Source organism: Siphateles boraxobius, unplaced genomic scaffold (assembly GCF_051911475.1).
Source record: "Siphateles boraxobius isolate OS27281-9 unplaced genomic scaffold, OSU_SipBor_1 130, whole genome shotgun sequence".
Lineage (NCBI taxonomy): Eukaryota > Metazoa > Chordata > Actinopteri > Cypriniformes > Leuciscidae > Siphateles > Siphateles boraxobius.
In genome coordinates, this window is record NW_027508734.1 from 8,676,163 (window position 1) to 8,820,341 (window position 144,179).

Consider the following 144,179-nt stretch of genomic DNA (forward strand, 5'->3'; position numbering starts at 1 on the left):
GGTGGACGACACCTGAACTGGATAGCATAACCCTTTTCTACTGTCTGCAGGACCCAATGAGATATTTTTGGAAGGCTTTTCCACTCTGCCAGAAATTCTACTAAGGGTACCAGCCTCTCGAGACTGGCCTCTGGTGTAACTTGAGCAGCAGACGCAGCGCCCTGTAACGGCGCACCGGCAGGGAACAACTGGTCTGACCGCTCTGAGACCCTCCTCAGAGGGAGCGAGCGTCCCTCGGGAAAGCGCTCGCTGGGATCGTCTGTGCCCCGGCATAAAGGCGGGGTTGGCAGAACGAGCCCCTGAGGGCACCGAGGAGGAATGGGCACCGTAAAAAGAGGTGAACACCTTTCCGCCTCGGTGGGGACCACCCTCAGCATCCTGAACGGCTTGGCGTCAGGACTTCTTCTTAGCCGAAGCCTTCTTAGCCAATATAACTGTCCTCAGATCAGTTCTACTGGGAGAAGGCTTCGGCTGAGAGTGTCGCGGCTGAGCCCACTGTCCAGCAGGGGGAGCACGAGACGCGACACTCTGCCTCTGCTGCGCTCTATGTGATGAGCTTGAAGACGGCCGGGGCTGCTCCCGCCCAGCAGCCCCAGGGACATGAACTTTAAGGGGAAGAAACTTTTTAAAAGCTGCAGTTTGTTTCTTTTCTTCTTGGAATTTATCGATAACTGAATTCACAGCATCACCAAACAACCCCATGGGAGAAAGAGGAGCATCTAAAAGAAAAGCTTTTTCTCTCTCTTTAATATTAGTCTGATTTAACCACAAATGTCTTTCTGCGGCCACCAGAGCTGCCATAGAACGACCCATTAATTTGGCCGATTCTCTGGTGGCACGCAGGGATAAATCAGCAGCCTGACGCAGTTCGCGAACTACGTCAGTACTGACCTCCTCACTCTCACTCATGTCCCTTAGCAGATCAGCCTGGTATGCCTGCAAGATTGACATAGTATGCAGACATGACGCAGCCTGACCTGCTGCCGAATATGCTTTACCCACCAAAGCCGAAGTGTTTCTTAAAGGCTTGGTGGGTAATGCCGGTGCCTTAAAAGATGATGCTGCTTCGGGGGAGAGATGGCTCGCAAGCGTCTCTTCCACACGAGGCAAAGCACCATAACCATGAGCCTTGGCTCCCATAATATTAGCGTATGTTGAAGTCTGGGGACTAAACACTCTATATGACACCGGTTTTCTCCATGATTTCGACACCTCGGTGTGGAGATCATGGAAAAACGGCAGGCACCGGCGTGGAGGCTGCACACGTGACGGCAAAAATCTCTCATCCAACTTTGATTTAGAAACAGACTCCTGTCTAGTCACTGGCCATTCAATATTAAGTTTTTCAACAGCTCTTGTTAACACCTCCATAAGCTCATCACTCTCAGGAGTGTGGGGTGGCGAATCCTCCACATCTCCCTCAACACTAACAACATCAAGTTCCTCAGAACTGGATAGCTGCAGCATTGGTGCCTCAGCCCGAGCGGAAGAAACCGCAGCGCGTGCTTCCGAACCCGGGACTGAGGCACTGGATCTCACAGGTGAAGGGAGAGATAAGGCAGAGCCCGTCTCAAACCCCGCTGTGAGATCCATCTGCGATCCCCACGATAAGCGCCGCCGCTCTGCCTCGGCAGAAGCGGGACCCGAACCGCGGGGAGCGCGCACCGAACCGCTCTCCTCAAAGAGCGATCGGCGGGAGCGGAGCGTCCTTAACGGCAAACGCTCGCAATGCTCACAGTCTGCTCCCTCGAGAGCAAACTGGGCATGCTGAACTCCCAAACAAACAACACAAAGATCATGTGTATCCCCGCTCGTTAAATAACGCGAGCAGGGAGGAACACACTTTCTAAACTGCTGTTCGTCCGCCATAATCTCTCAATATATATATATATAGGGATAAATTGTTTGTGTGGTGCAGGGTATGTAAGACAGACAATATCACACAGGGACAGATTCACATGTAGCGCGACTGAAAGCACAGAAGCTAATGCGCTTGTGTTTTTGGGGTGCTTTATAGTTTCCTGGTCGATGACGTCACCCGCCTATGACGTTTCATCTCTCCATTGGGCTGATTCCATACGTGCTTCATGACGCACAACGCAGGGGCGTTCCCGCAGCGTTTGACGCAGCTCGAAGTTCCCTTGAAAGGGAACTCTGAGTTTTCGGTTTCAGAACAGCTGAAATGAGTAAGTTCAATCAACTCTAAGTTGACTGACTCGGAGTTAAGCGCGTGCACCACAACTATAAAAAGCCATTATCAATGGAGCACAGATATTATGAGTCACCATGGTAACAGCACCAGACAAAAAGAGGTCTGCATATTTCTCATCAGCAGTACGCAAACATTTTCTTTTTAAGCAACAGGGCAGCAGCGGCGATCGAGAGAGTTGGTTTGGGAGAAAATAGTTGCTCGAGTCAATGCGTAAGTTTACATTTTAATGAGGCTACTGTTATACAGTGTTGGGTGTAATTACCAAGTAATCTAAATACTGTAATTTAAATAAAGGGATTACTCTTAATTCTTCTGTAATATAAAGTAAAATATGATGTCATTGCATTAAATACTGCATAGACTATAGAACAATTCTGTATAAAACAACAATGGATTTAACATAACATTTTTTAAAGGTATATTTTTAATGTAACCTTCTCTCTCTACACACTTTGGTCAATTCAAGAATAATTCATGCAATTGTATATTGTTAATTTGAAAGCATTAAAAGTGCAGTTTATTGTCTCTTTTTGTATTGTTCAAGTGGTTGAGGTTGATATGCGATTTATTAAGTAATTAGTAATAAGTAGACCAATACTTTCTAGAGATAGTAATTATTACATTAATCTAATTACACTGTTGAAGATGTCATTTGTAGTTAGTAATTAATAACTATTTTAGAGTAACTTACCCAACTGTTATACTGTAATATCAGAGGTGAAACTGGAAGAACAGTATGTTATTCAACATAATTTTAATTTTCATGTAGGTGCAATCCTTCAGGCATTAAAAGAAAATAGCAGCTGAAAAAATGAAATATAAAAACATAATTCAGTCAGGTATGGCTTGAGCAAATCATGGATGAAGGCTAACTGACTTTACAAACATTTGACATATTAAATAACTAAATAGCATCCAGTGTCTTGCAGTGCAGCAGCATTTTTGACATAGGTCTAATTAACACAATTAAATGTTCATTCTCATTTGACTTCTACTCAGCCAACAGAAAGAAGGAAGAGGCTTGCAAAGATGGAGATGAAGATGAAGATGCTGAGGAGATGGAGATGCAGAGGAGATGCAGAGGAGATGGAGATGCAGAGGAGATGGAGATGCAGAGGAGATGGAGATGCAGAGGAGATGGAGATGCAGATGCAGATGCAGATGCAGATGCAGATGCAGAGGAGATGGAGATGGAGATGGAGACGCAGATGCAGAAGAGATGGAGATGGAGATGCAGAGGAGATGGAGATGGAGATGGAGATGCTGAGGAGATGGAGATGCAGAGGAGATGGAGATGCAGATGCAGAGGAGATGGAGATGCAGAGGAGATGGAGATGCAGAGGAGATGGAGATGCAGAGGAGATGGAGATGGAGATGCAGAGGAGATGGAGATGGAGATGCAGAGGAGATGGAGATGCAGAGGAGATGGAGATGCAGAGGAGATGGAGATGGAGATGCAGAGGAGATGGATATGCAGAGGAGATGGAGATGCAGAGGTGATGGAGATGGAGATGCAGAGGAGATGGAGATGGAGATGCAGAGGAGATGGAGATGGAGATGCAGAGGAGATGGAGATGCAGAGGAGATGGAGATGCAGAGGAGATGGAGATGGAGATGCAGAGGAGATGGAGATGGAGATGCAGAGGAGATGGAGATGCAGAGGAGATGGAGATGCAGAGGAGATGGAGATGGAGATGGAGAGGAGATGGAGATGGACATGCAGAGGAGATGGAGATGCAGAGGAGATGGAGATGCAGAGGAGATGGAGATGGAGATGCAGAGGAGATGCAGATGGAGATGCAGAGGAGATGGAGATGCAGAGGAGATGGAGATGCAGAGGAGATGGAGATGGAGATGGAGAGGGAGAGGGAGAGGAGATGGAGATGGATATGCAGAGGAGATGGAGATGGGCCTGAGCCTGAATGCTGGAAGGCCAATGGCTGAGGGAATTCCTGGAGGGACTTCATCAGAGCCAGTCACTCCCGAAGATTGGAGTTCCTTCATAAAATGTAAGAGGTGTATGTGATTGTGATAACAATATGTGTTATTTTTTATATAGGGTGTTTTTGATATTTCCATATATTTTACTTTGGGTTGGGTTTTTTGTTGCTCCCAACAGATTCTGATGGTAATATCTGTCTTTTGGAGCCTCCTGTCCCAACAGAACCCCAGACAGTTGTAAGTAGCCTACTCAATACACCAGAAATTATGACAAATAGTATTATAAAATGTGCTCAACCAAATGCTCATCTTCACAGGACGATGGGGATGAAGAAACAGTTTCTGCTGCCACAGAGAGGCCTACAGAGGAAATGTTAATATTATGTGTCTACACATCAAACAATCTACACATTCACATTTCTTCACATTATTTATCTGGAGTAGCCTATAGAAACTAAGTTTATATCTAAGTATAAACGGATATTCTTATCTCTCCCTCGTCCCCAGAGTGTGGAAGAACAGTAGGAGGAAGGTCCATCAACTTCTGGTGCACAGATGAACACAGTTCAGTGATTTTCAGTGAATGCCACAGTTTAATTCTGTAGAATTTGTTTAGAGCTACATGATGTAACTCTAATCTACTGTATTTTCAGTTGCCAGTTAAGAAGTTATATAGACTTCATCTTATTAAAAAAATTGGGGGGAAAAACAGCAATGAATAAATGTACCGAAAAAATGAATGAGGTGTTTAAACACCGCTTCCTCTTTAAAAAAGGGGAGGAGACCGAAATAAACTCTGGGTTTACGGAAGTAAACCTGCTCCCGACCAGGTTAGGTTCACAGAGTAAGTTACCATGGTAACTGACTCTGAGTATAAGTTACCTCTCTTTCAGAAACGGGCTTGACTTACCCTGCTTTCTCAGGTTTGACTTACCTCCCATTCTGAAACAGAAAACCCAGAGTTTCCCTCAATTCAGGGTTAACATACTCAGAGTTTTCACTTAACTTCCTTTCTGAAACAGGCCCCTGGCGTACACCCAAAACCACGGTGACTTTGATATTTATCAATATTGACGTTGGCGTATGGCACGCTCAAATCCTACGCCAGGTCAGGAGGTGGTGTACATGTACGCACGTTTTGAGTTAGTGCGGAAATGCGCAGAAAAACAATTCTTAACACCACAAAACGCACTGACAAACTAAAAGATATGAGGAGCTCTTTTCCAAAACGCGATAAACGCCATTTTTAAAAATAAATTTGTATTTTATTTCTATTAATAAACTAGTGTTGTGTCTGCAAAGATGAAATTGATGATCACCATCTCCGTAGTGAACGCACCTATATAGAGAGTAGCCTATTTATTTTCGTTTATAATTGTTTCGTTTAAAGACATTTCAAGCTTTCTTTATAGATATATTTCTCATGTCTATGAGGCATATACTGAGTTTCGGTTAATTTGTGATGAGATGCGCTCCAGTTCACGTGCAATGCAAGGGACCGCGCCCGCGCCTCCATGTCATGACTCATGATTATATTGTCTGCTATTTGCTTCTTATTTATTAAATCCAGGCAATTGGTTGATGAAAAAAATATTAAAATTAAGATACAATTTATACAAAACGAAATTCACTTTAAAGAAAGGCTTTATACAAAACAAAACTTAATTAAGTGGCCAAAATCATGTCTGAGCATGTCTCCCGATATATTGCGCATCCTATCTTAGTCTATGTTCACTTTTCATAATAAACATAGATGGGGAAAAAATAACATTATTATTTTTTAACAAATATGAAACTAAATGCTCTTAGTTAATGGCTACAACACGTAGCCTAATAGTAGGCCTGAATATTGTTATCATTACTTTTTTCTAAGTTTGGCACGAATTACTATAAGCCTAAATGTGTTTGTAATGACGGAGAAGAGGCAGTCGAATCCATCTGCAGCACTTTATTCAAACAGGTAATAAAACAAGGAATCACTGACATGAAACAAATGCACACGTTTCAGCATGTAGCGTGGCAAAACAAGACTTCGCAAAGAACATAGAACTGAGCAGTCCAGATAAAGGGTAGGTAACGATTAACAGGTGGGAGTGATGAGACTGAATGGAGAAACCAGGCAGGGATGGAACCTAATGATAGCAGAGGGGAATGATGGGAAGTGCAGTTCTAGAACTCAGGTGACAAGGAGCGTGTGAGATCGGGGAGAGGTGAAGGCGCGCGCTCAGTGACAGCCGTGCGCTCCGTGACAGAGCCCCCCTCCTGCGAGCGGCTCCGGAAGCGAGGACCTGGACGACGAGGTCTTCCACGGGGTCTTGGAGCTGGACGATCTGGGTGAGTGTGATGGTAAGTGTTAAGCAGAGCAGGGTCCAGGACGTCCTGAGACCTGACCCAGGAACGTTCCTCGGGGCCATACCCCTCCCAGTCAATCAAATATTGCAGTGCCCCGCCGCGGAGTCTGGAGTCCAGGATCTCTCGTACCCGGTACGCCTCCTCGCCTCCGACCTCAATGGGGGGAGCCTGCACGTGACCGACCTCCTCCTGGACCTCCTCTCTCCTGGGAGCAGCAGCGGGTCTGAAAAGAGACATATGAAAGGTGGGTGAGATTCTATAATGTGCTGGGAGTTCCAGCCGAAACGAGACCGGAGTGATCTGCCGAAGAATCTTGAAGGGCCCGATGAAGCGAGGGGATAGCTTCTTGCTTGGGAGCCTCAAACGCAGATCACGGGTGGAAAGCCACACCCACTGACCAGGTCGATACCGGGGACCCTCACGCCTCCTTCGATCCGCATGCAGCTGATAGTGACGGATGGCACGTCGCAGATGGACATGAGCGGCATTCCAAGTGGCCTCGCTGCGTTGCAGCCACGCATCCACCGCAGGGAGGTCTGACGGTTCTCCTGCCCATGGGAAGAGGGGAGGTTGAAAACCTAAAACACACTGGAAGGGTGTTAGACCAGTGGCAGGCTTTACCAGGGAATTTTGGGCGTACTCCGCCCAGACCAGGAAGCGGCTCCAGTCCTGTTGGTTCTCGTGACAGTACGTCCGCAGAAAGCGAATGAGGTCCTGGTTCAACCGTTCAACCTGACCGTTGGCCTGCGGATGGTATCCCGAGGTGAGGCTGACATTGATGTTGAGTTTGGAGCAGAGTTCTCTCCAAATGCGGGAAGTGAACTGGGGGCCACGGTCGGAGACGATGTCCTCGGGGAGACCAAAAAGACGAAATACGTGGTTGAGAAGCACCTCCGCAGTCTGCATGGCAGTGGGCAGACCCTTCAGGGGGATAAAACGACAGGATTTGGAGAAGCGATCCACGACTGACAGAACTGTGGTAAATCCCTGAGACAGAGGCAAATCAGTTACGAAATCCACAGCGATATGAGACCATGGGCGTTGAGGCACTGGCAATGGCTGTAAGAGACCGGCAGGTTTAAGGTGGGAAGATTTGACAGTGTTACAAATGGAACATTGGTGAATGAATTTGATAACATCAGCCCGGAGGGTGGACCACCAGAAGCGGTTGGAGACTAGCTGTACTGTAGCAGAGATACCTGGATGTCCAGCGCTGAGTGTGCTGTGAACCCATTGAAGCACCCGATCACGGAGTTCGAGAGGCACGAAAAGGCGATTCTCTGGACATTCCGGCGGAATAGGAAGAGCTTGTTGTGCCTCGGTAACCTCCGAGATGATGTCCCACTGCACTGGAGCAACGATCAGAGTGGAGGAAAGGATGGGTTCTGGCTTGGAAATCTCATTGAACTCCTCGAACTGACGAGACAGAGCATCGGCCTTCCCGTTCTTGGACCCAGGTCTGTACGTGATCCTGAAATTAAATCGAGAGAAGAACAGTGACCAGCGAGCCTGACGAGCATTCAAACGCTTGGCGGACCTGATATATTCAAGATTTCTGTGGTCAGTGAGGACGGTGAAAGGCTGACGTGCACCCTCCAGCCAGTGCCTCCACTCCTCCAAGGCTGCTTTCATGGCCAGAAGCTCTCGGTCGCCCACATCATAATTGCGCTCCGCCGAATTAAGCTTGCGAGAGAAAAAAGCACAGGGAAACATTTTAGCGGGGTTACCGTGGCGTTGAGACAGGATTGCACCAACTCCAGTGCTTGAAGCGTCAACCTCCACGATAAACTCGCTCTCCGGGTTAGGATGATGGAGAATGGGTGCGGACGTGAACCTCTCTTTCAGCCGGGAAAACGCTGAAGTGCATTCGGAAGACCACCGGAAGCGCCTCCCCCCCCCCCTGGAGAAGAGATGTTAGAGGAGCCACAATGAGACTGAAATTGCGTATAAACCTACGATAAAAATTGGCAAAGCCCAGGAATCGCTGTAATTCTTTCACAGAGGAAGGTTGAGGCCAGTCCACCACAGCTTTGACCTTGCTGTCATTCATGAGAACCCCCTCGGCGCTGATGATATATCCTAGGAAGGCGATCCGGGTCTGATGAAATTCGCACTTCTGGGTCTTGGCGTATAACTGGTTCTCAATTAGGCGCTTGAGGACTGCACGCACATCCTGGACGTGTGCTTCGAGGGTCTCTGAAAAAATCAAGATGTCGTCAATATAAACAATAACTTTCTGATTCAGCATGTCACGAAAGATCTCATTAACAAACGACTGGAACACAGAAGGACTATTGGACAGCCCGAATGGCATAACCCGATACTCATAGTGCCCTGTGGTTGTAGAAAAGGCCGTCTTCCACTCATCACCCCTCCGTATGCGAATGAGGTTGTAAGCGTTCCTCAAATCCAGCTTGGTGAAGTAACGGGCTGAGCGAAGCATCTCCAGGGCTGCAGGGACTAAAGGCAGAGGATAACGATACTTCACGGTTACCTCATTAAGACCTCGGAAATCAATGCAGGGCCGGAGACTCCCATCCTTCTTCTTAACGAAGAAAAATCCAGCGGACGCGGGGGATGTGGAAGTGGTGATGAAACCCTTAGCAAGTTGCTCCTCGATATACGAATTCATAGCCTCAGTCTCCGGTTGCGAAAGTGGATACACACGGCCGTGCGGGGGAACGGCTCCGGGTAGCAGTTCAATAGCGCAGTCACTGGCCCGGTGCGGGGGTAGAAGTGAAGCCTCTCTCTCGCTGAATGCCAGGGCAAGATCATGGTAGACCGCAGGAACTCCTTGCAAGTTCAACTTCTCAGAGGGACTGTGGCTTGATTCAGGACCATGGAGAGCAGGCAAGCAGTGGACCTGACAGAAAGGAGACCATTGAGTAATTCTCCTCTCAGTCCAGGAAATTAGAGGGTTGTGTCTCTCCAGCCAGGGCAATCCCAAAATTACTGGATGATGAGGTGAACTGATGGTATACAACTGAATTCTCTCCGTGTGACGAGACCCGAAGCTGAGAGTAAGTGGCTGCGTGATGTAATGTACCTCCCCTGTCCCCAGGGGGCATCCATCCAGGGCTGCCACTGCCACACGAGACTCACAAGGGATGAGAGAGAGATGATTAGACAAGGCAAAATCCAGATCAACAAAATTCCCAGCGGCACCAGAGTCAATTAAAGCCCTTGTCTCACAAATACTTCCATTAAAACTAAAGGAAACTTCGAGACTGAGAGAGTTAGAGTTAGGAGGATTAATCGAAGAACTCACCGCAGAAGTATCTCTGGATCTGGATCTCACCGGACAAGAAGCTCTCAGATGACCGGCTTGAGCACAGTACAGGCACAATTTATTCCGCCGCCTCCTCTCACGTTCCTCCGTAGAGAGACGTGTGAAGCCGACCTGCATGGGCTCGAAATCTGAGCTGGCTGGTGGATTAGTGAAGAGCCTGGGCGAGAGAGGTGCGCGTCGAGAGCGGATGAGATTGTCGAGGCGAATGGCGAGCTCCATAAGTTCTCCGAGGGTCCTTCCATCATCGCGACAAGCCAATTCCCCTTGCAGCACAGAATTCAAACCCTTTCGGTACAGCAACTTAAGTGGTTCCTCCGTCTAACCCGTCTGAGCTGCCAGGGTGCGGAATGAAAGCGTGTAGTCAGCCGCAGTAGAACTCCCTTGACTTAATGCGAGAAGTAGCTCTCCTGGCTCCTTACCGCCCGCGGGATGTTCAAACACCTCTCTGAATTGAGACAGAAACACGTTATAAGAGGGAAATGTGTGCTGACCTCCTGACCAGAGAGCAGTCGCCCACTCCAACGCCTTCCCGGTGAGTAGAGAGCAGATAAATGAGACGCGGGACGCATCAGTGGGATAAAGCTGGGGTTGTTGGTTGATAAATAGGTCGCACTGCAACAGAAATCCTCTACAGGCAGCAGGTGAGCCATTAAACTTCTCAGGGAAAGATAATTTTGGGTTGCTTGAAGTCGTACTCACGCTTGATGTTAAGGGAGCCGCAGCTGCGGGAGCTTGAGCTTGATTAGCGACCGCGTTCTGTTGAGAGAGGGTTTGCACGGACCTCACAAGCTCTTCAGTGAGGTTAGTTAACTTGACCAGCTGTTGTTGGTGTGTGATTAACACAGATGCCTGGGATGAAACCTCGGAAGCCAGACGCTGGAAGTCTGCTGGATCCTGTGTTGGCGAAGTCTTCTGTAATGACGGAGAAGAGGCAGTCGAATCCATCTGCAGCACTTTATTCAAACAGGTAATAAAACAAGGAATCACTGACATGAAACAAATGCACACGTTTCAGCATGTAGCGTGGCAAAACAAGACTTCGCAAAGAACATAGAACTGAGCAGTCCAGATAAAGGGTAGGTAACGATTAACAGGTGGGAGTGATGAGACTGAATGGAGAAACCAGGCAGGGATGGAACCTAATGATAGCAGAGGGGAATGATGGGAAGTGCAGTTCTAGAACTCAGGTGACAAGGAGCGTGTGAGATCGGGGAGAGGTGAAGGCGCGCGCTCAGTGACAGCCGCGCGCTCCGTGATAGTGTTACTAAATGATTTGAATGTATTTTTAACATTGTTGTATTTAAGGACTGTATCTGTGTGTTATTTTTAAATTATTTGTTTTATGTGGTCGACAATATTGGAACGTGACATTGGAAATATTTATTTTATTTTTACTATTTAATTTATTTTACTATTTATTTTGTTTGGCTTTTATTTATTTCATGCAGTTGCACTTATTTAATTTATATTAATTTATAGTATGAGTCCCTGATTATATGTTGCATGTTCTCTTGTTGTTGTTTTTTTAGACAAAAAATGGATGGATTTATAGCGTTTTGAAAAAAAAAATACAATTAACTTTGAATTTATCATCAACAATATTGTTGTTTGATTTAATAATAATTTTTCATGATGGTGATGGTCTCGATCTCCAGAGAAGTGTCTCCTCTTTGCCGTCTTCCGTGTGTCCATGGCGTAAAATGAGGGCGTGGGGGAAGCGGATACTTGAATATATAGGGGCGTGTTATTCTAATGACGATCGTTTTCAGCCGCGGCATTTATCAAGGGCAGGTAGTGCGTACACCTGGATTTCAAAGGTACGCACAGCTTCATAAATCAGGCGGTGAGAGGAGTGTAAGCATAATCTTACGCCAACATATACGCCCGTTTCTACGCAAGAATGATAAATGAGGGCCAATCTGTCTAGAAACCGTCCCTTAAGTTGGCTGTGATGATTTGTATTGAATAATATATAAATATTGCCATTTTTATCTGACAGTCCAAGAAAACGGACATTTCCATCACATATCAAAACATGTGTTTTGAAGAGAAAATAATTAAATATCTTCTGTAATAAATATATTTGATTAAATTGCACACACATCTCTGATCAAATGTGTAATTTATTTGTTTTTCAGAAATGTAACTGTAAAGATTGTACAATGTTTACACTAAAAACACCTAAAACTAGATCACTGGAACATTTCATTTACTTATCATAGCTCAAAATCATGTATTTCTTAAAGTGTATTCACATATCTTACCCCTAACTGCACAATTATCAACATCACTAAATATAGTTGGTTTGATTGTATGTTTTTTATATTTTTTAATTTAAAATATGTGTTGTGGTGGAAATGACATGGCGTGGCGGAAAAGACAGTGTGTGGAGGAAATGACATAGATATGCAACTTCCAATTAAAAACTATTTTTCTACTGCTCTATGTGGTGAACCAGAGCAAATCAATAAGCAACAGCATTAGTAAACAAAAACATATCAATATTTTTAAATGAAAAACAATCCAAAAAATTAAAAAACAGGAATATGGGCCCTATCTTGCACTCAGCGCAATTGACTTTGTACACCGACGCATGTATCATTCGTATTTCTGAGAACCGATTATGAAGCGCGCCTGGTAAATCCGCCATAATAATAACAATGCACCATGCAACATGCGAACCTGCTCTTAAAGGGTATGTTGGATGACGCTCTGATTGGTTTATTTCATGTTACGCCCAAACCACACCTATGAATAATGAAGCTATTTCAGACCAACCCCTTTTAAACTTGCGTCGGGCGCAAGAGTAATTTATCCCGCCGGTAAAATAGCATCAACGCTTGATACTTGCGTTTCAGATCGTTAAAATAGGGCCCTATGTGTTAAAAATCAGCAAATCATTTATTCCTTGCTTTCTGCATGCTGAACTTGGACAAACTAGTTCAAATTAGAGCAAACTAGAGCAAACCCTTTATGACATCATTACCTTAATATAACCTTAATATACACAATACAAAACCCTCAGGGTCCACATACTGTATAATGCCAGGGTAAGAATCCCCATCATACCGTACCACACACTTCCAATTTCCAATCAGTCCCTCACACTGTAAAAAAATTATTAAAAAAAACTATAAAAAAAACCCGGCAACATTTTAACAGTAACATGCTGTTTTCCATTAAAACAGCAATATAAAGTAGAAAAAAATGCATTCTGGGTGATATATGTCGTTTTCGAGAGGTAGCGTACAGGAATATACTGTGAATTAACAGCGCTCAAAGTCAACACTCAGAGACTGTGTTCCAAATCACACCCTATACCCTCATTCACTATTCCCTACATTAGTTCACTAATATAGTCCAATTGACTGAGTGATTAAAAACAAGTGAGTTAATTCGGACACTGATGAACACCTGCTGTTAACAAGCAGAATCACTGAAGGAAAGAGGAACAAGAGAACAAGAAGAACAGAAAAAAATGAAATCAACTGAAGATCAAAGACATTAAATCTCTGAAGATCTCACTCGAGGAGGATTAAACAACTCCACAAACAGCATTACCAGCTTCACTTATTACTAACGAGTTTGACTTTATGTCTGATGTCTACAGAAGCTATTATTAAAAGGTGACAGAGGTTTAGATGTAATTTTATTTTCATTTGATGTTACCATTATGGTTATCAGTGTTTGCTTTAGTTGGGCTCTTGACCCTTGACTTTTGAACATTAGTTTTTTCTTTGGCATGGGTAACTGTGTTTTTGAAATACATTTGCTATTGCAAAAAAATGGAAAGAAAACAGGATTAGATGACAGTGACTATTTGTTAGGGCTGTAACGATATACCAAACCCACGTTTCGGTTAGTATCAAGATTTTTTACCCACGATTTGGTTAGTATCACGATTCTATAACGGGGGCGGGGCTAGGGGGTGAAAAAAAAGAGATTTTGAAAGAGAAAAAAATATTTGTATTAAATAACATTTGAAAACCCTGTATAAACTGAACACCAAAGAACAATATTAACCATGCAAATTATTATACTAAACTAAGCAGTGTAGGCTGCTGCTTTTGGGTTGTTTTCTGTGCTCCAACTAAATTGATTTTGGGATGGTGCCGTAGGATATGCATCTGCATGTTGGACGTGTTGCCCTTAATAAATGCATTAGAAAAATATAAGTTTACACATGCTTTTTATATTTAATATGAGGGAAATACACATCGGTAAGTCCAATATGGGTGATGTTTTGTTTTTTTGATGATGGTATCACTGTGATTTTACAGATCGAGATCTATCGTAGTTTTGACAACCAATCATGTCAAACTTACTTATCTATTGTTCTCTTTTTTACCAACAATATTGTATCAATAAAAAAATATTTCCTTACTACCTTAACTTAATTAATTATGTTTTTTTAAATTAAAGTTTTAGTATTATAGCCCAAATAATTTGCTGTTTAGCACAAACAATGTAATTTCCACCACAACCTGTCTTTACCGCCACAATGAACACGATGGTGGAAATTACGGTGGTGGAAATGACATTTACCCCCTTTCCCTCTAAAATATCATGCTATGTTCCCTTTCGAACCGTCACTTCGTATTGCGTAGCTATACGCAGTGGGGAAACTCCTTTTCCTCGATTTACTGAAGCCTTTATGTAAAGCGCATTTGCAGCTGCACAGCTAGAACATGAGCGTCTGGCTCGCTCATAGGCTGCGCTGCGGCAACTGCACATCCAATGGCGCGGACGCCTCTGACGTGCGACCAATGAGATCACTCTACGTCATACACGTCAGAGCCCGCCAAGGGGGCGTGACCTCAGTCTATAATAGTCCCCGAATTCGCCATTATAGCAGATTTTACTCCTTCAGCGACAAACTTCACGTCTCTGACCATTTATTGAGCCTTTGCCGTCGAACAAGCCTCCAGCCTGAGCGAGCTACAGTTCAGCAGACTACACATCTCAACCGTGTTTCTCCTGACGCCGTCTCTCCTGTGGCTATCCGGCAATATCCTTTTCAATATCTGTTTATTATGTGTTTATATCTGTATCAGCGTTGTTCCATATGCCTCGTGTTAAGCGAGGCCTACGAACACGCGAGCTGCATTTCATGCCTGGGACTCTACCACGCAGAGAATGCACTCTCTGTCGGCGGATGTGCGGCCTGCGCGTGCATGCCTATCTCCGTGCTGCGAACTCGGCTAACGTTAGCTCTCTCTCGAGACGGCGGCGCCGCGTCACCCGCGCTTCCTTCTCCGGCCCTACTTCAGCCGAGGAAGAAGAAGTGCCGCAGCCAACGGCATCCAGAGAGCATGGACGTTTGTGAATGCACGCCGGCCACGTCCCCGCGTGCTTCACTCACTCCAGCTCAGTCATCTCCGGTCCCGTTAGAGGGAGATCAGCGCCCCCTCCCACGTGGCGGGCCTCGTCTCCTTCAGCGGACCCAGAGAGGCAGGACTAACTCCGACGCTGAAATGCTTCGGATCCTAACACAGGCCGTCGCGGACCTCGAGATCGAGTGGAACTAACCGTGGTAGCTGGCGCCGACCAGCAAGGTCGGCGAAACAGGCCTCTCAGCCCCGCCCTGCGGTTGATGCTGAACGCTTCCCGCCAAAGCCGTCCTAGCACGCAAAGGAAAGAGAGGGTGCATGTCCCGCGCTTGCCGGACCACCCTCAAAGAAGCCAGCAAAACTTCCCACAGCCCCCTGTTCAGTTAAGGCGGCTGGGGATTTTATTATTGTAAACAGGCCTGCAGCAGTGAGTGCGTCTTTGGAAACAAATGCTGTTTTCACGGCGACCCAAATAAAGCACACGAGCACAACACATGGGTTCACGGTCCCCCTTCACTAGGCGGCCCCTCCCCTGTTGTAACACTGACTTCCCCACACGCAAATGCTTGTGCAGTCAGTCCAACATTCAATGTGTGCACAAATCACAATATATGGGTTCACGGTCCCTCTTCACTAGGCGGCCCCTCCCCTGTTGTAACACTGACTTCCCCACACGCAAATGCTTGTACAGTCAGTCCAACATTCAATGTGTGCAAAAATCACAATATAAGGGCATCAGGTACCCCTATGTTAGGCGGCCCGTCCCAATCAGTGTGTCAAGCCCTAGCCACACCGGTTATTGCCTGGCAAGCTGTCCCCGATGTGTCGAGTTGGGTTATGAACACTGTAAAGCGAGGCTACTCGCTCCCATTTAATCGCAGACCCCCAAAGTTTCAGGCGGTTCTCGAGACTTCGGTGAGAAGCAACGTGGGTCACATGCTTCGCACCGATGTACAGAATTCATTAGCAAAAGGGGCGATAGAATTAGTCCCCCCTGTGCTAAAACATACGGGTTTTTACAGCCGCTATTTTCTAATTCCGAAAAATGACGGCGGCCTCAGACCCACTCTATCTGAGACATTTGAACAAAGCTCTCATGAGACGGCCGTTCAAAATGTTAGCCATCAGTTTCACAAGCACAACACATGGGTTCACGGTCCCCCTCTATCAGGCGGCCCCTCCCCTGTTGTAACACTGACTTCCCCACACGCAAATGCTTGTACAGTCAGTCCAATACTCAATGTGTGCTCAAATCACAATATAAGGGTATCAGGTCCCCCTACGTTAGGCGACCAGCCCCAATCAGTGTGTCAAGCCCTAGCCACACGGGTTCTAGCCCGGCAAGCTATCCGCGATATGTCGAGTTGAGTCATTAACACTATAAAGCAAGTTTACTCGCTCCAATTCGCTCGCAGACCCCCGACATTTTCAGGTGGTTCTCGAGACTTCGGTGAAAAGCAGCGTGGGTCACGTGCTTTGCACCGAAGTACAAAATCTATTAGCAAAAGGGGCGATAGAATTAGTCCCCCCCGCGCTAAAAAATATGGGTTTTTACAGCCGCTATTTTCTGATTCCGAGAAAAGACGGTGGTCTCAGACCCGTTCAAGATTTGAGACATTTGAAGAAAGCTCTCATGAGACGGCCGTTCAAATTGTTAACTATAAAACATATCCTCGCGCAAGTGCGCCCGGGGGATTGGTTTGTCACAATGGATCTGAAAGATGCTTACTTTCACATTCAAATAAATCCTTGTCACAGGCCATTCTTGAGATTCACCTTCGAGGGCCGGGCTTATCAATACACCGTTCTGCCGTTCGGTCTATCGTTGGCACCCCGTACATTCACGAAGTGTGGGGATGCAGCGCTTTCTCCACTGAGATTTTAGGGAGTGCGCGTGTTAAATTATCTCGACGACTGGCTGGTGCGGGAACAGTCAAGAATCGAGCTATTAGCTCACAGGGATTTGATTCCCGGCCATCTAAAATGCCTGGGTTTCACAATCAATGTTTCAAAAAGCAAACTAACCCCCAGCCAGAGCATGATCTTTCTAGGCACAGTTTTAGACTCGAGCTATGACAGCGTGACTCACACAGAGCGCGCGCTGTCTGTGCGAGCGCTTGCAGGCACTTTCAGATTGCGGGTTGGGAGCGCTGCACGAGGGCATGCCTGCATCCGGCCTCTGGTCGAGCACGGAGCAGAGCTTACATATCAACTGTCTGGAGATGAAAGCAGTTGGGTTGGCCCTGAAGGCATTTCTGTCAAACCTCAGAGGTCACCACGTCTTAGTCCGCACAGACAATACGTCAGTGGTGGCCTACATGAATCACCAGGGGGGCATCAGGTCAGGGAACCTGCATGCGATGGCGAGAGACCTCCTCTATATGGGCACAAACCAACCTGAGCTCTCTGAGAGCAGCGCATATCCCGGGCGTCCAGAATGTGGGCGCGGATATGCTTTCACGGGGCAACACTCCCCTCGGCGATTGGTCCCTGAACCCATAGACGGTCAGTTTAATATGGAAGGTGTTTGGCGAGGCCGAAATCGACCTTTTCGCCTCGAGAATCAACACCCATTGCACATTGTTCTTCTCTAAGAACAGGGACGCGCTGGCCCATGTCTGGCCCAATCGTCTTTATGCCTTTCCCCCCAGTTCTTCTGGTGGCCCCTGGAAAACCAGACCGTGGTTCCCGGAACTGGTTCAGTTATCAGACACAATCCCATGGCCTGTCCCACTGAGGAAAGACCTTCTCACACAGGCGAACGGGACATTGTGGCATCCGAGACCCGATTTATGGGCCCTCCATGTTTGGCCCCTCAACGGGTACCCAAGGACCTTCCTGAGAAGGTTTTAAGCACTATAACTGAAGCCAGGGCCACGTCAACTCGGCTCCTGTATGCTTCAAAATGGTCAGGTTTTTCCAGCTGGTATTCGAAAAATCAGGCTGACCCAGAGTCATGTGTGATATCTGTGGTTCGCTCATTCTTACAGGAGCTGCTGGACGCGGGTTGCTCCCCGTCCAAGCTCAAAGTGTATGTGGCAGCCATAGCAGCACATCTGACGGCTGGCCAGTCACTGGGAAGAAACGACCTGGTCGTAAGATTCCTGAAAGGTACGGGGAGAATGAACCCCTCCAGACCTCCGTCTGTGCCGCCTTGGGACCTCTCCACGGTACTGGGGGCTCTGAAAGGTCCGCCTTTCGAACCGCTCCAATCGGTTGATCTAAAAACCCTCTCGCTGAAGACCGCTCTCCTTATGGCGTTGGCATCTATCAAGCGAGTGGGAGATCTGCAGGCGCTCTCTGTGAGCCCTGCATGTTTGGAGTTGGGTCCAGATGACTCCAGAGTCATCCTCAAGCCCAGACATGGTTACGTTCCTAAAGTGCTCTCAACACTGTTCAGAGCACAGGTGGTGACATTATCAGCCCTCCCTCCTTCTGCAGAGGATGGAGAACTTAATGACATCCCATTCTTAATCCGTAGGGTTTAATATGGAGTTGGCCCACCCTTTGCAGCTATAACAGCTTCAACTCTTCTGGAAAGGCTTTCCACATGGTTTAGGAGTGTGTTTATGGGAATTTTTGACCATTCTTCTAGAAGCGCATTTGTGAGGTCAGGCATGATGTTGGACAAGAAGGCCTGGCTCGCAGTCTCCGCTCTAATCCATCCTAAAGGTGTTCTATCGGGTTGAGGTCAGGACTCTGTGCAGGCCAGTCAGCTTCCTCCACACCAAACAAGCTCATCCATGTCTTTATGGACCTTGCTTTGTGCACTGGTGCGCAGTCATGTTGGAACAGGAAGGGCCATCCCTAAAATCTTGCATACCAAGAGTTCCTTTTACTGGAACTAAGGGGCCAAGCCCTGAAAAACAACCCCACACCATAATCCCACCTCCACCAAACTTTTCACTTGGCACAATGCAGTCAGGCAAGTACCGTTCTCCTGGCAATCGACAAACCCAGACTCGTCCATTGGGTTGATAGACAGAGAAGCATGATTCGTCACTCCAGAGAACAAATCTCCACTGCTCTAGAGTTCAGTGGCGGCGTGCTTTACCCCACTGCATCCAACGCTTTGCATTGCACTTGCTGATGTAAGGCTTGGATGCAGCTGCTCGGCCATGCAAACCCATTCCATGCAGCTCTCTAAGCACTGTTCTTGAGCTAATCTGAAAACCACATGAAGTTTGGAGGTTTGTAGCTTTTGATTCTGCACTAACAGTTGACCGAGGAATAAAAAGTAGTGAGGAAATTTCACGAATGGACTTGTAGCACAGGTGGCAACCTATCACTGTGCCACGCTTAAATTCACTGAGCTCCTGAGAGCGACCCATTCTTTCACAAATGTTGAATAAGCAGTCTGCATGCTGTGCTTGATTTTATACAACTGTGGCCATGGAAGTGTTTGAAACTCCTAAATTCAATGATTTGGAGGGATGTCCCAATACTTTTGGCAATATAGTGTATGTGGACATAGCCCAAATATATATATTTACCTCTTTATTATAAAAAAATCCTTATTCATTAGAAATATGCTTCATAATCAACGATTTAATTTACATTCACATTAGCATTTGTAGGAGAATTTCCTTTGTCTCATGTGAAAGTCTGCAGTAATGCCAAGCAGAAAATAGGTCACAGGGATAAGAGAATGGAAAAGTACCCGGAAGCCTGTAGGAGGTGTGCATGTGTTGGGAAGCACTGGAAGAAAAGCATGTTATATAAAATGTTTTGAGATCCACCAATAGAAGAAGGTCTTGGGGGAGATGTTTTTAATGGTGGTAAGGACACAAGGAGGGACAAAAGAGAAGAGATAAATATGAGGATGCCCATTGGGCACCTAGCGATAAGAAAAAGGTATAAGACATGAAGACTAGCAATGGTAACTTTAGATGGCCAGCTGGCATCTCATTTTGTTGTTTATTCAATAAAATTAATTCTTCTGAGACCTGAAACTTCGACTCTGAAAGATTTGTTTGAGACCCAAACCAAAAAGACTTTGAATTTGCCACAACACATTTTCAAAAGTTTCCTTAACATCACACAGTAGAATTGAGTGTGCTTTATTGGTTACATATGTTTTGTTCAGATCATCTACTTACATTAAATGCAAACATTTATTAATACAAAGAAATAAAAAAACTAATATTTGAAACCTATTTCAGACCAAAGGACACTGAAGACAATAAGAAAAGCGTCCTATTTTGTTACCGTCTTATCGGCTTTTAATGCCATTTATTTATTTATTGGATATTTAAACATTTCTTTTAACAATAGAGGCCGATAAAAATTATAAGAAGAGTTATAATTACAACACAGAATGGAGCTTATGTCTTTCACCTGAGAGCCAAGTTATATCCAAAAGCCACAGCTCCAACCTTCTGTTGTTTTAATGAGAATCTTTTTTAATGCATGAAAACTTGCCAAGCTTAGACAGATAGAGAAAAGGTTGTATTAAACTACATTCTTGAATTAACCACAAATTGATGCCCCAAAGCAAACAGAAAGTATCATAAGTTATATATATCTTCATAGCGTAAACGACCAAATCCAGACCATATGCAACAGATATGCAAACTAGAATGCCAGTGATAATTAGAAATACCCTCTTTTTCCGATGGTGCATCTCTTCCTTCTGTGTTTCACCAGGACTTGGTCTCAACAGGATCTTGAGCACTCCTAGACTACAAGCAGTGATCACCAACAGGCTGATTGCCAGGGAACAAAAGTAGACCTCAATTTGGGTGCTTTGATTGGTGCAAACAGAAAGTCCTCCATAAGCTACACTCAGCATCCAGACCAGTCCAGCACTAATATACCTGTGCTTCACAAAGGCTGGGTTGATGTACATCGCGGGATGGGCCACAGCTATGTAGCGTTCAACACAAATCAAACTATTCATAAAGGGACGTCCAACCACGTAGCTTCCAGAAAAGATCATAACAATGAGCATTGTGTGTTGATAGTTAAGAGCAAAGGCAACCAGTGAAAACACAAAATGTATGACAGTCAAAAGTTCTAATACAGACAGGCTGACTGTAAAGATATCTGAGGTTGGCAGACTTCCCCCTTTTCTAATGTCACTTGTGCCCAGCCAGAGGACCCAGACGTGGAGAGGCAGGATGATAAAGATCTGCAATGCTGTGACAGAAAATCCAATGAAATTCCCTGGGTAAGAGTCTGTGCATGTAAATGCAAAATGATCTGTGTGGTTCACAGAGACTGTGGTGTTCATCTTGCTTTTCAGTCAAAACAAGTGCAAATATCTAAAGAACATGAATGACAACTGGTTGCTTTTGCTCTGGTGGAATGATCTCCCCACTCTCAACCGGAATGCAGAATCCCTGACAGCATTAAAAAAAAAAAACTGTGAAATGATGCAATGAAGATTCATTTAAAAATGAATAGACAGAAGAAAGTGCAGACTTCAGTGAAAACATACATTGTTAGCAATAGTGACAGACATTTAGCTATTTGATTTTATACTGACCTGGTAGTGGACTGATAATTATTAGAGTGGATCAACAGTTTTTCATGCAGTGTTTATCCCACCTGGGTGTGCATCACTTATATCAGCTGTGTGTCGGGATGAATTATATCTGGAAAATATGCAAAGAGAAAGCAGACCTTTAACGATTGTTTTGTTTTTAGTAAAGTGTTTATACAGTTCCAAAATCTCATCAGATCAACAGAAGAGAGCTGAATATTGCAGCATTTGAATGGAAATTTCATAGTCAATAAATTTATTTTATATTTACACAATTATTTACTAAAACAGCATACGGCTATAATCTATCTATCTATCTATCTATCTATCTATCTATCTATCTATCTATCTATCTATCTATCTATCTATCTATCCATCCATCCATCCATCCATCCATCCATCCATCCATCCATCCACCCATCCATCCATCCATCCATCCATCTATCTATAGTATATATATATATATATATATATATATATATATATATATATATATATATATATATATATATCCATCTGCCTTTCATTTGTCTGTCTGTCTATCTGTCTGTCTGTCTGTATCTCTGTCTATAAGGCAAGGCAAGTTTATTAATATAACACATTTCATACACAATGGTAATTCAAAGTGGTTTACATAGAAGAAATTAAAATAATCAAAATAAATAAGAATCATTAAAACAGTTTAGAATAAAAAATGAAATAAAATATAGTACAAGTCGGACGAATAGTGGTAAAAGTGCTCATTCATTACAGTAAATGCTCAGCTAAACAGATGTGTTTTGAGTCTGGATTTGAATGTGACTACTGTAGGAGCACATCTGATGTCTTCTGGAAGCTGGTTATAATAGCTAAAAGCGGACAAACCAGTAATAATACTAGATTTATAAAGTGAATTCTGCGCAGGTTCTGGCTTTTTTTTTTTTTTTTTTGTGGCTTTCAGGTGCACGTACACTTTTAGTAAGGATCCCTACAGATCCACAGTTTTATAAATGAGACCCCTGAGGACTGGTGCTTTTTGGGTAGGCCATTACAATAATTCACCCTGCTGGTGATGAAAGCATGTAGATGTTTCTCTAAATCTTGACTGGAAACAAAGCATCAAATTCTTGCAATTTTTTTCAGATGGTAGTATGCTGATTTAGTTATTGCTTTGACATGACTACTGAAACTAAGGTCTGACTCGAGTCTAGAGTCACCCCAAGATTCCTGACTTGATTTTTAGTTGTTTGACCCCTAGACTGAAGGTATGCATTGACCTTGAGAACTTCATCTTTATTTCCAAACACAATGACTTCAGTTTTGTCTTTGTTTAACTGAAGAAAGGTTTGGCACATCCAACTGTTCACTTCATCAATTCATTTGCACAGGGATGTAATAATATGTGAGTTGAGGTTGATTGTATGTGAGTAACTTTGTGAAGTTTAGATGCAATTTTTGCTCAACATGTCATGTGTGTTGCATGACTGACGCCATCTTTTCGATTCAAGCACGGGTGAATATCTCATTTCTGTTTGCTCTTTTAGATGCATGTATATGTGTAAATGCCCACTGTCGCCAGAGGATATATGTTTCTCCTTGTTGTGTTTACAATAGTGCTGTCAAACGATTAAAATATTTAATCGCGATTAATCACATTAATGCCATAGTTAACTCGCGATTAATCGCACATTTTTATCTATTCTAAATGTCCCTTGATTTCTATTTGTCTCATTATTTTTTCTAATTTTAATGCTCTTATCAACATGGAAAAGTGGATCAGCAGTAAGTTTGTTCTTAGCTGTGGTATCCATGTGCTTCTGTCTGAAGTCATCCATTGTAGAGCTTAGATCGGGCCCAAAAAATCAAGCCCGACCCGAGACCGTGCGCATTGTGTCCGAGCCGGGCCCGACACATAAACTGTAATTATGAGCCCGATTTAAACCCGTCCATTTTTTTCATACGTGGGTCGTTATAACTGACGTTCTCAACTATTTTCTATGTTACTTTCTCCCGCCCGCAACATTTTTGTCCCGCTCCCGCCCGCAAATACACTCTTTTTTTTGTAGGCTACCTCCAAATACCTTCGCATACATGTCGCCACCATACACATCAGCATAAATGCTCCTGATAAATTATTTGTTATTAAAGCATTAACACACAAACCACTGTTATAAAATAAAAGCAAGCAGGCTACTGAGTGCATGGTTTGGCATGACTGAATGCGCGCAAAGTGCGCTCCCTTAATAATTCCTAAAAAGCTGACATCAGTTCATCGCAATCTCACACATCTGTTATTATCAGTGAAGCTGACTGCACAATGCATCTTTCATAATATATACACTTTGTTTGTTATAATTTGAGGATTTGCCAGCTTACAGAATTCAGCACTGAACAAAAAGACTGTTTTGAGCGGTGAGGGGAGTCTATTTTAAATGCTTCTGATTGGCCATTGCGTTCAAGAAATCAACACATATGTCTGTGATTGGCTACATCCCTCAACGCTGCAAACATGTTATAAAAAGAAACTCTGGCCTGTAAATCGTTTCTATTTTGTTTTAGTTGTTCTTGTTGCTTTTCTGCAACATATGAATAAAAATGTATTAGTTTTTATGTTTTATTCATAGATATTTCTAGTTTGCGGGAGTCCCGCGAATCGTTTTATTCTCCCGTATCCGCACACAGAGTGAGTGCATTACCGCTCGAGCCCGCCCTCGCTCTCGGCCATCAAATCTAGTCCCGCGCCGCACTCTATTGCGTTGAGAGTGCACGTCTCTAGATCGGCGTCTCGCGCTCGCGCCATCCACTCAAAACGTACCGCTAGCCTACTACTCTTTGGCCGGCGCGCAAGCCCAAACAAGTACGTGCGGCGTGCCTGTTGTTTTGTTTCCGGTCTAGCTATCCGGTGTGATGTTGTAGTTTTTCTAACGTTACTAGTTGTTGCAACAGCATGTGAAAAAAATACAAAGTTTGCTAGGCCAAAGAGAGCGTTAATCTCGCGATAAAAAAATTGACGCCGTTAAAATGTGTTTGCGTTAACGCCGTTAATAACGCGTTTAACGGACAGCACTAGTTTACAAGTATGTTTTTATGTTTGATTCTTGACTGTTAAAACTGTTCTATTAAGACAGACTTGCGATGCGTCGCATTCTGGTGTTTAAAGCAACAGCAGAGAAGTTTATCCGATGCTGAGAGGTGCCATATGTGTAAATGCCTACTGTCGCCAGAGGATATGTTTCTCCGTGTTACAGTAAACAACTCATGAAACCCAGTTCTTCGTGTCCGTCTGTGATTTGAGTGCTGTCGGATGAGAAGCGTTACACATATACAGATTTAACAGGAGTGGCGCAAGAATTGAGTCTTGAGGGACTCCGCATGTCATGGATGTCCACTCAGACATATGGTCTCCTATTACTCGCATAATAACATCTCCCTCCTAAGTATGAACTGAACCATTTTAGGACTACCAGAAACCCCGACCAAGTTTTCCAGCCTGTCAAGAAGTGTTATGTCAAATGCAGCACTGAGGTAGAGTACCAGCACTGATAATTTGCCTGTATCAGTATTTAAGCGAATATCGTTTATTATCTTTATGAGCGCTGTCTCTGTACTGTGGTGCGGTCGGAAACCAGATCGAAAAGTATAAAGTATCAAAGTATCCATTCGAGCTTAAGAATTTGTTCAGCTTATTGAAGATAGCTTTTTCAATGATGAAATAATTTTTCTATGAAAGGAAAATTTGAGATCGGTCTATAGTTGCTTAATATGGTCTTATCCAGATCGCTCTTTTTCAGGAGGGGCTTGACAACTGCAGTTTTCAGGGAGTTCGGAAAACTCCCAGAGAGAAGTGAGGAGTTTACCACTTCTAGGAGATCTGCTTCTAAACAGTTAAACACACTTTTGAAAAAAAATGTGGGAAGTGCATCAAGGGCGCAGGTTGATGACAGAGATCGCTGTAACATGCAGATAAAGATGTTTTGAAGACAATAAACATGATTGCAATGATATTTGAGTTACCTGTGTTCTTCAAGCCATGCCAGGTATTTCATAATAATAGATTATATTTATAATGTAATGCTAATCGATATAGATTTCATCATCGTGCAGAACACTATAAATAATACATTTTCTGTCGGATTTTTTTTATCTGAAGCCAAATTAGATCACAGAAGATTATTTAAAACACTCGACTTGGATTATAAAGTAAGTTTGGAGCACAAACATGGTTTCAATCTCATAAATGGTCGCGTATTGTGTGCTAAGCTAACATGCTAGCTAGCCCAGGTGCACCTGCCACCAGCAGTTATTGTTTTATGATTTTTTTCTAAATAGGAATGCTTACTGAAATGGTTCAGTGCATTTGATACCAGTTTCAAATATTTAGTGAGAACTTTGATAAAAGAAATTAGGGTTTGAAACCCTATGAATAGCCTGTGAATAGCCAGTCGTTAGTAGCTATAATGCAGACAAAAGAAATGCATATTTAGAGCCATAACCAGTCTGGAGAGGTGTAAATGTGTGCAAGGAGAGACTGACTCTGAATGGGGCTCGTTTGCACCACAAAATAATAGAGACAATAGACTGATTAGATGACTCAGAAGATAACTAAACATCAGTTTGCATTTTAGAGTCTAATCAAAATAAAGTAATTTGACATGATCTTGAAAAACATTTAACTAAATACAGAGTTTTAGACTTATCATTTTCAGATTTTAAATATAAAATGGTCACACATATGGCTTTAGCTGCAGTGCATTTCTAGATTGCTCCAGGGCCAACTTCAATTTTATTTTTATGAAGATGTTTCATGAAAGTAAATTTCTAATAACTTTACAAAACTTTGAAGCTATTTAAACATTTTTTTCATTATGACAATAATTATTTCTAAATTTACAATAAACTACTAGGTGTCAGCTTTCAAATGAGATCATACTTGTGCTTTTAGTGCAAAGGGTTCATGAACTGTATCTGTTTAAGTTTGGGTATGCCATTTCTGGGGATTTTTCAAAAGTGGCCTTGAAGGTTAACAGGTTTGCTGTACAGTATCTTCCAAAGTTTTGCCATCAATTTCTTCTAAATCAGACATAGTAACTACTTTCTCAGGTTTTGGTCTCTTCTGTCTGACCCCAGTGCAACTCAAGGATGAGCTGATCACCTTTCTGATATTATTGATTTTCTCAGAGAAAAGAAAAGCAAACTCACTGAACTTGCTGTCTGAGAGCATTTCTCTGGGAATGTGACTTGGGGCGGTTGCTAGATTCTCTTCAGTAGCAAAAAGAGTGTTGTTTAAGTTTCTGTGTCTAATATTCGAGAAGAAAGTCTGTCTAGCTTTGCCTAGTCCCATACTGAAAGCATGGATGCTATATTTGTAGATGTTATAATGGACTACAAGTTTTGTCTTCCGCCACATGCGCTCTGCTTTTCTGCATTGTCTCTTCATATTTTGCACTGCTGTTGAGTTTCTCCTAGGTGCTTTTTGGCTTTTACAGGAGCAATATCATCAATTACAGAGTCAGCAGATATGCTTGGTGTTAAAGATATAGCCTTCATAAATAGTAGTGTTCTCATTTTAGCATTTCTTCATGACAGACACAAATCCAGTTTCAATGGCAGGAGAGATCAATATATCAAAGAAAATACAGAAATGATCAGACTGAAGAGCTCTCACAGAAGGATGGGGAGGGCGAGGGCGAGCTGGGCACGCAGGGTTTGGCTTATTTATAAAATAAACAGAAATACTGCAGAATCATTTTCATCCACCTTACTATTGGTGTTGTCAAGTCAAGTCAAGTCATCCTCATTTATATAGCGCTTTTAACAATGTAGATTGTTTCAAAGCAGCTTTACAGAGATAAACATATAATTTAAGGTAACAGAGACTGGTTTGGTTTTATAGTGGCTCTTGAAAAATGTTTTTTCCAGCTAAAGTTAGTTTTGATTGATTCACTTCCGTCTAAATGATCATTTGTTATTAAATTAGGGGCCGCTAAGACGACACCGTTCTCTCTAAACAGACTTTAAACGTGAACCTGTGATAGATGCTGATGGCGTTCACATGCGCATTAAGAATTGATTCTATAGTTATGTGCGTTTGAATATATGTGCGCAGGTTTGTAATTCCTTACAAACCATGCCTAAACAAACTACTTGTTTATAAATTTTGATGCAGAATTTTTATTGTATCATATCACTTTGGATAGGTACGTGAACCGAAAAATTCCACAACGCTTTATCTGTAGAGTGGTATAGGGATCCTCCATAGGGAGAGGCTAGTTGGCACTTCAGCACTGCATTGTCATCAGGTCCAGGCGAAAGTCCTTCGTCAGATCTGGAAACGGCCTGGATCCAGCAGGCTGCGGGAAAACCTCGGGATAAACAAAGACACTAAAATTAGCGTAGATGCCATTCTTCTTATGATGTAACGAGTACATCAGGATTTGAGGGAAGTGTTCCCAGTTCCGGCTGACTTAATCTAAGCAGCGTAATATTGAATTATAGAAGTCTATAGAGTGTTATATGAATGCTAGGTCAAAGAGATGTGTTTTTAGTCTAGCTTTGAACTGACAGACTGTGTCTGCTTCCCGGACAATGTTAGGAAGATTGTTCCAAAGTTTTGGTGCTAAATAGGAAAAGGATCTACCGCCAGCAGTTGATTTATAAATTCTAGGTATTATCAACTGGCCGGAGTTTTGAGATCGCAATAGACGTGAAGGACTATAATGCGTTAAGAGCTCGCTCAAGTACTGGGTAGCTAAACCATTTAGTGTCACGCAACACATACAAAAATGGGAAGAGAACTCAAGTGCAAAAACAAGGAGGATTTAATAACAAAAACCGTACAAACACAAATCAAAAACCCACGAGGGGGAAAACATAATAAATGAACATGAAACCAACACTGACTCTGAACATAAGAACATCAACAAGGAACTGGGAAGACGTATGACAACGAACCGACAAAGACTGCATACAAGAGGAGACTTAAAACGGGAACAAATAAAGAGGGGACAGGTGGAACAACTCAAACACTAATCAGGTAACGAGGGGGAGGGATCAACAATCACAACAGCACATGGCACAACATAACAAACACCCATGTGCAACACAAGACAGGACAGGCATGTGACATAACCCCCTCCCTACGGAGCGGCTACCAGACGCTCCATCAGGCTAGGGCGGGGCAGGAAGGAAACATCAGGGCGGAACGGAAGGGACTGATCGGAGGGACTGAAGGGATAGACCAGGGCGGGACAGACCAGGGCGGGACGGGAGGGACAGACCAGGGCGGGACGGGAGGGACAGACCAGGGCGGGACGGGAGGGACAGACCAGGGCGGGACGAGAGGGACAGGGACATCGGGCGGCCAGGGCGAAACAGAGAGTCCATAGGGCGGTGAGGGAGAAACGCAGAGTCCATCAGATGAACAGGGAAAAACACAGAATCCATAGGGCGGTGAGGGAGAAACACATAGTCCATCGGCCGGCCAAGGCGAAACATATAGTCCATCGGGCGGCGAAGAGCCCTCGGGCGGCCAGGGCGGCGAGGAGCCCTTGGGCGGCCAGGGCGGCGAGGAGCCCTCGGGCGGCCAGGGCGGCGAGGAGCCCTCGGGCGGCCAGGGCGGCGAGGAGCCCTCGGGCGGCCAGGGGGGCGAAGACTCCTTGGGTGGCCAGGGCGGCGCAGACCCCTCGGGCGGCCAGGGTGGAGCAGATCTTTCAGGTGGCCAGGGCGGTGAAGACTCCTCGGGTGGCCAGGGCGGTGAAGACCCCTCGGGTGGCCAGGGCGGAGCAGACCCCTCGGGTGGCCAGGGCGGTGCAGACCCCTCGGGCGGCCAGGGCGGAGCAGATCTTTCGGGAACAGACACCGGCTCGGGAACAGACACCGGCTCGGGAACAGACCCCGGCTCGGGAACAAACACCGGCTCTGCCTCCGGCTCAGGAACAGGCACTGGCTCTGCCTCCGGTTCCGGCTCAGGAACAGGCACTGGCTCTGCCTCCGGCTCAGGAACAGACACTAGAACAGAAACAGTCACAAGGACAGACACAAACACAGACACAAACACTGGGTCCGGAACCGACATGAGCTCCAGCTCTGGAACAGGCACTGGCTCTGCCTCCGGCTCAGGAACAGGCACTGGCTCTGCCTCCGGCTCAGGAACAGGCACTGGTTCTGCCTCCGGCTCAGGAACAGGCATAGGCTCTGCCTCTGGAACAGGCATAGCAGAGACCGGCCTCTCCAAGATCCGAGTCAGACGCTCCAGATAGTCCGTCACAACTTTGGCGGCTACGCCAAAGGGGATCTCTGGCTCGGTCTCAGACTGGACAGACGGGACGGGAACGGTCTCTTGCTGGGCAGACGGGACGTGAGCGGTCTCTCGCTGGGCAGACGGGACGTGAGCAGTCTCTCGCTGGGCAGACGGGACGTGAGCAGTCTCTCGCTGGGTAGACGGGACGTGAGCAGTCTCTCGCTGGGCAGACGGGACGTGAGCAGTCTCTCGCTGGGCAGACGGGACGTGAGCTGTCTCTCGCTGGGCAGACGGGACGTGAGCAGTCTCTCGCTGGGCAGACGGGACGTGAGCAGTCTCTCGCTGGGCAGACGGGACGTGAGCAGTCTCTCGCCGGGAAGACGGGACGTGGGCAGACGGACGTGAGCAGTCTCTCGCTGGGCAGACGGGACGTGAGCAGTCTCTCGCTGGGCAGACGGGACGTGAGCAGTCTCTCGCTGGGCAGACGGGACGTGAGCAGTCTCTCGCTGGGCAGACGGGACGTGAGCAGTCTTTCGCTGGGCAGACGGGACGTGAGCAGTCTCTCGCTGGGCAGACGGGCGTCTCCTCCTCCTCCGTCCATGACGGCGAGAAGCCGGCCCAGAACTGCCTTCCACCGGTCCAGGATCGAAGGGGGGCCAGGATGGAGAGTGATGTTGACCATCCTCTCGACCACCTCCTCCTCCTTTACAACCTCCCCGGGTCCCACGAAAAATTACCTGGCGTGTCCCCCGAAAATCTCTCCTCCCCCGCTCCTTGGCTGGGGAAGAGAAGTCCGAAAACCCCCCGCTGGAACCCAGGTTTGGCGGTGTCCTTCCGACACCGCCGATCGGAGAGAATTGGGTTGATCCAAATCTGGAAATGATGTAATCTGGGCAATCCAAGTCGTCGTCATCCATATACCTCCAGCAAAAATCCTCCATGCTGCTGAGTTCTCAAAGGGTCGGTTCGTTCTGTCACGCAACACATACAAAAATGGGAAGAGAACTCAAGTGCAAAAAGAAGGAGGATTTAATAACAAAAACCGTACAAACACAAATCAAAAACCCACGAGGGGGAAAACATAATAAATGAACATGAAACCAACACTGACTCTGAACATAAGAACATCAACAAGGAACTGGGGAGACGTATGACAACGAACCGACAAAGACTGCATACAAGAGGAGACTTAAAAAGGGAACAAATAAAGAGGGGACAGGTGGAACAACTCAAACACTAATCAGGTAACGAGGGGGAGGGATCAACAATCACAACAGCACATGGCACAACATAACAAACACCCATGTGCAACACAAGACAGGACAGGCATGTGACATTTAGTGCTTTGTAAGTAATCAGCAATATTTTAAAATTTATACGATGTTTAATAGGGAGCCAATGCAGTGTTGACAGAACCGAGCTAATATGGTCGTACTTCCTGGTTCTGGTAAGAACTCTAGCGGATGCGTTTTGAACTAGCTGTAGTTTGTTTATTAAGCGTGCAGGGCAACCACCCAGTAGAGCATTACAATAATCTAGCCTTGATGTCATGAACGCATGAACTAGTTGTTCCGCATTTGTCAATGAGAGCATATGACGTAATTTAGATATATTTTTAAGATGGAAAAATGCGTTTTTACAGACACTAGACACGTGACTTTCAAATGAAAGATTGGTATCAAAGAGCACACCCAGGTCCCTAACTGACGACGAAGACTTAACAGAGCAGCCATCAAGTGTTAAACGGTATTCTAGGTTATTACGTGTGGAAGATTTTTGTCCAATAATTAGAATCTCTGTTTTTTCAGAATTTAGTAGTAGGAAATTACTAGTCATCCAATTTTTGATATCAACTATGCATTCCGATAATTTTGTGAATTGGTGAGTTTCATTAGGTTTGGAAGAAATATAGAGCTGAGTATCATCAGCATAACAGTGAAAGCTTCCATGTTTCCTAATGATATCTCCTAAAGGTAGCATGTACAGAGTGAACAGCAGCGGTCCTAGTACTGAGCCTTGTGGTACGCCATACTGAACTTGTGATCGATAAGACATCTCTTCATTTACTGCTACAAACTGATAGCGGTCAGATAAATATGATTTAAACCATGCTAATGCAATTCCACTAATGCCAACATAGTTTTCTAGTCTTTTTAAGAGGATGTTGTGGTCAATGGTGTCAAATGCAGCACTAAGATCAAGTAACACTAATAGAGAGATACAACCACGATCGGATGATAAGAGCAAATCATTTGTGACTCTAATGAGAGCTGTCTCAGTGCTATGGTGCGGTCTAAATCCTGACTGGAAATCCTCGCAGATACCATTTGTTTTAAGAAAGGAACACAGTTGTAATGATACTGCCTTTTCTAGTATCTTTGACAGAAAAGGTAGATTTGAGATCGGCCTGTATTTGACTAATTCTGTAGGATCAAGTTGCGTTTTTTTAACAAGCGGTTTAATCATAGCCATCTCTTTCAGTAGTTTAGTCGGTATAGGGTCTAACATACATGTTGTCGATTTAGATGAATTAACGAGTTTGCAAAATTCTTCCTCTCCTATGGCAACAAATGAATCAAATTTTACCTCGGGGAGACTATAATGCACTCCCTGATGTGATGCTTTAGTAGACGGTTGCATAGTTATAATTTTGTCCCTAATATTATCAATCTTATAAGTGAAGAAGTTCATAAAGTCATTTCAAGCAGTATTTTATTATTATTGAGTAAAAAAAACACATTCTGATATTATTTGAATATTAAAATAGTTACAGTCAAATTTGACTTTTGTTACATTTAGGCAGTAGGCCTCTTGGATTTCCATTACACGAGAGTAGATGTTAAAACTTCATGCTGATTTGTACTCGGCTTTCACCAAGATAAGCACCAACTAAGACGTAGCTTTACAGTAACCTATGCTTCTCCATCCATTTACGCTTCTTTCCAAATGGTGATGTGAATCTCCTTCTGTGTGGTGTTAATAGCTGCAGTGTATTTGCACACACAACGGCTGCAACCACAGTGCGGTCCCCTCATGACAACCGTCTGGATTGAGCTGAGTAGGGGACATCTCTAGGGTCTTCAAGTGGGCACCTCCTCAGTGTTTTGTCGACTAGCCCACGACACCTCAAGAGGGCTCGACAGTGACTCTGGCGTCCCAGAGTCACCCCCCTCCGTCCCCCACTCAACTCAGCCCAGCTCACTGACCTTTACATCCCTCCTGCTGCTGAGGCTGTTCCTTTGACCTAACCACAATCTCTCAACCTCTCCACAACCCGACCATACGAGCCAACCCGTTTGACTACTTGGATGTACTTGGAAATTACTATACAGGTGCAAACATATTCTTTTGGAGCACATATTTGAATAGTTTTTTTGCAGATGTTTATGATATATACAATATGCAAGTTCATTGGATTCTGATCTTTAAATAATGTTTTGTAAATACAGTCAGTAAATGTTTTTTGACTTTTGACAGATAGAGATAAGGTTGAACTTCAGAGTTTGGCAAAAGGGTCCACCAACATAAACCTGTAACTAAACAATAAATGTGGTATGGAAGTTGATCCCTCAGTACAATAACACATGAGACTGTCCCATAGCTGAACACCAGTGTGATCAAGATGACTGTGACGGCTACAAAAGCCTTTCTCTTCAGTTGATACGCTGCTTCTTTCCCTCTGTCTCCTGGCTTTGGCCTCTTCAACACCCATAAAATCATGACAGAGCAAGATGAACACACAACTAACATTGCTAGATAAATTCCTATGTAAAATGTTGGTATTTTTAGGGTACGAATCCACAGCAGACCATCCAAATATCAAGATTAACAGCCAAACCAGCCCATGAAATTAAATTTTAATCCTAGAGGCTTGCATGTATTTTAGGTAGACCAACGGATGGACCACAGCCAGGTATCGCTCCACACAGAAAAAGGTTTGAAAAAGTGGTCGACCCACAAATAATGTACTGGACAGGTAATCAGAGATAAGAACAACAACTTTCTTATTAAGGAAAGCACCTATCATAAAAATAAGGATGCAAGTGTTGCCAGTGATCTCAGCAACAGACTGATTCAAAATGACAAAGTCTGAAGATGCAACACCTGTTCTTCCTGCCAGCCACAGAATCCAGCAGTTCAGAGGAAACATGAAAACAACATTCAGAATTGTGGACAAGGCACTGAAAATAGATTCTGCACACTCAAAAACACCAGAAATGTTGCTTTCAGACTTTGAGGTGCAATTAGAGAAACTCTCAGTAGTGTCGTTCACTGCCATATTTTCTCAGATGTACTTTTATTTTCTGTATGTAATAAAGGTAACATTGTTATACCAAAAAAACACAAACAATATCATATCTAAAGCTTATTAGATCTTTCTTATAAAGCAAATGTGTTTCTAAAAAACATTTCAGATATTATAAAAACATTTGGTTTTTGAAAGGGGGGAAAATGGCTATTATACTCACATATCCATGAAACCTGTTTTGGTGTTGTGAGGTTTTTGTCCTCATACTGTGTATTTTAATATAATAGCCCCTCCCTTTATCCACAGAGAGAGTCATATGATATGATTGCATTGTGCAGGCAGTGGAAAAAATTATCACATTTTGCAGCAACATTTATTAAAATATTGGAGATATTGAACAGAACTTATTGCAACAGAATGCACAGAAGAACTGGGTCTCATTTGGCTAACCAGCTTTAGGAAACCGATGCATTAATAACTAATAACAGAGCATCAGAATTTTTTTTTAATACCACACTAAACAATTTTAACTTAAAATTTAAAGAACCCTTTTTGCCAAACAGGTTTTATATATGGAGAAATGTCCAAATGATTTAATGTTAAATGTGCTGCTTCATTATTTTCTGGTGATAAAGCAAATTTACAAGCTGTTCAATAAAAAAAAAAAATTTAAAATTAATTAAAGCAGAATTAGTTAATTAAAAATAAATCCATAAAATTATCCTATGATGGGAACCCCACAAGTTTCTATATATATAGTATGAAACATCTGACAGAACATTGTAGTTCTTCGTCATCATGAAAATGTCTTATCTGCATGCGTTTTAAAGCCATATCACTTTAAACTTCTGATGTGTGGTTTTCTGAGTGCATACATCCAAAGCACACACACAGAAAGCTGTAATACTACAGAAAGTATTAAACTAATTTCTCTTTCACGTCTTATTGCGCTTAAACTCTCAAATACACACAAGGTCATGTCAAACAAAGTTCACATAAACACAGTCGGCTGTGTCTGTGAATGTAAACAGCAGGGAAAGAAACTGTATGTGTATATTAGATCTGTGTATTAAAGTGAAAGCTGTGTAATATACAGTACCTACTGCTATATATGCTGTTAATGTGAACCAAAAGAAAAACAGAAAAATACTCACTGTTCTTGATTTAATAATTTTAGTAGCTTTAATAAGACTACATTTCTTACTTGCAACTGTTAAAAGCTGTGGCGAGGAGATAAACAGTGCGGACTATATACAGCTCACTCAGGGCGGGGTCTATGATAATAGGGCGGATTCTAAGCATTCACTACAGCTAGAATCTGCAAACAGCTGGTTCTGTTTGACAATGCTTATGATTTGTGAGGATTAAATACAGGAGGAGTGGTTAGATTTTCTGCCATTATATAGTGGTTGTGTACACACACTGCTGTTACGATCTCTTCTGCATCGCAACAAAATAAGGGAGTCACCTCACACCACAGCCACCATAAATAAGTGAATTTATTTGTCAGTATAAGACAGAACCATATTAAAGATCAGTATAAATGGTGATCAGTGTGTCAGCAGATGTGTGCAAAGGTGTAGCACTTATAAAAGACAACAGTCCAACCATTCCAAAGGAAATGGATCGAAAGGCAGCGGTGATCTCCCATGTTCCATCCCATCTCACGACCCAAGGTACAGTGTAAACGAAAACAGCCCAATCTCTGCACAAGCTCAACCCCCAAACGCTCTCATCTCTGTCCCAGTCTGTTATCGTGCGTCGTGATTACATTCAGGTTTACACCCACTCCCTTCAGCCAATCACCTGCAACTCAGAAACGAGTTACTCACTGAAACCGTCACACTGACGACACACATTTATGTTCAAACACCATGTAAATGTGAATTTTTAATAATAGGTAACAGGTCACTTATTCTTCAAATTATCTTCTTTTGAGATATAGATATAGGAGGATGTAACACCTATGCATAATTTAAAAATGTGGATTGATCAGTAGAATTGGTTGTGGGATACCAATGTCTGACAAGCCAGAACCACATCAAGATGTTGGGTCTGGGAACACACCATTGGCAGGGCTCAATCCAAAGGGGCGGGATAAACGGTTGTCTTTCAAATTCCTTCTGCACGCAATAGGATAACGCTACAACCAACCAGAGCAACAAAGAAGTTGACGTAGTCAGAGCGACGGACTTCAGTGCCATTCTTTGTTCTTTTCTCAAAGAAAAGCTTAACTCCAAGTCTTCCAGAGTCGCGGCCAAAGCCGATTCGAAAGACCGCTGTTGGCCAGCAGCAGCAGCGGACATCTTCTTTGTTTTTGTTGTGGAAATTTTAATAGTCATTGATCCCAAACAGGTATCATAAGAGAAAGAACCTTTTCAATGTATAAAAGTATATGTGTGTACGTGCTTGTGCGTGACTTTTCAGGAACATATGGGACAGGACCTCTGACCTTAGGGACGGTCAGTTTTGGCCAGTTTATTTCAGTACCAGTTTGTGTCTTTAAGTAGAAACTGAACAGCAGTAAGGACCTTATCTGAGTGGGTGAAAGGTACAGCGGGTGAGGAGGAATCTTGAAAACAGTATAAAGGCTGTCTCATATCTTCCTGTTGGGTGTCACTCTCTTGCACAGCGTAACTTCTGTGTACTAGACTGAACCTATTCTTGCAATAATAAATACTTTTCTTTTTATTAATTTGACTCTGAGTGTCTCTTACGCAGTGATGATGTTTAACAGAATTTTTGCCACAACATTTTCAAGTAGCAGGGAATTCACCAGGAACTGTTGTAATTCTGTCGTCATTATGTTAACTCCGCCCACTGACTCTATACACAATGTGATTGGCCTGACTAGAGTTTGTTTTTTCCAGCTCGCAAGCCAACGGAGAGTTGCTAGACGACACTGGCTGCTGAATAAAATTTGCTGCCGCTAGGGTGCGTCTAGATTTCTAGGCTAAATGTCTGTATTTTTCAATAACATCCTTTTTGTAAATATATCGTGACAGGTTCTTTAATGAGTTTTCTGCCTAGTGACAAAATAATACAAAAAATTATTAATTGTTAGATTTATTCTTTTCTAGAATATTTCTAAGATATTTAAGATCTGTGCAGATGTTTAAGATACATATAGCACACAAGACCAGTGCATTTGGATCACATTTACAATTGATTTACAGTAGCAGACACGTTTATCCAAATCAACTTACAAATGAGGAATGCAACAAGTGATTATCTGTTGTTCAGAGGAGTACAAGCTAGGACAGAGAGGAAAAGAAGAAATAGTACAAAGAAAAAGTTTTAATAGTAAAAACCAACAGAATTAATTTAACTGCTGATGGAAAAGTCTGTCTTTACAGTCATTCTGATATCTAAATAATGTAGGCACATTTATAAATCACATGATGCATACGGTATAAACAACATACATCTCTAAATAAATATATTAAAGGTTAATGGCTTTTGATCCAAGGCAACTTGCCTATTTTTGACAGATAGAGATAAGGTTGAACTGCAGTGTTTGGCAAAAGGGTACACCAACTTAAACCTACAACTAAACAATAAATGTGATATGGAAGTTGATCCCTCAGTACAATAACACATGAGACTGTCCCATAGCCGAACACCAGTGTGATCAAGATGACTGTGACGGCTACAAAAGCCTTTCTCTTCAGTTGATACGCTGCTTCTTTCCCTCCATCTCCTGGCTTTGGCCTCTTCAACACCCATAAAATCATGACAGAGCAAGATAAACACGCAACTAACAATGCTATATAAATTCCGATGTAAAATGTTGGTATTCTAGGGTACGAATCTATAGCAAACCATCCAAGTATTAGGATTAACAGCCAAACCAGCCCAACAAATGACATTTTAATCCTAGGATCTTGCACGTATTTTAGGTAGACCAGTGGATGGACCACAGCCAGGTATCGCTCCACACAGAAAAAGGTTTGAAAAAGTGGTCGACCCACAACTAATGTACAGCACAGGTAAACAGAGATAAGAATAATAACCTTCATATTCACGAGTTCACACTTACAAATGATCAGAGAATAAATGGTTATGCGTATTTGGCGTGCTGTCCGGGGGGAGGGCTCCGAGCTCGGAAATTGGGCCCGAACCCAGAGTACTCCCCATAAAGCAAAGTGAATAAAGGACAGCTGCCTGCTTAAAGACCCCCCGAAAAGAGCTCAGAGATTGGCGGGCTGGCATTTCAAGGAGAGTCTGGTTGTTTGGCTGGGAGAGCTCTTGCGGTGTCCGACGAGAGTTCAATGTGCCGGTGTCAGACGGGTAAGTATGGATGTTCGAACGGGAGGGTTCTTGTGGCAATGGTCACGGCATCGGAAAGGGTAAGCCTCACCACTCAGGAAAGAGAAAAACATAGATGCTTGACTGGGAGGGTTTGGCTACGTCCGCTGGGAGATCAATACTCGCTAGACGGAGGAGGAGGAGATGAAGATGCTTGACCTGGGGAACTCTCGCTGTGTCCGCTGGGAGATCAATACTCACTGGACGGAGAAAGAGAAGATATAAATACTCGACCGGGAAGGCTGTCTCTGGGTCCGCTGGAAGATTAATACTCGCTGGATGGAGAAAGAGGTGAAATAAATACTCGACCGGGAAGGCTCTTGCTGTGTCCGCTGGGAGATCCATACTCGCTGGACGGAGAAAGAGAAGACATGGATGCTCGACCTGGAAGGCTCTCGCTGTGTCCGCTGGGAGATCAATACTCGCTGGATGGAGAAAGAGAAGACATGGATTTTTTTTTGTTTTTGTTTTTTTACCAATGAGGATTTGGTGGGCTTTTTTGATATGGAAACGATTAGTTCTGATATCGGTTTGGAACGCGTCTGAGGACCATCTTCCAAGCGCTTGGATCTGTTCCTGGGAGAGGCCTTTTTGGGCTGCTGAGGTTGCTGCCCCGATGCGGAAGGAATGGCTGGAGAAATTCTCTGCTGGGATGCCTGATAGTTGGAGAACAGATTTTAGGTGTTTTTGGAACCAAAAGCGTGTCACGGGTTTGTTAGAGTCGTCTATGAACAGGGGTTCTAGATGGGATTTAGCATGAGAGTTTCTCAGTTGGAGGTATGCTAGTATGGTTTGGAAATATGGTTTGAATTATTTATCTCCGGTGAGGGGACGCCGTGAATCAATTTGTGAAAAAATTGGATGCCGCTTAAGTAACTTTTGATGGACCCGACTTGGAGGCTCTTAATGCTGTTAAGGTAAGAGATGAAGGAGGTAATTGTAAGGAGGGAAAATCAGGGAATGGCGTGTTATAAGAAAGGTGGAAGGCTTTAAAACATCTCCATGCGGTCACATAGGATTGGAGAGTTCTTGGGGAAACTGCTTGGAGAATGGTGTCAAGCGATATGTTGAGGAGGGATTTTTGCGGGTGGGTTATGGGAATATTAATTCCGAATAATGAGGTACTGGAGTTGGTAGCTTGTCTGCCTCTGGAGCCAGCATCCTGAATTTCTGAAACATAAAGCGAGACAGAGAGTCGGCAATTTGTTTTTTTGACCCGGGGATGTGTTTAGCAATTAAGATAAATTGATCACATGCTGAAATCAAGATTAGACGTCTTAGAAGTGGCATCAGTGCGGGTGAATGGGAACGGCCTTTATTAATGCACTGGACTGTAGCTTCATTGTCACAATGCACTACGATACTGCTAGCAGTCCATTCTTTCCCCCACAGGAAGGCTGCTACTACGAGAGGGTAGAGCTCGAATAATGCGGAGGACTGTAGCGTGTCCTGTATTTGGGGGGGCCATGTAGACGCGAACTAGCGTCCTTGGCAGAACCCCCCAAAGCCGACTGAGGGGGCTGCATCTGTGAACAGCTGGATGTTGACGGGGGAGGAAATTAGATCCTTATAGAAAAAGGATAGGCCGTTCCACTGTTTAAGGAAAGTTATCCATAGCCTGAGTTCGTCGCGGCATGCTGGAGTTAGGGAAATGAGATCCTCTAGTGCGTGAACTGAAGACGGGAGAGAGGAGATGAGAAATGAAAGGGCGGCCTTGTGGAATAATGCACATGGCGAAGTTTAAGTGGCCGAGCATGGATAGGAGTTCGGGTTATGAACACTTTGAACTGTCTACGAGGGTAGATAAGATGAGGATTATTCTATCGATTTTCTCCTTGGGCAGGGAGGCCTGGTATTTAACTGAATCTAGATTAATGCCAAGGAACTCGATGGATGTGGCGGGACCCATGGTTTTTTCCTGGGCGATGGGGATTCCGAGCTCGGAAAATACTCTTTCAACTGTGAGGATCAGGCCTGCTGGAATGGCGCCGGGAGGCGAAATTATTAGAAAATCGTCCAGCAGGTGAATGAGGTGAGGAATTGCGTAATTGTTTGACAAGATCCAGCAAATGGCTTCAGATAGCATGTTAAAAATGTTGGGGCTGCTTTTGCATCTAAAAGTTAAGCGTACGGCGAAATAAAATCTCCCATACCAGCGCTCCGAATAAGTGCCATGAATCCGGGTGGATGGGCATCACTTTAAAAGCCGAAGTGATGTCAATTTTTGCGAGCCAGGCACCCCGACCCACGATATTTATCAGGTCGACTGCGTGATCAACGTCGTGGTATTTGAGAGAAAATTCGTCGAGTGGGATCAGGCTGTTAATGCTTGGGAAAAGGGATTTATGTGGAGCTGACAGATCGACTAGAAGGCGTTGATTACCTGAAAACTTTCTCGTAGCCACTCCAATGGGGCTAATGCAAAAAACTTTGAAAGGAGGCTCATCAAAAGGGCCAATCATGAAGCCTGACTCGACTTCTTTTTTAATCAGGTTGTCTACCACATCGGGCTCGGCGAGAGCCGATTGGAGATTATCGCAGATGATGTTTTGGGAGAGCGGACAAACCACTCCAGGTTTAAAACCGTGTTGTAGGCCAGACAGCAGATATTCAGTGAAGTCCGAGTCCAGGTGGTGACCTAGTTCGATAGAAAGGCGAGAAATATTCACGGGAGTCGATAAATAATTTTTAGATTTTTTATTGACATCTTTAAAGACAGGGCATACAGGACGGGCATGAGCACAGCCACAGAAGCTACATATGTGCAAGTACCGACATCGCTGCCTGGTGCACTTGCCGTGTTAAAATTGTTGCAAGGCTGTTTGCTGTCCGTAAGTGCTCTGGAGCTGAAATTAGCCTCGTGTGGATATGGGTTGCTAGTCGCAGGTCTTGGTGTGTAGCTGGTGGATTTGACTGGTGCTGTTTTCCGGGCATGGGGAAACGGAGGGATTAACTTGAGGGCACGATATTGTGGAATGTGCCACTGACCTACAGACTGCGCAAGAAATATTCCTGCAGCCAAGGAAAACTCTGCTGTGTAGGTCAGTGTCTAGTGCTCCCCAGTATGGGCATTGGTTCCACTGTGAAACCCTAACAGCGCATTTTGCTGAGAAGAGTTTATGATATGTGTAAAAGTGCCCTCCGACGTAGGACAACGCGTGCTCGGCTATCAGCGCTAAATAGTCGTTCAGTTCGCGTCGCCTATGAGGGAAGGCTGAGCAAATGATTTCTGTGAAGTGGCTGAAAGCGATTGAAAACTCCAAAAAAGAAAGTAAACGTGATGAATGTGTATTTTGGTTTTTTAAAGTGACTGAAAAATCCCCGCAGTCTAACTGACGGTTAGAATCGGATACGGGAAGCAGAGAAAGTAAATGTGAAAGGTCTACATCCGCACCTGCCAGAATCTGTGCTCGGATGTTTTGAGCCACTGGGGGAGGCTACAGAGCGACGGCGTTTGGTGGGACTGGCATCGGGGTAGCTGTGAAAAGAGAATATTGTGATTTGGCATTTAAGAGAGAGCTGTAAGGGAGAGAAGCCTGGGCTGCGACTATCGGCGGAGGCAGCCTCACGCTTAGGTCGGCCTGTGGGGCTTGAGAAGGGAAATTGAGAAAAGCATGGGGGGGAAAAGGAGGAAATGAATGAGAAGCCTGAGCTTGTGTTGCAAGCTGATGCGGTCTCGCACTTGCTTGAGCTGCAGGCCACTGAAAATGTGAGGGGTTAGCAGTAGTCGCAGGAAGATGGTGGAAAGTTTGAGCCTGCACCGCTAGCGGAGGCAGCCTCACGCTAGCGTCTGCTACGGGAGCCGGAGGCCACTGCAGAGAAAAAGAGTTAGAAACAGCAGGAGGAAAAAAGTGGGAGGCAGAGGGTGAGCCGGCAGGCCCAGCTGTGTATGGCGCTGCGGCGGGAAGCGCCGTGCTGAAAAGCTCAGCTGAAGCGGGAGGCGAGTGAGGTCTCGGGGCGGTGGAATCTGGAGCGCGACCCAGGCTCACAGAAATCCTGGCGCCGCGGGCTGAAGCGCACAGCAAACCGAATCTTGCACGGGAAGGTGGCGGAGTCGGGCGAGGGGAATTCGGGGCCTCACGAGAATTTCCCGGCCTGCTGGCCGCCTTGGAACCTGGGGTGGATTTAGGAGAGAGATTTGATGATTGCAAGGTAACGTATAAGTTGTATAGTTGTGATTTAGTCATCCTGCGGGAGGGCTGAATATCAGATTTTACCAGCGCTTGTCTCAGACTCAAGACTGGTGAGGGTAAACCTCGGCGTCTTGGCGTGCGAGGGGTTGCTTGTGCAGACCGGCGCCCACGAGATGAAACGTGGGGCTCGTAGGCGGTATCAGGTGGAAAGGTTCTCCTGGGGCCAGCTGATGGCGCCGGAGGAACCGGAAGCATGGTTAAGCTCGTCATCGGATGGTGAAAGCTGCATTTGGGACATCGTGGCAAAGCGGTAAACCAAATGCTGAAAACTGTCGAGGAATATGGGTGAGTCGACTGAGTATATTTATAGGCTTTACTCGTGCTGATTGAGTGGACCTGTTGATTACTGATTGCTGACAGCTGGCTGGAATGACTTGATTGTTTGATCATTAGAACGTCTTCCTCCCGAACCTTGTTAATAAAACATCAATTAATGATTGAACTGAACAGAAGAATAATGGTGGAGGTATTGCCAATGACTTCAGCAACAGATTGATTCAAAATGACAAAATCTGAGGACAAAACAACTAGAGGTCTTCTTGCCAGCCACAGCATCCAGCAGTTCCGAGGCCGAATGAAAACAGCATTCAGAAATGTGGAGAACCCAAAGAGAACAATTCCTGTAAAGTCGTCTGCGCAATCAAAAAATGGATCACCAGAAGAGTTGTTTTCCAACTGAGAGGTGCAATTGGATATAATGTCATTAGTGTCGTTCAGTGCCATATTTTCCTTTCTTTTCTGCATGGAACAATGGTAAAATACTGTAGTATAGTTGTTATGTAAATTGTAAGGCAAGGCAAGGCAAGTTTATTTATATAGCACATTTCATACACAATGGTAATTCAAAGTGCTTTACATAGAAGAAATTAAAATAATCAAAAGAAATCAGAATAATTAAAACAGTTTAGAATAAAAGATAAAATACAGAAATAATCAAATGAAATCAGAGTAATTAAAACATAAAATAAAATACAGTGCAAACAGTGCTCATTCAGTAAATGCACAGCTAAACAGATGTGTTTTGAGTCTGGATTTGAATGTGACTACTGTAGGAGCACATCTGATCTCTTCTGGAAGCTGGTTCCAGCTGCGGCTGGCATAGTAGCTAAAAGCAGACTCGCCATGCTTAGAGTGAACCCTTGGTATTTCTAGCCGATGTGATCCTAATGATCTGAGTGATCTGTTGGGTTTATATTCACTGAGCATATCTGCAATGTATTGAGGTCCTAGGCCATTGAATGATTTATATACCAGTAATAATACTTTAAAATCAATCCTAAATGTAACTGGCAGCCAGTGTAAAGACCTGAGGACTGGTGTGATGTGTTCATATTTTCTGGTTCTGCTCAGAATCCTAGCAGCAGCGTTCTGTATGAGCTGCAACTGTCTTATGGCATTTTTGGGAAGGCCAGTGAGAAGTCCATTACAATAATCCACCCTACTGGTGATGAAAGCATGTACAAGTTTTTCTAAGTCTTGACTGGAAACAAAGCATCTAACTCTTGCAATATTTTTCAGGTGATAGTATGCTGATTTAGTTATTGCTTTGACATGACTACTGAAACTAAGGTCTGACTCTAGAGACACACCCAGATTCCTGACTTGATTTTTAGTTGTTTGACCCCTAGACTGAAGGTATGCGTTCACCTTGAGAACTTCATCTTTGTTTCCAAACGCAATGACTTCAGTTTTGTCTTTGTTTAACTGAAGAAAGTTTTGGCACATCCAATTGTTTACTTCATCAATGCATTGGCATAGGGAGTCAATGGGGCTGTAATCGTTAGGCGATAGGGATAAGTAGAGCTGTGTGTCGTCTGCATAGCTGTGGTAAGCGATTTGGTTCTTTCTCATTATTTGGCTCATTGGTAGCATGTACAGGTTGAATAGGAGTGGCGCAAGAATTGAGCCTTGCGGGACTCCGCATGTCATGGATGTCCACTCAGACTTATGGTCTCCTATACTCACATAATAACCTCTGCCTCCTAAGTATGACCTGAACCGTTTTAGGACTATCCCAGAAAGCCCGACCCAGTTTTCCAGCCTGTCAAGAAGTATTTTGTGATCGACAGTGTCAAATGCAGCACTGAGGTCGAGTAGTACCAGCACTGATAATTTGTCGGAATCAGTATTTAAGCGAATATCATTTATTATTTTTATGAGCGCGGTCTCTGTACTGTGGTGCGGTCGGAAACCAGATTGAAAATGGTCAAAGTATCCATTCGAGCTTAAGAATTTGTTCAGCTGATTGAACACAACTTTTTCAATGATCTTGCCTATGAAAGGAAGATTTGAGATCGGTCTATAGTTGTTTAATATGGTCTTATCCAGATTGCTCTTTTTCAGGAGGGGCTTGACAACAGCAGTTTTCAGGGAGGTCGGAAAACTCCCAGAGAGAAGTGAGGCATTTACCACTTCTAGGAGATCTGCTTCTAAGCTGTGTAACACATTTTTGAAAAAAGATGTGGGAAGTGCGTCAAGGGCGCAGGTTGATGTTTTTAGGTGCTGTACGGTTTCTTCCAAAATTTTGCCATCAATTTCTTCGAAATCAGACATAGTGACTACTTTTTCAGCCTGTTGTTTGATCTGCCTGACACCAGCGCAACTCAAGGATGAGCTGATCACCTTTCTGATATTATTGATTTTCTCAGAGAAGAAAGAAGCAAACTCACTGCACTTTCTCACTGAGAGCATTTCACTGGAAATCTGGCTTGGGGGGTTTGTCAGTCTCTCTACAGTAGCAAAAAGAGTGCGTGTGTTGTTTATATTGCTGTTTATAATATTCGAGAAGAAAGTCTGTCTAGCTTTGCTTAGTTCCTTATTGAAAGCATGGATGCTGTCTTTGTAGATGTTATAATGGACTACAAGTTTTGTCTTCCGCCACATGCGCTCTGCTTTTCTGCATTGTCTTTTCATATTTTGCACTGCTGTTGAGTTTCTCCAAGGTGCTTTTTGTCTGCCACTCTTCTTCCTGACTTTCACAGGAGCAATATCATCAATTACACTCTTTACTTTTGAGTTAAAAGAATAAAGGAGAAAATCAACAGAGTCAGCAGATATGCTTGGTGTTAAAGATATAGCCTTCATAAATAGTACACTAGTGTTCTCATTTAAGCATCTCTTCTTGACAGACACATATCTAGCTTCAATAGCAGGAGAGATCAATATATCAAAGAAAATACAAAAATGATCACACAGTGCTACATCCTTAATAACAATTGATGAAATGTTTAGACCCTTACTGATAAGTAAATCTAGAGTGTGTCCACGATTATGTGTGGGTCCATGTACATGCTGAGTCAGATCAAAAGTTTTTAAAACAGTTTTGATTTCTTTTGCCATATTGTTTTCTGCATTATCTATGTGAATGTTAAAATCTCCAGCAATGCTAAAGCAGTCAAACTCTGAGGAAATTGTTGATAGCAGTTCTGTTAAGTTCTCAGCAAAAGCTGGAGAGTATTTTGGAGGCCTGTAAACAATGATAAGTAAAATGCGTGGAGCACCTTTTAACACAATACCCAGATATTCGAAAGACGGGTAATTCCCAAATGATATTTGCTTACATTGATGGACATCTTTATAAAGAGCAGCTAAACCTCCGCCTCTTCTGACAGCTCTGCAGACACTCATAAAAGTAAAGTTAGGAGGGGCTGTTTCATTGAGGACTGTTGCACTGCAACTTTCTTCTAGCCAAGTTTCATTTAGCAACATAAAATCCAGGTTGTATGTGGTTATTAAGTCATTGACTAAAAGTGATTTATTTTTAAGTGAACGGATGTTTAAAAGTGCTAACTTAACAGTCTTACTTTTTGTCCCCACAGCAATCTTGGTATGTTGTGTAATAGGCACCAGATTAGATGGGTTTGCTGTACGGCTTTTGAAGGCCTTAGACTTTCTATCATGTAATCGAACAGCAACTATGATATATGTTGTACTATGATATATGGTACTATGATATATGGTAAAAACTAGTGATGTGTCGTTCATGAACGATTCGTTCATTTTGAACAAATCTTTAATATGACTCGGGACTACCGAGTTGTCTCAGAGAGTGATTCGTTCATTTTGTGTTGACCGCGCATGCGCGCAACATCGCATAAGGTACATGAAGTCATAAATGATTAGTTCATCTTTCGCGAGTCTTCGGGTTCGGCCGGGTCCGAGTCTTTCGTTCTTCCTGTCAGTCCCATTAGAGACTATGCTGTCAGTACCGGAAAGAGAAATGATTAGTTCGTCTGGCTCGGGTTCGGCCGGGTCCGAGTCTTTCGTTCTTCCTGTCAGTCCCATAGAGACTATGCTGTCAGTACCGGAAAGAGAAATGATTAGTTCATCTCTTCGGTTTCGAGTCGTTCGTTCTTCAAGTCAGACTCACAACCCCATAGCACTATGCAGAGACAAAAATGATTAGTTCATCTTTCGAGTCTGAGTCCTTCGTTCTTTTGTCACGTGACAGCTGGTATCTCTCGCATCAATTAAAACATTAGATTCGTATTATTGACTGCGTCTGAATGTACATTGTTTTATATGTTGGGATTTTAATATAGGCTACAATTATCAAAATATATGTACAATAAACATCATCTGGAAAAATAAAAAAGGTCCATCTTATTATTGTCCCTGTCCATCTCTTTTTTTTATTGTTAATGTGTTTTTAGTTTTTATTATTATTATTGTTGTTATTAGGATATATATTTATATAAACGTGTGTGTGTATATAAATAAATAAATATATATATATATATATATATATATATATACATATATATATATATATATATATATATACACACACACACACACACACACACACACACACACACACACACACACACACACACACACACACACACACACACACACACACACACACACACACACACACACACACACACACACACACACAGAGTTTAGCCAATGGTTGAGTTGAATTGCAACTGTCACTCAAGGCTGTCACCAAGGGGTCACAAACCCTTTCACACCCATCCCCCATTGTTTTGCACAAGGTGAGGAGCAGAGAAGAGACAGATCAGGACAATGTTGAGATCTAGAAAAAGGAGTGATGTTTGGACTCATTTTGTTGCAACTTCGGCCACTGAGGCAAAATGCAACATCTGCAAGAAAAACTTTTCCACTAAAGGAGGAAGCACTTCAAATTTGAGAAGACACTTGAAAAGCTCACATCCAACTGCGCTGTTAGCACAAGTTAGAACAGAGATTGAAGATGGTGGCCCTGCAGCAGCTGGAGCTGTGTCCACCACCAGCACCTCTTCTGCTGGATATTCAACTTCTTTGGCTGGCACCTCATCTGCAGAATCCAGTATACCAGCAGCACCCACCACCATCCAAGGAGCAGTTAGGTCAAGGAGGCCACAGCAGCAAACATCTATGAGTAGTTTCATAATGCGTCCAATGGATCCGTTAAGACAGAGCAAACTAGATGAGGCTCTGATCAAAATGATTGCTTGTGACTTTCAGCCCTTTTCTATAGTGGAGGATAAGGGCTTTAAGGAATACTCACATCTTCTGGACCCATCATACAGCCTACCTAGCAGAAAAACTCTAACAAAAACTGTAATGCCTAGGCTGTATGAGAAGTTAAGAGCTGACATCATGGACACAATCAAGAGTGCATCTGCTGTATGTCTTACAACAGACTGCTGGACCTCTGTGACTACCACAAGTTACATGGCTGTGACTTGCCATTTCATAGAGGACTTTCAGATGACTTCTTATCTCCTGGACTGCTTTGTCTTGACAGACAGACACACTGCTGCTTACCTGGCAAGTGAGCTGACCAGGGTTACAAATGAATGGGGTGTGGTTGACAAAATTGTAGCCTGTGTCACAGACAATGCCAGCAACATTGTTTCAGCCCTGAAAGACCACCTCCACTGGGATCACGTACCTTGTTTTGCACATTTATTGAACCTCATTGTGAGAGCTGCACTGAAAGAGGTCCAAGCAATATTGCAAAAGGTCAAGACAACTGTTGAGTTCCTCCATAGAAGCACAGTTGCTTCAGATAAGCTGAAGGCCACGCAAAAACAGATGGGTCAAGAGCAGCTGCGCTTAAAACAGGATGTGGCCACAAGGTGGAATTCAACATTTTATATGTTAAAAAGATTTATTGAAATCAAAGAGCCAATCATCTCCACCCTGGCTCTCACTAATGCATCTCTGCCAACCTTGTCGCCTGATGAATGGGTAATCTGCAGAGAAATCGTGGATATTATTCATCCATTTGAGGAGGTCACTACAGAAGTGAGTGCAGAAAAGTAAGTATTTTTTATATTTAAATTTTTTGATTATCGTTCATATATATATATATATATATATATATATATATATATATATATAAACATTTTAAACTCTATATTTCTTAATCATGCATCTATTTCTATGTGTAATATTGATTTTGGCTTTGTTATATACAGTATGTAAACAATTGTACATTTTTTGTAGGTTTGTGACTGCCTCCAAAATAATTTTGATGACCAGAGGTCTTCGGAGCATTGTGGCCCGGAATCAAAGGAATCCATCCAGATTTGAACCTGTAAAAAAACTGGTGGACACCCTAATGTCAGAACTGACTAAAAGGTTTGGCAGAGTGGAGCTCATTGAGAAACTTGCTGATGCAACTTGCTTGGATCCAAGGTTCAAAAAGCAAGCCTTTGTCAACCTTCAGGCAGCCGAAGACACAGTGAAAAGGGTTACAACAGCTGCAGCAGCTATTAACCCAACTCAGAGTGAAGAGGAGAATCTTCCAGATTCTGGTGTGACTTCCAGTGCAGGGGCCATGTTTTGGGAAGACTTTGATGAGAGGGTAGCAAGCTTGAGGCCTTCTGCTACCACTTCAACTACATCAGATGCTATGGTTGAGAATGAGATGCGGGCCTACCTTGCGGAGCCACTCTTACCCCGCACATCGGACCCTCTGGCATGGTGGAAGAGATGTTCACCTGTTTATAAAAGCCTTTCTGAGGTCATGAAGGCTAGACTTTGCATTGTGGCCACATCTGTACCATCTGAAAGAGTATTTTCTAAGCCTGGGCAGATTATCTCAGACAGAAGAAACAGGCTCAGCCCAGCCAAGGTCCGGGAGCTTGTTTTTTTGAATGCAAACATGCCTTAAAGCAGGCCCTAAATATATAGCCACAGTGTGTTTTAAAATTATTTCTTTTTTTTATTTATTTGAAAAGCCTGGCTTGTTGTGCAATATTGTGTTAGGCTTTATATTGTGATTTAAGTTATATGGTTATGCTCTGTGGCTTTATAGTGTCCTTTTAATTTTAATTTATTTTTAATTTATTTTTATTTAATTCCTTTTTGGATAGTTATCCAATTTGTTTTAAAGCATTGTTGGCAAAAAAATAAACAAACAATAAACATCCAGTCAATAGTGTGTACAGTGTTGTAATAAGCTATGTTACAAAGGTGTAGGTTTCATAGCTTTATTAAATAACTGCACATTTAAGTTATATACTGTGACTTTTCACAAAACAACTCGTAAACTTTTTAGGTGATTTTTTATGGACTAAAAAACATAGTGAATGGAAAAATGCATGAATACTACATTCTACATTACTACATTCAATGTTATAGAAAAGAATCTTCATGACAGAAATTCACAAATACATATGAAAAAAGATACAATTTGAGACCAGAAACGTAACATGTAACTGTAAAAGTAAAAATAAAATAAAAAAACTAACTACAGCTTGTTTGTAAGAAGGATGTGAATTATGAACTAGGTTAAGTACTATTTAATGGCTGTCACGTGACAAAAGAACGAAGGACTCAGACTCGAAAGATGAACTAATCATTTTTGTCTCTGCATAGTGCTATGGGGTTGTGAGTCTGACTTGAAGAACGAACGACTCGAAACCGAAGAGATGAACTAATCATTTCTCTTTCCGGTACTGACAGCATAGTCTCTATGGGACTGACAGGAAGAACGAAAGACTCGGACCCGGCCGAACCCGAGCCAGACGAACTAATCATTTCTCTTTCCGGTACTGACAGCATAGTAGCCGTTTCTCAATATGCGTTCTTGTCTGTACTTGTGTTCTTGTGGACTTGTGAAACGTCATCAGTCGCTGCCCAAGTACTGTCTCAATACACAAGTTTGCATTTTGGCAAGAACGGTTAAAAATCCCGGAAGTGTTCTTGACACGCCCATTTTACCGAGGATGCATCGGTTGGTAACTTGTGTGAACTTGACGGCAGAAATATCCCAGCATTCATTTCGGCATTCAAGGAAGGAGCGGGGAGCAGAAAGGCAGAACAACAGTACGTCGTTTTTCTACAATTTCGTATGCTATTTCATCACTAAATTCACTTCTGAGAACATTTGATGCGAGAAATCTACTGTGTAGATTTCAAATATTGCCATTTTTACGAAAATTTATGGCGAATCGAAAATATGCTCAAACATTTTCGGTAGTGAAGAATCTCCATAAGCGCACGGGGGTGTAGCTAGCGAGCCAACCGGCCAGTCATGCTAAAAACCTGGCTGTTATCATCAATAATTCTTGTTATGTTTGGGTACTGAAGACGGCGCTGTGCGGGGGTATTGCGCAATACCAGCAAGACCACATCGCCTCAAACTGTCAGCAGCGTTCTGTGTGCTCGTCACCTTGTAAGTTCATTCTTCCAAGAACAACTAGCAAGAGCGTTCTCCCCAAGAACACAAGTCCGTTCTTTGCATTCTTGGTTTTGAGAAACGGCCAGTCTCTAATGGGACTGACAGGAAGAACGAAAGACTCGGACCCGGCCGAACCCGAAGACTCGCGAAAGATGAACTAATCATTTATGACTTCATGTACCTTATGCGATGTTGCGCGCATGCGCGATCAACACAAAATGAACGAATCACTCTCTGATTGCATTGGCTGCTGTGTCACACCACACGGCCCACACACACAGACACTGACGAGTCGACATCGACAACTAAGTAACGTTTTGAAGTTCGAACCCGATGACACAAGAGGCGGAGAAAAAGGAGGTGAGGTGAACTAACTGCAATAGCTTGAACTTAAGATCCAATTAATAAATTAACATTTCGGTTTCTTATAAATTGGCTTTGGCTGCATTACCCTATAGTTTATTTTATTTATTTATTTTAAATTGAATCAACATTTTCGTAAGTAGACTAACTTGATGTTTTGGGCTATTTAACATGACATTTAATTATATTCTGGTGAAATGAACGAAATGACTCGAAAAAAGATTTGTTCATTTTGCTGAACGAGACTCAAAGATCCGAGTCAGTAAAATGATCCGAACTTCCCACTACTAGTAAAAACTGTAGTAAGTGATGGGTTTATACCAAATAACTACATCAAATGTATTTTATTTATTAAAGAGAAATTCTCTGAAACTTGCCAATGTTATTGAAAACATTTGATTTTTCAAAGGGAAAAATATTGACCGTCATACTCACACTTGAAGAGCTGCACATGTTTACATGAAGCCTGTGTTGTGTTGTGAGGATTTTACATTTATACCATGTATTTTAACATGCTAGCACCTACCTTTGTCCAGAAAGAGATTCATTTGAGATAATTACAATAAGAAGTGAACATATTTATAAAACATATTTATAAAAATATCCACAAGCAGATGTCATTATCACATATTGCAGCAACATTTATTTTGCAACTTGAAGCAGGTCGGAGACATATTAGACATTTAACCAATATATATATATATATATATATATATATATATATATATATATATATATATATATATACAGGTTCTGGTCATATAATTAGAATATCATCGAAAAGTTGATATATTTCAGTAATTCCATTCAAAAAGTGAAATTTGGATATTATATTCATTCATTACACACAGACTGATATATTTTAAATGTTTATTTCATTTAATTGTGATGATTAAAACTGACAACTAATTAGAATCCCAAATTCAGTATTTCCGAAAATTAGAATATTACTTAAGACCAATACAAAAAAAGGATTTTTAGAAATGTTGGCCAACTGAAAAGTATGAACATGAAAAGTATGAGCATCTACAGCACTCAATACTCAGTTCTGGCTCCTTTTGTCTGAATTACTGCAGCAATGCGGCGTGACATGGAGTCGATCAGTCTGTGGCACTGCTCAGATGTTATGAGAGCCCAGGTTGCTCTGATAGTGGCCTTCAGCTCTTCTGCATCGTTGGGTCTGGCGTATCGCATCTTCCTCTTCACAATACCCCATAGATTTTCTATAGGGTTAATGTCAGGCGAGTTTGCTGGCCAATTAAGAACAGGGATACCATTATCCTTAAACCAGGTACTGGGAGCTTTGGCACTGTGTGCAGGTGCCAAGTCCTGTTGGAAAATGAAATCTGCATCTCCATAAAGTTGGTCAGCAGCAGGAAGCATGAAGTGCTCTAAAACTTCCTGGTAGACGGCTGCATTGACCTTGGACCTTCAGAAAACACAGTGGACCAACACCAGCAGATGACATGGCACCCCAAACCATCACTGACTGTGGAAACTTTACACTGGACTTCAAGCAACATGGATTCTGTGCCTCTACTCTCTTCCTCCAGACTCTGGGACCTTGGTTTCCAAAGGAAATGCAAAATTTACTTTCATCAGAGAACATAGCTTTGGACCACTCAGTAGCAGTCCAGTCCTTTTTGTCTTTAGACGCTTCTGACGCTGTGTCTTGTTCAAGAGTGGCTTGACACGAGGAATGCGACAGCTGAAACCCATGTCTTGCATACGTCTGTACGTGGTGGTTCTTGAAGCACTGACTCAAGCTGTAGTCCACTCTTTGTGAATCTCCCACACATTTTTTAATGGGTTTGTTTCACAATCCTCTCCAGGGTGCTGTAAGGAACTCAGCTTTTTGGAAATATTAATAATCAATAATATCTTGTTATTATTAATTATAAATATTTGGGTCAGTTAATTGGATTAACTTGATGTGGCTGAATTAATATTACAATCAATTAATCAGTTCTTCCAACGAACTCTTTTGATTATTAATTTATTCTAAGAAAAGGGTATCTTCCATGGCCACCGAAGAATAATTATTTCTTCGCCTGTACAGTACACAGGGTGATTGGAGTCGTTGTTGGTTGGAGTCTTTGTTCCAAAACTCTTGAGATTGTCCTTGGTTCTTTGTGAGAGAGTCACCTCTCTCCTGCCTGAGCCCATATCTGGTTGGATTGAGGCCTGCTGGGCCCTGGGGCCCCCGTGGAGGGGGAAGGGGGTTCCCCAGTAACACCAGAACAGTGTTCCGGCTGGATGAAAGAACTAAGAGAGGGAGGTCACATGTGGACTGTCTCTAATAAGGCCTGGAGAAGATCCTCCCCTAAGGGTTGAACTCGACCAATCAGAAAGGGGACATGTCTGAGAGGGAAAGTGGCTCTTAGTTGATTTACGGATCTTTGTCCCCAGCATGCTTAGACTGTTCATTCAAGCTCAAATAGACATAACAAATTCACATTGCATTCTAAGAGAAGGTGATGTACATCAAAGTGTGTGTCATTAAATGAGGATTAATTTGCTAGGAAGCATGATACAGGTGAGGTTATATTGACCGTTGGGTGGTCGTTCAACCACATACACCCCAATCAAACATACCATGTTGTTATACCTAATAGTACACGAGACAGTAAATCATCACAGTTTCTGTGAGGCATGTTCCTTCATAGATCAGAGTAACACCGCAAAGTTTATTTAATTAAAGATGGTCTCTCTCTCTTAAGCATGTGGCGCATGAGGCCACATTCCTTTGAGGTCGTAAAGTCTGTTATCAGTCTTAAAGTGTTCTGTACCATGACAACCATGATCGAAGTTGAAAGTGCCGACAGATCAGACACACCTTTGTCATAGAAGGCTGGAAGGCCATGGTGGCCTCTGGTTGCTCGCGTCTTCTGGAGTGGTGGTCGTTCCACGGCGGTTGATGTGGACAGTAGCCAAGTCCAGGTCTCTGCAGCAGGTGTTGAGGCAGCAGGTGTTGGGACATTCTGAAGTTCATTAGTTTTGGGGCAGGTGTTTCCTTGTGGTTGCAGGAAGTGGTTAGGCCTCTATGTAGCATAGAGAGGTTTTCAAGCTGACATGGTGCTGGTGGCCGGAGGTCAGAAGGTGGTTGTTAGCCTCTCAGTCACGAGAGGTCTGAAGGATTGAAGTGTTGTTCTGTCCTTATGGTGGTGCCGACGCAAGCTTGCCTAAGCTGGGGTGGGCAAGGAGTCGGAAGCTTGTACCTTACAGGACTCCTCGGATGAGTCCTGTGCAGGGAGCTATTTTGCGTGTGTCAGCGGCTCCAGTAACTCTGAGGCAGGTGCGTCCAGCTGTCCTTGCGGAGCCTCAGATTGACACCTGTGTGAAGGGTATGGAAGAGGATGCTGTCGTTGACAGCCGTGGTCTTCCTGTGGTGTTTGCAGGTTGAGGGTGCTGTCCTCCATGGCTTCTCCAAGGGGCTTGGCTGGTACCTGGGTTGTTGCCATGGTGACAGTTCTGTGCTGGTCCTGGGCATGCTCAGTCCAGCTGCATTGAATCTGGTTCGAACCTCAGTGTCTAGCTGGTCTGTAAGGCTTTGGGCACAGGTCCGCTCCTTGTGGGACGCTGTGATCTATTATGTGAGGTTGTTTACCTTCTGTTTTATACCCATAAGGTGGGGTAAGGAGATGAGAATCTTGATCACCCCGGTGTGGCTGTAACTCTGGCTTGGGTCATGGGTCGTTTGTCCTCTTCTCTCATGGTGCAGTTCCGTTGGCTCCGGTGCCGTCGGATGTCAGCAGCCATGGGTGGAACAGTGTTCCTCGCGATGGCTTGTCAGTCTTTTCGTTCTCCTAACCGGTTAAGGTCAGGTTAAGCAGAGGATCTGCAACATTTTGGCACACCTGTGGTGAGAGACTAATGCATGACCCTAGAAAGTTCAGAGCCACGGTTTAATGGGTTCGCTAGATATGTAGCATAAAGCTAGGTATTTCATGTGTAGCTAGCTAGTGAAGTGTGTATTGTATCCTTATCATCTTAGCTGTGAATGTTAGGAGGCTAAGACTTGTGTGGTTCCGAGAGTATTTCCTGGAAAGGGCATAGCCGAGATGAAATAAATGACTTAAGATGGTTCTTATGACTAAAATATTTCTCTGGACTTAACTGGTGGTTCACTACGGCTTGACAAAGTGAAGAATAGGAGGAAAAAGGACAGCTTTCCTATTCAAATTATGCTTATTATCAATCCTCAGGACTATAGTTATGCCCTAGTAATCGTTGAAGTTACTTGTGTTGCAGGGTCATAAAAATTAGTGCACTTGTTGAAAATAAACAAAATCACAAATAAAGGTGTCTCTGGTTCCTTTCTGGGCCCTATGGGAAATGGAACCACATTTGAACAAGAGAAGAAATGGAAATAAATCATATACATGACAGTATAGACAAGTGAATAGCTGACTGCTATTATTATCGAAGTAAAATAAAAATAAAAAAGGACTTAAGTAAGTGATCAAAACAGCCGGAATGATCTGAAATTGAGAGTAATCAATAGCACTAGTGACTAACCTTTAGATTTGCCTGGACCAACACTCCATAGTGGGTCACAGCTGTTGCCTGTTTAAGACTACACCGTGTGTGTCCCTCCAAAGGTTTAGTCAACATGCTGATGAAAATTCTCATAACTATAAGAATTCTTCTCTAGCTACACAGCTTACATGTAATTAAACTTGGGTTTAATTGACAGGGCATCTGCAAATTTAGCCTACAGCGCCCAGCAAGGACTATGCCTAAACTAGTGAAGGTGAAATTCAGCTGAGAAGAATTGAAAGTAAGGAAAGAGAAAAATTAGAAACCCTAAATGGGGTTAAAGAAAGTATTTTAGAATACTTTGCGCTGTATACATAAAAGCTGTAATTAAGGCTTCAAGTAAATGATGCTAACCGCTAACTGTAGAAGTTATTATGTAGCTTAGCCTAAGCTGGATTGATGCTAGGTTAGCTTAGCTTAGCCTAAGCTGGATGGACGCTAGGTTAAGTTAGCTTAGCCACCTAGGCTGGTTTGTTTACAAGATGACGTCACGAGTTAGCACTTCCTGTGACAAGTCGTTGTCATGGGAACCAGTGCATGTCAGAACAATTCAACAGTCCATGAAAAATGTCCGCACATTTTAAATGAGTTATGCATGTTTAAACGGGTTAAAAGGGGGCGCCTATACTTTAAGTCTTTCAAGAACTTGATGTTACATTCAGTAAAATGCTAATGTGTTTTGGCATTTGCTAATTTTACTCATGGAACTCTTCTCTTTACTTTACACAACTTATTCTATTTGTTTACAGAGTAAGGAAATAGATTTGCTGTAAGTCAAAGCTTGTCTAAGCCTATATAGTTACGTCCCTCTCATGCATAAATGCTGACTTTTCAGCGAGTGAACAGTTTTGATCACTAGGTAGCTCTCTGCTTGTGGATGCAGCTAAAAATTTAGGTGAATTACATCAATCTAACAATAATTTCTAAGGCCTTTACATTGTAGAAAGGGGAGCATCACCCAGATCTACGTGTATATAACACTGTCCTGAGCTTTCTTTGTCAGAAACAGGTTTAGCAATACTGCAATTTGGATTTCTTTAACCAAAGCAGGATAGATATCGGTACAGTTTACAAGCTGCTGAGATGAGATTCCTTTGTCAAACAGACTTACGCTTTAATGCTGAACTTACTGATACCAGTTGGAAATCTAAGACTCTTTCACTTACAGTAGAGATGTCAATTCCCGCTATCGTTTTATCTGCATTTAGACAAGCCAGCAACCAGTGATCAAAATGCGTATCGCATGTTGTGTTCCAGTTGGACCGCAATGGTCAAATGCACGCCTGTAGGTTAACAGTAGTTTAAAACTCAGGTGGTTTTCCTACACTATGGCGTCAAGGTATGCCCTATTTGGAGCTAGTGTTTCCTGTAACCCTTCATTGTCATGGAAACTAATGTGTAGCAGTGCCAATTCAACCAGCATGTAGCACATGTTTGTTTCAAAAGAGTCGTGCATAGTCTGTTGGCAGGTGAGGCTTACACGTCCATTCAAGATTTTCTTTATATCAGTAAAATTCTACTTTTACTAATGCAGAGTCTTGCTGTTCTTTGAGCACACATTTTCATCTACTTTAAAAGTTTTATGTCCTATGTTGACCAGGGACTTTTTAGCAGAGTCTTGCATTGTTTTCATGCTGTGTGCCTTCTGGCTTTGCAGTTCAGAATCAATGGGGTCTTAGGAACCTTTTCTGGGGAGGCCTTCTGTGTTAGAGGCCTTCTGCATCAGGTCACGCATCGTTGAGTGGGCATTGCGTGGGGGCAGGTGAAAATATGGTGACTAACTGGTTTTGGAGGAAAAGTTTCTTGAAGCTGGTGTCCTCCTCCGTCACAGGTTCGTTGTAAGTTCCACAGAAAACTCGTTCGGAGTCGGTGGTGGTAGCACAGGCCCTTCTAGGTCTGTCCTGCTTGGTGTTTGGGCAGGGCCCAGCTGGGCTGGATGTGTCTAGATCAGATGGAGTCTGTCTCAGTGTGCCACACCGGCTGCAGGTGCAGACTCCAGGTGAAAATCAATGTCTCGTGGATTGGCAGGGATGTCTCTGACCTTTCACTTGAGATTGTTGAGTGTCACTTCATGTGCCATTTCAGGGATTGTCTGAGTTACCTTTTCCTCCTGCAGCTGCAGGGGCTCTCAGGACACTGTCTGGTGAAGTGTTAAGCCGAGGGCTTTGGCTCCTCCCCCCCTTTGTGCAGGGCTGGGGAAGCTTACGCTGCTAATGTGAAGGTCAGCAGGGTCCATCTTTCTTGTGTGGTCCATTTGCAGTGGGTTGGACTGTTGCAGCTCTCTTTGGACCACATGGAGTGCGTCAATAATGTTACAGCATCGCTAAGTCAGTGTTCGGACTTCCGCTGCACATTGATGGCTTTAGCTCTCTTTGAGTTCAACCATTTCTTTAAGTTCTTTGAGTGAAACAGTTCTTTACCCGTCGGTTTGCAGGTGCTCAGAGCTGACGTCCGCCTGAAAACTGATGATCTCTTTCAGTTGCTCTGCTCTGTCAGGGTCCTTGCATCTGTCCTGTGCCTTCTCCCGTTGAGCAGGGTTCGTTCTCTGTGGAGTCCTGTGGCTGGCAGCGTTAGTTCATTTACCTCCTGTTTGAGGCCTGCGGGAGCATGGCCAAGGAGAAGATAATGCTGGTCAGCTCTTGGTGGCTCAGGCTGGGTGTCAGACGTCTGCTTTCATTGTTGCCTAACTGTTCCTTCCTCTGCCGTGGCAGGTCGTTGCCTGCTTCAGGCTGAAGGATGTCCATGACACTGCTCTGCCGGGTCTTCAGGTGGTCCTGGTGGCAGGGCTGGGTGTCTGAGGCCTACTGGAACACTTGTGGGAACACGAGAGAGAAATGGCAAAGGCAAATGCAAGTTTCTACAGAGGTGGTGAGCTATCTGTGTGGGAGAATGGCTATGTGGAGCAGCTAAAATTTAGTGTTGGTGAGCACACACACAAAAAAAAAGTTTTGAGTATCTTAGTTGACGTACTTTAAGCAGCATCGACTGATGACTGGGCTCTTACATGTCATAACCTATTACTCAAAAATGCTGATGGTTCTTCTCACATGTTGTGCTACGAGAGTAACAGATAGAGCAAAACCAAAATAAAACAATGGGATGAAACCAGAAAAGAAGAGGAAGAAAGGAGTGTTTTACCTATTTAGGTTTAGCTAGGAGACATAGGTAAACAGGAGTCACTTATGGGTTATGCTGCTGTTAGACTAAGCTACCAGGGACACATCAGACATCTCAAGGTCCAAAAGAAGAAGAAGAAACAATGGGAAGTGTTTCCAGTTCTGTCTGGGGCCTACTGTGCGTTTGTGTTTAGCCGTACTTCATGTACTTAGCTTGGTGCTAAGGAGTGAGGATGGGTAAAACACAGACAGGAAGTAGGATATTAATGACCTGTGTAACTCGCTATGGAAACAACAGTAGCTAGATATTGTAATCCTATAGAGAGAGAGAAGATGAGGATAGTGACTAGTGATCTAAAATAAGGTAAAGGTAAAGTTAGAACGTCCTTATAGCTCTAAGAAAACTAAAAGGAAAGGGAAGCGTATCAAGTAATTTAATTAAATTTCAAATTTAATTAAGCCCTTCTTTTTTTCTTTAGCTGAATATAAGAATTCAGGCTGAAACAAACGTAAATAACTAAATTGAAATAAAATAAAATAAAATAAAAAAATGTATGTAAACATTGTGTGTTCTCATAGCTCTGGTAACTAGAGGGGAACTTGACTAAGCAAATTGATTTAATTAAATTCCCAATTTAATTAAATTCAATTTAACTGAATAGGACTATTCAGGCTCAACAGGTGTAAATACACAAAATAAAATAGGGGTAGATTTAAGTAAAAATAAGAGAAACACAAATAAAAACCCAAAGTATCTGGGTTTCAATCTGAAACTGAAACCAAGAGGAAGGGGTCGAGAGAAAGAAAGAGAGAGAGAAGAGGGTGGTTTAACCCTCTTATGAGACGTGCTTCGTGAAGCTCTGACACCAGGGTGAATCATTCGTCTCAAATCATTCGGAGTGTATCACTGCTAAGGTCACGTGATTTTATTAAACTGGGCTTCGTTACGCGTCATAGCTGTTTCGAAATTGTTTTAAATTTCAACGGTTCGTGAACCATTGTGTATCTGGTCTATATGTGATCTCGTATCACTTTATAGATTCGTACACATTTAATGACGCATTTGATAAAGGGTCTGATTGACTTTCAAGTTAAGCTTTCATAAAACGAGCCCTACGGTTTACTAAGATATTATGCCTTGAAAGACACCTCATATTAAACGATATTAGGTAGCTCGCGGATTGCCATTACCTGATTACACCTTTTGATAAAACCTTTGCGATTGGTTTGTAAAAGGTGTTCCGTTGATTTGAGTTTCCGCTACACTTCCACTGTTTTGACCAGTAGGGGTCGCCAGCGAGGGCGCTTCAAACAAAGAGTCATTTGTGACTCAGTTGACTCCTTTGATTCAAAGCCTCGAAGAGCTTTGACTCTCATTACTCGTGTTCAAATCACTCAGTTCAAATCACGCAAAATCTATAGTCTTTGGTTTAAGGTTACACTTTACGCTCTAACGTGTCTAAGTTTTTAGGCGGTGCTAAAACTATCACTCGAGGTAGAGGGTTTTACTTGTAAGTCATGCGTGTAAGTTAGGATTGAGGGAGCTATTGGCTACAACCGTCGCTTGTTTACACGAGGGTCTGTGAGATTGGTGCTGTTGTCAGAAAAACTAGATAGGAACGCCTGCTCGCGTTCCGGACGCAATGCCAACCAACAACACAGATCGTTCGGAGCAGCGATCGAGCTGTGCTGACAGTTTGCACTGAGTCTCTCGCTTAGACACGACGTTGCGTGTGAGTGACTCTTTTTAACAAATCAAAACAGCACCGTTCTTTCACAGACAATGGCAAATTACTAGTTAGCTAAGCTAGAATTTATACCACTAATTCGACGCGATTGTTTCATATGAGCGCTTCAGCGGTTTAATATGAATACAATGACGTAACGCATAATAAGGCCTTAATCGGTGATTGAGGAACATCGCTCAGATCACATTCAAAAATGCTGAAAATGGAGATTTCTTCGTCCATATCAGGTTAATTAGTTCTGGTACCATTTATGCGCGCGGCTAATCTGAGATTTCTTCGTCAGAGAAGGCTTATGCTCGATTTATATCTGAAATTAGGCTTTCTTCGCTAATATCAGGAGTTTCTTATCGTACGATTTAAATATGCATTATAGCATTTGTGAACTTTCTGCCATTCGTAGGAAGGCATATTCAAGCTATAGTTTTGCTGATTTACTCAGAAACTTGTACGTGCATGTATGAGATGTTAACAAAACTTATGGGACAACATATGATTGATTACTGTCTGCTTGCATACAATGTTTAATACGATGCCTTAAAATTCTCCACCATTATGTAAGGAACTCAGCTTTTTGGAAATATTAATAATCAATAATATCTTGTTATTATTAATTATAAATATTTGGGTCAGTTAATTGGATTAACTTGATGTGGCTGAATTAATATTACAATCAATTAATCAGTTCTTCCAACGAACTCTTTTGATTATTAATTTATTCTAAGAAAAGGGTATCTTCCATGGCCACCGAAGAATAATTATTTCTTCGCCTGTACAGTACTTTGAGCCAGTAGCAAAAACCGTGATCGTAAAGTGACTTGTATTGCAAACAAAACAGAACCAAATACATATTATGTACAAGTTTTATTAACTAAATATAGATATTTATATGAATATAAATAAACTAAACAACATACACACATGAATACATAAATAGGTTAGTGATAGGATGAAATTGGAAACCGGAAGAGGGTCTATGAGAAGAACCATCAGAATTTCATTTTCACATTTCATTGAATTGAATACTTGCATTTGTAATGGGAACAATTCTTGAAGTTGTTGAAAATTGAAGTCGTTGGTGGTTCCGGCAGTGTCAAGTGGAAGTTGGTTGAGCGTTCTCTTTCTCCAGGACCGCATGGCTGGTTTGGGCAAGGCCTGGGACTCTGTTGAGGCCACGCCGAGCACCCAGGAGGAGTGAGGAAGTCAGAAGGATGGGTGATTGGAGTCGTTGTTGGTTGGAGTCTTTGTTCCAAAACTCTTGAGATTGTCCTTGGTTCTTTGTGAGAGAGTCACCTCTCTCCTGCCTGAGCCCATATCTGGTTGGATTGAGGCCTGCTGGGCCCTGGGGCCCCCGTGGAGGGGGAAGGGGGTTCCCCAGTAACACCAGAACAGTGTTCCGGCTGGATGAAAGAACTAAGAGAGGGAGGTCACATGTGGACTGTCTCTAATAAGGCCTGGAGAAGATCCTCCCCTAAGGGTTGAACTCGACCAATCAGAAAGGGGACATGTCTGAGAGGGAAAGTGGCTCTTAGTTGATTTACGGATCTTTGTCCCCAGCATGCTTAGACTGTTCATTCAAGCTCAAATAGACATAACAAATTCACATTGCATTCTAAGAGAAGGTGATGTACATCAAAGTGTGTGTCATTAAATGAGGATTAATTTGCTAGGAAGCATGATACAGGTGAGGTTATATTGACCGTTGGGTGGTCGTTCAACCACATACACCCCAATCAAACATACCATGTTGTTATACCTAATAGTACACGAGACAGTAAATCATCAGTTTCTGTGAGGCATGTTCCTTCATAGATCAGAGTAACACCGCAAAGTTTATTTAATTAAAGATGGTCTCTCTCTCTTAAGCATGTGGCGCATGTGGCCACATTCCTTTGAGGTCGTAAAGTCTGTTATCAGTCTTAAAGTGCTCTGTAACCGGACACCCGGCTGACAAAGTAACTTCATTTGTGAGGTTAGTTTTGGGGGAGAGTTTCATAGACCTTTATATTCATTAAATATAGTGAATATGAATAATTAGTGTGTGTCTGATTGGTCCAGACCCTACAGTGCGGTTATCCCTATTGCTTGTACACTTTTTTCTACCACATATTTTCCTTCCCTTCGCCTCTCTATTAATGTGTTTGGACACAGAGCTCTGTGAACAGCCAGCCTCTTTAGCAATGACCTTTTGTCAGTTTTGTCAGTGCCACAGACTGATAGACTCTATGCCACGCCGCATTGCTGCAGTAATTCAGCCAAAAGGAGCCCCAACTAAGTATTGAGTGCTGTACATGCTGATACTTTTCATGTTCATACTTTTCAGTTGGCCAACATTTCTAAAAATCCTTTTTTTTGTATTGGTCTTAAGTAATATTCTAATTTTTGGAGATACTGAATTTGGGATTTTCATTAGTTGTCAATTTTAGTATAATAGTTTTAATCATCACAATTAAATGAAATAAACTTTTGAAATATATCAGTCTGTGTGTAATGAATGAATATAATATCCAAATTTCACTTTTTGAATGGAATAACTGAAATAAATCAACTTTTTGATGATATTGTAATTATATGACCAGCACCTGTATATATATATATATATATATATATATATATATATATATATATATATTTAAATATAGCAACAAATGCTGTTGCCTATAGAACAGTGTTTCATAATGTCTAAACAGCTTTGAAACTGAATGCACCAATAATAAAGCAGTAGATTATGTTTTAGTAAACTTCCTAAATATCAGGCATCATTCTGCATCGTTTAAAGGTATGAAGTACTATGTGGACCATATCACATTTAGCCATTCTATTTATATTATTATTTAGTTATTTTGATTGGCCGTTTATTTTTCTTCTTAAAAAATTAATCAAGTGAGTTTTGTATCACATTAGTAATGAAGGACAAATACTTTGCTGTGGCTTTTGTAAAACAAGTTTCTATAGACCTGAGATAATAGACACAGATATCACTGTATTGTTATGGCATTTGAAAAGTCAACATGCATTGACAGAAGCTGTGGACAGATTGCAATCAATCATCAAATTCTGGTGGAAGTTGTTGTCACTGTAGACTGTCCTACATTCAAATGAACTGAAATTGATGGCACTGTGGGTTTGTGCCTCTAGTAAAACTCCCTGTTTCCACCAAGCCTGTAGACCACATGTTGTCAAAGGTGACAGTTGTAAATGACAGAATAGTAAACATAGAAAAGTGTTTCTATGTTTACCCGTTCACACCAAGGACGATAACGATAAAGACACTTATTCTTCAAAATATCTTCTTTTGAGTCCAACAGAAGAAAGAAACTCATACAGGTTTAGAACAGCTTGAGGGGGAGAAAATGATGACAATATTTTTATTTTTGGGGGAACTATCCTATTAAGGTTCTATAGAAGTTTTTATTCTAAGAGTGTATCTCCAAAGCCAAATGTCAGGTTCATATTTTCAATTCAAACATCTTGGACACTGAAGTTAACGGACCGAAGATATAGATATAGTAGGATGTAACATCTATGTATAATTTAAAAATGTGGATTGATCAGTAGAATTGGTTGTGGGATACCAATGTCTGTTAGCCTGACAAGCCAGACTCACATCAAGATATTGGGTCTGGGAACACACCATTGGCAGGACTCAATCCAAAGGGGCGGGATAAACGGCGCCCTCACTCTATCTGCAGTGAGTAAACCGGGCGGCCTTCTTCCTCTCTTGGCCTCAAGATCAGTGATGTGGTAACAAGTGAAGCACGCTGCGTCTCGCGCTCTTGCATTTGCAAATGTTCGCTCATTAATCTCAACGATTGTAACCTAACTCGCTCCTAAAACTATCCAAAAGTGGTGGATTTACTATCTTGCTGATCTGCAACAACTATGCCGAAAGCTAAAGCGGTGCAAACCGACTCAAACGCCGAGGCGGTCACCATGGCGTCACTCACCCACCTGCTTGAGTCTCATCGAACTGCCATCTCCGAGGATTTCAACAAACTTTCTCAGCTCTTGAGACCAAATTGAACTGTGTCATAAATACAGTGACAGAACACGCTGAGAAACTTGAAATTCTTGAGAGCGAAGGTGACGCTCGAGAGATATGCCTGAAAGCTGCAAATGAAGCTATCGCTAAGCTCCAGACGGACCATGCTAAACTAGCAATTAAAGTTGTCGACCTCGAATCACGAAGTCGGCGTAACAACATCAGAGTAATCGGTGTACCTGAATCCATGGAGGGGATACAACCGACAGTCTTTTTCACAAAGATGCTCGAGGAGGTCTTTGGAGGGGTCCTAAATTCGCCTGTGGAATGTGAACGGGCCCATAGAGCCCTGGCACTTAAACCTGCACCCAACCAGCGGCCGAGACCGGTCATCATCCGTCTCCTCAGGTTCCAGGTAAAGGACAAGATCATCCGTCATGCCCGGTCCATGAGGGGTAGGCTGAAATTCCGGGATCATTCCATCCTTGTGTTTGAGGATTATCCTCCAGAGGTCGTGCAGCAGCGGAACGAGTTCAAGGTGGTCATGTCGGAGTTGTACAAGCGAGGGTTTAAGCCGGCCCTGCTGTACCCGTCCAGGCTTTACATCAAGATGGAGTCAGGAGGTAGGAAACATTTTCCAACGGTAGCTGAGGCTGAAGCCTTTATTGTCTCCTTGCCCTCACGGAACGCATAAGATCACAGGTCGCCCAAAAACGGGAGATAGTCTCTCTATCAGGACTTTAATATGACTTAATGTTTACAATAGACTGCTCCCTTTCACGGGAGGCCTGTTTCTAGGGCGGTATGGTGAGAGACATCTTATGTTTCATTTTGAGGTTATTATTATTTCTTCTTTTTTTTTCCTTTTCATTGCAAGTTGTTGCTGATGACTGTGGCGTGGTACAAATTACTACACAATGGTACTACAATATTTTTTTATGTATATGTTGTGTGTATGCGTATGCGTGTGGTTGCTCCGTTGGCGTTTGCGGCTATTGCCGTGTTAATGTTTCAATGTAATTCCAGAAAATTCCATGATCAATTTGTACTGTTTATATGGGCGTTGATGATCAATCAATCAATCAATCAATCATTTATTTATAGAGCACATTTACGACACAACCAAGGTTGACCAAAGTGCTTTACACAGAATAAAAGACACACAGACCTAGCATTTATGAATACAAACAAAAATAGGTAATCAATAAACATTCATTTTCAAACAGAAGGTAGCTATATAGTGTTAAAAGCCAAAGAGAACAAATAAGTCTTAAGCTGAGTTTTAAAAGTGGAGATAGATGGAGCATGCCTAATAGACAGAGGAAGGCTGTTCCACAGCCTCGGTCCAGCAGCGGCAAAGGCGCGGTCACCACGTTTTTTTAATTTTACTTTAGGGACAGTTAGAAGGCCATGGTCAATGGATCTCAGGTTTCTAGAAGGGGTATACGGTACCAAGAGATCAGTTAGGTATTGCGGTGCTAGATTGTTAAAAGCTTTGTAGACGAATAATAAAATTTTGAACTCTATCCTATACTTAACCGGAAGCCAGTGCAGAGACATTAAAATAGGAGTTATGTGATCGAACTTACGCTTCCCTTCAAGCAGTCGAGCAGCTGCGTTTTGAACCATCTGCAGACGGGAGATTGATGCCTGAGAAATGCCATAATACAAAGAATTACAGTAGTCAAGCCTAGAAGTAACGAACGCATGAATAGCTATTTCTAAATTACTTCTTGATAGAATGGACTTTACTTTACTGAGAAGGCGCAGTTGATAAAAGCATGACTTAACAACAGCACAAATCTGTTTATCAAATTTTAAACTAGTGTCAAATAGGAAGCCCAGATTCCTGGCACACTTTGTTTTGTACGGGGTAAGAGGGCCAAGATCAAAGTTAAAAACACAGTTTTCATTGGGGCCGAACAACATAAACTCCGATTTGTTTTCATTTAAGTGTAGAAAATTGTTTGACAGCCATGACTTAAGATCATTCAGGCAATCTAACAGCGGCTGAAGAGAAGATTCATTATTGCGTTGCAAGGGAAGGTAAAGTTGGGTATCGTCGGCGTAAAAATGAAACGAGACACCATGTTTTTTAAAAATAGCAGCCAGAGGGAGCAAATATAAAGAAAATAACACAGGCCCAAGGATTGATCCCTGAGGGACACCACAACCAAGCTGCTTATTGGAGGATGAATATTGTCCTAACTGTACAGTAAAACATCTATCTGACAGATAAGAGTGAAACCACTGTAAGACAGACCCACGAAGTCCCACACAAGACTCCAGGCGTGACAAAAGAATGCTGTGGTCAACTAAGTCAAAAGCAGCACTTAGATCTAAGAGGACCAGAGCCAAAGGTTTACCAGAATCTGTGATAAGATATATATCATTTAGGACTTTTAAAAGAGCAGATTCGGTGCTATGTAAAACTTTAAAGCCAGATTGAAAAACTTCATTGATTGAATTGTTTGACAGAAAAGTTTGTAATTGAGCCAATACAGCTTTCTCCATGATCTTTGAAATAAAAGGAAGATTTGAAATAGGTCGAAAGCTGGAGAGAGAAGAGGAATCTAGATTAGGTTTTTTAATATATGGTGTTATCACAGCCTGTTTAAGGCAAACTGGAACAGTGATCTTAATATCGTTGGAGATTCTCAGCACTGCATTGATATGGGTGGAAAAATCAGTTGTAATGTTTTTGACCTTGAAAATTTAAAACCATTAAATGATATATATAATTATTCACTGTTACATTTAAACATCAGAAGCCTAAACAAACATCACTCTGATTTAGCTTTCCTGTTATCTAACTTAAGCTGTCATTTTGATGTTATTGGATGTAGTGAAACTTGGCTAAATGACTTTTCAAATGTCGATTTACTTAATCTCGATGGGTATAATCTATACATTAAGAACAGACCTAATAGGATAGGTGGAGGGGTCTGCCTTTACGTCAAGAGCTGTCTCCAAGTCAATATCTGTGATTTTTGTTTAGAGGATGACCACTGTGAGTCTTTGTTTGTTGAGATTAACACGTCTGACAAAACATTTATTGCCGGTGTTATCTATCGTCCACCAGATATTGCTCTTGACATATTTTGCAGTAAATTGGAAGATCTATTACATAAATTGAATAAGCTAAAAAAGGACTGCATACTTCTTGGTGACTATAACATTGATATTTCTAAGGAAGATGGGACAAAACACGACTTCATGAACACATTGCATTCCTCCTCCTTTTTCCCCACCATAACAGATTTACTAGAGTTACACCGACATCTAAAACTATTATTGATAATATCGTGACTAATATTCAAAATACTAAGTTGGAGACAGGAGTTGTGCAGTCTGACATCACAGACCATTTTCCCATTGTAATATTCTTTGGTTCTGATAAATCATTCTCTCCTTCACTCTTTAAAATTAAATCTAAAATAATCAATGAGAGAACCTTACAACATTTAACTGTTAACTTACAGGCAAAGTCATGGGACTCTGTCTATGACAGTGTGACTCCTGATACTGCATATGACAGTCTGATAAAGATTATTCAAGATTCCATCAAGGACACAATTCCTGAGAAGACTGTCAGATGCAGTACTACTCTCCAGAACCCTTGGATCACAAAGGGGATTTTGAAGTCAATTAAATATAAAGCTAAGCTTTATAAATCTTACATAAAAAGCCCTTCTATCTTAAAAAAAGAGAAATATATTTCATATAAAAATAAACTAACACAGATCATAAGAAAAAGAAAAAGAATTCACTATACCGAACTGTTAAAAGGTTCGTAGGGGGACTGCAGGAGGACATGGAATGTTCTAAATGAAGTTCTTAATAGGAGGCATAAACCGACTGTTCTACCTGACATTGGTGATGCCAAAGCTGATCTAACACAGACTTTTAATGATCATTTTGCTTCAATAGGTGCAAATTTGTCTAAAAAGATAAGCCAACCCCAGGATGTCACCTTTAAGCACTTTCTCTCTGGTAGCTACACTCACTCATTTTTTATGATCCAACAGACGGTACTGAACTCCTCAAGATTATTTTGGACTTGAGGAGCTCATGCTCAGCTGGTGTGGATGGAATATGCAGTAGGATCATGAAGGCAGTAGCGAACATTATTGTAGAACCATTGGCTCATTGTATTAATCTTTCTTTATTTACTGGTACTGTACCAAAAATTACAAAAATTGCTAAAATAATCCCAATTTTTAAATCTGGTGACAGAAATGATATGAGCAATTACCGGCCCATATCAATTCTACCCACTCTCTCTAAAGTAATGGAGAAAGTGGTACATAATAGACTTAGTGGTTATCTTGACAAATTGGATATTCTTGTCCCTTCACAATATGGTTTTAGAAAAAAGAGCACAACCTGTATGGCAATACTCGACTTAATAGAACAAATTATTGACTGTATTGAAGAGGGAAAATGCGGTGTTGGTGTCTTCTTGGACCTATCAAAAGCATTTGACACCATTGACTTTGATATCTTATTATACAAATTACATCATTATGGTATCAGAGGTCTAGCACTTGAATGGTTCAGAAGTTATCTAAATGAGAGGGAACAGTATGTCCATGTCGATGATCAAAACTCTACTTGTATACCTATAATCTATGGGGTCCCCGAAGGTTCAATCTTGGGTCCACTTCTATTCATTATATACATAAATGATTTTATAAATTCCTCTAATATATTTCATAAAATAATTTTTGCTGACGACACAAATCTATTTGCATCACACAGAAACCCACATATACTACAAGATATAGTAAACTCAGAGTTAACTAAAGTTGACTCCTGGTTTAAATGTAACAAACTGTCATTAAATATTAGCAAAACAAATTTCATTTTATTTAATGCGAACAAAAAATCAGCTTTTTTAAAAAACACTGCACAATGCCTGATTAAAATCAATGGGCAGGTAATATATGTTGAGTATACTCAACAAAATTTTGGGGGGTCCTCATTGATGAATCTCTTAGCTTTAAATGTCATATTGACCATCTAGTAAATAAATTATCAAAGTATGTTGGCTTGTTTTATAAGATCAGGCACTTTCTTCCTCTGTCTGCCCTTATGATGATGTATAAAACTCTCTTTGAACCACATCTTATCTATTGTAATGTGATATGGTGCAACACCTTTACAAGTCATCTTAAAAAACTCGAAACCTTGCAAAAGAAAGCCATAAGGGCTCTGTCCTGGTCGGAGATAAATTCCCCGACCCGCCCCTTTTTTTATCACTTTAAGATATTAAGACTGGCTGAGTTAAATAAATATCATAATGCCTGTCTAATGTTTCAAATCGTAAATAGCCTGAACCCTAGGTTGAGTAGTCTTGTTCCTATCTACAGCCCCCGGCATACATACCAAACGAGAATCAAACCACTTATATTCGGAAAATACCGCCGACATGTGCGCACCAGTATGAGTGTTGTTTGTAAGGGGCCGCAGATCTGGAACGGGATTGATGATGGTCTTAAGGTGTTGCTCACTATCTCCAACTTCAAAAGACAATTAAAACATAAGTTCTTATTAACCTATATCTAATTCTAAAACTGACTTTCATGGATTACTGGGATGTGTGTATGATTGTATGAGTGAGTATGTTGTTAATACGTATGTTGTGGTATTCCCTGTGTGCACTTATTGTGGTCTCACTGTACCTTGTCTATAATTACTTGTACAAGAACCATGGGCCCCTATTTATAAGCTTTTTAGCTTCTTTGGGAGACCCATTTCATGATACTTAACCTACTTTGTATCTTCAAACTGTACTATTGTAATGTGTTGAAGAGGTATTGTATTGTGAATAAACTAAACAAAAGATTTGTCTTTCAAACTCCCTCTACACGCAATAGGATAACGCTACAACCAACCAGAGCAACGAAGAAGGTGGCGTAGTCAGAGCGACGGACTTCAGTGCCGTTCTTTCTTTTCTCAAAGAAAAGCTTAACTCAAAGTCTTCCGGAGTCGAGGCCAAAGGCGATTCGAAAGAACGCTGTTGGCCAGCAGCAGCAGCGGACACCTTCTTTGTTTTCAAGTAGCAGGGAATTCACCAGGAACCGTCGTAATTCTGTCGTCATTATGTTAAGTCCGCCCACCGACTCTATACACGATGTGATTGGCCTGACTAGAGTTTGGTTTTTTCAACTCGCAAGCCAATGGAGAGTTGCTAGACGACACTGGCTGCTGAATGAAATTTGCTGCCACTAGGGAGCGTCTAGATTTCTAGGCTAAATGTCTGTATCTTTCAATAACATCCTTTTTGTAAATATATTGAGACAGGTTCTTTAATGAGTATTCTGCCTAGTGACAAGCAGTTTTTTTCTATTGTTTTATTAATTGTTAGAATTATTATTTTCTACCTTTTGGGAACTTTTTTTTATCTGTCCATTTTTACAGAAAATTGAATGAAATGGCTTTTGTACAATACTTGGCATCACTCAAAATTGTTATTTAGCATAGTTTATCACAAGGAAAATAATATTTGACTGTGTTATGATGAGACTATAATGCAGTGAATTTAAGATATTTAAGATCTGTGCAGATGTTTAAGATACATATTGTAACAATGGCAGGATGAATGAAGCTGAGAGCGAATCCAAATGCAAGCACTTTAATTATCTAACAGACAAGTAATCCAGAAAACTCTAAACTCAGAAAAAGGCACACAGGACACAGAACATCTCACATCAAACAACGACCGACAAACACCAACTGAAGAACAAGGGTATAAATACACAGGCAAACAAGCTAAACAAGGTAACAAGGGGTGTGGCTAATCAGAAACACATGGGGAGACTAATCAACAGAAAGGGGAACAGCTGAACATGTAAAGACAGGGAAACATATGACAGACAAGAACAAGGAACAAAACACAACGCCCACACCGTGACATAGCCCCCGCCCCCCCCCCCCCGCCCCCCTATGGGCGGCTCCCGACGCCCCTCGAAACAAAACACTAAAGTTCAGGAGGGTGGTGAAGTGGATGCGGTCTTCGTGGAGTGAGGGCGGACCTGGACCGTGGGTGGAGCAGGCTGAGCAGGCGACCCCTCGGGCGGCCAGGGCGGTGAAGACCCCTCGGGCGGCCAGGGCGGTGAAGACCCCTCGGGCGGCCAGGGCGGTGAAGACCCCTCGGGCGGCCAGGGCGGTGAAGACCCCTCGGGCGGCCAGGGCGGTGAAGACCCCTCGGGCGGCCAGGGCGGTGAAGACCCCTCGGGCGGCCAGGGCGGTGAAGACCCCTCGGGCGGCCAGGGCGGTGAAGACCCCTCGGGCGGCCAGGGCGGTGAAGACCCCTCGGGCGGCCAGGGCGGTGAAGACCCCTCGGGCGGCCAGGGCGGTGAAGACCCCTCGGGCGGCCAGGGCGGTGAAGACCCCTCGGGCGGCCAGGGCGGTGAAGACCCCTCGGGCGGCCAGGGCGGTGAAGACCCCTCGGGCGGCCAGGGCGGTGAAGACCCCTCGGGCGGCCAGGGCGGTGAAGACCCCTCGGGCGGCCAGGGCGGAGACGACCCCTCGGGCGGCCAGGGCGGAGACGACCCCTCGGGCGGCCAGGGCGGAGACGACCCCTCGGGCGGCCAGGGCGGTACAGACAACGGCTCAGGAACAGCAGACACCGTCTCAGGAACAGCAGACAACACACACACTAGCTCGGGAACAGACAACACACACACTGGCTCGGGAACAGACATCACACACACTGGCTCGGAGGCGGCCATCTTGTCCATAGACACTGGATCGGCAGACGTGACTTGAGCGGTCTCTGGATCGGCAGACGTGACTTGAGCGGTCTCTGGATCGGCAGACGTGACTTGAGCGGTCTCTGGATCGGCAGACGTGACTTGAGCGGTCTCTGGATCGGCAGACGTGACTTGAGCGGTCTCTGGATCGGCAGACGTGACTTGAGCGGTCTCTGGATCGGCAGACGTGACTTGAGCGGTCTCTGGATCGGCAGACGTGACTTGAACGGTCTCTGGATCGGCAGACGTGACTTGAACGGAACAGTCTCTGGATCGGCAGTCGTGACTTGAACAGTCTCTGGATCGGCAGGGACCAGCGGCGAGGACTCTGGGCTGACAGGAAGTACAGGAAGGACTTCCAGGCATTGCAGGACGCGGGAAGTCCTCTTCCTCCTCCGTCTCCGAGAGCAAGAGGGCGCTGGGCTGGACGGGACCAGCGGTGAGGGCGCTGGGCTGGACGGGACCAGGGGTGAAGGCTCTGTGCTGCAGAGCCGGCGCCAGCCGAGCGCTGATGAGGGGGCGTCTGAAATACCGAGAGGGGGCGTTCACATTAACGCACGTCACCACTTTTTGCCAGGGTCGATCTTCTCCCCACCACTTTTTAAAACATCTTCGCGGCACGGATGTACCAATATCTATCCATTTCTAAATCTCCAGTTAACTAGCAGAGGATTCATTTTGTTCGTTTGTCAAATTAGAGTTGTTCTTGCGCTGAAATGTGTTGCTTTTTAAATCAAGTGAAGTGATCAAAGTGCTCGTTGCCGCTGCGATCAGTGAAGCGGATACAGTGTTGTCTGGTGGCTCGCGCAGTTTTCACACTGACGCGCGTTTCAATCTATCGCTGTTGCGGAGAGACTCTATTCGTTACGGTGAAATCACAAAATAAAATGCACACAAACGTGTCCCTGCTTGATATAGACTTATAGACGATTGATAAGACGTTTTGATGAGAGAGAAAAAAAACTTTTTGCTAAAAAGGCTTAGCCTTCCTGGCCACGGACTTGAGACAATATACAATTCGAGTGAAATTTTCTCCCTCAAAAGCAGCCTGACTGCTTCTACTAGTTCCTTTTATAAAGAAATGCTGCACATAATTGCTGGTCTAGGATCAGTTTCCTCCACTCCATAACCAAATGATAAGTGCGACTGGGCTGGCTCAGCTGTGGTGTGTGGGAAACGACGTAAACTGCATCCGTGCGCACGCTCAGAGATAATTCATGCGCGTGATGATTCATTTTATGCAGGATTTATGCTTTTTTTTTTCGATAAACAATTTTTAAATAAATTAAAGCAATATAATTTATAAATTGCAGGATTTATGCATTTTTTTCGATAAACAATTTTTAAATAAATTAAAGCAATATAATTTATAAATTGCGATGTTTTTATTAAATTGTGATCACTTTAAATACAAATTCATTAATTTGCACGTTGTGTCCGAGCCCGGCCCGACAAATTAACTGTAATTATGAGCCCGAGCCCGATTTAAACCCGACGATTTTTTAATACGTGGGTCGTTATAACTGACGTTCTCAACTACTTTCTATGTTACTTTCCCCCGCCCGCAACATTAATGTTTTGTCCCGCTCCTGCCCACAAATAGACTTTTTTTCTGTACCTCCAAAATACAAATACTACGTGTCGCCATCATACACATCAGACATCAGCATAAATGCTCCTGATAAATTTGTTACTAAAGCATTAACTTTAAAGCTTGTTATTGCTTATTAAAGCACACATATAGTTGTTCTTGTTGCTTTTCTGCAACAGATGAATAAAAATGTATTAGTTTTTATATGTTTTATTCATAAATATTTCTAGTTTGAGGGAGTCCCACGATTCGCAAATCGTTTTATTCTCCCGCAACCCGCACACACAGAGTGAGTGCATTACCGCCCGCGCCCGTGCTCGGCCATCAAATCTAGTCCCGCGCCGGAGTGCACGTCTCTAGATCAAAGGCCCGGCCCGGCCCGAGGATAGTGACGGGAAATATCGTCGGTTCGGGTCAAGTTCGGGCTCGGGCAGAGAATCTAAGCTCTAATTGAGAGTGACATAACCACAAAACTAAACAACGAGGGCATCATCAACGCATGATGCCATGTCTAAACGCAGGATTTTGCTGCATTAGGTAAGGCAATGTTTATTTGTATTGGCTGCCAGGCATACAGTACTGCTTGTTTTTTTGCTCAAATTAACAGTTTGTAAACGTATAGTTGCGCTAATAACAAATGAGTTAACGGGAGCGTTTATACTGGGACGTTTAAGTTGTTGCTAGGCGACGTTGGTTAAAACTACATGGTTAGGAAATCTATTTAAATATAGGGGAAGCGCACATCTTAGCCTTACCCTGGAGTTGGTTCACCCTCCGCCTATGCCGACTCTCCCGATTGCCCCCGATATGCATTATTCAACCTTGAAATTATGGAATATCCGTTCTACAGTCCGTAGCCGTCGTGTGATCTTTCCCGTATGAGAAATTTAATGCTAGGGTGAGCGAGCACGCAAAATCAAACGACCAATCAAAATTCGACTTTGTCTAACAGACTGTCCTTAATTAAAATATTATTAATTTAGCTTAATATTCACAAAAACAAGAAAATGTGTAAATGTAATTGGCAAATGTGATTTTTAAATAGCATATTTTATCAGTAAAATCTTGTTTACATTCATGGTGATCTGAGGGGGCAGGAGAGTCCCGTTGAGGGGGCGTCGCCCCCTCACGCCCCCCCGTGGCGCCGGCCCTGCTGTGCTGGACGGGAATTCCCGCGAATTCCCGGCTCATGCTGGGGAGATCAGACGAGGTCCGTGCTGCTGGATTCATTTCGGTCGGTCGTTCTGTAACGATGGCAGGAGGAATAAAGCGGAGAGCGAATCCAAATGCAAGCACTTTAATTATCTAACAGACAAGTAATCCAGAAAACTCTAAACTCAGAAAAAGGCACACAGGACACAGAACTAGGAACATCAAACAACGACCGACAAACACCAACTGAAGAACAAGGGTATAAATACACAGGCAAACAAGCTAAACAAGATAACAAGGGGGTGTGGCTAATCAGAAACACATGGGGAGACTAATCAACAGAACGGGGAACAGCTGAACATGTAAAGACAGGGAAACACATGACAGACAAGAACAAGGAACAAAACACAACGCCCACACCGTGACACATATAGTACACAAGACCAGTGCATTTGGAATACATTTACATTTATTGATTTACAGTAGCAGACACTTTTATCCAATCAACTTACAAATGAGGAATGCAACAAGTGATTAGCTGTTGTTCAGAGGAGTACAAGCTAGGACAGAGAGGAACGGAAGAAATAGTACAAAGAAAAAGTTGTATTAGTAAAAACCAACAGAATTAATTTAACTGCTCATGGAAGAGTGAGTCTTTACAGTCATTCTGATATCTAAATATTGTAAGCAAATTTATACATAATCACATGATGCATACAGTATAAACAACATACATCTCTAAATAAATTTATTAACGGTTAATGGCTTTTGATGCAAGGCAACTTGCCTATTTTTGACAGATAGAGATAAGGTTGAACTGCAGTGTTTGGCAAAAGGGTACACCAACTTAAACACACAATTAAACAATAAGTGTGATATGGAAGTTGATCCCTCAGGAACAATAACACATGAGACTGTCCCATAGCCGAACACCAGTGTGATCAAGATGACTGTGACGGCTACAAAAGCCTTTCTCTTCAGTTGATACGCTGCTTCTTTCCCTCCATCTCCTGGCTTTGGCCTCTTCAACACCCATAAAATCATGACAGAGCAAGATGAACACACAACTAACATTGCTATATAAATTCCTATGTAAAATCTTGGTATTCTAGGGTACGAATCCACAGCAAACCATCCAAGTATTAGGATCAACAGCCAAACCAACCCAACACATGACATTTTAATCCTAGCGGCTTGCATGTATTTTAGGTAGACCAGCGGATGGACCACAGCCAGGTATCGCTCCACACAGAAAAAGGTTTGAAAAAGTGGTCGACCCACATCTAATGTACAGCACAAGTAAACAGAGATAAGAATAATAACCTTCTTATTAATGACTGAACCGAACATAAAAATAATGTTGGAGGTGTTGCCAATGACTTCAGCAACAGATTGATTCAAAATGACAAAATCTGAGGACAAAACAACTAGAGGTCTTCTTGCCAGCCACAGAATCCAGCAGTTCAGAGGCAGAATGAAAACAGCATTCAGAAATGTGGTGAACCCAAAGAGAACAATCCCTGTAAAGTCGTCTGTGCACTCAAAAAATGGGTCACCAGAAAAGTTGTTTTCAAACTGAGAGGTGCAATTGGATATAATGTCATTAGTGTCATTCACTGCCATATTTTCCATTCTTTTCTGTAAGGAACAATGGTAAAATACTGTAGTATAGTTGTTAGGTACATTGTGCTATGATATGTAGTAAAAACTGTAGTAAGTGATGAGTTAATACCAAATAACTACATCAAATGTATTTTATTTATTAAAGAGAACTTCTCTAAAAGTTTCCAATGTCATTGAAGACAGTTGATTTTTCAAAGGGAAAAAAATTGACCGTCATACTCACACTTGAAGAGCTGCACATGTATACATGAAGCCTGTGTTGTGTTGTGAGGATTTTACATTTATACCATGTATTTTAACATTGATAGCACCTCCCTTTGTCCGGAGAGAGATTCATTTGAGATAATTACAATAAGAAGTGAACATATTTATAAAAATATCCACAAGCAGATGTCATTATCACATATATTGCAGCAACATTTATTTTGCAACTTGAAGCAGGTCGGAGACATATTACACATTTAACCAATATATATATTTTTAAATATAGCAACAAATGCTGTTGCCAATAGAACAGTGTTTCATAATGTCTAAACAGCTTTGAAACTGAATGCACCAATAATAAAGCAGTAGATTATGTTTTAGTAAACTTCCTAAAGTTATAAACGAAAACTAAACTGTACATATCAGGCATCATTCTGCATGGTAAAGGTAAGAAGTACTATGTGGACCATATAATATTTAGACACATTCTATTTATATTATTATTATTTACTTATTTTAATTGGCCGTTTATATTTCTTCTTAAAAATGAATCAAGTGTGAATTGAAATTGATGGCACTGTGGGTTTGTGCCTCTAGTAAAGCTCCCTGTTTCCACCAAGCCTGTAGACCACATGTTGTCAAAGGTGACAGTTGTAAATGACAGAATAGTAAACATAGAAAAGTGTTTGATGAACAGTGAGAATTCAAATGAATCCACTAGTAAAGTAAAATTGAGTAGTTGTATTCAAGGCCCGCTCACACCAAGGACGATAACGATAAAGATATAGTTCTAAAATCGTTTTCAATATTAAAGGGGGATTCAGCAACTCTAGCTATTTCTTCACTGATTTTCACTTTTGATGTCGCCTGTTTTGTCAACGAGCTCCCCCTACAGCTGTGAGGCGTATATTTCACAGCAATGTCGTAAAAAACTCACTTGCGGCACCCTCCTCCCCTTTTCTACCGCTGCTCATGTGCATTTGTTATTATCGGAGCCGGCCAATTTTATTGTGTGGAGTATGTCTAACCAGGTGGGTAATACATCATACACATTGAGGGCGGCGTGTGTGTTTATGTCGAATTGCTGTAAAGCAGTTTGTGTTTCTCGCTCGTTCTCGCTTCTCACGAGACTTCCTATTTCCAACTTACCGGTACGTTAGTCCCCATGTAGCAAGGTTGGTTTTCCGCCTAGGAACATTTGGGGGAGCTGGGAAAGTCACCATTCTCACCAGAACAGGTTATTAAACCATCCAAATGATTTCTAAACGGTTTTATTAAGTTGAAATAGCTGCCGAATGCCCCTTTAAAGAATAGCAGAGTTCACACCACAGCTATAACGATAACGATATAGAGAAACGATATCGTTGGGATCACTTTCAGAAGCTTTCAAAATAATTTTTCTAGCTGTTGAACGATAAAACACTGACAGTCAATTTTATTTTAAGGGCTTGCACATTTAAAATCGCAGACGACATTACAGAGAAGTTAATCGCAGAGGTCCAGGAAAATCCACCACTGTTTGACAAGTCAAGCCCCTTTTCAAAAAAATGGATATGGAAAAGTATTAGTATTACCTCAGGTATCCAGCACTCGTTTCTACAACAATATTGTCTTGCTTCCTTTGAAGTTGTGGTAAAAAAAAAAAACTAGGGGCCCTATTTTAATGATCTAAGCGCATTCGTTTTCTTTCTCAACAGTTTACGTTCACTTAAGACATGACCGACTATGATCCACTTTACTAGTGAATTCATTTGAATTCTCACTGGTCATCAAACACTTTTTTACTAGGATACTTGCCAACAAGCCCCTTTTTTGACATAGTTTCTATGAATTTGTCCGTTAAAGTGGAAGACGTGAAACAACTCTTTTCTGTATTTGCGCGTTGTCCGGCTTTTTGGATGCGTGCTTTTTGTTACTCGTGCTTGTGAACCGAAAACTTCTCACAATCCAGGACATATCACTGTTAAAAAACAGCTTTGCACAATGGACATTGAACTGCTAACAATAAACCTGCGAGTAACAAATTGTGTTCCATTTTGCTTCTTCTTGCACTTAAATATATTTAAATTGGTTTAAACTTTCACGACGATGTTAGAATTCATTAAATGTTACCTGCCAATTAGCGATTGACCCCGTTTCATATACTCTCCACTGATTTTACTTGCATTTGACGCTTGGCGAGTGTTCATTTTGGCAAGTGTTGTAGGCTAGATGCTGCAGGCTAATAGGTCCTTTTACTCACCTGTTCATAATCGCATTGGTATCTATTCACACTTTGCAGTCACGTGACTACCATGGATACCTGGCGGGAAACAAACGCTGACAAAATGGCAACAAACAGTGGCCAGCCTTTATATAGTGAGGCTATTTTGTTTCCATATGTGGCAGAGCGGAACTTCAGGGCACACTCTCCTTCTAGAGAAAGTAGACGCTTTATAATGAACAAAACAACGATCGTCTACGCCACCCCAGAATACTGGGGAATAACAGCCCTAAGGGCGCACAGGTTCGTATCCAAAGAGTGGGCGAAGAGACGTGGGTCACATATAGAAAAAAAGTGTACACTTTATTTTGTACAATAAAAGTTAAAACATCACAGCAAGATTCTTAGAATCAATTTTACAGTAAAGTGCACAATCTGCATTAGACACACACACTTAAATTAAGTGGAAAGAAAAAGTACAAACTACTCCTGCTGTATCTAGACGGCAGTAGAAAATTGAAGGGTTAGTTAGAGAAAGGAGACAGCTGAGGAAGCAATGGAAAAAAGCAGAACAAAGTCAGAAGGAGGGACTCAATCTCTTACAAAGGGCCATAAAAGATAAGCTTGCAACATTACGCAGAGCTGAGCGCCTACGGAAATGCTACAAAAAGAAGGAGCGTGTGAGGGCTAATTTCTATAAAGACCCATTCAAATTCGTAAAGAAGTTATTCACCAGTGAGAAGAATGGCACTTTCAACGCATCTAGGGTTGAGCTAGAGAGATATTTGGAGGAAACGCATACAGATGCAAAAAGGCATGAGCCTATGTCAATTCCGTCAGAATCCCACCTATCAATCCACCAGAATACCAAATGGAGGTCTGTGCACCTAAGTGGAAAGAGATAGAGCAGGTTGTGAGAAAGACAAGGGCTTCATCATCTCCAGGTCCTAATGGAGTTCCGTACAGAGTGTACAAGAGTGCTTCAGGAGTTCTACGAATTCTGTGGAAATTGATAAAAGTGGCATGGGAAAAGCAGGTTGTACCTAGAGCATGGCGCCGAGCAGGTGGAGTCTTTATACCTAAAGAAAAGATGCTACAAGCATCAGTCAGTTTCGTCCTATTTCACTATTAAACGTCGAAGGTAAGATTTTCTTCAGGATTATTGCGCAGAGATTGTTAACCTACCTATTAAAGAATGGCTTCATTGAAACTTCAGTTCAAAAAGCGGGCATTCCAGGGTTATCGGGATGCTTAGAACAGATCAATGTTATCTGCCAACGAATTCAATCAGCTAAAAAGGAGAGGAAGGAGCTCCATGTGACATTCCTGGATTTGGCTAATGCATATGGTTCAGTGCCACATGAGCTTCTTTGGGCAGTATTTGATTTTTTTAGAGTACCAATGTCAATAACAAATTTAGTGAAAGCCTATTTTGGAGATTTGCAATTTAGTTTCTCAACTCCAAAATTCAGCACCGCATGGCAATGCTTAGAGGTTGGAATGATAGCAGGATGCACCATTTCCCCACTGGCTTTTACCATGGCAATGGAAGTAATCATTAGGGCATCAAGATGGGTAGTAGGAGGAGAGTGCTTGGCTTCTGGGATGCGACTACCACCAATCAGAGCATACATGGATGACATGACAACCATGACTACAACAGTAGCCTGCACTAATGGGTTATTGGGGAAATTAACTGATAATATCGAATGGGCATGAATGCAATTTAAGCCCTCTAAATCAAGGAGCATCTCGATAGTTAAAGGAAAGGTAGTAGATAAAACATTCTTCATTAATGGTGGGGCAATACCAACAGTTTCTGAGAAGCCAGTGAAGAGTCTTGGGAGATGGTACGATGGGGATCTAAAGGACACAGTTCGAGTGGGAGAAGTTAGACGAGAAAGGGTGGAAGGGTTGAAGAGCATAAACAGCTGTGCTCTACCAGGCAAACTAAAACTCTGGTGCTTTCAGTTTGGTCTACTGCCAAGGTTGCTGTGGCCACTGACTGTGTACGAGGTTTCTTTGACAACAGTTGATAAGTTGGAAGCGTTAATAAGTTCATACATCAGGAAATGGTTGGGAGTTCCACACTGCCTCAGCAGAGTAAAAGAGTAAAAGAGTATTGCAGCTGCAAAACCGAGGAGTTTAAGTGTGCCAAGTTCAGACTGGAAATGACTTTAGCAGAGTCACGCGACAAATGTGTAAGGGAGACAGCCCCTGTGGTAAAAACTGGTAGAAAGTTGTCAGCAAAGAAATCTGTAGTAGAGGCAAAGGCTGACCTTTAAATTGGGGATATTGTGGGACAGGTACAGCATGGGAGAGGAGGTTTTGGGCTCAGTTTAGCTCCTCCTAAATGGCACAAGGCAGGCCCAGCTCAAAGGAGGAAGCTGGTAATCAACGAGGTGCGAAAGCAGGAGGAGAGGATGAGATGTATAAAGGCCATTTCCCAGGCCAAGCAGGGAGAGTGGATGAGATGGGAGAGTGTGGAACAACGCAAAATGTGCTGGCAAGACCTTTGGTCAATGGAAGAGAGTAGGATCAGTTTCCTTATTAGGTCAACATATGATGTTCTCCCATCACCGCAGAACCTAAACCTCTGCGTAGAAGAGGATCCCTCTTGTCCTTTGTGTTCATCACCTGCCACATTAAGGCACATTTTGACAGGATGTAAGGTGGCTCTTAGCCAAGGTCAGTTTACTTGGCGGCATGACCAAGTATTGCGATGTTTGGCTTTAGCATTGGAAGGCAAGCGTAGTATGACCAATAAGTTGCCGCCTGTTCTAGCAAAACATTACATGCAGAAGACAATATTCCTCCGCCCAGGCGAGCAACCACCAAGAAAAGGTGCTAACACCAATTCTCGCCCAGGACAACTGGAAGCTGCTAGGGACTGGAAGATGCTGGCTGATCTTGATCAACGGCTTATTTTTCCACCTGAGATTGCAACCACTAACCTACGACCAGATATTGTTTTGTGGTCTGGATCAGCACGCATTGTTCAACTGATAGAGTTAACAGTGCCATGGGAGGATGCGGTAGATGAGGCATATGAGAGGAAGAAACTGCGGTATGCTCATCTGGCCACTGAACCAGAACAGCGAGGATGGAGAGTCCAGGTTTATCCAGTGGAAGTGGGTTGTCGAGGTTTTGTGGCACAGTCTACAACCTGGTTCATCAGAGACGTCGGATTCAGTGGCCAAGAGTTGCGTCGCACAGTAAAGAACTTATCTGAAGCAGCAGAAAGGAGCAGCAACTGGCTGTGGTTGAGACGGAAAGATTCTAGCTGGCTGTGTACAGGCCGCTATGCTACGGTTTCGTAGAATTCTTGAAAACTTGAAGAGTCTGTTGGTTTATTTGTATAGGTTGTATAGTATTTACAGTCATTACGTTCCATTACGTTCCTGTCATTACGCTCAGCTGGGCTGAGTTGAGTGGGGGACGGAGGGGGGTGACTCTGGGACGCCAGAGTCACTGTCGAGCCCTCTTGAGGTGTCGTGGGCTAGTCGACGAAACACTGAGGACGGAAGGTGCCCACTTGAAGACCCTAGAAATGCCCCCTACTCAGCTCAATCCAGACGGTTGTCATGGGGGGACCGCACTGTGGTTGCAGCCGCTGTCTGGGCTGACGCGTGTTGACACTAGACAGAAGGAGATTTACATCACCATATGGAAAGAGGCGTAAATGGATGGAGAAGCATAGGATACTGTAAAGCTATGTCTTAGTTGGTGCTTATCTTGGTGAAAGCCGAGTACAAATCAGCATGAAGTTTTAACATCTACTCTCGTGTAATGGAAATTAGCTAGTTGACCAGCAGCAGAGGTACCTGGAGGTACATTCCAGCTGCCAAATTAACAGGAGCCCCAGTAACCCAATACCCAGTAACAACATAACACAATATAGATTTAACAACAAGAACAACCACAAAAAGAAACATACAAATGACTAAGAGAAAATAAATAAAGCACCATTCAGATTCTCAGCAGTGATAAATTACAATGGCCAGAGTGAATTACGAACCATCACAAAAGAAACAAACATTCATGAAAATTAACTCAATATACTTATGCACAAACAAACGATCAAACAGGTAACAGCTGGTGAAGACAGACCAGCCAGCAAGCTGCAACAGCCCCGACCGTGGCGCGTAACGACACCGCAGCGATGTGCGCACAGTTAACGTTACTATAAGATTAGACGTAGAGGCAAAACAGCAACGTAGTCACAATCAAGACGCTTCACGATTTAATATTGACGCTGAATTCCATTAAGGAGGCAGGGAGGACCCTCAGATCGCGAGATGTTCATTGCAATGTAAACAAACCGTTCATGGTCACACACCATGCGGGAATACAGCCACCCGATCAGAAACATGCCGCTGTAGGCAGCGAGCGCACAGCAGACAGGAAGACAAGGGGTGCTCTCAATATCCCTCCTCGTCTCCTCGCTCCTCTGTCCTCCATCCTATGACCCGAAAACCAATCAAGCACAGCCATCTTGAAGGACATCTCAATTTTCTAATTGCACCGCGAGGAATCGAGGATGGAGGAGTGTAACTGCCTTACAGTTTTAGTTAGGTTGTTACTGTTTTTTGGTTCCTACCTGAAAAATAACAGATCGTAGAAGCGGAACTAATTAGTGCCGATTTAGTGTCCGCACGTAACTAATAGGACAAAACACCTGCAAGTGAAGCGCTAAAAGTATAGCATCACAAGAGCTCTCCGGGCTAGGTTAATATTAAGAATATAAAATATATCTAGATGCGTATTATCTGAGGCAAGGAAGACAAGAAGGAAGACGTTAAAGATTTAGCCCCTCTTAGTAGAAAGCAGCCTACGAGTTCTCACGGGTTGAGGATTGACATATGTTGGAGAAATAAACCCTGTATTTTAAACAAGACCTCGTGTTTCGTGTTGACTACTGAGGGAGCTACAAGGAGTGAGGAGGCTTTCAGAGGAGTTATGAGCGAGGATACACAGGTGTATCCTATGCGAAAGTGTTTTATTGACTAAACGTGACGCACGTATACATTCTCCTCCCCCTTCACATCGGTCACAATCTTTTTAATTTATAGTTTACCTTTGCAGTTTATATAAACCACACATCTCACATATTTCAACAGGGTATCTTGCTTTATTATTTTTCAATATGAAGTTCTTAAATAAATAAACTTCAACAACATAAGGGCAGATCCTTTGAGCGCTGCTGATGATGCTGTGAAGTGACGCTCGGGTGATCAAGTATTCCAATGTATAAAAAAAGCTTTCATTCGATTCCTCCGTCCTCATTTTCTTTCCTTGCGTCCTTCCCTCACATCCTACAAGGGGAGGAGCTGAGGCGCTAGGAAAGGAAGCGAGGAAAGGAAATGAGGATGCACAAATAAGAAATGAGAAGCACCTAAGAACTTAGTTTAAACCTTTGGCGGCAACAGATGACGTGACATCACGGCAATACCAAGACGCATATCCAGTCGCTAAAGCCCACCTCTTTTATACCCCATACAAGGGCAGCCAATAAACCACATGCATGCGCATGCTCTCAATAGGTGGACTTATTCCACCCTGCTACACATAGCACATTAACAAAACGTTTAATGACACTAATAACACTAAAAACAATACAATTACTGAATATTAATAATATCACTAAAATGATAACAGTCTTAAGTTCACGAACAGCACAACTCTGCCATCTGTGAAAATCAAAAGCAGCTTCAAAAACTTGTTTGAAAAGAAATATTCTTCTAATTTTTTACTGTAATTAATGTAGGTCCACAAGAGAAATATTAAGCCAGTAAATTAAGATAGTCGCTATACCGTTATATCCATCGTAGTCTCTAAGAGATTGCGGCGTTAATGCAGCGACAGAAAGCTCGGTCCGTTTCTACTTTCACTTTCAGGGAATGAGCGCGTTTACATGCACGTTCTTTGTCGTTTACACCTCAAAACACCAACTTTTGTATATTAAAACTGGTGATGTCCTGGCAAGATCCTTGATTTGTTTACTGGGTTTCGTTGCTAGACAACGACGTTCTTCCCCGCCAGCCAGTTCTTGTGACATCACGTGCAAAGTATGAATAGGGCGCAGCTGATTGGTTCCTGCCGTATCAGTAGCTAATGAGCTCGCTGCTCAACCTTCAAATACTTGGGTAGCATTTGCCCTGCAGTGCAGCGCGCTTTCAGAACCCCTCCACCTTCCCTAGATCCTGTATAGATCTGCTACGGGTAATTCATGTACGCTATATTGTTCAGCAGCATGTCTTACTTGCTCACAGCAGCGCGTCGTGCATGTATTGGCAGTAGCAAGACCCGAACTTGCTCTGCCGCAGCAGCAGCAATAACAGCAGCGTACCAGATCTATTCCACCAAAACTAAACATACAACATTGTCATACTCATTACCATACCAGTCACTCCGAGAGTTGTCATGACAGAAATTTATTTTTATTTTTTTGATTAAACTAATCGTGGTAATAAAACCTTTAATGCTGAAACAACTTAGATATCCAGATATTATCTAAATGTCAAACAACAAAGGGGCAGATAATGTAATGGGTGTATACCCATTTTAGGTAGCTATACACCATGATATCAGATGTCTGTGAGTATAATTTTGTGAATATTTAGTACATTGGTAGCTAAAAACTGTAAGTGATGCAAGTTTATACCAAATATGATATTTTCCACTTGTGAACTGGTATTTACCAGTGTGTTGCGTTCAAGTGCTTTTGTTGTCGTAATGTGGTAAAAAGATGGAGATCCAGACCTGTTATTTAGCTAAAACTATTTTAGATTGCTTAAGTCATCTGCTACAGCAAGAAGATGATTTATCAAAACTCAAACGGTAAATAATATGCTGTATATTTTCTAGATCATGAATAGTACATATTTTTAACATTCACGACCTTTCTATTACTGTCAGGCTGCGTTCGGAATCGCATACTCAATGAGTAGGTACTTAATTTCAATGAGTAGCCTACTTACTTAACGAGCGCTAAAAGAGTAGGTACTTTATAGCCAAATCTCGTTGAGTATGTATGAATGCGATCCGGACATCATACGCCATGTTGACGTTATCATGTCTAGAACTGGGCCCTCATTAAATTATGGAATAATTGTTAAAAAATAAATAAAATAGGCATATATGTGGATAAAATATCTAATATTTGAGTTACATAAAAGCTTTTTATTTGTTTTCTTCCTAATTGTCCTTGAAATAGTGGTCAAGAACCCCCCCACCCCCAAAACAAAAATGGTTTGGCCACTGATCAAAATTTGATGTTGTCATTTGATTTGAAGTTCAATAGGATAACGTTACGCTCAAAATGTCCGGTCAGCACAATTCCGGTGCTCAGAAAAGAAAAGAAAGGAGAAGAAGAAAATAGAGGCCTTCGAGATGTCCTAAACAAATATTTAAAAAAAAGGTAGTGACGGTGAAGCTGGAACTAACGTTAGTAAAGTCAACGTAGAGCAAGGTAAGAAACAGCGCAGCCAACGTTTTTGAGAGTTGTCGAAGACCCGGTACTTCGGTAACAAGTCGGTACTATTTTTTTTTTTAAACGTCACGCCACAGTACCAGGTTTTCTCAAACCCGGTACTTGATGCGCGTGCATGCCCGAAGCGCGTGCAGTTGCGTCCTCTTCATAAAGGTGCTGAGACATTGCGACCGGCGGTGCTGCTGATGTGGTAGCTGTAAATCCACTTGTTGATAAGAAAGGAGGAAAGAGCCACATATGGAAATATTTTGGATATTAGCTCATAATAGCGACGCGGCGCGCTCGTTCCCTTTCGAAGGGAACTCAACAATACGTCAACGACGTTATGGGGGGGACGCCTCAGGCGTGACAGGTGTCTGAAATCACTATCAAATCACGTCAATCATATTGACCGGCGACAGCCCGTGTATCATTAGCGTGAATGATTAACGTGCGACCTGGAAGTATAAAAGGGCGCCTTGCAAACATGACAAATCATCTCATCGTCTTCAGGGACTGTCTGTTTGAAAACGCTACTCAATGAAACGGTAAGAAAATTAAATGTACAGCACACGAGTGTGCTTTTCCTGCCTGGGAGAAGAGGGCGCACGGGAGGTTCTCGAGGGAATCCTCTGTGTGAACTGTGAGCGTTTTTCTCTTAAAACGCTCCGCTCTCGTCTGGCCCTCTTCTCGAGTGAAGGGGGTTCAACGTCTGGTCCTCGTGGTCCCGCTCGTGCCGAGGTAGAGCGGCGACTTGAATCATGGGCTTCCAGATAGAGCTCGTCGATCATCTTGAGAGTGCTGTAAACCTCTCAGATGATTCGACGGCTGACGAGGGCGAACTGCAGGTCGATGATGAGGATTTTTCACCGACGGCTTCCTGCAGTTGCTGCTCTTCAGGACGAGCAGGAGATGGCTGAGGAGGTTTATAATCAGGTAGATCATGAACCCTCTCAGCCACCATGCCCCGTGTATGCAGGTCTGGTGGATGTTGTGGAGCGCGCCGCCAACAGGCTGTAGCTGCCATGGCGTGCCATGCCATGGCTAGAGGAGAGACCGCTCGCGGTAGGCTCGGCGATCGGTTTCTCCCCGGCCATACACCACCAGCTCAGGTGAGCCTTCCATTCCTTCCTGATCTTCACACGGAGATCGAGAGGGCATGGAAGAGCCCATACTCTGCCCGTATTCACTGACATCAGCGGGTTAATATCGCTGATATCGAGGGGATCGCAGAGCATGGGTATGTGTCGATGCCGCCCATTTGACGAGTCGTTTGCAAACTATCTCGTGTCTGGGCAGGTGTCGACACTGTGAGCTCCAACTCTGCCATCCAAACCGCTGAAGACAACAGCGCGTTTGAATGGAAGAGCATACACGGCAGCAGTTCAGGCTGGTTCCTCCCTGCACACCATGGCGGTGCTGCAGGCATACCAGGCCGACCTGCTGCAGGATCTCGACCAGGGGGCAGGGATGTCCCCTGAGGCGGTTACTGAGCCGCGCCGAACCACGGTTCTTGCGCTCCGGGCCACCAAACAAACTGCTGCCACAATCAGTCGGTCGATGGCGGCAATGGGTGCCACGGAGAGACAGCTTTGGTTAAACCTGGCCGACGTCGAGGAGAAAGAGAAGGCCTTTCTCCTCGATTCGTCGGTTTCGCCCTCTGAACTCTTTGGCCCCTCCGTGGAGGCGGTGCTTGGGAAGTTCAGGGAGGCGTAGGCGCGCTCAGCTGCTTTTAGGACCTGCATACCGCTGAGATCCGGTTCCACGCCCAGGCAGGCGGGAGGGCCTGGCCCTTCACGGTCTGAGTACCGTAGACAGGGCCAGAGAGCCAGTGTCGCCTCTCGTGCGCCCCCTCCGTGGAGGAACAGGGCGCAGAAAAGGCGTGACTCCCGCTAGAAGAGGGATCTGAGGGAGGTTATCCAGCACAAGCGCATACAGCATCGCTGATGGATAATCTCCCCGGAGGGCTTCATTAAAAAGAAATCCAGCCCTCTCCTCTCTTCTGACTCCCCAGACGTTCATTACACCAGGCCTGGGACTGGGCCTATGATAAGAACGATGTTCCAATGGCCCGCCTAGGCTTGGTTAGTAGAAACGCCTCTTTCAGGCATGTAAAGTGGTGGACCCCAGGTTCGTAAAAACTATCTGGCGAGTCTTCACTCCGCACGCCGCAGGTGAGCTGACTGGTCTTTTCAAGAGTAAATTTTTTGTGAATTAAAATTCCGAAATGTATCTCTCTACAGACCTCGTTCCCTGTATAGAGCTATGGGGTCATGTCATTTGCCATGTCATCAGGTAATAAGGTAAGAGAAGTTTCCTGGATTATTATGGCCCTGAAGTTCCCCATTAGGTGGCCAGAACGATAACTATGTTAGCCTTCGGGCTGTTAGCCACCTCAGGGTAGAGTAGTTGGTCTCTCTCTTAGAATTTTTTACTTAGAGTGTTGACTGACGCTAGAGCTTCAGATAGATCTTATGTCCGGCCCACGGGTCCGTTTGACTTCTTCCTGAGTATTTCGCCCCTTGAGCTCTGTTTGGGTTTTCATTAGGCTGAGCGATCATACAGCCCTTTGTTTGGAATATAGAATGCAGACTATATTCTTTAGTAAGGCTGTGGCTCCTCCGAGCCCTCAGATAGATCTATGCCTGCAGGCTGGCCCTCACTAGGGCCGCCTCTGTAGCTGGCCTAGGCTGTGCCAGGGATAATAAAGGCGCTCTGCTAAAAATTTAGCATTGCTTCCTCTGAACCTTCACTTTGTGAATGTAGGTTTCTAGCATCCCTGTATAAACAGCCTCCTCCCATGGGAGTCGTTAGGCCAAGGCCCGCCCCCCCCTTCTCTGCATTCTGGGGTGACTAGAGTAATGCAGCGTGGTGCAGAGGATGGTTTGTAAGGACATGGTAGGCCTCAAACAGGCCTCCGTGGTATATATGTCTTTATTGAGCGGGGTGCCCTGCCCGACCCTGCCATGCAGAACTGGCCTACGGATTTAGGCCGCCAGTTTAGGCTTCACTCACCTCGCTGAGCTACTGCTCGAGCATTAGGTTGTAGGTGGTTGGCTTTCATTCAAGCCCCACTCCCCTAGGTTGTGCACAGATAAATTTCTGTCACCCCTAGAGCCGCTGGCAGGCCCGCACCCTGGTAACCTCAGGGTGAGGTGTGAGTATCCCCCTGTGATACAGGGTAGGTCTGAGCACTTCACTCCCAGTTCTGTTTTATCCTACCTCGCACCACTATGGCTCGGGTCGAGTATGAAGTAAGCTTCACTTCTTCTTTGGTCGAAGTATGCTCCCCTGAAGCCAGAGCATTGCCCTGAGCTGACGCCCATGCATAGATGGTAGGCCCCTGACTAACTGGGGCCTCCGTTGAGGCAGAGTGGCGTATGTTGTACTCCCCTTGTTTTAAGAGTGCTAGCTTTCTTGCGGAGTACACTGCCATGGGCAATGTGATTAGGCACCAGGATGCTGTAGGCGCTGTGTAAACAGCTTTTCTGCCAACGAAGGCTGCGCCATTAGGTAGTAGGCCTCAGCAGGCCTCCTTGATTGGACAGCCCCCTAGAGGGCACTGTAGGCCAGCTCACTTTACGTGGTTGGCCTTGGTGGTTCGGGCAGTTGACTCACTGATGGGTAGTAGGCCTTTAAACAGGCCTCCTCGGAGGTGAGTCCCAACATTGTGGGACATACCTCATAGCGCTACTGGAAGCCCATTAGTAAATTATGCTGTGTAGTATGGTTCCCAACAGTGTACTTTATGGCAGAATATGACTTCCTATTAGCTAGTAGGCCCGACCAGGCCTCCCTGATAGGCGAGTCCCCAGCTGGCTGGCCTTAGCAGGCCACCTTATACTATCACCCGGACTCAGGGCTCAAAGCTACCAGTGGTTATCAGGTAGTAGGCCGCTCAGGCCTCCCTGAAGGTGAATTCCCACTTAAGATGGTTATCAGGTAGTAGGCCTCACCCGGCCGCCCTGAAGGCGAATTCCCACTTACGTTGACTATCAGGTAGTAGGCCTCTCTGGGCCTCCCTGAATGTGAGCTCCCAAATATTGTGGCTGTCAGGTAGTAGGCCGCTCTGGGCCTCCCTGAATGTGAGCTCCCAAATTTTTTGGCTGTCAGGTAGTAGGCCTCACCAGGCCTCCCTGAAGGTGAGTTCCCACATGCTGTGATTATAAGGTAGTAGGCTCCTCCAGGCCTCCTTGAATGAGAACGGTCAGGTAGTAGGCCTCACCAGGCCTCCCTGAAGGTGAGTTCCCACATGCTGTGATTATCAGGTAGTAGGCTCCTCCAGGCCTCCTTGAATGAGTACGGTCAGGTAGTAGGCCTCACCAGGCCTCCCTGAAGGTGAGCTCCCCACATACTGTGGTTGTAAGGTAGCAGGCCTCACCGGGCCTCCCTGAAGGTGAGTTCCCACGTACTGTGGTTATCAGGTAGTAGGCCTCTCTTGGCCTCTCTGAAGGTGAGCACCCCACATACTGTGGTTTTCAGGTAGTAGGCCTCTCTGGGCCTCCCTGAAGGTGAGCACCCCACTTACTGTGGTTATCAGGTAGTAGGCCTCACGGGCCTCTCTGAAGGTGAATTCCCACTTACGTTGGCTATCAGGTAGTAGGCCTCTCCGGGCCTCCCTGTATTGTTCCCTAGTGGTGCTGGGTTTATGAAGCTAGTGGTCTCTTGCTATCAGTTTCAGCTAGCCTTAATAGGCAGCTGCTGAAGGCGAGCTTGCGCCCTGGCTCGCTAAAGTGTTCATTCTCTGCTATTGGTTCCCTCCCGGAACTTTTTCTGCCTACAGCCTGGTTTGCCTACCAGGCAGACCTGTGCTCCCCTCAGCGAGGGTCTCTATGAGCATGCGGCTTCCTGAGTCTGGTCAGACGGTCGTAGCCCTCTCGTGAGGCCTCCCAGTTAGAACAGCCCTTAGGCCTTCACAGGCCTCCTCAGTGTTTTGAAACACAGACACTGGGTTGATCCTTGGATCGAGTAGAGAAACTCCCCTCGCTAGCAAGGGTTGGAAAGCACTATGCTGAGTCATACTCTCCGGGATATCCCGTCTCTGAGATCCGGGCCGAGTGGTTCACTGCCAGCTTCGCAGTCCCTCGGGTTGGATGCCTTACTTAAGGCTTTGTTGTCCAGAGGCTCTGTCTTCAGACAGACAGGATTTGGCCAGACTAGTGTCTATGTCTGACGCCAGGTCAGGCCGTCCTGGTGGCATTTCGGGGTATGTTCCCCTGAATAGTGACTGGCTGGGGTTCCTTCGGGTTCCCTAGCCACATTCCCTAGAAGGGACCCCTTCTAATTGGAAGTTGTGGTTCCAGGCCCGGAGCCGGCCCAGGTAGACCTTTCATTTAATCATGTTTATGAAGGTTGTTCTGTGAGGCTGTAGCTTGGGCTATGACCGTAGGGAATGCTGTCACTGACAGCCCAGTGTGACCTAGGGTGAGTTGTTCTAGCTTTTCATTTGAAGTTGCTGGTTCTGACAGTTGTCACTGCCACTTGGCATGCACTCCCCTTAGCATGGCGGAGTTGGTATATCGTTCCCCATAACGTCGTTGACGTATTGTTGAGTTCCCTTCGAAAGGGAACGTCTCAGGTTACGACTGTAACCTATGTTCCCTGAGAACAGGGAACGAGACAATACGTCTCCCTGCCATGCCTCGGGGCTTGCCTACCCTACAGTCCCTTCAGACAATAAGGTGATTTGTCATGTTTGCAAGGCGCCCTTTTATACTTCCAGGTCGCACCTTAATCATTCACGCTAATGATACACGGGCTGTCGCCGGTCAATATGATTGACGTGATTTGATAGTGATTTCAGACACCTGTCACGCCTGAGGCGTCCCCCCCCATAACGTCGTTGACGTATTGTCTCGTTCCCTGTTCTCAGGGAACATAGGTTACAGTCGTAACCTGAGACGTTTTTACAGGCGCGCCTAAGTTCATTGTTGCATAGCAACGACAGACGCCACGGAGAGCACGCGCTCGTGGAAAGGAGAAAGCGGTGCGAACTGCGCTCTCCATGATGACGAGGAAGTGTTAGCAAAGAATTCATTGATTTCTAGCCCTTGCTAAAGCTTTACTACTAGATATATTTATGGAGATGAGAAATAAAAAGCCGGCTGAAATGCGTCACTGTCATCATCGGTGAACAGATAATGGGCCAGATCCGAGTCTATTTTTGCTGCGCTGCTCATGCTTAATTAAAAGTGAAAGCACACTTTTGATGGACAAAAAATAAATATGATTTCACACAAAAAGTGCCCAAAATGCACAGATTTTGCATGTCTGTGTTTTAACAAGAACTGTAGTAGGCTATGTCAGAAAAGAAAATGAAGTCATTTATAGAGAATGTACCCATTTAAACGTGTTTTTATTATTCAGTTTGGGTAAAAGTATATGGTGTTTTATAAAAATAAAAAAAATCGTGGGGGGTGGGGGCCCATCTAAGATTATCTTGTCCCGGGCCCAGGCAAGACTGTCAGCTGGCCTGCTAACAATATAACCTTTTTTAAGAAACCCCAACATCGTCATCTCTTCTTGAATATGTTGTTAATTTCTTTATTTTATACCCAAAAAGTTTCTCCTTTAAGTTTTCCTCTTTTTCTTGATGAATTTACCTCTTGTTTGATCCCTCAGAATTTTTTATGTATTATGAAAAACTATTTAAAGATATTTAGCCTTGTTATTGTTCTTTTTTCCTGTGTAGCCTATAAATATCATATTATGATGTACACAAACCAATGCTCTTTATGTTTTGTCATTATGATTGTTCATTGTTAGGTACAAATATGGTATCTTTCCATGATCTTGTATGTAATAAGTTTAAATGATATGAGCGACAGGTGCACTAACACTTCATAACATCAGTAACTCGACAGCACAACCTAGAACCGTTTTCCTCTGCGTTTGTAATGTCTAAACAAAGGAGATTGGCAGCTGCTCGAAGATCTCTCCTTTGGAGAAAACTGTTAATTTTATACTCGAAAAATTTAAGTATCGCTCCTTAAAAATTAATATAACCTCAAAATGAATTGCATTTTTTAGCCCACCCCAAAACTTAAACAGAATAATAATATTAAATGCTGACTAATACTTAAAGGTGCTCAAAGCAATGTCATCTCCTCACTATCCGCTAGCTGCCTGTCCCCTGAACACACTGTAAAAAAACACGGTCTCTGCAGACACCCCAGGCTCCACAAACGGCAACAAAAACAAACTGGGCTTACCCGCACCACGAAACATAACAAACTGTTCCAGCCAATAACTGATAAGAAGGATTTGGGGGTGGGGTTTGGGGGGTTAGTGCACGGATGAGGAGGAGGGAGGGTCTAGCTAGCCTTCGTTTTGTTTGACAATACTTAAAACGTCAACAAGAAGTGATGTCACCCGACATCGCTTAGAGCACCTTTAATTATATTACTTTTTTATATACTAAGAATGATATAATGTAATAAAACATACAAAATATAATTTGTTTTGTCATATGACATAGTTATGCATGAATACACACTAGATAAATGCAGTGAAACATCTCAATTGTCAGTCAAGCAATAAATTAATCAATGCCTACATTAATTAAATATTTATATTTTATATACTGACAACAATAAGAAACATGAATAAATGAGTAAAAGAACAAATAAAAGTAACCATCACAATAAACAAATGCATATACAAGTCAACAACACATGAAACAAAGTTTTATTCAAACTACAAGCATGTATTTACAGGCGCTGAACCCCACATACTGCCATCTCAACACAGCGGTTCTCATTCTGCGGCTTTATTCTGATGAATTCACCAGAGGTGGCCGTGCCTTCGTGGCGGAGCTTGTTGCTGTGCTGCGCATCACAATCTGAGGCAATAAGGGCCGGTGGAGTGATGGAGCGTCTCATCCATGGCACCGTTTCCAGGATTCAGCTCCGGGCTCCTCATCCTCAGTGCTCACACCAGTCTGCAGACATTTCAGATCCTACAAAAATGCACAAACATTATACAAAAGAAGTCATCAACAGTAATAAGGAACAAATAAAATATATAACATGTTTAGTTACTTTATAGATTTGTTTATTTACCTTATTTACAGCACATTCGTCTAATGTAAACAGTGTTGACAGTGAATTATCCTACATAATAGCACACATACATCACTCAGATGTCTTTTCCATGTTGTGATGTGCTCATCTGCAAAACTTATACAATATTTTCCTTTCAGATGTAAATAGACATTTTAAATAAGCGTGTTTAAAGATCCAGTAGGTAACTTTTGTAAACAAATATTTGTTAAAACCGTCATTATGTTCTGACAGTAGAATATGAGACAGATAATCTGTGAAAAAATCAAGCTCCTCTGGCTCCTCCCTGTTGTCCTATTGCCATTTGCAGAAATGCACCGCTGCCGGTCAGAAACAACCAATCAGAGCCAGGAGGAATGTCTTAGCAGTGTCAATCACGCTCGTGTACGCGCGGATCACACCTCTCTTGCACAGCGCGAGCGCGTACCGTCGTTCGTGACTCTCCTGTTCGAACTCGTTCATCCAGATGAACAAATCTTTTTTCGAGTCATTTTGTTCATTCAACGAACGAAATGACTCGAAAAAAGATTTGTTCATTTTGATGAACGAGTTCGAACAGGATCACGAACGTGCATCACAGAACAGAGCAAGGCGAGCATTTGTGCTTATAAAACTTAAAGTTTTTTATTTATTTTTGAAATGACCGATCGTTTCGCTAGATAAGACCCTTATTCATCGTCTGGTATCGTTTAAAGCCCTTTGAAGCTGCACTGAAACTGTCATTTGGTCCTTGAAACTTTTGTGTCCTATTGAAGTCCATTATATGGAGAAAAAGCCTGGAATGTTTTCATCAATAACCTTAATTTATTTTCGACTGAAAAAAGAAAGACATGGACATCTTGGACGACATGGGGGTGAGTAAATTATCAGCAAAAGTTTTTTTTAAAAGTGAAGTAATCCTTTAACGTTATCTTACTAGCTATTTATGACTTATAGAAAGAGTGCAACGTTATAAAGTTACATGTATTGCAAAATACATAATGATTTGAGGACCAAGTTTGTAGTCAATGTATGGGCAGGCCATAGTCAATGTAAAGCATATTGTTGATGTTTCGTCTCCTATTAGTGAATGTTCCATAACTGTTTATAATCCGCCGTCATCGTGGTCCTGCTTACTAGCCTGAGCGTTCACGGCAGGCTCCGCTGTGGGGGAGGAGCTGTGGAGGGAGGGTTGTAGCGCAGCAGAGAGCAAGGGGGTTGGACCTGTAAGTTGTGCTTGTTCAAATTTTCAGGCTAAGTCACTCCCTACTGCAGCTTTCAGATGTAACTGTTATATGGTTATGCCTATTTGTACAGAAATTTCTTTCTGTGTCTTACCCTCTTGCTTGAGGGTGTCAATGATGGCCTTGTGGACAGCAGTCAGGTCGGCAGTCTTACCCATGATTGCGTTTTTGAGTAATGAAACAGGCTGGGAATTTTTAAAAGCCTCAGGAATCTTTTGCAGATGTTTAGAGTTAATTAGTTGATTCAGATGATTAGGTTAATAGCTCGTTTAGAGACCCTTTTCATGATATGCTAATTTTTTGAGATAGGAATTTTGGGTTTTCATGAGCTGTATGCCAAAATCATCAGTATTAAAACAATAAAAGACCTGAAATATTTCAGTTGGTGTGCAATGAATCTAAAATATATGAAAGTTTAATTTTTATCATTACATTATGGAACATAATGAACTATCTCATCTCGGCAACTCGTGCATCAAAATATTCTACGAGCTGCCCAGTGGAAAATACCACATGAGGGGATGTTCATGTGCATTTGTCCATGTCGGCTTTTGGCATTTACCATAGTTACCATAGCACGTGAACGCACCATTTGTCTTTATACATGTATGTTGTTTGATAGCCCCTCCAATTATCCAAAGAGAGATTCATGATGATTGAAGTGCACAGTTATTTTACTATTTAGTTTTAAAAAAAAGAAAACATATGCGTTTATTATTCAATAGAATTTCTAAAAAAAAAAAATTAAAAAAAAAAATTCTGTATTTTTAAAAAAAAGTAGCACTATCTGGACCTCATAATATCTAGATATTTTATTAATTAGCTTTATTTATTTAAAAAAAAATACTTTAAGATATTATTTTATTTGGATGGTTTTACTTAAGACGATTTAAGTTTGCTGTGACTTTTGTAGTTTATATAATTTGCTCCCCTCTTTGGTAACACTTCAAGTAACGTCTCTGGTTACGTATGTAACCCTAGTTCCCTGAAGGGAACGAGACGCTGCGTGACAACGCTTTGGGAATGCCCCTGCGTGAGTGCGTCATGAAGCACGTATGAAATCAGTCCAATGGCGAGACGTCATAGGCGGGTGACGTCATCGACCAGGAAACTATATAAGCACCCCAAAACACAAGCGCGTCAGCTTCTGATAAGACTGAAGCAAGTGCTCACGGGCATGCTGGGAGTATGGCATAGACACGCAGCGTCTCGTTCCTTTCAGGGAACTAGGGTTACATACGTAACCAGAGACGTTCCCTATCAGGGAACTCGAGCTGCGTGACAACGCTTTGGGAACGCTAATACCAACGTCGCCATACGTGCAAGTGTCCGTCGTGTGAAGTCAGAGCGCACATTCGGACGAAAGCACCTGCGCCCCTGGAGTGGAGCTTAAGTCGAGATGATAAAACTTCACGAATGTGTGCGGTGAGGACCAGCCTGCCACATCACAAACATCCTGGATTCATACTCCTGACAGGATAGCCTTAGAGGCAGCCATACTCCTGGTTGAATGAGCCCGGACAGCCAAAGGAGAAGGCTGACCGGCAGACTCATAGGCAAGTGAGATGGCCTCGACCACCCACTTGCTCAACCTCTGCTTAGATACTGGACAGCCCTTCTTAGGGGGTCCAAAGCAAACAAATAGCTGTTCACTCTTTCCCCACAGGGCAGCTCTGTGGACGTACGCATCTAGGGCCCTAACAGGGCAAAGGAGATTTAGTTTCTCTTGGTCCGACGTCAGAAATGGAGGAGGACAGAAAGCCTGCAGTACAATAGGCCTGACCACATTGGTTGGTACCTTGCTTGGGAACGTATCCCGGCCTAGGGAGGAGGAAAGCCTTCACCATGCCTGGTGCAAATTCCAAGCACGAGGGAGAGACCGACAGATCTTGGATATCTCCTATTCTTTTTAATGAAGATATAACCAGAAGAAAGATAGTTTTAAGAGTGAGGAATTTCTCCGAAACTTCTTCAATGGGCTAGAACGGTGCTAGAGAGAGACCTTCTAGAACAACCGCCAGGTCCCAGGTCGGCACCCTCGTGCGAACTGCTGGCCTCAGCCTCAGAATTCAATTCAATTCAATTCAAATTTATTTGTATAGCGCTTTTCACAATACACATTGTCTCAAAGCAGCTTTACAGAAATTGCATTTCGGAAATGTACATAGAAAAATACAGTTAGTTAATCAAGTATTAATTTATGGCATAACATATCGCCGGCTTTGAGTCGTCTCTTCACAGGCGTCGAGTCGTCTCTTCACAGGCGTTGGGGCATCTGAAGTCTCCGTGAGAGGCTGGATACAAACTGGAGCTGACGAACGCTATTTACGAGATAACAGCAGAAAGGCAGATGGGAAATAATTAGCATAGCTGATGTTCATAATGTTAATGCATTCGAACTGATTCAGCAGTATCAAAGGTTAAGCATTAAGTGAATGCTTGGTTAAAGAGATGCGTCTTTAATCTAGTTTTAAACTGGGACAGCGAGTCTGAGTCTCGTACAATATCAGGAAGGCTATTCCAGAGTTTCGGAGCTAAATGCGAGAACGCCCTCCCTCCTTTAGTGGACTTAGATATCCTAGGAATGACCAGAAGCCTCGAATTTAGTGATCTTAAAGAGCGCGATGGATTGTATGGCGATAGAAGGTCTGTTAAATACACAGGAGCTAAACCATTTAGGGCTTTATAGGTCAGTATGAATACTTTGTAATTGATACGTAACTTAATAGGTAACCAGTGTAGAGATGATAATATAGGTGTTATATGATCATATTTTCTTGATCTAGTAAGAACTCTAGCAGCTGCATTTTGCACTAACTGTAGCTTGTTGATTGAGGATGCAGGACAGCCAGCTAATAAAGCATTACAGTAATCTAGTCTCGAGGTCATGAATGCATGAACTAACTTTTCTGCATCAGAAACAGATAGCATGTTGCGTAGCTTAGCAATGTTTCTAAGGTGGAAAAAGGCTGTTCTTGTAATATATGAAATATGATTTTCGAAAGTCAAGTTGCGGTCTAGTATAACACCCAGGTCTTTTACTGTAGTGGATAAAGTAACAGGACATCCTTCTAAATTAAAGTTGTATTGTAAGGGATTTTGTGGGTAGTTTTTTGGACCAATAAGTAGTACCTCCGTTTTATCTGAATTTAATAGCAGGAAATTACACGTCATCCAGCATTTTATATCATTTAGACACTCTGTCAATTTAGATAAGTTAGTGTTTTCATCTGGTCGTGATGAGATATATAATTGAGTGTCATCAGCATAACAGTGGAAATTAATTCCATGTTTTCTTATAATATTACCAAGTGGCAGCATATATATTGAGAATAGCAGAGGGCCTAACACCGATCCTTGCGGCACTCCATAGTCTACTGACGTTATCTTTGATTTTTCCCCATTTAGACAGACAAAATGGTAACGGTCTGATAAGTAAGATCTAAACCAGCTTAATGCCTGTCCCTGAACACCAGTGTAGTTTTGTAGTCGATCCAGGAGTATTTTATGATCGATAGTGTCGAACGCAGCGCTTAGATCGAGTAGAACTAGCATTGAGATACAGCCTTGGTCAGAAGCTAAAAGTAAATCATTTGTAATTTTAACTAGCGTAGTTTCTGTGCTATGATGCGGTCTGAATCCCGACTGGAATTTTTCATAGATATCATTTTCTTGTAAGAAAGAGCACAATTGAGCGGACACAATTTTTTCTAGTATTTTAGACATAAATGGAAGATTTGAGATGGGTCTGTAATTTGCTAAGTTATTTGGATCTAATTGCGGTTTCTTAATGAGAGGTTTTATTACTGCCAGCTTGAATATTTTTGGAACATGACCTAAAAATAAAGACGAGTTAATAATATTAAGAAGAGGCTCTTCGACTACAGGTAACACTTCTTTCAGTAGTTTAGTGGGTATTGGATCTAATAAACATGTTGTTGGTTTAGATGCAATGATAAGTTTATTTAGCTCTTCCTGTCCTATAGTTGTAAAGCAGTGTAGTTGTTCTAGAGGGGCCATAATTGAGGCTGAATCATAAGACATCATAGAGGATTGTATATTTACAATTGTGTTTCGGATGCTTTCTATTTTCTCATTGAAGTAATTCATAAAATCATTACTACTATACTGTAACGGAATATTTTGCTCTGGTGATGTTTGTTTATTTGTTAGTCTAGCCACGGTGTTGAATAAAAACCTTGGATTATTTTGGTTATTTTCTATTAGTTTGCGGAGATGCTCAGCCCTTGCTGCTTTTAGAGCCTTTTTATAACGTGACATACTGTCTTTCCACGCGATTCTAAAGACCTCTAAATTAGTTTGTTTCCATTTACGCTCTAAGTTACGAGTTTCTCTCTTGATTGCATGCGTAGCACTGTTGTACCATGGTGCTTTAGTTTTCTCTCTAACCTTTTTTAATCTAATTGGTGCAACAATATCTAGTGTACTAGAGAACATGGTGCTCAAACTGCTAGTCATTTCCTCTAGTTCATCTGTTTGTTTGGGTGCACTGCGCAGCTGAGATAGATCAGGTAAGCTATTTGAGAATCTATCTTTAGTGCTTGGAAGGATTGTTCTGCCTGGTCAATAACGTGGCGCAACGTGACAAATTTCAGCAGTACGTATTATACAAGTTACCATGTAATGATCAGTGAGATCATCACTTTGCGGTATAATATTTATATCAGTTGGATTGGTTCCATATGATATAATTAAATCTAGTGTATGATTTAGACGATGAGTGGGACCACTGACGTTTTGCGTGACCCCAAAGGAGTTTAATAAATCTGTAAACGCAGTCCCTAACGCATCATTTGTATTATCTACGTGTATGTTAAAGTCTCCAACAATTATTGCTTTATCGACATTGACCAATAGATCTGAGAGAAAGTATGCAAACTCTTTTAGGAAATCAGCATAGGGCCCTGGAGGTCTATATAGGGTAGCCAAGGCTAGAGATAATATGGATTTGTTTCTTGCATCTAAGAGCGTAACATTTAGCACAAGTACTTCAAACGAATTAAACCTGTGACCTGTTTTCTGAGTAACATTAAGAATATCTCTATAGATTGTTGCAACACCGCCGCCACGACCGATCAGACGGGGCTCATGCTTATAACAGTATCCTGGTGGAGTAGACTCATTTAGACCGAAATAATCATTTGGTTTAAGCCAGGTTTCAGTAAGGCAAAGTACATCGAAACTATTATCTGTGACCATTTCATTTACAATAACCGCCTTAGGTGTGAGCGATCTAATGTTTAGAAGACCTAGCTTTAGAAATTGTTTTTGTTCACTGATATTTAGATTTTCTGGTTTAATTACAATAAGATTTTTGCTAGATCCTACACTAGATTTATTGTTTGGCCTCACTAAGCGAGGAATAGACACAGTTTCTATATAATGTTCTACACTACTTATATCAATTAAGTTGGGACAGCAAAGACTGTGATTTGGACTTTGACTTACTAGTCATATGGTGTGTAACGTCTTGGAGATGTTGTCCGACAGAACAGCCGCTCCGATTCTGCTGGGGTGCAGGCCATCAGCACGGTAGAGCCTAGGTCGCTCCCAGAACAGATTCCAATTATTTACAAAGAGCAGTTTCTGTTCATTACACCATGACATTAACCATTCATTTAGAGCAAATAATCTACTGAACCTTTCTTGTCCTAGTCGGTACGTGGGAAGCGGTCCAGACACGATGATCGTTGCTTCAGGCGATGTGCTGCGAACCGTCTCGATCAGGCTTCTGTAGTCCTTCTTCAGAACCTCCGTCTGCCGCAGCCTGATGTCGTTCGTCCCCGCGTGTAGGACCACAGCTCCGACGCGCTCGTCACCGTTCAGGATCTCGGGAATCTGTGCAGCGACATCAAGAACACGAGCACCAGGAAAGCAGTGAGTGCGCACCTTACGCTTAGCTGAGGTAGCACGGACATGACGGACCATGGAAGTGCCGATGATCACGGCGGCATCACGTTCCGGCTCGCGAAGAGGGGAGAAGCGGTTCCGGGTGGAGATCTCGAAGACCGGGAGGGGGGGGGAAGTCCTTGGTCTGGTCCTGGCTCGTGTCTTCCGCTGTGGGATCACCCAGGGTCCGTGGTGTTGCCTCGGTGCCGGAGTGAATGAAGGCAGAGATGATCGCGTCCTCCTGGGCAGAGAAACGCACGGAGTAGACGAAGTCGGAGTCAAAAAGTTACTAACCACTGACTTGTGAGCATCGGCGCGTGATGTTTCAAGCGTTGATCGCCCAGCTCGGCTTGCTTCACCAGCAGAACGCGGATCTGTTTCTCCACCGACTCCAGCTCCAATCGTACCGAAACCAGCTCGAATGTGTCCTCACCTGCACTCAGAGGTAACGTTAGACACACATCCGATATGTTCGCCATTATAACAGATGAACAGTAAATTAGTAGTGATACTACCAATATCACTACTAATTTAGGACTGAAATGATGGATATAACCCGTATCCTTTCAGTCAAACGGGTATAAAATGAGAGGGTCGATAGGCGCGAGGCCACGCGTGAAATGCTAGCGGGCTAAAGGCTAGTAGCCGAGATTCGGAAAGTTGGATCTAAGTAGCGATATCAAAGCAATCCGATTGTTTTTTATAAGGAATAGTGTCGAGGATAAGTTCACATGATATAAAAATAGAAAGTGCTTGTTTATAAATGAGTGGTAAAGAAGAAAATCAGGGATTAATGAATCAATTCGACGGAGCTCCAAACACAAACACAGATCGCACGCGCATGCGCAAAAAAGAATGTGTGTACACCACGAATGCCACGAAGGAAACGGGTTACAAGTGGGTGTCTCCCGAGAGAAGCACCACTCAAAGGGACGTGGTAAGCAGATAAGGCCGCCACATACACCTTCAGTGTGGAGTGGGATAACCCTGTGGAGAAACGCTCCTGAAGGAATTCCAGCACTGCACCCACCGGGCAGTTAACTGGGTCCAGCTGGTGTTCTCCACACCAAAGGGTGAACATTTTCCACCTCAAGGCATATAATTTCCTAGTGGCCGGAGCTCTGGAGTGGAGGATGGTCTCCACGACCTCAGTCGAGAGACCAGATTCTATGAGCTGGGCCCCCTCAGAGGCCAAGCCCACAACCTCCATAGATCTGGGCGGGGGTGAAGTTTCGACCCGCTCGCCTGAGAGAGAAGGTCCCTCCTCATCGGAATCTGCAGAGGAGAGCCGTCGAGGAGAGAAATTAGGTCCGCAAACCAAACTCGGGCCGGCCAGTACGGGGCTACCAACAGTAGACTGACCCCGTCCCGGTGAACCCTCTCCAGAACTCCTGGGAGCAGAGCAAACGGGGGAAATGCGTACAGGCGTGACCTCGGCCACTCCTGTACCATCGCGTCCAACCCCAGAGGGGCTGGAGGACTTAGGGAAAACCACAGTTGGCAGTGTGATGTTTCCCTGGATGCAAATAGGTCTACCTCGGCACGACCGAAATGTTTCCTTAGGAGCTCCACCACCTCGGGGTGGAGTCTCCACTCCCCGGGCCTCAGCCCCTGCCTCGACAGGATGTCTGCCCCCTGATTCAAATACCCCGGGATATAAATCGCCCTCAGTGAAAGAAGCTTCCCCTGGGACCATAGAAGGATCTGGTGAGCCAGCTTGTATAACAGCGCGAACGCAGACCCCCCTGATGGTATATATAAGAGACCACCGATGTGTTGTCTGACCGGACAAGAACATGGTGACCTCTCAGGTCTGGGAGGAAGTGTTTCAGAGCCTGAAACACCGCCATCATTACTAGACAATTTATGTGCCAATGAAGATGATGGTCCTGCCACAGACCCTGGGCCGAGCGACCACTCATGATGGCCCCCCAACCTGTGAGAGAGGCGTCCGTCGTTAGTGTTACACGACGACACGGAGCCCCCAACACAGGACCTAGGGACAGGAACCAAGGTTCATTCCTCGTAGCCAGAGCACGGAGACACCGTCGCGTGACCCTGATCTTGCGGAGCGGGTTGGTCCTGAGCGGGTTGGTCCTGAGCCACCACTGCAGTGGTCTCATGTACAGCAGGCCGCAAGGTAAAACGTTGGACGCTGCTGCCATCAGACCCAGAATCCTCTGATATTCTTTTACAGTGAGTGACTGGCCTAGCTTTGCCTGTTTGATGGCTAAGAGAATCTAAGCTATACGAGCAGGAGACAGACGTGCCTGCATCGTCGTCGAATCCCAAACCACGCCCAGAAAAGTGGTCCTCTGTACTGGAGAAAGCACACTCTTCTTGGCGTTGAGCCTCAACCCCAACTTTTTGATATGGGCGAGAACGACATCTCGATGCCGTATCGCCTGATGCTCCGATTGAGCCAGAATCAACCAATCGTTGATATATTTTAAAATGCGGATGCCCTGGAGTCGCAGCCGAGCCAGAGCTGCATCCATACATTTCGTGAAAGTTCGGGGAGACAGTGCCAGGCCGAACGGAAGAACCCGATACTGGTATGTTTCGCCCCCGAAAGTGAAACTCAGGAACTTCCTGTGTTGTGGAAGGATGGAAATGTGGAAGTACGCGTCCTTTAGATCTATCGTGACAAACCAGTCCTCGGACCTGATCTGTGACACGATCTGCTTGAGAGTAAGCATTTTGAATTTGAGGTTCCCTACTGAGTGATTTAACAGGCGCAGATCTAAAATTGGACACAACCCCCCATCCTTCTTTGGAACGATGAAATATCGGCTGTAATAACCCAACTCTCTGCTGGGAGGAAGAACTCGTTCTATAGCCTCCTTCAGCAGGAGAGTTTTCACCTCCTGTTCCATAACCAGAGCCTGCTCGGGGCCCACCACTGTGGGCAGAACCCTTCTGAAGCGAGGCGGGCGTGATCTGAACTGAATCGCGTACCCATTCTCGATAGTCTGCAGGACCCAATGAGATACATTTGGAAGGCTTTTCCACTCTGCCAAAAATTCTACTAAGGGTACCAGTCTCTCGAGACTGGCCTCTGGAATATTTTGAGTGGCAGACACAGTGCCCTGTAACGGCGCACCGGCAGGGAACAACTGGTCTGACCACTCTAAACCGCTCCTCAGAGCGGGCGAGCGTCCCTCGGGAAAGCGCTCGCTGGGACCGTCTACGCCCCGGCACGCAGGCGGGTTGGCAGAACGGGCCTCTGAGGGCACCGAGAGAGAACGGGCGCTGTATACTGCAGCGAACACCTTTCTCTCTTGGTGGGGACCACCCTCAGTACCCTGACGTTTCTGGCGTCAGGGCTTCTTCTTCGACGAAGCCTTCCTGGTGACAATAACAGTCCTCAGATCGGCCTTGCCCCTGAAAGACTTCGTCTGAGAGCGCCGCGCCTCGGCCCAGTCTTGCTGGGGAGGAGCACGAGACACGACACTCCTTTTCTGTTGCGCACGGTGTGAGGAGCTACTCGACGGCCGACATGAACACGGAGGGGGAGAAATTTCTGGAGCGCCGCCGCCTGCTTTTTCTCTTCCTGAAACCTCTCGATGACCGAATTCACTGAGTCACCGAAGAGGCCAGCAGTTGAAAGCGGGGCGTCCAGGAGAAAAGATTTTTCCTTTTCCTTCATGTTGGATAAATTCAACCATAAGTGAGAAAGATCTGCTGCCTGACGTAATTCTCGAATTACGTCAGCACTAATTTCATCCCCCTCACTCATATCTTTTAAAAGGTCTGCTTGATATGCTTGTAATATCGACATAGTATGTAAGCATGCTGCCGCTTGACCTGCCGCCCAGTAAGCTTTGCCCACCAAAGCCGAGGTATTTCTTAATGGCTTTGTGGGCAATGCCGGTGTCTTAAATGACGATGCCGTATCTGGAGATAGATGGCTTGCTAGCGTTTCTTCAGCCTTAGGCATCGCCCCATAACCATAATTCTTAGCCCCAGAAATATTTGAATAAACAGATGTTTGCTGGCTAAATATTCTGGATGACACTGGTCTTTTCCATGACCTCGACACCTCGGTGTGGAGGTCAGGAAAGAATGGAAGACACCGGCGTGGAGGTGCAGCACGAGACGGCAGAAATCTTTCATCTAGTTTACTTTTTGAACGAGATTCCTGTCTATCAGCTAGCCACTCGATGCTTAATTTTTCTACAGCACGAGTGAGCACACTAGCAGGAGACTGAAGTGACGAGTCCCCAGTCTCTGCTGTATCAATACTTTCAACATCCAGATCCTCAGAACTGGATAATTGAAGTGATGGTGCCTCAGCCTGGGGGGAAGAAACCGCAGCGCGTGCTTCCACACCCGGATCTGAGGCACTGGATCTACCAGGTAAAGGCTGAGATAAGGCAGAGCCCGTCTCAATCCACGCTGATAGATCCATTTGCGATCCCCACGATTGAAGCCTCCGCTGTGCCTCGGCAGCAGCGGGACCCGAACCGCGGGGATGAACACACTTTCTGAACTGCTGTTCGCTCGCCATATTATGTATATATATCGTCTCTTTATAGTTTTTTTATATGTGAAAAACTCCTGCCTAGCAATTTCTAAGGACAGACAAAAACACTTTGAGACACAGACTGATATATTCACACACAGAGCGCTTGCTGAAGACTCAGAAGCTGACGCACTTGTGTTTTGGGGTGCTTATATAGTTTCCTGGTCGATGACGTCACCCGCCTATGACGTTCCGTCTCGCCATTGGACTGATATCATACGTGCTTCATGACGCACTCACGCAGGGGCGTTCCCAAAGCGTTGTCACGCAGCTCGAGTTCCCTGATAGGGAACAGATTATAAATGGCAATGTAAATACATTTGATAATGTATGGTAAAAGAGATTAATACTCATTTTATAAAACATACTATGATATACTGTATACATATATCCTGGCAAATTATAAACATTAATCTCACAATATAAAGAGGCTGTAGACTGTCCTCAATCAATGGCACTGTGAGTTTGTGCCTCTTGTAGTAAAGTTCCCTGTTTCCACCAAGCCTGAAGACCACATGTTGGCAAAGGTGACAGTAATGACTGGATAGAAAAGTGTTTGGTAACCACTTGCTGTCAGTGTGAAAATTTAGTAAATTTAATATGAAGAGTAAAATTGGGTTGTATTTGAAATATACTTTTAATTAACATAATTGTGTTAATAAAAACTATGATGCTGAAATCTACACACCTACACCTACACACACACACTTCCCCTCAATATTATATAATACAATTTTGTTACTAAATTATATTATGCAGAACAGAATGTATATGAATATACTGTAATGTAAACCCTGGCACTGTAAAAAATATTTAAAAATTATGATCAATAAGTTGTTTTGCTTTAAAATAAGGAGGTTACCCATCAAAATAAGTTAAGCGATTTTCAAGTTACACAAGATTCAACTATTTTTTCCGCATCAAACAACATCCTATTACACATTTTTGATGCATGGCAACTTGTCCACTTTTGACAGATAGAGATAAGGTTGAACTGCAGTGTTTGGCAAAAGGGTCCACCAACTTAAACTTGCAACTAAACAATAAGTGTGATATGGAAGTTGATCCCTCAGTACAATAACACATGAGACTGTCCCATAGCCGAACACCAGTGTGATCAAGATGACTGTGACGGCTACAAAAGCCTTTCTCTTCAGTTGATACGCTGCTTCTTTCCCTCCGTCTCCTGGCTTTGGCCTCTTCAACACCCATAAAATCATGACAGAGCAAGATGAACACGCAACTAACATTGCTAGATAAATTCCGATGTAAAATGTTGGTACTCTAGGGTACGAATCCATAGCAAACCATCCAAGTACTAGGATTAACAGCCAAACCAGCCCAACAAATGACATTTTAATCCTAGCGGCTTGCATGTATTTTAGGTAGACCAGTGGATGGACCACAGCCAGGTATCGCTCCACACAGAAAAAGGTTTGAAAAAGTGGTCGACCCACATCTATTGTACAGCACAGGTAAACAGAGATAAGAATAATAACCTTCATATTAATGATTGAACCGAACAGAAACATAATGGTGGAGGTGTTGCCAATGACTTCAGCAACAGATTGATTCAGAATGACAAAATCTGAGGACAAAACAACTAGAGGTCTTCTTGCCAGCCAAAGAATCCAGCAGTTCAGAGGCAGAATGAAAACAGCATTCAGAAATGTGGAGAACCCAAAGAGAACAATTCCTGTAAAGTCGTCTGTGCACTCAAAAAATGGGTCACCAGAAGAGTTGTTTTCAAACTGAGAGGTGCAATTGGATATAATGTCATTAGTGTCGTTCACTGGCATATTTTCCTTTCTTTTCTGATGGAACAATGGTAAAATACCGTAGTATAGTTGTTAGGTACATTGTGCTATGATATGTGGTAAAAACTAGTAAGTGATGGGTTTATACCAAATAACTACATCAAATGTATTTTATTTATTAAAGAGAACTTCTCTAAAATTTCCCAATGTTATTGAAGACATTTGATTTTTCAAAGGAAAATAAAATGACCATCATACTCACACTTGAAGAGCTGCACATGTATACATGAGCCTGTGTTGTGTTGTGAGGATTTTACATTTATACCATGTATTGTAACATTGATAGCACCTCCCTTTGTCCAGAAAGAGATTAATTTGAGATCATTACAATAAGAAGTGAACATGTTTATAAAAATATCCACAAGCAGATGTCATTATCACATATATTGCAGCAACATTTATTTTGCAACTTGAAGCAGGTCGGAAACATTATATATATATATATATATATATATATATATATATATATATATATATATATAGCAACAAATGCTGTTGCCAATAGAACAGTGTTTCATAATGTCTAAACAGCTTTGAAATTAAATGCACCAATAAAAAAGCAGTAGATTATGTTTTAGTAAACTTCCTAAAGTTATAAACGAAAACTAAACTGTAAATATCAGGCATCATACTGCATGGTATAAAGGTAAGAAGTTCTATGTGGACCATATAATATTTAGACACATTCTGTTTATATTATTATTATTTACTTATTTTAATTGGCCGTTTATTTTTCTTCTTAAAAATGTATCATGTGAGTTTAAGTAATGAAGGACAAGTAATCAAGGACAAATACTTTGCTGTGGCTTTTGTAAAACAAGTTTCTATAGACCTTAGATAATATACCGATATCACTGTATTGTTACTGCATTTGAATATAGTCAACATGCATGGACAGAAGCTGTGAACAGATTGCAACCAATCATCATATTCTGGTGGAAGTTGTTGTTACTGTAGACTGTCCTACATTCAAATGAACTGAAATTGATGGCACTGTGGGTTTGTGCCTCTAGTAAAGCTCCCTGTTTCCACCAAGCCTGTAGACCACATGTTGTCAAAGGTTGTAAATGACAGAATATAGTAAACATAGAAACGTGTTTGATGACCACTGAGAATGTGTCACGGAACACACACAGGAGGCAGAAATTCCAAGAGCAGTAGTTAGTGATGTAACATTTTTTTATTTTTTTTAAATTTTTTTCCACATTCATTATAATAATAACAATACAATACATTAAGGTTGAAGAAAAAATAAATAAATAAACAGCCAAGTTACCAATAAGAAAAATAAACTTGTGACAGATTTATATCCCATGACAAAAATAGTTCTAGTGACATATTATCCATTAACATTTTCTAAATGAATATTCATTACTGATATGCATTTCTTGTTTGTAATTAAATTAAGAGACTTAAAATAAAAATCCACCTCTATCAAAAACAACTTAAATGATGGTGAAGAATTCTGGAATTTACATTTATGGATATGAAACTTGCCTAACAAAATGTAAAGGTTTATTATAGTACATAGTTTCTTTTCTTTGTATTCAAAATAAGTGATAATGTTCTTCCCCTCAATGTTGATTTTGTGTTTTGTTTTACATAATATATAGTTCTCAAGTTCTTTCCAAAATGCATTACTGTATGAACAACCATAAAACGTCCTCGGGTTACGACTGTAACCCTTGTTCCCTGAGAAGGGAACGAGAACTGCAACGAATGACAATTTGGGGGGAAGGCTCCTCAGCGTAGCGCCTCTGAAGTATGAATGAAACTGAGCCGATCTCTGATTGGTGCAACGTCATGACGTAATGGGTGACGGCAGATAGGCGGAAGCTATAAAAGCAGCCGGCACACATAAGATGTCAGCTTCTGTGATGAAGCAAGCGCTCCCAGGCAGGGGAAGGCGTGGCCAAGGGACGCAGTTCTCGTTCCCTTCTCAGGGAACAAGGGTTACAGTCGTAACCCGAGGACGTTCCCTTTCGAGGGAACTCCAACTGCGTCGAATGACACTTTGGGGGAACGAGTACCCACTACGCCACAACGCGCCCTGCCTGCCCTAGTGTGAAGCTGCTCACAGGCACACTTAGGACGCGAGCACAAGAGAGCCGGGTGTAGACGGAATGTCCAAACTATAAAACCTAATAAAGGTATGAGGGGTAGCCCATCCTGCTGCATCGCAGACCTCCTGGATGGGGGCCCCCGCGAGAAGGGCTCTTGAGGACGCCATGCCTCTGGTAGAATGAGCCCTCACGGCCAAAGGTGAAGGCATACCGCGCACCTGATAGGCCGTGGAAATCGTTTGGACAATCCAGTTGCTGATGGTCTGCTTTGAGGCGGGAAGCCCCTTTCTGGGCGACCCGAAACACACCAGCAACTGGTCCGACTTCCGCCATGAAGAGGACCTCTGAATGTAAATACTCAGTGCTCTGACAGGGCAGAGCATGTGAAGTCTCTCTTCATTCGCCGTCACGTGAGGTGGAGGATGAAAAGCCTGCAGAACCGTAGGCCGTGCCGCACTGGACGGCACCTTAGGCAAATAGCCGGGCCTAGGGTGAAGAATGGCCTTAATGTTGCCTGGAGCAAACTCCAGGCACTCGTTAGATATGGAGAGCGCCTGGAGATCTCCTACCCTCCTCAGAGAAGTAATGGCCAACAAAAAGACCACCTTCAACGAAAGGTTCTTGGCCTCAGCCGACTCCAGCGGCTCGAAGGGGGCCTCGGCCAGTCCTTCGAGAACCACTGCCAGGTCCCAAGTGGGAACCCTGGTACGAGCCGCAGGTCTCATCCTCCAAGCCCCACGGAGGAAACGTACGACCAATTGGTGTCTCCCCAGAGGCCCATCACTCAGAGGAGCGTGGAAAGCCGCAATGGCAGCCACGTACACCTTGAGTGTGGACGGGGTAAGACCAGTGGAAAAGCGATCTTGGAGGAACTCCAGCACTGAAGCCACTGGGCAGTTAACTGGGTCCACCTCACGCTCCCTACACCAAATGGTGAAGACGTTCCACTTTAGGCCGTACAATTTCCTCGTGGATGGAGCTCTAGAGCTGAGTATGGTCTCCACTACTCCAGCTGATAGGCCGGCCTCTAGGTACTGTGCCCCCTCAGGGGCCAGACCCACAGTTTCCATAACTCGGGCCGAGGGTGAAATATTGAGCCCTCTGCCTGTGTCAGCAGGTCCCTCCTGATGGGAATCTCCCATGGAGGGCCGTCCAGGAGCAAAATTATGTCGGAGAACCATACTCGGGCCGGCCACAACGGGGCTACCAACAGTAGACTGATCCCGTCGCGACGGACTCTCTCTAGAACTCCCGGGAGCAGAGCGATCGGGGGCAATGCGTACAGACGTAACCCCGGCCACGTCTGCACCATGGCATCCAACCCCAGCGGGGCTGGATGGTGAGGGAAAACCACAGTGGACAGTGGGTCGTCTCTCGAGACTCGAACAAGTCCACTTCCACTGGGCCGAACCTCTGAGATATTGACTCCACCATCTCGGGGTGGAGTCTCCACTCCCCGGGCCTCAGCCCCTGTCTCGACAGGATGTCTGCTCCCTGATTTTGACTCCCCGGGATGAATGTTGCTTTTAGAGACAACAACTTCCCCTGGGACCACAGGAGGATCTGATGCGCCAGTCTGCATAGAGGGCGAGACCTCTGACCCCCCTGATGGTTTATATAGGCCACTACCGACATATTGTCTGACCTCACAAGGACATGATGACCTTTGAGGTCCGGCAGGAAGCTCCTCAGAGCTCGGAACACCGCCAACATCTCCAGGCAGTTTATGTGCCAGGAGGCATGATGGTCCTGCCATAGGCCTGTCGTAAAGCGGCCGTCCATGACCGCGCCCCAGCCCGTGAGGGAGGCGTCTGTCGAAACGGTTCTCCGGCGAACTGCGGCCTGTACCCATTTTGAATGGTGCGCAGGGCCCAAGGAGAAATATTCGCCAGATTTTTCCATGCATCGAAATATTTTACCAAGGGAACCAGGCTCTCGAGCCTGGCTTCGGGTATTAATCGGGATTCGTTCTCGGCCCCCTGAAGCGGATTCCCGGCAGGGCTGAACCGAAAACGATTCTCGATGGGCGGACGCGAATGCTGCCTGACCGCAAGCCTGTGGGGCGGACAGTGCAGCCTGCGTTCGCTGGATACCGATGTGTCCCGAAGCGTGTTTAACGGCGGGAGAGCAACATCGATTTCCTGCGGGCTCCGTGAAGGAGACGTCCTCGGTCGTTCCACCACGGGTGGGGCCGCCCGCAGAGATCCTAGAGTAGCTAGGATCTCTTTGACGAAGCCTTTTTAGCCTGCAGGACGGCCCTCAGGTCGCCCTGCTTAGGCTGAGGCTTCGCCTGAGAGCGCTGTCTATGCCCCCAAGCTCCTTGAGGGGGGGCTCTAGACGCGACGCTCTGTTTTTGAGCCTGTCTATAGGCGGAGGAGCTGGCTGATGGCTGTGGCTGCGGCTGCCCACTGGGGGCAGACTTCTTGGACACTGAGCGGCGAGGGAGATATTGTTTGAAGGCCGCTGATTGTCTTTTAGCCTGCAGGACGGCCCTCATTGTGCGGCAACTCGTTGTGCAGATCGGGAAAGAACGGCAAGCCCGGGTGATGAGGTTGTTCCCTGTGCTGCAGGAAGCGCTCATCCAGTTTACTTTTAGTCTGCGCTTCCTGCCTCTCTTGTGGCCAGCTGATATTTAAATGAGCCACCGCACGGGAAACAACCTCAATCAGCTCCTCATACGCGGGGACACGGGGCAGCGAGTCGTCCCCGAAATCCCCGCCCTCAATGCTGAGCACGTCAACCTCCTCAGAGGCAGACAGCTCAAACATCGGATCCCGCCCCGCGGCTTCTTCTGCGCGAGGCTCGAGGACATCAGAACTGCCCGATGAATCCCGAGAAGGTGCCTCAGCAGCCTCGAGATCCCCGGACAGATCTCTTTGCGAGCCCCATGAAGAGCGTCGCCGCGCCGCCTCAGCGGACGCGGGTCCCGCACCACGGGGCTCGCGAGGCTGACCATCTTCATCAAAGATAGCCAGCCGGGAACGCAGCACACGGATTGTCAACTTTTCACAATCCTCGCAAGCAGCCCCCTCGAGAGCTGCCTGCGCGTGCTGCATTCCCAAACAATGTGTGCACAGTTGGTGTGTGTCCCCGCCCGTGATGTAGCGAGGGCAAGGATGCACACACTTCCTGAAGCTCACACTCGCCATTTCACTCATTCAGTAACCGACAACAATAAATAAGACAAACAGTCACAGATAGCGCTTGCTGAAGAACAGAAAGCTGACATCTTATGTGTGCCGTCTGCTTTTATAGCTTCCGCCTATCTGTCGTCACCCATTACGTCATGACGTTGCACCAATCAGAGATCGGCTCAGTTTCATTCATACTTCAGAGGCGGTACGCTGAGGGGCGTTCCCCCCAAAGTGTCATTCGACGCAGTTGGAGTTCCCTCGAAAGGGAACAAGTGGGTTACATTTTCAAGTTCATTTTTACAAAAAGTACATTTGTTATCAATATCAAGAAATCTTGAAATGTACATCTTAGATGGGTATATGTTATGTAATATTTTTAGATGTAATTCTCTAATTTTATTTGTGACACAAAATTTAAAAGGAATAAGCCATGCCTTTTGCCAATTAACATTCATAAAAATAGCATCCCAGAAAAATTTCCCTCTAGGTATTATTTTTTTGGCATTGTAGAAACATTCTCTAATATGTTTATTAGTACATTTTTTGCTTAGAATGTCAATACCATTTATGTAAAGAATGTTAGGAGTAATGCGTTGTACATTTTGCTCTACATAGCTTTTCATTAATTCTAATATTCCACTGGGAATAGAGTTAATTACTGAGCTAAATTCTTTAAATTTTACAGGGAAAGTTTTCTGTGTAAGAAAGTCTTCATAGCTAAGAAGTTGACCATTAGGGTTAAATAAGTCTTTCAAGTAGATGATATTATTATCTATCCAGTTTTGTAAATACAATGATTTGTTCCTTTTAATAATATACTTATTGTTCCAGATGATAGATTTATGTGGTGAAAAGTTGTGTGAATAACAAAGCTTCCAGGCTAACAGAGCTTGTTGATGAAATTCCGACATCTTAACTGGTAATTTAGAAATACTGTAATTACAAGACAGTAAGAACTTGAGACCTCCAACCTTCTTGAATATATTATGAGGAATAAAATTCCATAATGAATCTGGTGCTTTTAAGCATTCCTTTAACCATTTAACTTTAAAAGTATAATTTAAATCCACAAAATCCAACAGATCAAAACTCCCTTTAGCTTTAGGACCAGAAAGCAAAGCTTTTTTCAAATGATGATGCTTATTCTTCCATACAAATTTTACAAACATATCATTGATTTCTTTACATGTAGAATCACAGACATTAAGGGAGAGTGCTGGATACACAAATCTAGAAACTCCTTCAGCCTTAGTCAAAAGGACCCTACCTAAGATTGATAAGTCTCTTTGAAGCCATAGGTTCAATATAGTTTTAGATATTTTCATTTTGGGGGAGAAGTTAAGTCGTTGGCGCTCTATAACATTCTTACAAACAAAAACACTCAGATATCTAATAAAATTTTTAACAGGCATATTATATATGGTTTTACGTTTGTTTCAAACAGACATAAAATTTCGCATTTAGATTTATTCAATCTTAGTCCAGAAGCAGCTGAAAATTCGTCTATTAATGCTACAGCTTTTCCAATCTGATGTTTGTCCTTTAAGAATAATGCTGTATCATCAGCTAGTTGGGTCAGTTTAATTTCCTTTCCAAAAATAGACAAACCTTCAATTATTGAGTTCTTTAAAATATGTAATGAGAGCAATTCGACAACAATCAAAAATAAAAAGGGAGAAATCGGACAGCCTTGACGGACAGATCTCAGCACTGGAAATCTTTTGGTAGTGTTTGGATATAGTATGACACAACTGTCAATATTTTTATAAAACATTCCAATTGTTGAAATAAAATTTTGACCAAAACCAAAGGTTTGAAGTGCTTTAAACAAAAAATAATATTCCACCGTATCAAAGGCCTTGTAAAAATCAAGAAAAACTATAAGGGAGTCATTATCAATTTTTTCAGAGTAGTCTAATAAGCGAAAGAACAAGCCTTATGTTGGAACTAATATGACGGTTGGACATAAAACCAGTTTGAGTTTCGGCGATAATTTCTCCAAGATCTTTTTTTAATCTTTTAGCATATACCAATGAGATAATTTTGTAATCTATATTTAGGAGCGTAATAGGTCTCCAATTTTCTATCATAAGGTGATCTTTTTCCGGTTTAGGGATTAGCGTTATAATACCCTGTTTCATACTTGTTGACATTTCATTCCTATCTTGACATTCTTTAAATAATTCCAATAAAGGATCCACAATAATATTCCAAAAATGTAAATAGAATTCAACCGAGAGGCCGTCGTTGCCTGGAGATTTTCCTTTTTTCATTGATTGGATTGCTTCTGATATTTCTGATTTTGTGATGGGTCGTTCACAATTAGTTTTGAAGGGCTCTGAAATGGTTGGTGTATATTTTTTAATTGATTCAATAAACTTATCACAATCATTGATTTGGGAATTTGATTTGTATATGTTGCTGTAGAATGAATAAACATATTTTGAAATGTCCAAATGATTAGTGGTTATGACATCATCAATCTTGAGTGCAGAGATATTGTTTCTTTTTTGATTTCGTTTCTCTAGGGCAAAAAAGTAGCTAGAGTTCTTTTCGCCTAATTCCAACCATTTTGCTCCTGACCTTATGAAGGCTCCTTTAGCCATATTAATATATGTATGATCTATTTCTTCTTTTAGTTTCTTCAATTGAATTTCTTCTTCCTCTAATAAATTATCTTTCTTCAATAATGTATTTAGTTCGTTCATGATACTAATTTCTTTTGAGGCGTTATTATTTTTTATTTCTTTACTCCGTCTCATTGCTGTTTCTCTTATCTTAAATTTAAAGTATTCCCATTTTTGTGTATGATTCATTTTAGGATCCCTAAATATCTGTTTCGCTTTTCTTTTAACATCACCACAAAATATTTCATCATTTAATAAGTCATTATTTAACTTCCAAAAACCACGAATATTGTTTTGATTTTGTTTAGTGCCTATTAAATGAATTTTAATCAATCTATGATCAGATAAGGGAGCAAAATCGCGAGATGCTTCTGAAACAAATTGTGTGCAAGAAGGTGATATAAGCCACAAGTCAATTCTGGATTGTAGAGATCTATTCGCATTGCTCCAAGTAAATTCTTTTGTATCAGAATTTAAATATCGCCATACATCGACAACCGAAAGTTGTTCACAAATATAGTCAATACTTTTAAATCTTGAATGTTGAACTGTTCTCATCGGTAATCGATCTAAGAGATCATCTGGAGCATCATTATAGTCTCCCCCAAGAATCAATTGTGCTTCTTTGTACTTCAGTTTAAGAGCTTCGAGTTTCTTACACAATTGTATACACATTGTTTTGGCTAGAGCTGTGTTGTTATGATTATATAAATTACAAACTATAAAAATGGTGTTATCCAGTTTGAAAACCAAAATAATCCATCTACCCTCATCTGAAAATAATGATTCAATAATAATACCTTTAAATTTGTTGAGGAGAATAGCTACACCAGCAGATTGTTGAGAGGCATGACAGAAATAACACTGATCACCCCATTGTGTTTTCCAAAATTTCACGTCATTTTCACTTGAGTGAGTCTCTTGTAAAAGGATTAAATCTGCATTTTTTCGTCTACAAAAAATAAAAATAGATTTTCTTTTGGTGCTGTCACGGATACCTCTAACATTAAGGGATAGTATTTTTAAGGAACTGAAATGGAAGTCTGCCATGAAAAAATAAAATAAAGTGAACTAGAAAACTGTAAAATAAACAGGAACTTGTAAAGTGTTGAGATATAGATACACAAGTAGGTACTCTCAAACAAGAACTCTAAATATTGAGTAGCCTACCTTATGAAATTGAAGACTCATTTCTTTCTCTTTTTTAATATAAAGAAGTGAATAAATTGCTTAATTAAGCAAGTAACTGTGCCACTGTAGAAGTAGGTTATTTAACTAGTACTCATAGTGCAGTATGTTAATTTCGAACATAGGTAACCATCACATCAGTGTGATTGTGCTATACAGTAGACAATAAGTGCCTTAGTAGGAGAATTTATGAACATTTTCCCGGTAAATCAATACATCTAATCAAACATTTAAACTTAAATTTGCCATATTGTTCCTTGTGAACAATAACCTGAGTTAGCTTGAGGTAGTTAAGGGATCTTATTAATATAACTTAGCATTCAACCTAACTTAAGATCACCTTATTATTCAACTAGTTGATTCTTAAACTGTATGTCTTACACCATCAATGATGGCCACCGGGCCGATCTTCTTCCCTTCGTCACGGGCTTGTTTAACCATTGGCCAGAGTTTGTTCCTGCATTGTCTTTCCATGTAAGTGAGGTCTTCTGCCATCCGTAGATTTTTTCTTTTCAACACATCGGAGTTGAGGGAGGCTCTCCATACTTTGTGTCGGAAAGTGCGCATGGTGAATTGCATGATAATGGGACGTGGTTTGTTGTCATCTTTATTTCTCCCCACTCTGTGTACTGTGTCTACCAGGAACCCAAGTCTGGACTTTTCTTCTGGAATGATCTGGGCGATTATTTCCAGCACCTCCTTTCTCACATCTTCGTTGCTGTATTCCGGGAGATTAAGCAGACGGAGATTCCATCGTCGGCTATATCTCTCAGCCTCCTCCTGCCGCTCCTGAATTGCAGTCGCTCGCTCGTTCAGCTTCTTCACGATGTCATCTGTCGCCTTACAATGCACCCCAAGGTCTTTCATATGCTCCTGCATGACAACAATCTCCGCAGTGTTCTTGTTCACCATTTCTTCAAACTTGGAGAATCGGTCATTCAGTCCGTGAATAGCTTTCAGAATATCAGCATTGGACACATTTTCCGTTTCTTTCTTCGAAATTTCAGAGCGGACCTTCTTTGGACTGGGGCTATTCAGAGGGGTTTCAGGAAGAGGTGAACATAAGTTTGGGAAAGCATCAGACTCCATGTCCATTATCAGTCCTCCCTTGCGTCTTGCTTCTTTTTTGGCCATATTTTCAGTACTAATCTGTCACGTTGCTAAGTTCTCTTTTATAAGCTAGCCGGTTCACTGTATCATAACGCGACGACGGAAGAACTTCACTTTTTTCTATTTTTTTTTAGGTTAAATAGTCCTACTGTCCGTGCATAAAATACAAAGGCAACAAGTCACTTCTCAGAAAACAATCTTTGAGTCCATTAGGATAATTCTAAAAGTTTGGTAGCCTACTTGAAAAATTCGCGAGCTCACAGGCAAGTGTCTACCCAGGTCGCCATCTTGGCCCCCCCTCGTGATGTGACATTTGAACCGAGGCGTCGGAGCTTGTGTCGAGAAAAAATGGGCGTGCCAGATGAAGCCGCGATTCGAGGCTTGTGTTGTTAACGTGAAAATCACGTGACCAATGACAAAAGAGGCCTCGGTTTGTGTGGATACGTCATCGGTTCGGTCTGAGTGTCGCTACGGATAAATCGGATTTGAAACTCGCGCCACCTTGTGGGTGTTGTTAGGAGTAGTAGAAGCAGTTGTAGGCTAGTAGTGTCAGAGAGTCAAAGAACTCTCATTGTTGTTGTCGTTATTGAGTCATATATGTGTTCGGGCTGTATATTATTACATTATATCAGGTTAGAATACGTATATTATTATTATTAATTATAGTAGCTATATTATAGACTTGTTATATTAATGAGATAAGATTATTTGGATTTTTGCATCTGGACTGCTTTTTGTTTTGGATCGCCCTTTTGGATTTGTTTGCTTTTTGCGACTCTTCCTTTTTCCTGGTAATGGAGCTAGCTAGAAAGAGGAAATCCTCCCCTGTCTGGGCTCAAAAGAAGCATCAGTATCCTCATTTATACCAACTGGCACTGGCATTTTTATTTTCCTCTGCATCCTCTGTTCCTTGTGAAAGGATATTTTCCAAGGCTGGAGAGGTTTTGTCCAAGAAGAGGAATCGTCTAAACCCCAACACACTTAAAAAAATTCTGTTTCTCAATAAAAATCTATAGTAATCCTTCCTTCACCCACCCCAAACTGCAGTGTTGCAGTTTGCTCCTCTAAATCCCCAGTCCCATAAGTACAACACTGCACTAAATCTAGTAACAGTTCACTGCACAAAACCCCCCAGAGACAATTCTTAACTTTTTCCCACCCCAGACTATTCTGTTGCAGTTTACTTTATTACACTCCCTCTACCATAAGAACTGCATGCAACACAGTGTCACTTTTGTTGTTCACTATCCAAACAATTTATGAATAATTAATTAACTGTGTGTGTGACAGTTGTCTCTGCACAAGTAAATTCAGACAGAGAAAGATAGGGATACATATTTCATTTTATACCCAGGCAATGGACAAATGTCTGCTCAGGTCTTTTTATGATCACAAATGAAAGGTTACAGACATTAACAGTGAGAAGAAAATAAATAAATAAATGAAACAGAACGGGGTGGGTAGTGGCTTTATATGGACATCATAGGTCTGCTCAGGTCATTGGTCCAGAATAGAGGCTGACATTTTTTCGGGAATCCCACGGGTCACGGGATTCCCGTGGGATTCCTGCAGGATGGGAGTCATCTTTGCTATCAATCACGGGATTTGGACGGTACAGGATAAATGGTTAACGGGAGCAGACGGGAGCGGGAATCAACCAATAGCAAAGACGACAAAAAAAGAAAAAAGTAAATGCATCATTTTGTAGTTTCCTTTTAATACGCCTACAATGTAACGCAATTAAAAAATAACTACACGACCCAGCCGTCCCAGAAGCCATCAGTGCTTTTTGTCACGGCTTACGGCCGAAATTCAAAGAGCAGTGATGGAGGGAGCTAACAGCCGCGGAGAAGTCGATGTGGCAAAAAATGATTTACAGCGCAAAGTCAGAAGTAATGACATGTCTATTAAGTTCACAGAACTGGTCGGAAAGTCTGAAATATTAATTAAGTTTATGAGAGTAGAATGTGACGGTGATAGCACAATGTACGCTGCTTGTAAGACATGCTTAGTCTTAGTCAAGTACGCAAGTGATTCAGGGACGAGCGGTCTGAAGAAGCACACTTGCAAGGCAAATTCGGGAAAGAATCAGGCAAGCATCGCTTCGTTCATCAAGCGAAAATTGCCGTATATGGGAGCGGTACAGGAGCGGGAGTCAGTTTAAACAGGAGCAGGATGGGATTGGGAGTCAATTTAGCAGGAGCGGGATGGGATGGGATTATTTTTTAAACTTTGGTCTGGGAGTGGGACGGGACAAGATTTCTTTCTATGGGAGTGGGACGGGACAGGAGTGAAAATCCACTCCCGTGTCATCCTCTAGTCCAGAATTAATTAATTTGTCTGCTACTTCTTTGCAAAGTAGCTAGGTGTCACTAGGGAGCAATGCTGAAAGAAGCTTCGAGTAATGAACCTTTGGGTGAAGCAATGGGCTGCGAAGTCTCAGTGGTTCAGGAAGCCTCATTTTGCCATCACTAGCAGTAGTTTTTAATTAAAGGGCAATCCAAACTCGTAGTCATCCAGGCAGGGGTCAAAATCCAATAAGGCAATCCAAAACAGACAAAAACAAGAAACGGGCTGACACAGACTTAGAAAGTGATGTGATATAAACCAAGGATCCTTTAACAAAAACTAACACAGACAGGAAATATATACACACAGAACTAAGGTGATGGGAAACAGCTGAGTGCAATAATGAGATAAGTGACAGAACAGAATGCTGGGAATTGTAGTCTAATGTGAATGACACCGTGAGAACGAGGACCTCTAGTGATAACCCAGGGAAACACAACCAGACACTGTGACAGAATTCAAATGAATCCACTAGTAAATTAAAATTGAGTAGTCGTATTCAAGGCCCGCTCACACCAAGGACGATAACAATAAAGACACTTATTCTTCAAAATATCTTCTTTTGAGTAAAACAGAAGAAAGAAACTCAGACAGGTTTAGAACAGCTTGAGGGGGAGAACATTTTTATTTTTGGGGGAACTATCCCATTAAGGTTCTATAGAAGTTTTTATTCTAAGAGTTGTAATATGTGTAAGGGTCAGACAGGTCAATTTACCTAATAAAATAATTATTAATTTATAGGGAATCTTAAAAGAATCACTTAAACGGCTGAGCAAATGACTCGTCCAGTGTTCATTTGAACGGTCCGTAACTATCAGCTCTAAAACGGATATAAATATCCAAACTATAGTGAAACACTATATATTAGCAAGGTAACTTAGATCAGCAGTTTAAGACATTAAATTCGTAAGCACATAACACAAGAACAATTATCTTTAAAATATAAACAAGACTTTATTGATTATTCTAAAACATAAACTAAAATCTAACACAAACCCATGCACACACACATTCATGCGAGTTGCAGAAAGAAAGAGAGTGAGGAACGAAAATGAGTTCAAGAGTTAGATAGTGAAATCCCAAGTTTCTATATGCACTTATAAGACATGACCTGAACGAACCATTAATCATTAATTTAACCCTTCTATAGTTTCTTAGGCGGGTTATTCAATTTTATCTCAATGCACCAGTTCAGCTAAGAGTCTGAAGGTATACTTGCGTTTGTCTGTGCGTATCTTTGGGATTCCTTTTGTCGGGGTAAAAGGGTGTTTCCCGGGTTCGTTGACTGGCGGGGGTCCTCGTGCCTGAATAGATGTCTCTGGGCAGCCAATCACGTGGTGTGTTGGCGATGAATGAAAGTTAGTGATGCACCGATGTGAAAATTGTGGGCGATACCAATAACCGATATTACTATTACTGTTATGGCCGATACCGATATTTACCGATGTCGATATCTCTGTATAGAAAACACATTTTTATGATAATCAAATAAAGAGCAATTTTCCCAAAAACTTTTTCTTTTTTCTTTTGTCATTTATTTTCAGAAATGACTGATATTGGGCACTTTTACCTGTGTGCAAAATATGTAATCGGATTTTCAGAAGCAAAAATATTTTTTTTTATAAAGGATACAAGTGTGTCCTGAATTTACACTATGAATAAGCCAACCCTGAGTATTCTCAATAAACATCTTACTCACTTGAGACCAAGTCACTGTTTTCTGTGAACATTGTCCAACATTTCAAAACTTTAAAGTAAACTACAGTAGGCTACTGCCCTACTAAGGCAAAATACCTTAACTTCTAATTTATAACACAATGTTATGATAACACTTAAAATGTAAGCAATATTAACCCTATTAGACTCACTATGATAAAAATGGCTTCATATGTATTTAGGAAGTTGAAGTGGTGAGAATAGTTGGAATATCCTGTATTAACAAAATGACAGAGTATTTTTTTATGTTTTCACTGTTCGATCCCGCCCGCGCCGCTCTCTCTCACACAGACATACACACGCGCCACACACACACACGCGCGCCACACAAAATTCCAATTCCTCTGGCCGCGCCGCTCTCACTATGGACCCGGCAGGAATCAAGCGCGTCTGTTGCCAACTATTTTCAAAGGAAAGTATCTAATGCCTTCCCTAAAAGAATCAGAATCAGAATCAGTAAGAGCTTTATTGCCAAGTGTGCTTGCACACAGAAGGAATTTGTTTTAGTGCTGAGGCTTCCAGTGGACTATACAAATACAACAAGAAACATGAAACAAAATACTACAAATTATAAGAATAAAGAATAAAAATATAAATTTATGAGAATAAAAAGTATCACAGTTAGGTTTAGTCAGAATAGACATTTCCAGATTTACAGATTATGAACATATTTACAGTGTTTTGAATATTATAATAAATAAATCTAAATATAAGTATAAGTATCACCTGAGTTGTAGGATATTGCACTAAACAGTGGGAGTATTGCACTTACATGCATATGCCTTGGGAGGTGTGTTAACTGTTCAGAAGGGAAATGGCCTGTGGGAAGAAACTGTTCATGTGCCGAGATGTTCTTGTGGCCAGTGATCTGAGTCTCCGTCTTGACGGTAACCGTTCAAACAGGTGGTGACCAGGGTGAGTGGAGTCTGTGATGATTTTACCTGCTCTCTTCTTCACTCTGGAAGAGTACAGGTCCTGGAGGGATGGCAGGGGGGCACCAATGATCCTCTCCGCAGTCCGGACTGTCCGTTGTAGTCTCCTGATGTCTGATTTGGTATAGCTGAACCAAACCAGACAGTGATGGATGTGCATAAGACAGACTCGATGACGGCTGAGTAGAACTGAATCAGCAGCTCCTGTGGCAAGTTGAACTTCCTCGGCTGGCGAAGGAAGTACAGTCTCTGCTGGGCTTTTTTTACAATGGAGTCAATGTGATTGTCCCACTTCAGATCCTGAGAGATGGTAGTGCCCAGGAACCTGAATGACTCCACTGCTTCCACAGTGCTGTTCATGATGATGAGTGGGGGGAGTGCTGAGCTGTTCCTCCTGAAGTCCACGATCATCTCCACTGTTTTGAGCGTGTTCAGCTCAAGGTTGTTGTAACTGCACCAGACAGCCAGCTGTTCAACCTCCAGTCTGTAAGCAGACTCGTCACCGTTCCGGATAAGACCGATGACAGTGGTGTCGTAGGCAAATTTCAGGAGCTTGACAGAGGGGTCTTTAGAAGTGCAGTCATTAGTGTACATGGAGAAGAGCAGTGGGGAGAGAACGCACCCTGGTGAGTGAGAGTCCTGGATGTGTGTTTCCCCAGTCTCACTCGCTGCTGCCGGTCCGTCAGGAAGCTGGAGATCCACTGACAGATCAAGGATGGTATGGAGAGCTGGGTCAGTTTGGCTGTGAGAAGATCAGGCATGATGGTATTGAAGGCTGAACTGAAGTCCACAAAGAGGATCCTTGCATAAGTCCAAGGTCTGTCGAGATGTTGCAGGATATAATGCAGTCCCATGTTGACTGCATCATCCACAGACCTGTTTGCTCTGTAAGCAAACTGAAAGGGATCCAGCAGGGTTCCAGTGATGTCCTTCAGGTGGGCCAACACCAGTCTTTCAAACGACTTCATGACCACAGACGTGAGAGCGACAGGTCTGTAGTCATTAAGTCCAGTGATTTTGGGTTTTTTGGGGACCGGAATGATAGTGGAGCGTTTGAAGCAGCAGGGAACTTCACACTGCTCCAATGATCTATTGAAGATCTGTGTGAAGACCGGGGCCAGTTGGTCAGCACAGGCTTTTAAACAAGCAGATGAGATGCCGTCTGGGCCTGAGGCTTTCCTAGTCTTCTGTTTTCTGAAGACTCGGCTCACGTCCTCCACACGGACCTTAAGCTCAGGTTGGATGGCAGGAGGTGCAGGAGGTGATGGTGAATGTGTGAAGTGCAGGTTAGAGCCGGTGTGTGGTGTGAATGAGGGCTTTTCAAACCTGCAATAAAATGAATTTAAATCGTCAGCCAGGTGTTGATTGTCCACAGATTGGGGGGATGGTGACTTGTAGTTGGTGATGTTCCTCAGACCATTCGAGACTGATAATGGGTCGTTGGATGAAAACTGTTTTTTCAGTTTTTCAGAGTAGCTTCTTTTAGCAACTCTGATCTCCTTCACCGTAAATGCAAACATGGTATTTAATTAAAAATAGTAAGTTGACCTTAATCAGTTTTTATCAAACTGCTATTAACACTCGCTTTTAGTAAGTTACTTGTACTTTGAGGTTGAAAAATCTTACCAGCTCAGTCTACTTGAGCTGGATTAATTTAGAAAAAGTAAGTTTATGACCTGTGGGCATGCGCAGATCAGTCCATCCTTACACAAGGCAACGTAACCACAAAGAAACGCTATCCTAATCCCCAACCAATCAAGCTGCTTCGTAGGGCGGGATTCGTAATTTTGCAGTCGGTAAATTACATCATGTCACATCATGCCCGCAACTGACCAGGTGGAGCTGGACCTCAACATCACTTCAACGGCACTTGTGATTATCTTCAGCATAACAGCAATTCTTGTGCTTGGCACACTCATTTGGTGAGTAAATATTTTACCCTTGTGCAGACCGTTTTGTTTCTGCAAGTCAGCGCCAATGTTTTGTGCTTGCTAGTAGTGTGTAATGTAATATTATGGACATAAAACGTGGCTATATTTGGATGAAACTTGGTCAATACTTTATTATTTTTTAAATCCATAACTTCCTCGGTGTTGAAAATAGGTAACTTTCAAGACTTTTGTCACGTTAAAATTGAGGATAAACTTTAGTGTAACGGTCGCGGGCGTGCTCGTGACGCGCACGCGCCCGCGCCCTCGCGTTGTAAAATTTAACAGAAGAAGAAGAAGCCCACGCCCGCGCCAATCCGCCATGCCAGTAACTTTTGTCGAGTACTGACCCAATGCATGATGACAGACTGATCCCGGCGGTTTGTGAGTTTCTTGAGATGTATACCTGTTGTTTATAAGCTCAGGCAGAACATCAGAACAAGTCTGGATGTAAGTTATCATTTTATTTTAAGATAGGTTGTAAGTTAGGACTATGCTAATTTAGCTAACTTTAGCTACCAACAATAACAGTCTGTGTTTATCAAAGACAGGATTACCACTGTGTGTCGACATATGATTGGGGATATCACCACAGTCAACTAACTTAATGTTTTTTTTTATTTAACACTCCGCACTTAACACTAGTCGATATTCGTAACTTAGCTGTGCCGTTTTCATGGTTACCACGTGTTGTACCCAGATCATATTCGGTACAGAATATTATATAATAAAAAGATCTTTACACTCAGATTCACGTGTACTTGGTTGTGAGTTGTGGTGAGCTTTGGTTGTGTTAAATTATTGTATTTTTTTAACTGTCCCCTTCCAGGCTCAAGCAGATGGTGATCAATCCACACATTCCATAATCCCAGCAATAAAGGGTATTTTCAACTAATAAATGAATTATTATTGCATGCTAAAGTAAAAGTTATGCTTGCATCAGAGCAATTGGATTACAACAAAAGCAATTCAATTTAAGAAAATCAAAATAAATTTATCTTGTGTGTTAAAAATAATTCATCATTATATTATATTTCATCATACAGAATATTTTGTGCAAATTTCGAATTTCAAATATTTGATGTAATTAGTATTTCTGGACTTTCTCTATAGATACTGTGTGTTCGACTTATAGTCCATCATACCCAGGACTACAGTTCCCTTGATGTCTAACCACATAAGTGAGTCTTTTAACATTTATCGTGTACCTATTGTACTGTTGTGTTCACTTGTCTTAAAGAAGTTTAATGATTAAAAGCTTGATAATTAGATAGATTTTTGCAAGGATCAGTTTTTTCTATAGCTCTGGTATTTCAAGTCTGATACTGCATGTTAGTATTTTTGTCTTTTATTGTTGCTAGGCTTGATGCTAAAATTATCTTTTCTTTCTTTTCAGATTTTTCAAAAAGACAAACCGTTTCCTATGCAGTGGACATGTAAGTACTGCACATTTTGTGCTGGAAAGAGGGGCTACTTACTTACGCTTAAAACATGGGTGCCACACTCGAATATCACCACTACCATGCCTTCATAATGAATGCCTGTGCACATTTAAATCTTTCAATGCACTCAAAGTCCACTTATCAACATGGCACACTCAAAAGAACCTAGGGAACGTGGGTGAAACTGCTTTCCATTGTCAGCTGTGTGACTTCGTGGAGCCTTGCACTGAAGCTGACTTTTTTACCCATTTACGAAGACATTTGAAGCTGAAGCAAAAGGTTTCTTGTCCATATGAAGGCTGTAACTTTCAGAGCAATGTTTATTCAACCTTTAATGCACATAAAAGCAAAGAACATCAAGACCACAATAAGATGGCATTCAAACCTGAAATTGTGTCACATAATGAAATTGAGGAACCTCCGCCTCATATAAATATTCAACCCGAGGAAAGTGCTCCTGAAACTGATGAGGTTGAGTTTGAGGTTACTGAGCTCAGTGAAGATGTAGAGAACTTGGAGAGTCGGTTGGAACACAATCTAGCTGCTCTTTTTCTGAAAATGTCATCAATTCTTAACATCTCTGAAAATGCCCTGCAAGAAGTTATAGAGCAGATCAACCAAATTTATGTGCTTTCACAGCCATTGTTACATACATCTGTTGGAAAAATATTAAATCAACATTATGGAGATGTTGAGGACTCTTTAGTGAGTGAGATAGCTAAAGTTTTTACTGAGAATAATGTATTCCTGAAATTCACTTCTACTGAGGGGTCATTGTCAACCACTAGCAAGCGAACATCATACATTTCAAAAGAATTCTCAGTGGTAACGCCTGTTGAGTTTGTCCTAAAAAATGACAGGCAGACAGTTGTGTATATCCCCATACTAAAAATGCTGCAGACGTTACTAAACAATGGAGACATTTTAGATAAGGCCATGTCACCTGAGACAAATTTGTCACAAGGATACAGATCTCACAGGGATGGTTCCCGGTTTAAAGACAATTCTCTCTTGACAGAAGAAGAATTCAGGATTGCTCTTTACTTGTACATAGATGATTTTGAGGTGGCTAACCCCTTGGGAACCTCCAGAAAGAAACACAAGCTATGTGCCATTTACTGGGTACTTGGAAATCTACACCCTAAATATCGCTCCTCTCTTCATACCATTCAGCTTGCTTTACTTTGCAAGGTTAACAGTGTCAAAGACCATGGTTATGGTGAAATTCTCCGCCCACTCATTCAGGACCTTGTTTTTCTTGAGCAACAGGGTGTATATGTTGAACAGTTAGGAGCCAGCATAAAAGGCACCGTATTATTTGTTGCAGCAGATAATTTAGCTGCCCATTCTTTGGGAGGGTTCTTTGAAAGCTTCACAGTAAGTCAGATGTGCCGATTCTGTATGGCCAAACGGGAGGAAATACAACACAAGGAAGTGCGGACAGGCTCATTTCAACCAAGAACAAAAGAAAATCATGATAGACAGGTGCAAGATGTATTGCAGGATCCTACCATGGCTCAACAATATGGCGTGAAAAGAAGCTGCCCACTTAGTGAAAGCTTGGAACATTTTCATGTTGTCAATGGTTATCCTCCAGATCTTTTGCATGATCTTCTGGAGGGTGTTGTTCCGGTTGAACTGGCCTTGTGCTTGAAGGCACTAATATCAAAGGGATACTTCTCACTTGAAATCCTGAATCTGGCTATTAAACAGTTTCCATATACATTTTCAGACAGAACAAACCAACCCCAGCTAATCGCAAAGAACTTTGCTTCCAAAGGAACAATTGGAGGAAATGGTCATGAAAATTGGACACTCCTCCGCCTTCTGCCACTACTGATAGGTCATCACATTCCTGAAGGGGATGAAACCTGGGAGGTTTTAATGAACTTAAAAGATGTAGTGGAATTGTCAGTGTCTGCAAGCTTCTCAGAGGAGTCAGTGTGCTTTCTTGACTGCAAGATTGCAGAACATAGAGATCTATTTCAGAAAGTTTTCCCGAACGAGAAGCTACGACCGAAGAACCACTACATTGAGCACTACCCTCAACTAATTCAAACTTTTGGTCCATTGTGTGATGTGTGGACAATGCGTTTTGAAGGCAAACACAAGTTCTTCAAGAAAGTTGTGCGTCACATTCACAACTTCAAGAACATACCCCTTACTTTAGCTCTCAGACACCAGCATATGATAGCCTTCCATTTAGCTGCTGCCTCCTTTTTCAAGCCATCTGTTGAAATTAACAAAGTGAAGTCTGAAATGGTTACTTAATTTCCTGAAAATGTGAAGAACTGTCTCTATCTCAGGAATAACTACCAGAACACAGTCCTTGTAGCAGCTTCGGTTTGCATAGATGGCATTAAGTACAGTGCTAATATGGTCATTTCCGTTGGATCGTGCTCAGGGCTCCCAGATTTCAGACAAATAGCAAAGATTGTGGTGATCAATACAGACATAATATTTGTCTGCAGGCTCATGACATCATGGTACAATGAGCATCTTAGAGCATATGAGCTCTGTAGTAGCCATTTGTCCACGTTCTCTGTCACTCAGTTGTCTGAACTAAATGATGTTTTCCCGATTTCACTTTACAGAGTTCGAGACAAGCAGTTTGTCACGCTTAAACGGCACATATTATGCTGAGTGAGTCAAACAGTTATCAGAATGGACCAGAGGTTGTTGCTGAGAGTCATCGTCGCTGAAGATGATATAAGGAAGTTGACTTTAAATAAGAGACCACAGTCCATTGAAGAATTCAAAGTGCAACTGGTGGATAAACTGTCACTGCAGTATGATTTTAAACTGCAGTACGAAGATCAAGACTTCAATAATGCCCTCTGCAATTTGACTGAAATAACTGATTTACCTGAAAAAGCTACAGTCAAAATCATCCCTCTTGTGACTCTCCATTTAACAGCATTGTCATCACCCACCACAACATCAGACACTGAGTGCAGCACAGCAGACACTGAGATCCTGTCGACTGTAGGAGCATCACCATCGCTAAGACAACAGTGGCCAGAGTTCTTTGACATACCCAATTTCTCAGTAGATGTTGAGTATAGGCTCAGACAGGCAGATCTTGCCTTTATGAAAGATGGAACACGTATGACTCTACCACGAGATATGAAGCATGACATACTAGAAAAGCTTGCTGAGACGATGTACAGTTTCAAGGCTTACCCTGAAGATGATGAGTTCAGCAGTGTTGCAAAAGCACTGATTAGCAAACACCCCTGCCTCACTGAGCCTGGACCACACGGATGGTATGGCTGGAAAAACAGCCTTAAATTTAAGATGGCCAATTATCGCACAAAGCTTCGAAAAGCTGGATGTGAGGATGTAGCAATCAATGGAGGCAAAACAAGTAAAGGCAACCCAGAGGGAGAATCCTCAAGCAAGAATATCAAACGGCCGAAAAGAGGATGAAGCAAACTACCTGCCTAACTTACCTGAAGGACATGATGAAACAAGCCTTGAAAATGCCAGAATGGTTCTAGTGGAAGAAATTAAGAAAAAACAACCAAATGGCACTCTAATTTCACAAATGATGGACCAATCATTCCCACTACGCAGACAAGAAATTGTAAAAAAGGAGCCTGCTGTACAGAACATGGTTGAACGATGGCCAGCACTCTTCACAGAGAGACAGGTAAGCTATTTTTGTTCTCAACTAATAAAATAATGCAAATTGAAAATAAATTCAAGGTGTGTGGCTAGAAATCCAAACACTTGTTTGAATGTTAATACCTCTGCCACCTCTCCATCCCCTACCCACCCCTCTCTCCACTTTTTTAGGTGTTTGCTGAGTTTAATAGAATCGCCAGTAAGAATCTTGAGGGAGACTTCTTTGAGGCTCTGGACCAGTACGCCCCACGTTTCATTGAAATTTTCAAAACAAAAAAGGGAACTGTTGGCCAGAAACTCAGGGAGCTGATGCAGCACATGAGCTGGATGGTAAGTAGGTTCATTTTGCTTTTGATCTGTATGATAGTTCATCAATCAAGTTCTAAATGAGACGATCCAGACCAACCTATTTTATTTCCTGTCTGCTTGTGCCTTGCAAATTACTCTGTTAACTGGTCTTTTCTCTCTCTGTGTATCATTAGACACCAGACGTGACAGTACTTCGCTCTGTTGTCCTTAAAGGCATTCCCATTTTACTCGGTGACGACTCCAGTGAATTCTACAAGACCTGCTCTGTAAGTACTTGCACAGAAGAAAAAGTTCTGTCTGCATGAATATAAAACTATACCTGTGTTGATACAGAAGATGTAATTCTTTCTGCTCGATATACAATATACATTTTGTACAGTGATTGATGTGTTTTGTATAGCAATACCTCCACAACTAATCAGAGAGATATGTAAACAGCCAGTAAATAAAAATAAAATTTCCCACATAAACGTTATGCACATTAATTCATTTAAAATCTAAAGCCCCCGTTTACACCGCCGGCAACTTTGTCGCTGTATGTCGCTAGTCTCTGTACTGTGAAGTCGCTTGTGGGCGTTCGTAGTGCTGTCGCTCTAATGTTATTGGTAGACTGCACGTCTGGCCATATCTACACAAAATACCATCACAAGTGATATATACAACTATATAATTTTAATTTGACTAGGAATTAGGCTCAAAAGAAACAGTATGCTGTTGGGAGAGTGTTTAGCATGAAGTTGAGATTTCTCAACTTTTGTCGCTTGACACGCCCACATTCTGTTGCCAACGATCAATGTCGCCGGAAGTCGCCAACGCCCCATTGAAATGAATGGGATCATGTCGCTTTGTCGCTGCGTGCCGCTGGCAATGTGAACTGGGCTTTAGGAGTAGGAGTATAGGTTGAAAAGTCAGTGTCACTGTTCAAGAATGTATAGACATTGTTGTATCTCCATAGCTTTAGTTTAAGCATACCAAATATATTTTGTTTGCTTTATTGTAACAATCCAGTGTGAAAACATATTTAAAGCCATATTCTCTGATAACATTACAACACGAACAATGAATGTTTTAGAATAGCATAAATTGCAATGCTGAAGAATGTGTGTCTTCGTAGGATACAGCGAGAGACGAGGCCCTAGAATGCATCACTGTTGGTGTGCTGACAGTTGTCAGTGAAGATAGTCCTCACGAGGGTCAAAGCTCAGTGGACCTCCAGCCCATCTCCACTGCCATCATTCTGGAGGGAGGTATTGTGATGGATCATATTAAAAACTTGCCTCAGGCAGTTTGTCTGTTGTTTGGACTCACATATGCATTGCATTTGAATTACCCAAAATGCATGGCAAATACACTCAACTTTATTCAGACTGTGATGCTTGGACTGGGAAAGAAAAACCTCCCACCAAAACTGTTAACTCTGAAGAACAGTCTTCTGGGTTAGAAGAACAGTAAAGAGCTGTATGATAGCACTTTGTAAGCTTTGCAGCCATTAATGTTCTCCTGTTATCAGAGAAAGTTTGATGCTTTCATGCAACTGTTCTCGCTTTTTTACGATCGCAATAAAAAAAAAAAAAAATTCCTTTAAAGGGTTAGTTCACCCAAAAATGAAAATTCTGTCAGTAATTACTCACCCTCATGTTGTTCCAACCCCGTAAGACTTTCGTTCATCTTCGGGACACAAATTAAGATATTTCTGATTAAATCTGAGAGCTGTCTCACTCCTCCATAGGCTTCTTAAGGGATCGAATCTGGCCGGCCCAAAAGTTATGAAAGAGATCGTTAAAATAGTCCGAGTGACTACAGTGGCTCAACCTTAAGTTTATCAAGCGATGAGAATACTTTGTGCGCAAAAAAAAAAAAAAAAATAACGACTTTATTCAACTATTCATTTCCTTCCCTGTTGGCCTCGAGATAGTTCACGTAGTGATACTACGCAAAGCTTCTAGGTTGTACGTCACACGCATCACACACATGACCAGCGTCGGCCAATAGTGAGCCTGCGTGTGACGTACAACCTAGAAGCTTTGCGTAGTATCACTACGTAAACTATCTCGAGGCCAACAGGGGAGGAAATGAATAGTTGAATAAAGTCGTTATTTTTGTTTGTTTTTTTTGCTCACAAAAAGTTTTCTTGTCACTTGATAAACTTAAGATTGAGCCGCTGTAGTTACTCGGACTATTTTAACGATCTCTTTCATAACTTTTGGGCCGGCCAGATTCGATCCCTTAAGAAGCCTATGGAGGAGTGAGACAGCTCTCAGATTTAATCATAAATATCTTAATTTGTGTCCCGAAGATGAACGAAAGTCTTACGGGGTTGGAACAACATGAGGGTGAGTAATTACTGACAGAATTTTCATTTTTGGGTGAACTAACCCTTTAAAGTCTGTACCATGTTATGCAGGTACGCTAATGGTGGAAATAGCACCACCTTGTATTGCAAAGAGTTGTTAGTTGTTATTAGATGATAATGTCAGAAAAGACATTTTAAGACACTTAAAGACTGTTTACATTTGTGTTTTGGGAAAACTTTTAATAGTTGTAATGTAGTATAAATACAAACCTCAAGGATTGATGTTTTTCTTTGTGTTGGTTTAATCCTTGGACTGCTCACTTTGGGACACAAAAGCATTTGTTGTACTTTCAGGTTTGATCAAAAATGCACTGAAGTCCTGTAGTTACCAGGTGTTTACCTGTTTGATATTGGGAGACTGTTACATGCATAGAATTCGCTCACAGAAATGTGGTTTTATTTTTTTTAATATTTGTATATTTTATATATATATATATATATATATATATATATATATATATATATATATAATGTGTGTGTAATTTTCTACAGTTAAATCAAACCACGACTTTGTTGTTTAGCTGCTGTTTTGTACTTGAATGTGCATTGAATAAATGTTGTAATGGAGCTGAATCCACCCAGTGAGTGTTCTTTTAAAGTATATGTTTGTGGTGTGTTTGCCTTTATTAGATAGTAACAGCAAAAATAGATAAGAAATGGGGGAGAGAAAAGGCCACAGGTTGGACCCAAACCTAGGCAGCTGCAACAAGGACCCATTCAAGGAAATTGGTTTCTTTAATTTAAGTGAACATGAAAAATGAGTGAGCAGAACTAAAAGTGTTAAGTTGTAGGTATTTAGTAATTCTAAGTGGGGTTACATTTATATCAAACAATCATCACAAAATGGAAAAATTAAGTTAACACTAAGCATGGCTATTAAGTTACATGAACATAAAAAAACGTGTTAGTGCAACTACTTGATTAGTACTGCACACTTAAAATAAACAAGCTTTTCTAACTTACTAATCTTAAGATTACTGTGCTTAATTTTTTTGAGGCAACGAGTTTGCATACTTTTTTTAAGTAAGGTCAACTAATTACATTTTACAGTGTTTGTCAGTCTGTTTCTGGCCTGGTTATACAAGATTTTATCCCCACTTCTGTAAGCATCCTCTTTGGCATGACGAAGGTGTTTGAGTTTCCCAGTAAACCATGGTTTATCATTAGTGAAAAAGTCGCTAAATATCGCTAGATGATGTCATACGCCAATTAGCATATTCATGACGTCATCGCGTCATACTTGCATTCTGCCTACCTAATGTATTTTCTCTCTAAATTCATGCTCACATTCTGTTTTTTTTATATAATATAATATAATATAATATATAGCCGAATGTCAAATAAAGCTGTTCTCATTACCTATATTATTTTTGTCAGACAATAGAACAAGTAGCTATGATATAGTGAATGACAAAATATTTTTTATATGTGTAAAATTATCTGAATTAAGAGAGTTCAGGAACTGGGTGAAAGCTCTGTGATAGTGAGTATTACAACCAATAAGCAAAAGAAAAGAAAGGAGATTAAAATGGTCAAAAAAAACTCTTTAAATATAAAACAAAAGAGAAAGCAGAGAAGTGACAAGTCCGTGGAAAAACAAAAAAAACTGGCGCGCGCTCACTACATGAATATGCTGCTGCTCGTCTCAGTAATTCACTGAACAAGGTAGACGCAGTTAGAGAGAGTGACGGCAGGGAGAAAGCAAGACCTCGCGCTCGCAGAACAGTACTGGCAACATCTGGAGGTTACTGAGGTTTGTCTAAAAAGTCGCTAGATTTGTCGCTAGTCGCTTTTTTGAAAAAATGTCGCTAAAGGGGTCTGAAAAGTCGCTAAAAAAAGCGACAAAAGCGCTAAGTTGGCAACACTGGTCTCCCCTGGTGTTGTTCTTAGTCGAGCTACATAATAGCCAATCAGAAAATAGCACTATTGTATCTGGGTAAGATTTAATGCAACAACCAATGGAAAAAATGAAAATTGTCATGAAGCAACAACCCCAAGATTAGGCGTCCCTAAAGAACTGTATAGTAGTTCCGCATTGTAATGGATTTGCTTTCTCGTCGGTTGTTTGACATGGATTTTAACCAGGGTTCAAAAGGTAGGCTCTAAATTACTACATTCCTGCGGCTGGTGTATAATGGGTGTGTCGTTGCGGCTCCAACCAACAAATTTGCGTAGTTTTCAGTCAGTGGACTGTTATTGACAGGCGAGAGCTAGCCTTTTATTTCAGTTGTAGCCTAACATGTAGCATTGTATCGCGGGCTGTGAATTAAGATATCCAACAAGCCTGCTCTAATGCAGCGCTTGTTACTGAATAAGTTGTCGATTATGGCTCGAAACGTGTTTGTCTAGTTTGTGAAGTAGCATCGCAAGCTAAAGGCTACCGCTAACTAAAGGCTACCGCTAGCTATTGCTATTAATGGATTTTAAAGATTATCTTTTTTATGCACCCGTGTGTTTACGTCTTGGTGTTTACGTTTCAAAGCCATCTCCACCATCATTTCCCCCGAGAGTATGCCATTATTCAATAATCTAACAAAAGCAATCTCTGTGAAACATGTAACTTACATGTGTGTCTGAGGTGATTTAATTGCTACATCATAACCCCGTAACTCGGGGTGCGACAATACTTTGATGGTCGGTCAGAACAAGGCAGAGTGCCGTAACTTCCCGCCTCCAGCACCTGCTGTAGCACATTATGTGTGTAATGTATGCGCTCGTGCAAAAACAAACATCCCCGCCCCCACATAAGCCTACACACGCGTAAATACACAGGAATGATTATCGGCCTGTTCACATCGGCCCTATTTTGACATCGGAATGATACCGATGTGTAAAAAATTTACCATATTGGCCGATATTATATCGGTGGCCGTTATATTGTGCATCACTAATGAAAGTCTTTGAAGTTGGAAAGTGGGCTTTGCAGTCGAATCGTTTAAATGCAACTTTGCAGCAAAACTTAACTTAGAATCGAGACTCTCAACGGAAAAGAAAAAGATAAAGCTAAGAACAGAAAGGAAAATGAGACGAGAGGAGTTATAGATGGCTTGAATGAAGCTGTTTAACCCATGGATGTTCTTCTGATCTTGGTTTGGGTTCTTTTGTCTGCTCGTCTACATGGTTACTCGTCTGTCCGGTTACCAGTCATGGCTTCTCCATGACTTCTGTAAAGCTGCTCTAGCAAACAAATTCACAAACCAAACCTCCATTCAATTCAACAAAACTCTACTGGCTTTTTCGGGTGCTAAGATTTTAAACTCAGCTGTTATCCAGCTTCTTAGATGAGTTCTGACCAATTAGGCACTGTCTTTATTTGGGAGGTGGCGTTCTCTTCACCTCTCATCGTAAATCATGCGTTATCTGTGATCTCTTTACTCTCCGGCTTTAGCAGAGTACAAAAGTATACAGTTTAGACATGATTCCTATTATAAGAACACGAAACATTTTACACAGATTTCAATCAAGCCATCTTCTGAATTAAGAACATATGATCGTATTGATAGGAATCAACACACACTTTCATTCATACGTCTAATAGTTATAACAATTACATGACTTGTAGGTGATCTAAGCATAATAGACACATACAGAGGTTGTACATACAATATAGGATTATGTAGTTGAACAATGTTTGATTATAAGTCCGTCAATAATTGTTTTGGGATGATTTTATGTATTTTATGTGTAAAGTCTCCGTCTCTGTGGTTTTAAGAGATTTCCACCCCGGGGTCGTCAAAAGGTCCTTAAAAAGGAGGAGGTCTGTTTTAAATCATTTGTCATGGGTTCAAACAATCTCTGCTGTTATCTTGGTGGGTCCCGAGCCGTACCATCACTGAACCAATCAGTCTTTTCCAAACTATCTAACTTTGACCAGTTCTTCCTCTATTTGAGCACATCTCTTTGAAACTTTCATGGTCGTAAAGTTTTTTAGCTGGGACTGGCTGGAGCCCACTCCATTTATAGCCTAGATTAGACTGGTGATTTGGGGGGTCTGGAATGTTGGGTTTGGTGTGGAATTATGGAACGAATCACCTGGAAGATTCATTTGTGTTTGATTTGCCCTCAATTCCTACATACATCTCTAAATAAATATATTAAAAGTTAATGGATTTTGATGCAAGGCAACTTGCCTATTTTTGACAGATAGAGATAAGGTTGAACTGCAGTGTTTGGCAAAAGGGTACACCAACTTAAACCTAGAACTAAACAATAAATGTGATATGGAAGTTGATCCCTCAGTACAATAACACATGAGACTGTCCCATAGCCGAACACCAGTGTGATCAAGATGACTGTGACGGCTACAAAAGCCTGTCTCTTCAGTTGATACGCTGCTTCTTTCCCTCCGTCTCCTGGCTTTGGCCTCTTCAACACCCATAAAATCATGACAGAACAAGATGAACACACAACTAACATTGCTAGATAAATTCCGATGTAAAGTGTTGGTATTCTAGGGTACAAATCCATAGCAAACCATCCAAGTATTAGGATTAACAGCCAAACCAGCCCAACACATGACATTTTAATCCTAGGGGCTTGCATGTATTTTAGGTAGACCAGTGGATGGACCAAAGCCAGGTATCGCTCCACACAGAAAAAGGTTTGAAAAAGTGGTCGACCCACAACTAATGTACAGCACAGGTAAACAGAGATAAGAATAATAACCTTCATATTAATGACTGAACCGAACATAAAAATAATGGTGGAGGTGTTGCCAATAACTTCAGCAACAGATTGATTCAAAATGACAAAATCTGAGGACAAAACAAACTAGAGGTCTTCTTGCCAGCCAAAGAATCCAGCAGTTCAGAGGCAGAATGAAAACAGCATTCAGAAATGTGGAGAACCCAAAGAGAACAATTCCTGTAAAGTCATCTGCGCACTCAAAAAATGAATCACCAGAAGAGTTTTATTCCAAATGAGAGGTGCAATTGGATATAATGTCATTAGTGTCATTCACTGCCATATTTTCCTTTCTTTTCTGTATGGAACAATAGTAAAATACTGTAGTATAGTTGTTAGGTACATTGTGCTATGATATATGGTAAAAACTGTAGTGAGTGATGGGTTTATACCAAATAACTACATTAAATGTATTTTATTTATTAATACAATACTCTAAAAGAATTTCTCTAAAAGTTTTCAATGTTATTGAAGACATTTGATTTTTCAAAGGAAAATAAAAATTGACCGTCATACTCACACTTGAAGAGCTGCACATGTATACATGACCCTCTGTTGTGTTGAGGATTTTACATTTATACCATGTATTTTAACATTGATAGCACCTCCCTTTGTCCAGAGAGAGATTCTTTTGAGATAATTACAATAAGAAGTGAACATATTTATAATAACCACAAGCAGATGTCATTATCACATATTGCAGCAACATTTATTTTGCAACTTGAAGCAGGTCGGAGGCATATTACACATTTAACCAATACATATATTTTTTAAATATAGCAACAAATGCTGTTGCCAATAGAACAGTGTTTAATAATGACATAATGTCTTTAACAGCTTTGAAATTGAATCCACCAATAATAAAGCAATAGATTACATTTTAGTAAACTTCCTAAAGTTATAAACGAAAACTAAACTGTAAATATCAGGCATCATACTGCATGGTATAAAGGTAAGAAGTTCTATGTGGACCATATAACATTTAGACACATTCTATTATTATTATTTACTTGTTTTAATTGGCCGTTTATTTTTCTTCTTAAAAATGAATCAAGTGTGTTTTGTATCACATAAATAATGGAGGACAAATACTTTCCTGTGGCTTTTGTAAAACAAGTTTCTATAGACCTTAGATAATATACAGATATCACTGTATTGTTATTGCATTTGACTATATTCAAATGCATGGACAGAAGCTGTGGACAGATTGCAATCAATCATCATATTCTGGTGGAAGTTGTTGTCACTGTAGACTGTCCTACATTCAAATGAATTGAAATTGATGGCACTGTGGGTTTGTGCCTCTAGTAAAGCTCCCTGTTTCCTCCAAGCCTGTAGACCACATGTTGTCAAAGGTGACAGTAGTAAATGACAGAATAGTAAACATAAAAAAGTGTTTGATGACCAGTGAGAATTCAAATGAATCCACTAGTAAATTAAATTGAGTATTTGTATTCAAGGCCTAAAGGCCCGTTCACACCAAGGACGATAACGATAAAGATATAGTTCTAAAATCGCTCTCAATATTAAAGATTAGTAGAGTTCACACCACAGTTATAACAATAACGATATAGAGAAACGACATCGTTGGGATCACTTTCAGAAGCTTTCAAAATCATTTTTCCAACTGTCGAACGATAAAACACTGACAGCCAATCAGAATCCATTCAAATTTTCGGGCTTGCGCATTTAAAATGGCAGACGACATTGCGGTTAATCGCATAGATGCAGAAAATTCCACCACTGTTTGACAAATCAAGCCCCTTTTCAAGAAAATGAATATGGAAAACAATCATTCCCTCTGAATAAATGGAGAGAAGTATTACCTCAGGTATCCAGTGCTCGCTTCTACAACAATATTGTTGAAACAGACTAGGGAGCCTATTTTAATGATCTAAGCGCATTCGTTTTCTTTCTCAACAGTTTACAGTCCACTTAAGACATGACCGACAATGTTTCCTAGTATAATTGCCAACAAGCCCATTTTTTGACATAGTTTCTATGAATTTGTCCGTTAAAGTGGAAGAAGACGTGAAACAAGTCTTTTCTGTATTTGCGCGTTGTCTGGCTTTCTGGGTGCGTGCTTTTTGTTACTCACGCTTGTGAACCGAAAACTTCTCACAATCCAGGACATATCACTGTTAAAAAACAGCTTTGCTCAATGGACATTGAACTGCTAACGATAAGCCTGCGACCATACTATACCCAGAGAATTCTCGCATGTAATTGCGTCTACTGTATATGTCCCGCCTTCAGCTAAAACAGCTGAAGCATGTTATGTTATTGACAACCACGTTGCTGACTCTGCATCTACAGGCATTTATTTTAATAACTGGAGATTTTAACCTTCTCTTGGGACTGTTTTACCAACTTTTAGCCAGTTTGTGACTTGCCGACCAGAGACTATAAAACCTTGGATTTACTTTATGCAAATCAAAGTGAAGCTAATAGTGCCATCCCTCTTCCTCCATTGGTTAAATCTGATCACAAGTTGCTGCATTTGTCATGTAGGTATAAATCACTTGTCCAGAAACAGCCAGTTGTGACGATAACAATAAGGAAATGGACGATGGAGAGGAGTGAAGCTTTAAGAGACTGTTTTGAAACTACAGACTGGAATGTTCTATGTGATATGAACGGTCGTGATGTTAATAAGCTCACTTATTGTGTCACTGGATATATAAACTTCTGTGTGGACAGTGTTATACCAACAACAACTGTACGTTGCTTCCCAAATAACAAACCGTGGGTCACCAGTCAACTTAAGACACTGCTTAATGAGAAAAACGTGCAGAGAGAGTTGAAGGTGAAAGTGAGTGAGGGTAAGGAGGTATACAGAAGGAAATTAGGGGACAAGCTGCAGAACAACAACATGAGAGTAATGTGGAGTGGAATGAGAAAGATTTCTTGATATAAGATATCAAGTACTCAATGATCAGATCAGAGTTTGGCAAGAGCCAACGAGCTGAATATGTTTTTCAATCGGTTCAGTCAGGGATTGTTGCCTGACATTCAACTCTCATCTTCTACTTCAGCAGGCATACACCTCCATCTTGCTCCATCCATTACCATAGCCCCCATTCTCCCAGTGGCCTGCATATTACAGTGCACCAATTAGAGAAAGAACTAAAGAGGATTCATGTGGGCAAAGCAGTCGGCCCAAGTGAAATTAGCCCGAGGGTCCTGAAAATATGTGCAGAACAGCTAAGTGAAGTTGTGGCACAGATGTTTAATGTGAGTTTGAATATGGGGAAGGTGCCTGTTCTCTGGAAGACATCTTGTCTGGTGCCAGTGCCCAAAAAGGGATCTGTAAGAACCTCAAGGATTTTAGACCGATGGCACTGACGTCACACCTGATGAAGACATTAGAGAGGATTGTTCTTCCTTACCTAAGATCTATGGTTGGAAGTACAATTGATCCACTGCAGTTTGCGTATTGGTGTCATGTGGGAGTGGAGAACGCTATCATCTACCTCCTACATAGGGCTTTTTCACATCTGGAGAAGGCTGGGGGCACAGTGAGATGTACGTATGTTCTTTGATTTCTCAAATGCTTTTAATTCCTTCCAGCCAGGCTGACTCCGAGATAACTAATCTCAGCTCACGGGGATGTCCCCACTGTAACATGGATCATGGACTATATGACAGAAAGACCACAGTATGTGCACCTACAAAACTGTAGGTCAGAACTGACAGTTAGTAATGTGGGTGTGCAACAGGGGACTGTTTTGACACCTTTCCTTTTTACACCTCTGACTTAAGTTTGATACTGGGGCATGTCTTCTCCAGAAATTTTCAGACGACTCTGTGGTCATGGGATGTATAAGTGAAGGAAAGGAAGAGGAGTATAGAAGCCTGGTGGAAAGCTTTGTGGACTGGTACAGAACAATCTCCAGCTTAACACAAACAAAAATAAGGAGATGGTGATTGATTTTAGGAGATCTAAACATGCAGTGTCCCATCAGAATTAATGCTGTTGTATGGTGGGGAAGTGGAATCAGGATCAGCGATGCAAACATACTGAATAAACTGATAAAGAAAGCCAGCTCTGTGTTGGGGACTACCCTTGACCCGCTGGAGGTGGTGATGGAGAGGAGAATTCTGCCCAAACTCTGTCATTTTGTGTGAAACTGTTTACCCTTTAAATGGTATCATTGGTGCAGTAGAGTACATTTAGGAGATTGATTCCTCCTCGGTGTAAGAAGGAGAGATATTTTAGGTCTTTTATTCGTTTTTTTTATTCTTTTAATCGTCCTGCTGCGATTAGGCTGTAAAACCACAACCTGATTTGAGGTGTGTGCAGACTAGTGAGGGTATATAGCATTTATATCAATTAAAGTGTGTGTATTTGTGTGCATGTATAGGTATATGGGTATCAGTAAACCACAATTTTTTCTGTTATTATTAATGCTGCTGTGAGGGTGTTTCTACAACAGCTGAGGGAGTGATGGAAAGAAATTTACTTCATTCTCTCTTCTGACTGCTGTAATCAATCTCCCTATATTTCCCGCCCTCTTTTGTATTTTTTCTTTTTGAGCAAATGCAAATAAAAAAAATTATATTTCTTATCATCTTCAGTTTACCACTATAGAAATGTACCCATAACTATGACAATTTTTGCTTCTGGGAACCCTGGAAATGTGAAAAGGGTCCATTAGAAAGGGTCAGATAATTATATACAATATATATATATATAGGACTCAGGCGCAGAATAGCTGTGAAGTTTTTATTTTATTTTTATTAACCAGCCTGTAGACAGGGCACAACAAGGTGAGAGGAGTAAAACAGTTCGAACGGTAGGGCTGACGACACGACAGGCAAGGAGGATGACCTCTGAAACCAGTCTTGGTTGACAATGTGCTTGAGGACTGCAGAAGAAGAGGCAGCACCAGGTGAAATGATGGAGAGGAAGACCAGGCAGGAACACAAGAAACCAGAGGCTTGATGATCTCTTGGCTGTAGCACCAGTCTAGATGCCAGGCAGTGAATGTCAGTGGTCAGGAAATCTCAGATGCAGGGCAGGGACAAACACAAGACTCACAATGAACAAGACAAGACACAACAAGATAACAGAGCAAGACAAGAGAGAAGATAATAAATGAAACGAGGCAAACTAAAACCCGATGAAAATAACTATGGCTAGATAAATAAAAAGAAAGAAAACAACTGGAACTTACAAACAAATAAAATTTAGTGAAAGAACAAACTTGCAGGCAACTAGATACTGGAGAAGAAAGTCTTCAGTAAAAATGAAATCAAAATATAAAAACAAAACAAAATGGCAGCAAGGATACACTGCCAACTAATCAAACACTTTACTGGAACAAGAGCAGAGGTAACCTGGGACACAGGGTAACGAACAGGAAGGAACACACCATAGAACACAAAACAAACCAGCAAAGACATGAGGGAAATAGGCACAATATAAAGAGACCAGAACACATGAAGATCAGGAATGAAATGAGGACTAGACGTGGACTAAACAAGGGGGCATGTTAACTGGAAATGAGAAGGTGGAACAAGAGGAACACATGGCCAACACAAACAAAGACAGAGACATGTGCTCAGGCACAAGACAAACAAGGAAACATTAAACAGTGACAAGATTGACAAGACTGTCAGGGCAGGAACCTGACAATATATATGACTGTCATCACATTAGATCCAAACCAAGTCTCATTTGTTTAAAAAGGAAGTTTAGTACACTTTTAAGCAATAAATTAAAAAAGTTTGAAAGGCCTGAAATGATGAACCAACAGATTTACTGTTCAAAATTAAAACATTTGACATTTTTCTGTTTTAAAACTTTAATGGAACAATCACTGAGACGCCAGATGGTCGTTGCAAAAATGCTTAAATTATTTGTATTCTGCATGAAATGATCACAACTGATACTTTAATGAACTGTCGATAGTTTAAAATGGTATTGTGTTACCACTATGCAAGACTTTTATAAAGTTTCTTCAAGAAGTTCATGACGGAAAATACTTTATGCACTTTTGACAGATAGAGATAAGGTTGAACTGCAGCACTTGGCAAAAGTGTCCACCAACTTAAACCTGTAACTAAACAATAAGTGTGATATGGAAGTTGATCCCTCAGTACAATAACACATGAGACTGTCCCATAGCCGAACACCAGTGTGATCAAGATGACTGTGACGGCTACAAAAGCCTTTCTCTTCAGTTGATACGCTGCTTCTTTCCCTCCGTCTCCTGGC